The following is a 144,179-nucleotide window of genomic DNA, read 5'->3' as shown; positions in this document are numbered from 1 at the left end:
AAGTATAAGAACTTTAGCATTTAACTCACTGTCAGCAGCTTTAGATTTGTCTGTACTCTTCTTGATTGATTCTCTGTTTGATAATTTAAGGCTTTCATTTTCAGACTTAAGTTTGCTGCTTATTTGCAGACATTCTGTGAGTTTTGTCTTGAAGTTTTCTTGAATATCACATTGTGAAGCTGCGTCACACTTTACAATGTCTATAATTTGACTTGTTGATATTGACATGGACTGTTGCAGTGAAGATTCTTCATCTGGTTGGAAATCAGTGTTTGTTTCAGAGGAAGTTCCCACATATTGATCTATTTCAGATAAGTTTAAATCCTGATGAATGTGCCTTGATAAGTTGTCTTCGGAGTGTCCAATCTGTTTTGGTAAGGTTTCCTCTAGTTCTTGGGTGACATTGCTTTGTGAGATTATTTTTGATTTTGTTTGTTTATTTTTCTGAGATACTGGTCGGTAGTTCAATGGCTGATTTCTTGGTCCCATCTTATGTAATTTCTGTTTGGGTTTTATGCCAGTTTCTTCAATGATGGCTAGCTGCCTGTTAAACTCCTCATACTTAACTTTGGCCCCTGATTTTCTTTCAAGCTTTTGAGCTTTTTTAAGTTCTTTACCAAGTTTTAACATTCCACTGTTTGATGGACCAAAGATAGCACTGGTGAAACTGCTAATGAATCCTGTTGACTTTGATTTAGTGATATGTTTTGTTGGTGCGGGAGTTGAAGGTTTAACTTGAGATGACACAATCATGTCATCTTTTTCATTTGATGTGATTGAGTCAGTGTATAGTATAACTGTAATTTACCAGAGCCTGACTGCCGAATGTGGCTCTCTGTTTAAATAATTACACATCTAGATACCTCATGACTACTAAACCAGGCCAAAAAAAAAAAGGTGACAAATTTTATTTTCAATACACTTATAACATTTCCATAGGTTCTTTCTTATCTACATTTGCAATCTTAGACAAAAAAGCGCATTTTGTATATCTGAAAATCGAGTGTTGAGTGAAAGTATTTGTTGTAATCCCGGGCAAGGTTTCATACCAACACATTACATGGCGATTGTACAATGTATTGAATTCATTCTATGTATTATACTGTGAGGATTTTGTACTGCAAATTTATTCTAAAATAAAATTCATCAGAACTCACTCAGTTACAAAGGTACAAAATGTGCTGTCATAATACTGTAATAGGGAATACCAAATAATATTGCATTATTAACACGGACAATGTCTACCAGTCAGCGTAATTCCAATTCAAAGGTTGAACTGCCCCGTCTCATCCTCAAAAGTGTACGTTGGCTTATGATCTAGTACAAAATTTAACTTAAAAAATCATATACGGAACATTTGCAGAATACGCACATAACATTTACGATTTGATATTGACCAGCGTATACATATAGTAATCTCATAATTAATCAATAAAATTATGTCTCCCACCACACAGTGGTGTGGGAGACATATTGATTTACTCCAGTCTGTCTGTCTGTGTGTGTGTCTGTCACAAAGCTTGTCCGCACTCTAAGTCGAACATTTCTCATCCGATTTTCACCAAACTTGAACAAAATATGTTTGACCATAAGACCTCGGCCAAGTTCGATAACTAGCCAAATCGGTCCAGGCATTTTGGAGTTACGGCCCTTGAATTATCGAAAAATTGGCCTTTTTACTCATGTCCGCACTCTTAATCAAACATTTCTCATCCGATCTTATAAATATGTTTGACCATGAGACCTCGGCCAGGTTCGATAACTAGCCAAATCGGTTTAGGCATTTTGGAGTTACGGCCCTTGAATTATCGAAAAATCAGCCTTTTTACTCTTGTCCGCACTCTAAGTCGAACATTTCTCATCCAATCTTCACCAAACTTGAACAAAATGTGTTTGACCATGAGATCTCGGCCAAGTTCGATAACTAGCCAAATCGGTCCAGGCATTTTAGAGTTACGGCCCTTGAATTATCGAAAAATCGGCCTTTTTACTCTTGTCCGCACTCTAAGTCGAACATTTCTCATCCGATCTTCACCAAACTTGAACAAAATGTGTTTGACCATGAGACCTCGGCCAAGTTCGATAACTAGTCAAATCGGTCCAGGCATTTTAGAGTTACGGCCCTTGAATTATCGAAAAATTGGCCTTTTTACTCATGTCTGCATTCTTAATCAAACATTTCTCATCCGATCTTTACCAAACTTGAACAAAATGTGTTTGACCATGAGACCTCGGCCAGGTTAGATAACTAGCCAAATCGGTCCAGGCATTTTGGAGTTACGGCCCTTGAATTATCGAAAAATCGGCCTTTTTACTCTTGTCCGCTCTCTAAGTCGAACATTTCTCATCCGATCTTCACCAAACTTGAACAAAATGTGTTTGACCAAGAGACCTCGGCCAAGTTTGATAACTAGCCAAATCGGTCCAGGCATTTTGGAGTTACGGCCCTTGAATTATCGAAAAATTGGCCTTTTTACTCATGTCCGCACTCTTAATCAAACATTTCTCATCCGATCTTCACCAAACTTGAACAAAATATGTTTGACCATGAGACCTCGGCCAAGTTCGATAACTAGCCAAATCGGTGTAGGCATTTTGGAGTTACGGCCCTTGAATTATCGAAAAATCAGCCTTTTTACTCTTGTCCGCGCTCTAAGTCGAACATTTCTCATCCGATCTTCACCAAACTTGAACAAAATGTGTTTGACCATGAGATCTCGGCCAAGTTCGATAACTAGCCAAATCGGTTTAGGCATTTTGGAGTTACGGCCCTTGAATTATCGAAAAATCAGCCTTTTTACTCTTGTCCGCACTCTAAGTCGAACATTTCTCATCCGATCTTCACCAAACTTGAACAAAATGTGTTTGACCATGAGATCTCGGCCAAGTTCGATAACTAACCAAATCGGTCTAGGCATTTTAGAGTTACGGCCCTTGAATTATCAAAAAATCGGCCTTTTTACTCTTGTCCGCACTCTAAGTCAAACATTTCTCATCCGATCTTCACCAAACTTGAACAAAATGTGTTTGACCATGAGACCTCGGCCAAGTTTGATAACTAGCCAAATCGGTCCAGGCATTTTGGAGTTACGGCCCTTGAATTATCAAAAAATTGGCCTTTTTACTTTTGTCCGCACTCTAAGTCGAACATTTCTCATCAGATCTTCACCAAACTTGAACAAAATGTGTTTGGCCATAAGACCTTACCCAAGTTCGATAACTAGCCAAATCAGCCCAGGCACTTTTGATTTATGGCCCTTGAATTACTGATTGGATCCACTCATCCAGACCATCTAATTGGATCCACTCGTCTAAAACATTTAGAGAAACTAACATTTTTCATAGGGGCAGTTGTGGGAGACATGCGCTTTTCTCAAAAGCATCTCTAGTTAATCATTGATTACATCATGCTATTTTTTTATAAAATGCATCCATAATAATTTGAACTGTAACCAACTTGGTGCTTGCATTTTGTTTCAGTAGTTATATATGATTGACGATTTAAATTTTACTGAATGTGACTACACGACCTCAAAATATTAATAGCGAGACTGGCATTGCAAAGAAAATAATACTTGTAACAGCAGCAAAAAGATATTGTTTCCACAAGTTCTTTTTTATCTTGAAAAAAAGAAATACCGATAACACCTAGCTAAACCATAAAACACATGTTATGGTAATTAATATGCAAGATAAATATATCTGGCTGACCACTAACTAAGTATCCAATTTGCTGATGACTATTAATTATTGACATGCCGAAGTGCTAATATGTTTTCCTAGGAAATGAACATCTCCGTTTTAGCAGCTACCTGTCTTAAGCAGCCAGATTGTGTTGTACCCTTTGTTGACTGCTTAACTCAGGTTTGACTGTACTATTATTATATTTCAGGTGTGCAGCATTCCCGATTGTTCCACTCCAGTGTACCATGCAGAGAAATGTGTCAGATATATCTTGCCTCTGTCCTGTCTGTGTCTTCAGTAAAACACCAACACCATTTTCTCCTCTGGTATCCCAGGTACCAAAGGGTATTCTGGCCCAACACCAAATAGCTATTCCAGCCTAATTTCTGGATAATCCAGCTAAACACCTGGTTCAACAGCAAGACCATCCTGAAGCCCAGCACCTACAGTGTGGGAAGCCCAGTGTTGGACCCAAAATTGAAGCTCTGTCTGCAAACATAGGTAAATATTTCTTCTTACTTAAGAAATAATAAATCTGTTCCTACATTTTATCAGTTAATAAAATATGGGCAAGAGTTTGGATGTATCATAATTAAATCACAAGTGCATAGGACAATTGATTTACTTATTTGCATCCAAACGACTGTCCATATTTTATTAACTGATAAAATTATTGGAACATATTTATTATTTCGATTCTAACAACAAATTATTTGCATTTTACAGTACTACATTTTCAGCGTAATACGTCATTCGTATCACATGCTGTTACAATTTACCCCCATGGTTAAAAAGTGTTGCATATCCAACCAAACTTTTAGAAACTAGTTTTTTTAACATAATTTTGAGAAGTATTTATAAACTAATAATCTAACAGCTCTCAAACTATTTATCAACAGAATCATTAACTTCTGTTATTTGACCCAGTGTTGGGAGCTTAACTTTTGTATGATGTCACATCATTATGACACCATACTTTGTCATTCTTTTATGACATCACTGCTGAATCATAACTGAGCTAATTAGTTTGTAGAGATCAAAACATGTCTTATGGCCCTGCACATAAGTCAGTACGACTTTTTATCATAATTGAGTTTTTGAAATGTTGTTTACAACCTGGTGCTGGATGTATGTAATGGAACAGAAGTAGAATCTCTTATGTTACAGTGATAGCGGTAAAATGTTTCAGCCAACCATATTTTATCAAAGATTCATACATAGGCTGTTTGCTATATCTTTATATAGCAATTAGTGTGTGTCATGTTAGAATGGTACATAAAGTAGCTGGGGACAAGCTTGTATAATTAAAAAAATCAAGAAGTAGAAAGGACTGCCAGAATATAAGGTTCTCAATATCTATAAACTCTCTTTTACCATATGATATTTTGAGTGAAAAAAAAAACCCAACAAACCAACTATAATCTCATTCAGTTATGCCTGGAAAGTTGTACATAAACTTGTCATTCTTTTTTGGGGGAAAATATCCAGTTAAAAACTTGTGAAACACATAGGATATTGAAACAGTGAAGAAAGATTATTTGTTCTATTTAGGTTACTGTGAGTATAAGGCCGGGGCTTCCAGTACAAACAGGATGCTACTTGAGAAGGTGGCTGTCTGTACGTCTGTACATGCATTGATGCAACCAGTGCACAGTACCCCAGTGCCAGGAAAAGTAAATACTTACTTTAAAAGTAACAGCCTTTTATGCTTCCTCAAAATTTGGATGTAGGGGGCATAAAGTTTTGAGTGTCATATGGTGTATACACACAGTAAATACTAAAACAGTAAGTTTAATTTGTACTTAAGCTGTTTGAGTAACTAACAGTTTCTCAACATTGAAAGTTTTGGAAAGAAAAAAAGATAAGCAGCCCTGTCAAACTTTGGACAAAAGTTATAATAGTTCTGTCTAGTACTGTCTAGTTTTTAAAAGTTGACTAGTTACTGACATGTATTAAAAGTTTGGCAATAAAAAAAGAAGTTAAAAATTGTAATGATCCTAAAATATAAACCAATTATTTGACAGGTGCCCATGTTATGTGGATCAATAGCAATACTGTAAGATAGTTCAGAATCCTGCCACCAAGTGCTGCATGAAACCCTGTGCAATGTTTGTTCACAAACACCTACACCATAGACATACACACCAGGTAAATTTTCTGGTTAAGTCCAGACATTTCTCTAAGGTGATTAGTGTTTTCATGACATGATAATGTTTGTAAGAAAAGGATCCAAAAACTAATGCTTTACATTTTGTAGTAAATTTTTAGCTAGACTATTTGATGAATAAGTAGTGCTGTCTTTCTCACAATGGTGTCAGCATCGGCGTCACACCTTGGTGAAGTGTTTTTGAACCAGTCCACATTTTGACAAAACCTTTTGAGATAAGGTTTTGAAACTTTCAACACTTGTGTACCATTACCTTGTCCAGTTTTAGGTAAGAGAGCATAACTTCATCAAGGATTTTGGCTAAATTATGGCCCCTTTTAACTTACAAATCTTGGTTAAGTTTTTCATACCAGTTAATATTTTGTGTAAACTGTCTGACATATGGCTTTGAAACTTTTATCATTCTTGTTTGGGGCCAATACTATTCATACTATATATCAATGACCTTCCACTACACACAGGCAAATCATCAATTGACATTTTTGTAGATGATACAACACTATCTGCCTTTGGTAAATCAATAATGGAAGTACACAATACACTACAGGCTGACATAAACGCTATTGAAAAATGGTACACTGATAACTCAGTGCTTCCTAATAAATCTAAAACAAAAGCTATGTACATCACTGCCTCCTATAACAACAATAAAATAACAAATTACACAACCTGTAATACTCAATTGCAAGGCGAAGCACTATCATACTTATCGATGGGGAAACTTTTAGGAGTACTGTTAAATTTCGTGGGCATGAAATTTCGGGGTTTTGGTCAAAATGGCAATTTTGTTGGGTTAAGAATTCGTGGATTTCAACTTTTGTACATAAAATGAATGGGAATTTTACTTGTTTGTTGGGATTAAATGTTGTGGATTGACTCAACCACGAAATCCATGAAAATAAGTCCCCCACAAATATTAATGATTTCACAGTACATGTGGATAAACATCTAAACTTGAAGTATCAGGTTGAACTAACCATGAAAAAATGCAATACATATTTATATCTTCTCTTACGAATAAATTCTTTCCTGAACTTACACTCCTGAAAGCTTTTTTTCAATGCCTATATTTTGCCACATTTTGATTATTGCCGTACTTCAATCAGTTCTTTGAATAGTCGATCGCATTGATTTTGAGGTTCAACTTTGACATTAGCTTACTTCTCTGACAAGGCCATATTTTCGGTGTATAATTAGTCACTCCTGTGACAGCCCTAGTTTTTTCTGTGAACAAATAAATATAATTAGAATGATAGAAAGTAGTATAAAGAATGCACTTTGATATTTTGGTACCAAATATTTGCAGGTGTATGTGTATACGAAGAAGAACATACCAGGAAGGACAATTGTGGTATGATGGCTGTAACAATGTTTGTTGGTGTGGCAAACAAAAACATATACACATATAGACAAAGGTAAGTTGTATGTGCTCATTAGTCTGTTTTGTCAGAGTTTCATTTCTTTATAAATTAAACCCAACACTATATAATTAATTTCTCATATCTGACATGGCTTTCAGCTGCCAGAAGACCCTAAAAGATCTTGTATATTTATGACACTTTGCAGATTTGCAATGCATGCTACTATCCCACAAGGCTGTGAACTGGTTCCTGACCCAAAAGATCCCTTATTCTGCTGGGTACCAAGTTGTTTGATCCCTCCGAAACAAACCATTGGTATAGTGGTTGCTCCTGAACCTACTGGAACGGTAACAGGTAAATTGTATGATTGTGTATTCTGTAAGTGCAGGTGAAGCTAAAGAAAATGATTTTTTCGGGTTGTCTGTGGAAAAATATTATTGTTACAGACTGTCAGATGTAAAGTAATCCGGCAGATAAAAAAGGATAACTAAAAGTATTCAGTTAATTTGTTGGAATAAAGTAGCTGTCTAACTATGTTAACAGTATTCTTATAGAGAATCAGTCAGTCCGTTTTACAGTAGAAAAGTACAGGGATTATCTTATTCCTGCCTTTATGCTTGTATTTGTTTCTTACTACAATTTTCATTTATACAAGAGAAGTCAGGCCAGCAGTTCTTACTTAAAGGAATGGTTATGGTATTTTTTTTTTGGTTAATAATTGTACCCGCTAAACAACAAAGTTGTAAGGGAGGGATTACTGGTTTTAGGTTGTCTGTCTGTCTGTCGGTCTGTCTGTCTGTCAGTCCGTCTGTCTGTCTGTCTGTCCATCCATCTGTCCGTCCGTAGACACAATCTTGTGCACACCATCTCTCCTCATCCCCTTGACACAATTTAATGAAACTTCACACAAGTGATTAGTAACAACAGTAGTTGTGCATGGGGCATGTTAGGTTTTTCAGAAAAAAAAATTGCAGAGTTACGGGACTTTGTTTTTTGTTACTATACTATATACATAGACACAATCTTGTGCGCACCGTCTCTCCTCATCCCCTTTACACAATTTAATGGAACTTCACACAAGTGATCAGTAACAACAGTAGTTGTGCATGGGGCATGTTAGGTTCTTTCAGAGAAATGTTTTGCAGAGTTACGGCACATTGTTTTTTGTTACTATACTGTATACGGCACTTTGTTTTTTGTTACTATACTATATACATAGACACAATCTTGTGCGCACCATCTCTCCTCATCCCCTTTACACAATTTAATGGAACTTCACACAAGTGATCAGTAACAACAGTAGTTGTGCATGGGGCATGTTAGGTTCTTTCAGAGAAATGTTTTGCAGAGTTACGGCACATTGTTTTTTGTTACTATACTGTATACGGCACTTTGTTTTTTGTTACTGTACTGTATACATAGACACAATCTTTTGCGCACCATCTCTCCTCATCCCCTTGACACAATTTTAAGAAACTTCACACAAGTGATGAGTAACAACAGTAGTTGTGCATGGGGCATGTTAGGTTCTTTCAGAGAAATGTTTTGCAGAGTTACAGCACTTTGTTTTTTGTTACTATACTGTATACATAGACACAATCTTGTGCGCACCATCTCTCCTCATCCCCTTGACACAATTTAATGAAACTTCACACAAGTGATCAAGTCAAGAAGTCAACAATTTTATTTTATCATTAAAGGCCACCGGTCCACAATACATAAATTTTTAATGATGCATGTTTGAATCAAGTGAGTATTCTGGCTTTAACATTCACATCAGTAATCTATATATTCAGTAACAACAGAGGTTGTGCATGGGGCATGTTAGGTTCTTTCAAAAAAAAATTGCAGAGTTATGGGACTTTGTTTTTCGTTAACATACTATGTACATACAGTCTGCATATGCAATCTTGTGAGCGCCTGATCTTCCGAACCCTTGCACACAATTTAATGAAACTTCACACAAGTGATCAGTACCAGCCCTTTTAGATAAATATTCTGCAGAGTTATGGGACTTTGTTTTTTGTTACTATACTGTATACATACAGTCCACATAATTATGCAATCTTGTGTGCGTCAGATTACAGTGTACTGTGTCAGTGCATGCGGGGGGTACATTCATCACCTTTAGTGACAGCTCTAGTTTTTAGCTTGACTTTTCGAAGAAAAAGTAGAGCTATTGCACTTACCCCGGCGTAGGCGTCGCCGTTGGTTAAAGTTTTTGATAAAGTCAAATACCTCTGTTACTATCAAAGCTATTGACTTGAAACTTAGAATAGTTATTTACCATCAAAGTCTACACCAGGAGAAACAATCCCCATAACTGTGATTGAATTTTGACATAATTATGCCCCTTTTTAACTTAGAATTTTTGTTAAAATTTTTGATAAAGTCAAATATTTCTGTTACTATTAAAACTTTTGACTTGAAACTCAAAATAGTTATTTACTATCAAAGTCTACACCAGGAGAAACAATCCCAATAACTCTGATTTGAATTTTGACAGAGTTATGTCCCTTTGTAAATTGGAAAAAAAAATTCTGGCAAAGCTCTGATTCAGAGTCAAGCACTGAGAAAAGTCGAGCACGCTGTCTTACGGACAGCTCTTGTTATAACTTTCACCAGTGAAGAAAAGGAAAGCATTTGATATTTTTCTGTATATTTTAGTGGTAGTACCTGAATATTATACATGGAAAACCCATGCAGACATTTTTAGCTCTCCTGAGCACAAAGTGCTCAAAGGAGAGCTTTAGTGATCACCCTGTGTCTGTCCTCAGTCGTCTGTCGTCAACAATTTGACTGTTAACACTCTAGAGGTCACAATTCTGGCCCAAACTTAATGAAACTTTAGTGTTACCCTCAATAAAATCTTGGACGAGTTTGATATTGGGTCATCTAGGGTCAGAAACTAGGTCACCAGGTCAAATCAAAGGAGAAGCTTGTTAACACTCTAGAGGTCACAATTTTGGCCCAATCTTAATGAAACCTGGTCAGAATGTTACTCTCAATAAAATCTAGGACAAATTTGATATTGGATCATCTGGGGTCAAAAACTAAGTCACCAGGTCAAATCAAAGGAAAAGCTTATTTACACTCTAGAGGTCACAATTTTGGCCCAATGTTAATGAAACTTGGTCAGATTGTTACCCTCAATAAAATCTTGGAAGAGTATGATATTGGGTCATCTGGGTCAAAAACTAGGTCACAGGGTCAAGTCAAAGGAAAAGTTTGTTAACACTCTAGACGTCAAAATTTTGGCCCAATTTTAATGAAACTTGGTCAGTATGTTACCCTCAGTAAAATCTTGGATGAGATCGATATTGAGTCATCTGAGTTAAAAAACTAGGTCACCAGGTCAAATCAAAGGAAAAGCTTGTTTACACTCTAGAGGTCACAATTTTGGCCCAATGTTAATGAGAGTTGGTCAGAATGTTACCCTTAATAAAATCTTGGATGAATGTGATGCTGGGTCATCTGGGGTCAAAAACTAGGTCACCAGGTCACATCAAAGGAAAAGCTTGTTAACACTGTAGAGACGTCATTTATGACTGTATCTTCATTAAACTTGGTCAAAAGGTTTATCTTAATGATCTCAAGGTCCAGTCATGTAGGATTAAAAGGTATGTCACCAGGTCAAATCAAAGGGAAAGCTAGTTAACACTGTAGAGGCCACATTTATGACCATATCTAAATGAAACTTAATCAGAATGTTAACATTGATGATCTATAGGTCAAGTTCAAAGATGGCCCTCTTGTTTAAAGATATACTGTTGTGTCCTTTTTGTTACAGAGTTAACCTTCCCTCTCGTATTTATTTTAGATGTCCACTGTTTCCACCTTCATCTTGTCCTTGGAGAGCCGACCCTGCACACTTGTGTTGTTTGATATCAGATCGTAACGTTGGTAAAATTCCTGCCACAGTCTATCCACTAGGGTACAGGGTTTCATTTATGATTTTATTTTAACCAAACTTGCACACAACTTGTATCACCATAAGATCTCGGTTCCTTTCTTGAACTGGCCAGATCCCATTATGGGTTTCAGAGTTATGGCCCCTGAAAGGGCCAGAATTAGATATTTTGACCTTGTCTGCACAATAGCAGCTTCATTTATGATTTTATTTTAACCAAACTTGCACACAGCTAGTATCAGTATAAGATCTTGGTTCCTTTCTTGAACTCGGGAGATTCCTTTATGGGTTCTAGAGTTATGGCCCCTGAAAGGGCCAAAATTAGCTATTTTGACCTTGTCTGCACAATAGCAGCTTCATTTATGATTTGAATTTAATCAAACTTGCACAAAACTTGTGTCACCATAAGATCTTGTTTCCTTTTTTAAACCGGCCAGATCCCTTAATGGGTTCCAGAGTTATGGCCCCTGAAAGGGACAAAATTAGCTATTTTGACCTTGTCTGCACAATAGCAGCTTCATTTATGATTTGATTTTAACCAAACTTGCACACAACTTGTATCACCACAAGGTCTTGGTTCCTTTCTTGAACTGGCCAAATTCCATCATGGGCTCCAGAGTTATGGCCCCTTAAAGGTCCAAAATTGGCTATTTTGGCTTTTGCAGCCATATAGAGACTTCATTTATGGTTTTATTTGATACAAACTTCCAAAATATCTTCAACAACAATAAATCTTAGATTCCATGACAAATCAGATCCAGTCGTAGGTTCCAGAGTTATTTCATATCTGATTACCTCCCCTAATTGTAATCAAAATGGATTTATATCAGTAAGTACTTATAGGACTTATTTGAAATTTCATAATTGTCATTAGTTGGACTGAGACAATCAGGGTAGATAACTGTGGACTGATTTTATGTCAAATTACCTCCCTTTATTTCAAATTAAAATGGGTATATCTCCATAACTAATGAAGATACTGATCTGAAATTTCATTTATGTCAACAGATTTATTTGGCAGAGCCTTCTTTTGTTCACTTACAATATTTTTTTTTAATTACTTCCCTTTTACGTTACTATAAATAGCTTATTTTTAGTAACTTTTTTATTATTGGCCGTAGGGAAAAACTGAGACCACTTTTCTGTGATACAACATGGATGGTACCTCCAATTTTTAGGTGCATTTTGATATATCTGTACCTTGTAAGAATTGTTTTTTCTTTTTGGTTAAATTTCTTCCCTTTGTTGTTCCTGTCCTTTGGACTTAAATATTTTTACTGAGGACCTTCTTGTCCTCAAGTGCAATGATAACAGGTGAGCGATATAGGGCCATCATGGCCCTCTTGTTTTATTAAGCCATTCAGCTTTGATGGTTCTTACCATACTAGTGTTAAACCTAGCTCCATAGTTACAAAACTTAAGTTGGAGATGGTGCAGGCTTTCTGTTGGACAATTACAAATTTATCATGTGGATTTTGCAATTTTCAGCTGCTTGTATATAAAATGGCCAAGTCTGCAAATAAGGGGCTGCATCATCAGGACAGATGGGTGTAAATATAATTGTGAATGTATAGATGTAATGGTGGACAGTACAAGTGTACAGAAAGGTATGGCAAAGAGATTTTGAAATTTTAGTTTGTTTACATGGTGTATGTGTAAACAAAATTCTATAAATAATAATGTACTGAGAAATCAATTAATTTCGTGGCAGTGAAATTTCATGGTTTTGTCTAAAAATAGCTATTTTAAAATAGCTAGTTAAAAATTTGTGGAGAAGAAGTTTTTAACATCAAATGAATAAAAATGTTGTTGGTTTGTATGTTGCTAAAACCACAAAATCCACTAAAAATGACCCCTTTATTAATATTAATGGCTCCATAGTATCTGTTAACAGTTACCTCAGAAACGTAAAAATGAAACTACTTCTGTATGTAGTTACCGCTTGATGTCCATCGTATGTCAACAATTTGTAAAAAAAGTCTCTTCTTCAGAACCACTGGGCAGATATACATCAAACTTCACAGGAATGATCCTTGTGTGGCCCCCTTTCAAAATTGCCCAAAGAATTTAATTCCATAAAGAACTCTGGTTGCCATGGCAACCTAAAGGAAAGACCTTAAATATCTTCTTGTCAGAAACTGTTAGCTGGATTTCAAAAATATTTTGTAGAAATGATCTCTAGGTGACCCTCTACCAAAATTGCCTAAGCCATTCTGTTTTGGAAAAAAAAATAGGCTGCCATGGGGCAGGGCTTATTTTCCATATATGGCTATATTGTAAATTTCAAAAATCTTCTTCTTCAAAACCACTAGGCAGATTTTCACTAAACTTCACAGAAGTGATCCTTGAGTGCCCTTCAATCCAAATTGCCCAGAGAATTGAAATCCATGCAGAACTCTGGTTGCCATGGCAACCGAAAGGAAAAACTTAAAAAATCTTCTTGTTGAAAATCAAAGTAGCTAGGGCTTTGTATTTAGTATGTAGCATCATCTATAGTCCTCTACCAGATTATTTCAAATTATCCCCCTAGGGTCAAAATGGCCCCGCCCTGGGAGTCATATGATTAACATAGACTTATATAGGAAAAACTTGGAAAATCTTCTTGTCCAAAACCACAGGGCTTAGGGCTTTGATATTTTGTACATACGTAACATACCATCTAGTTGTCCTCTACTAAGATTGTTCAAATTATCTCCCTAGTGTTAAATATGGCCCCGCCCCTGGGTCCACATGGTTTATATAGACTTATATAGGGAAAATCTTGTCCAAAATCGCAGGGCCTAGGGCTTTGATATTTGGTATGTAGCATCATCTATTGGTCCTTTGCCAAGTTTGCTCAATTTATCCGCCTAGGGTAAAATATTGCCCCGCTTAGGCCAGGGACACATGGTTTATATAGACTTGAATAGGAAAAAACATCAAAAATCTTCTTTTCTGAAACCACAAGCCCTATGACTTTGATGTTTTGTATGTAGCATTGCCTTATGGTCTTTTATCAAGATTATTAAAATCATTACCCATGGGTGAAAAGAGGCCCTTCCCTGGGGGTCCATAATTTTACATATACAAACAATGTATAGGAAAAACTTCAAAAATCTTCTTGTCTGAAACTGGAAGGCCTAGGCTTTTGAAATTTGCTATGTTGCATTGCCTAGTACTCTACTAAGATATTTAAATAATGCCCTTTAGTTGAAAAGAGGCCCCCACCCAGGGTGTCCCAAGTTTTATGTAGACTTACGGAGGAAAAAAAGTTAAAAAACTTGTCTGAAAGTTCAAGGCCTAGGCCTTTGATATTTGATATGTATCATTGCCAGGTTGATTTCTAATAAGAGTGTTCGAATTATGCCCCTGGGGTTAAAAGAGGCCCCACCCTGACCTACTTTCTTGTTTTTAGCTCACCTGTCACATAGTGACAGGGTGAGACAGGCATAGCTTTTGTGATCACCCTTTGTCTGTCGTCCGTCCACAATTTCCTTGTGAACACAATAAGAGACCACATTTTGTATTTGATTTTTATCAAACTTACACACAACTTGTATGGGTATAGTATCTCGGTTCCTTTCAAAAACTGGACAGATCCCATCATGGGTTCCAGAGTTATGGCCCCTTAAAGGGCCTAAATTTGCTATTTTGGCTTTTGCAGCCATATAAAGACTTCATTTTGCAATCAACTTTAATAAAACTTGCACACAGCTTGTATTGGCATAATATCTAGGTTCCTTTTTAAAAACTGGCCATATCCCATCATGGGTTGCAGAGTTATGGCCCCTAAAAGGGCCAAAATTTGCTATTTTTTGCTTGTGGACATGGTGGAGACAACATTTTGCAGTCGACTATAATCAAACTTGCACATACCTTTTATTGGCATAATATCTTGGTTCCTTTCAAAAACTGGCCAGATCCCATCATTGGTTCCAGAGTTATGGCCCTTTAGCTCGGCCCCTTAAAGAGCCTAAATTTTCTATTTTGGGATTGCTTCATTTACGGTTCAGTTTGATACAAATTTACAAAATATCTTCAACAACAATAAATCTTGGATTCCATGTCAGGTCCAATTATAGGTTCTGGAGTTATGGCCTCTGATTGACCCCTGAAAGAGCCAAAATTTGGTAATTTTTACCTTGAGAACATGATAGAAGTGACATTTTATATTTGGTTTTAACCACACTTACACACAACTTATGTCACAATAATATCTCAGTTCCTTTTCAAAACTGGCTAGATTTCATCATTGGTTTTAGAGTTACTGCCCCTGAAAGCGGCAATTTTTTCTGTTTTGGTCCTTTCAGCCATATAGAAGTTTCATTTATGCTTTGATTTGAAATTAACTTGCACAGAATGATTATCATGATGATCTCTAGGCCTAGATCGAAACTGGGTCATGTCTGGTCAAAAACTAGGTCATCAGGTCAAATCAAAGGAAAAGCTTGTTAACAACCTAGAGGCCACATTTACGACCCTGTCTTCGTGAAACTTGGTCAGAATGTTTATCTTGATGATATCAAAGCCAAGTTTGAAACTGGGTTTTATGGGGTCAGAAACAAGGTCATAAGGTCAAATCAAAGGAAAAAATGTTAACATTCTTCAGGCCACATCTATGAACCCTGTCTTCTTGAAATTTGGTCAGAATGTTTATCTTGATGATTCTTAGGTCAAGTTTGAAACTGGTTCATATTGGGTAAAAAACTAGGTCACCCACTCAAATAAAAGGAAAGGCTTGTTAACACTCTTGTTCATTTGATGTGCATGAAACATGGTCAGAATGTTTGTCTGCATCATATGAATTTTTATCTGGGTCATGTGGGGTCAAAAACTAGGTCACCAGGTCAAATCAAAGGATAAGCTTGTTTACATCCTTGGGGGTACATTTTTGATTCTATCTTCATACAATTTGGTCAGAATATTTGTTATCATGAAGTCTTGTAAGATTTTAAATCTGGGTCATTTTGGGCAAAAACTAGGGTGCTAGGTCAAATCATAGGAAAAGCTGGTATACACTCTAGAAGCCACTTTTTTCTCCAATCTTTTCGAAACTTTGCCAGAATGTTTGTTTTCATGAAGTCTTGGACAAGTTCATATCTGGGTCATGTGGTTTAAAAAACTAGGTAACTAGGTCAAATCAAAGAGAATGCTTGTTATATGCCTGAAGGGACGTATTATGTTATGACGCTGGTGTCCGTCTGTCTGTCCGTCCGTCTGTCCATCTGTCTGTCCGTTAGCAATTTCGTGTCCGCTCTGTAACTCTTGAACCCCATTGAAGGATTTCAAGGAAACTTTACACAAATGTTCACCACACAGAGATGATGTGCAGAGCGCATGTTTTGGAAGTCTCGCTTCAAGGTCAAGGTCACACTTAGGAGTCAAAGGTCATATCACTTTGTTTCGTGTCCGCTCTGTAACTCTTGAACCCCTTGAAGGATTTCAAAGAAACTTAACACAAATGTTCACCACACCAAGACGATATGCAGAGCACATGTTCCGGATGACTTGCTTCAAGGTCAAGGTCACACTTAGGGGTCAAAAGTCATATCACTTTGTTTCGTGTCCACTCTGTAACTCTTGAACCCCTTGAAGGATTTCAAAGAAACTTGACACAAATGTTTACCACACCAAGACGATGTGCAGAGCGCATCTTCAGGATGACTCGCTTCAAGGTCACACTTAAGGGTCAAAGGTCATATATGACTTTGCTTTGTGTATATTGCTCTGCATTGCAGTGCTCTTGTTTTTATTTGGCAGATCTCTTTTTTGTACTTACAATAATTTTTTTTTGAATTACTTCCCTTTTATTTACTATAAATAGCTTATTTTGAAACTTTTTTATTACTGGCCATAGGGAAAAACCAAGACCACTTTTCTGTGGTACAACATGGATGGTACCTCCAATTTTAAGGTGTATTTTTACATATCTTTACCTGATAAGGATTTTTTTGTAGACTTTGAATATTTTTTTTGTTGACTTAGATTTGTTTTTTTGAAGTTATCCTTTTGTTGTTCCAGTCCTTTGGGGCTACAACAGTCAAGTTCTTAAAATTTTGCTCCCATCCTATGATGTAAAAAAAACAAAGAAAAATATCAAACAGGGAATGCCACGCACCAAAAACGTAGCCTCCTCAAAACGAAACCCCCAGCACGCAGACACACACACACACACACACACACACACACACACACACACCCAAAGCCAACACATAAGGACAAAACGAACAACACACACGCACACAAAGCCAACACATAAGACGAAACGAACAAACAAAGGAACACAGTGGGGCACTGCCTTGGAACGGTCAGTGGCAAAAACACCACTGGGGAGCTTAAACCGGTTTATGGTGCACCTAACCTCACTCTTACCCCCACCATGTTCCAAAGACATGGGACAGTGTAAATAAAAGTAATCCCCTCCAGGTGAATCTCTTACACACGTAATGGAAACAAAAAGGCATGGCATGTAAAACACAAAAATGCTCGTGTATAAATATATAAAAAACAAACCTTAAGAACCAAAAACGTATGTACTCAATGCCTTTTCAGAAGACAGAGCAACAAGAGAAACACCCTTAAGGGACGACAAAACAGGCCAGAAGACAAATATCAAAACAGTTTAGTCCTGGTAGGATTTAAAAACTGCTTATCATAGAGTCCTTTGGGCGTATATTGCCCCGCTTGGCGGCGCTCTTGTTTACACTCATGGGGCCACGTTTATTTGGTCCAACCTTAATGAAAATTGGTCAGAATATTTGTTTCCATGAAATCACTAGGTAAAACATGTTTACACTGTTATGGTGTGTTACACAGGTGAGCAACCTAGGGCTGTCTCGGCCTTCTTGTTAGAGTTAATCTTTTAGCTCCATTTTAATATTTATTCTCATTTGTAAAGCCAACAGTTTTTTCTTTTATGTGTAAAACTCAGCGATTCTTAAGAGCATGGATGCAATACAATTATGTGAAAGGGGAGAAGAGCAATGTTTTCTTTTCCAAAATTCAACCCCTGTTAATTTGGACCCCAAAACTTTTTTTTTCAAAGTTATATCTACTGTACAAGCAGAATATTGCAACCTGACATCAAAACAAAACATGTGTGAAAAATTCATATGAATGATTTTTTTGTCACAATATTTGAAACATTCATGATTGGTTCAGATGTGTCATGAATGATGATTAAACACTCGGGCCTCTGGCCATCAAGATAAGAATACCACAAATCTGAACTCAAAACTATTTTATTTGCCTACAAAGCATACAAAACTAAAATTTATTTCACATGTATATCAAATACATGTAAATGTAAATAAATGTAAATGAAAATTTTATTTACCGTCGCTTTGTGAAACAATTAACATAAGCTCAGTAGAGCTTTTGATCGACTCTATTTTTTTTTTAAGAAACGTTAAAACCAATTATACATTACCCCCCAGCATTTTTCTTGTACCCATTTACAACTGGGTCGACTGAGGCAATTGTGATAATGTGCCTTGGGCTGAAGACACACCGCAGTGGGAGTAGCCAGGATTCGCACTAGGGGCCCTCACCTCCGTAGGAAAGCACCTTAGCCCTCTCAACCACTGCGTCCACCAAAGCAATTGTTTTTGGACAGTGTAAGATTCAGCCAGATTAAGAAATAAGTTACCTATTAGACAGACATATTGATTTTGCTGAATGCCAACCTACTTCCATTTTCAATGATGACAAAATTAATGTTGAAGAATTAATCCAGGAATCCATGACACTTTTCTCAGAAATCTGTATCTTAAGATCATCTTGCATTCCAGGGCATGAGTTTTTTAAGATCAGTAATAGTCTTAGTTTTGTTTTTTTTCAGGTGTGCTGTATGTGACCTTGACACACCTTGCTGCAACCTTGACACTCCTTGCTGCAACATTGACACCCCTTGCTGCGACCTTGTCACTCCTGCAAAGTTGTTTTCCCTGCATGTATCCACACACATGAAGTGCTGGCAGCTAACGAAGAACTATGGTCTCATACTGATGCTTATCCATATTTTGTTTACAATACTTACCTCTTTATACAAGTTCAATGTATTTTGATATGTTCATCCAAAAGAATGTGATTCAAATGATTAAATAATGGGTCAGTAAGAATCCTATGTCAAAGAGTTTATTAGTGGATCTCCTTCACTTTCTTCTTTTTTCCCTGTATTTATATCGTATTGTTGAATTACAATACATTTTGGATTTTGGATACATGAGTGAGTGAGTTGGGTTTTACGGCAAATCAACACAATATATATAGATATATATCTATATAGCCAAACACGGAGATATATGACCATTTTGTGTTGATTTGCCGTAAAACCCAACTCACTCACTCATATATCCAAAATGTATTGTGTGTGTGTGTATATATATATATATATATATATATATATATATATATATATATATATATATATATATATATATATATATATATATATATATATATGTTGTATGTAATGAATTAAATGGTTGTAAATTGTTTAAGTACATTTTTGTACACATTTTTGACATAGTTAACTTGTACGGAGTTTACATAAAAAAAATGTTTTTCAGCCATAATTGTTTTTCCAGTAAAATAGAAACATACATCCTTTCTTATTAAAATGTGAAGCAAAATATATAATTCCATTCACCTGCTTTAAACATACTTATTTTGAGGTCTTTATGTTGCAATAGACATTATGTGAATATATAGAGGGTATTTTGTTTGTTTCAGTGTAAGATATAAATATCTTTCACAAGTGAATACCAGAGGCAGTATTTTCATGAATGGCACGGCTGCGTGTGAAAATGTAAGACATAATGTTCATGTGTGAAAGATATTTAGATTTTACATGTAAAACAATTTTTCTGTTTATGTTTTGACAAAATTTACCCATTTTATAATTTCTTACCAGTGAAAAATACAAATATTTTTACTGTGAAAATACCAGATATATTTCAATAATTCACTAAAAATCATGCAATTAATTTTGATCTTACACTTAAACACACAAAAATCCTGTTTTTGTTTGGCTACAAGACACTTATTTAGAAAAAAAGATAATTGAGCCGCGCCATGAGAAAACCAACATAGTGGCTTTGCGACCAGCATTGATTCAGACCAGTTTGAGCATCCGCGCAGTCTGGTCAGGATCATGCTGTTCGCTACTGGCTTCCCGCATTGCAATAGGCTTTGAAAGCGAACAGCATGGATCCTGACCAGACTGCGCAGATGCGCTGGCTGGTCTGGATCCATGCTGGTCGCAAAGCCACTTTCTCGTGGCGCAACTCATATTTTGTTAGCAGTCTTTCAATAATGAAACATCAGTGTGTGGTTTGTTTGCCAACAGCTAAAATACTGCTGTATTCAGATATTGCCCTCTTAAGGTTCATGATCATTTTGTGAAAATGAAAGTTTTCAGATATTTTAACAAATTCTTATTGTGATACAAAATTTGTTCTACTAGTGTCTTACGACTTACAGTTACAGTCAAACTTTGTTCTACAAGTGTCTTACGACTTACAGTTATTTTGTGTTCTACAAGTGTCTTGCAGCTTACAGTTACAGTCAAACTTTGTGTTCTACAAGTTTCTTGCAGCTTACAGTTACAGTCAAACTTTGTGTTCTACAGGTTTCGTGCAGCTTACAGTTGCAGTCAAACTTTGTGTTGTACAGGTTTCTTGCAGCTTACAGTTACAGTCAAACTTTGTGTTCTACAGGTTTCTTGCAGCTTACAGTTACAGTCAAACTTTGTGTTCTACAGGTTTCTTGCAGCTTACACTATCAGTCAAACTTTGTGTTTTACAGGTTTCTTGCAGCTTACAGTTACAGTCAAACTTCATGTTCTGCAAGTTTCTTGCAGCTTACAGTTAAAGTCAAACTTTGTGTTCTACAGGTTTCTTGCAGCTTACACTATCAGTCAAACTTTGTGTTTTACAGGTTTCTTGCAGCTTACAGTTACAGTCAAACTTCATGTTCTGCAAGTTTCTTGCAGCTTACAGTTACAGTCAAACTTTGTGTTCTACAGGTTTCATGCAGCTTACAGTTACAGTCAAACTTTGTGTTCTACAGGTTTCTTGCAGCTTACACTATCAGTCAAACTTTGTGTTTTACAAGTTTCTTGCAGCTTTATCTGGCACCACAAATGTCAACTAGATTCTACTTTGACAATAAATAAATCATAATTCATATTCCAATCTTCCAGACTGAAGTTTTAACTTATTTATATGCCACTATGTTCTGACGTGTTTGTTTCAGTGCCATTATGTAGGTGATAGTACTATATTTAAAAACTGCATATATAAACTTTGAATGAAGATTTTACATCTGATTTCTAAATCCGACCTTAGATGTTATTAGAAATAACATTTTCACAGCTGTAACTACTTAATACTTAAATCAAAATTTACTCAATATCTGAAAATTCTGTTTTATGCAATGCTTTCCTTTTGTAGGGAGGTATCGAGCTAAAATGTAGTGCTGTAAAATGTGAAGAATTTGCGTGGGTACAATCGAAATAATATGTTCCAATAGTTTCATCAGTTAATAAAATATGGGCAGTCGTTTCGGATGCGAATATTAAATCACTCGTGCTACGCTCTCATGACTTAATTATTACGCATCCAAACTCCTGCCCATATTTTATTATATGATGAAATATAGGAACAAATTTATTATTTCTTAAATCTAACTGATTTCGTAGTAACAAATGAGCTTTTTTTTTTAGATGGAGCATATTTTTTTTGTATACACATTAAAATAGCTAGATGTGAATAAAATCTAGTAATACAGACATTACAAGTTGTTAACAGAATATATTTTTCATACAAGCATGTAAATTTATTGTCAGTAACATAATGTCATAGTTCTTATGTGACATCAAGTGAAACATCTGCGTGAGCATAATGTCATAGTTCTTGTGTGACTTCAAATGAAATGTCTTTGTGAGCATAATGCCAAGGTTCTTATTTGAGAGCAAGTGAAATGTCTGTGTGAGCATAATGATACATGTATTGTTCTTATGTGACAGCAAGTGAAACTTGTGTGAAATGGCATAGTTCTGATGTGATAATGTATGAAATATCTGTGTGAGCACAATGTCATAGTTCTTATGTGACAACTAGTGAAATATCTGTGTGAGCACAATGACATAGTTTTTATGTGACATCAAGTGAAATGTCTTTGTGAGCATAATGTCATAGTTCTTATGTGACATCAAATGAAATGTCTGTGTGAGCACAATGTCATAGTTCTTATGTGATATCAAATGAAATGTCTGTTTGAGCACAATGACATAGTTTTTATGTGACATCAAGTGAAATGTCTGTGTGAGCACAATGACATAGTTCTTATGTGACATCAAGTGAAATATCTGTTTGAGCATAATGTCATAGTTCTTATGAGACATCAAGTGAAATGTCTGTGTGAGCATAATGTCATAGTTCTTATGTGATATCAAATGAAATGTCTGTGTGAGCACAATGTCATAGTTCTTATGTGATATCAAATGAAATGTCTGTGTGAGCACAATGACATAGTTTTTATGTGACATCAAGTGAAATGTATGTGTGAGCACAATGTCATAGTTCTTATGTGATATAAAATAAAATGTCTGTGTGAGCACAATGTAATAGTTCTTATGTGATATCAAATGAAATGTATGTGTGAGCACAATGTCATAGTTCTTATGTGATATCAAATGAAATGTCTGTGTGAGCACAATGACATAGTTTTTATGTGACATCAAGTGAAATGTCTGTGTGACCACAATGTAATAGTTCTTATGTGATATCAAATGAAATGTCTGTGTGAGCATAATGTCATAGTTGTTATGTGACATCAAGTGAAGTGTCTGTTTGAGCACAATATCATAGTTCTTATGTGACATCAAGTGAAATGCCTGTGGGAGCATAATGTCATAGTTGTTATGTGATATCAAATGAAATGTCTTTGTGAGCATAATGTCATAGTTTTTTATGTGACATCAAGTGAAATGCCTGTGTGAGCACAATGTCATAGTTCTTATGTGATATCAAATAAAATGTCTGTGTGAGCACAATGTAATAGTTCTTATGTGATATCAAATGAAATGTATGTGTGAGCACAATGTCATAGTTCTTATGTGATATCAAGTGAAATGTATGTGTGAGCACAATGTAATAGTTCTTATTTGATATCAAATGAAATGTCTGTGTGAGCATCATGTCATAGTTCTTATGTAACATCAAGTGAAATGCCTGTGTGAGCACAATGTCATAGTTCTTATGTGATATCAAATGAAATGTGTGTGTGAGCACAATGACATAGTTTTTATGTGACATCAAGTGAAATGTCTGTGTGACCACAATGTAATAGTTCTTATGTGATATCAAATGAAAGTCTGTGTGAGCATCATGTCATAGTTCTTATGTGATGTCAAATGAAATGTCTGTTTGAGCATAATGTCATAGTTCTTATGTGACATCAAGTGAAATGTCTGTTTGAGCACAATGTCATTGTTCTTATGTGATATCAAATGAAATGTCTTTGTGAGCATAATGTCATAGTTCTTATGTGACATCAAGTGAAATGCCTGTGTGAGCACAATGTCATAGTTCTTATGTGATATCAAATGAAATGTCTTTGTGAGCATAATGTCATAGTTCTTATGTGACATCAAGTGAAATGCCTGTGTGAGCACAATGTCATAGTTCTTATGTGGTATCAAATGAAATGTCTGTGTGAGCATTATGTCATAGTTCTTATGTGACATCAAGTGAAATATCTGTGTGAGCATAATGTCATTGTTTTTCAATAACAAATGATAAGCCTTAGAAGTCAATGATATGTATTAAAATGGGGCTTAATGTTCAGTTAATAAACTCAATAGTTAATAGGCTGGTAATAACTATCAGTAATTTCTATGTTTGGAAATGTTTGTTCTAGGTAAAATCCATTAAAATAAGCCAATATTTCAGTCAAAATATATAATTCTACTGTTTGTTATGCCCCTGAAATAGTAAAAAAAAATGCACATTTTCACCAAATTATGAGCCTAGCATAAAAAATATTTGATGTTAATTCAAGAAACCTTTCATGAGTCTTTATCATGATGTGTCCTTGCTCACTTGATATTCTTCTTGAGAATCTTGGCGCTTGTACAGAGTTATTGCCCTTGAAATAGCCAAAATAGTGGATTTTTTGTTTTTGATGCTCATAGCTCAAAAAGTATATGGCCTAAAATAATGAATCCTTTTCATAAAATGTTTGTTGAGGCTATACCCAATTAAGATTGCAAACATTGAATTATTGCCCCTTATTTATGACAAATGTACCAGTGGGGGGCACACCCTGTGTCCTACAGACACATTCTAGTTTCATATGTTTTATAGAGAATATTACACGAGTGTCTATTCATATTGAAAATATTTAACAAGTAGAATAAAATAATAAAATGTGAGGCTCTGCCGAGCATTTTATCAATTTTATTCAACGAGTTTAATAAATTCAATGTGGAAAGTCACAAATGTAATATTCTTTTTATCACATGTTAGTTTTTCGTGCTAAAACATCAAAAAATCTACTTTCTTTAGCAATTAAAACAAGTAAATTTGACCAACGTCTCCTACACTTAAAATGATGTTAACTTCAAAGGTTTATTTCACTAGTGTATTATCATTTTTAGCTCGACTATTCATAGAATAGTAGAGCTATTGGACTCGCCCATGCGTCGGCGTCCGCGTCGGCTTCCTCGTCCCGATTTGGTTAAGGTTTTGTATGTAAGCTGGTATCTCAATAACCACTTGTGGGAATGGATTGAAACTACACACACTTATTCACTGTGATAAACTGACCTACACTGCACAGGTTCCATAACTCTATTTTGCTTTTTTACAAAATTATGCCCCTTTTTCGTCTTAGAAATTTTTGGTTAAGGTTTTGTATGTAAGCTGGTATGTCAGTACTTACTAATGGGAATGGATTGAAACTTCACATACTTGTTCACTGTCATGATCTGACATGCACTAAGCAAGTCCCATAACTCTGCTCTTTTTTTTTCAAAATTATGCCCCTTTTTCGACTTAGAAATTTTTAGTTAAGGTTTTGTATGTAAGCTGGTATCTCAGTAACCACTTGTGGGAATGGATTGAAACTTCACACACTTATTCACTGTGATAAACTGACCTACACTGCACAGGTTCCATAACTCTATTTTGCTTTTTTACAAAATTATGCCCCTTTTTAGTCTTAGAAATTTTTGGTTAAGGTTTTGTATGTAAGCTGGTATCTCAGTACTTAATAATGGGAATGGATTGAAACTTCACATACTTGTTCACTGTCATGATCTGACATGCACTAAGCAAGTCCCATAACTCTACTCTTTTTTTTTTCAAAATTATGTCCCTTTTTTTGACTTAGCAGTTTTTGGTTAAGTTTTTGTATGTAAGCTGGTATCTCAGTATCCACAAATTGGAAAGGATCGAAACTTCACACACTTGTTCACTGTCATGATATGACATGCAGTGCAGAGGTTCAATACCTCTACTTTGCATTTTACAAAATTATGCCCCTTTTTCAACTTTTGTATTAATTCAATTGACAAGGCTGTTGAATAGTCGAGCGTTGCTGTCCTCCGACAGCTCTTGTTATGTAATGGCTTTATTACACTCCTGTGACATCAAACATGTGATAAACATTTATATTACATTGTACATAGAATAGAAATAATTTACAATTGATAAACAATATTCTGTTTGTTCTTTGTTGTGAATGATGTCAACTATTGATCTACCATACCTGTCTTCTTTAAATATTAATACATTTATTTTCTGATGAAGTTTCATGTAAATCAAATATATGTTTATAGACATTTGTTTAAACATGACAGATTTTATTAGCTCACCTGTCACATAGTGACTGGGTGAGCTTTTGTGATCGCCCTTCGTCTGTCCGTCCTTCATCTGCCCGTCCGTCCACAATTTCCTTGTGAACACGTTAGAGACCACATTTTGTATTTGCTTTTTATCAAATTTGCACACAACTTGTATGAGCATAATATCTTGGTTCCTTTCGAAACCTGGCCAAATCCATCATAGGTTCCAGAGTTATTGCCCCTTAAAGGCTTGTGAACATGATAAGAGACCACATTTTGTAATCAACTTTAATCAAACTTGCACATATTGGCATAACATCTCGGTTCCTTTTTAAAATTTGCCAGATCACATTATGGGTTGCAGAGTAATGGCCCCTTAAAGGGCCAAAATTTGCAATTTTTGGCTTGTGAACATGATAGAGACCACATTTTACAGTCAACTAGAATCAAACTTGCACATAACTTGTATTGGCATACTATCTCTGTTCCTTTCGAAAACTGGCCAGATCCCATCATGGGTTGCTGAATCTGTCAGATCCAATCATAGGTTCTGGAGTTACGGCCCTGATTGACCCCTGAAAGCGTCAAAATTTGGTAATTTTTACCTTGTGAACGTGGTAGAAGTGACATTTTATATTTGATTTTAACCACAATTACACACAATTTAAGTCACAATAAGATCTCACTTCTTTTCCAAAACTTTTGAGATTTCATCATGGGTTCTAGAGTTACTGCCCCTGAAAGTGGCAAAATTTTCCATTTTGGTCCTTTCAGCCGTATAGAGGTTTCATTTATGCTTTGATTTGATACAAACTTGCACAGAATGATTATCTTGATGATCTCTAGGCCAGGATCGAAACTGGGTCATGTCTGGTAAAAAACTAGGTCATCAGGTCAAATCATAGGAAAAGCTTGTTAACAACCTAGAGGCCACATTTATGACCTTATCTTCATGAAACTTGGTCAGAATGTTTATCTTGATGATTTCTAGGCCAAGTTCGAAGCTGCATCATATGGGGTCAAAAACTAGGTCACCCAGTCAAATCAAAAGAAAAGTTTGTTAACACTCTTGTCCATCTGATGTGCATGAAACTTGGTCAGAATGTTTGTCTGCATGAAATATTATATGATTTTTTATCTGGGTCATGTATGGTAAAAAATTAGGTCACCAGGTCAAATCAAAGAATAAGCTTATTTATACCCTAGGGAGCACATTTTTTATGCTATCTTCATAAAATTTGGTCAAATGTTTGTTATCAAGAATTCTTGGACGGTTATAAATCTGGGTCACGTGGGGTCAAAACTAGGTCACTAGGTCAAATCATAGGAAAAGCTTGTTTACACTCTAGGGGCCACATGTTTTCTCTTATCTTCCCAAAACCTTGTCAGAATGTTTGTTTTCATAAAATTTGGACAAATTCGAATCTGGGTAATTGTAGGATGAAAAAATAGGTAACTAGGTCAAATCAAGGAAAATGCTTGTTTACACTCAAGAGGCCACATTGTTTGGTCCAATCTTTATGAAAATTGGTCAGAATATTCACTAGGTAAAACATGTATACACTGTTATGGTATGTTACACAGGTGAGCGACCTAGGGCCATCTCGGCCCTCTAGTCTTTAATATTTTTTGTGTTCGTTTTAATGTATGTCAAAATTGGGAATGCACATTTCACAGTCTGCACTAGTTTGTTGTTCTTCAATAAATGATGTCTAAAACACAGTTGCCATGTTTTATTGTTTTTATGGCCACATTTGGCATGTTTACCTTCTGAAAGAATTGCAAAAACAGGACAGTTCTCTTCAGTGAACTTTGGCATATTTTCGTTGTCAGAGATTGGCAAGAGGACGTTGTTGACTTGTTAATGGGAGACTAGATGACTTCAGTCTCATTTATTTATTATGCCCCCCTTTGAAGAAGGAGTGGTATATTGTTTTGCAGATGTCTGTCGGTATGTAGACCAAGCCGTTTCCGGAAGATAACTCAAGAACGCTCGGGCCTAGGAGCATGAAACTAGATAGGGAGGTTAGTCATGACCAGCAGATGACCCCTATTGATTTTGAAGTCAATAGATCAAAGGTTAAGCTCACAGTGACCCAGGAAAGTGAAACGGTTTCCGGATGATAACTCAAAAATGCTTGGGCCTAGGATCATGAAACTTGATAGGGAGGTTGGTCTTGACTAGCAAATGACCCTTATTGATTTTGAGGTCAAAGGTCAAGGTCACAGTGACCCAGAACAGTGAAACGGTTTCCGGATGATAACTCAAGAACGCTTGGGCCTAGGATCATGAAAGTTGATAGGGAGGTTGGTCATATCCAGCAGATGACCCCTATTAATTTTGAGGTCAGTAGGTCAAAGGTCAGTAACCCAGAGCAGTTAACCATTTCCGGATGATAACTTGGGCCTAGAATCACGAAACTTGATAGGGAGGCTGATCATGACCAGCAAACGACCCCTACTGATTTTGAGGTCAATAGGTAAAATGTCAAGGTCACATTGATCCAGAACAGTAGAACTTTCTTGTACAGTCACCATATAATTTCTGTTCCTGGTGCAATTACTGAATGCATCAAGGGAGGGCATTTCGTGTTGAACGAGCTCTTGTTTTTGTTGGGTTTAACGTCGCACTGACACAATTATAGGTCATTTGGCGACTTCCCAACGTTGATAGTGGAGGGCGACCCCAGGTGCCGCTCTTTGCATTATTTCACCACGAACGGGTACCATGCCACTTACATCCCGTTAGCCAGCTGGATGGCTTCTTCACATGAAGAATTCAACGCTCCAGGTGAGGCTGGAACGCACATCGATGAGGGGCATGTGATTTGAAGTCAGCAACCGCTTAAACACCCGGTTACGGAGCCCCCTAGACTTTAGTCTCAGCTGCCTGGGCGTTTCTTCTCTAAAATGAACAAATAAAACTTCTTATACAAGAAAACAGAACACACTGTCAACATGCACAACAAAAATGTTTTTGTGATCCGTAAGGCTTTGAATGATAACAATTAAAATGATTCCGACCAAAGTACACAAATGATACATATCATGTGAAGGGGTATGGAGCCCCACATTCCATAATATACGGTTGCCTCCAAAGCCCACCCGCATAGCTTTATAGGGAGATTGTTGATCTACAGATCGCGGGGTAGTAAATTCAATCCACGGGTGGGGCGTATGTTCTCCATGACGATTTGATAGATTTGTGACTTGCGGAGGTCAGTTTTGTACTGGTACAGAATCCAAGAACACTGATAATAATTTTAAAAAATCATTTCAGGTGAGTGTGTGGGGAGTGTATTTGAACTTTAGTAGCAACATCTCTTGCAACAGATGAAAGCACTAAAACACCAATTTTAGATTAAAAAACAACAAGCAAACATCCGATTTAAGAAGTTAAAATACTGTTGAATTACACTGACTTGAAAGAAAGATGTCAGACAATTATTTTAATACACTTTTCTACATTCACCCTTCTATCATCCTATGAAGTATGAAAGTCCTTGATCAAATGGTTGTCAAGTAATTGATCGGAAACACTTTTCCATCTTCAAGCACTTGTGACCTTGACCTTTGATGGAGTAACCTCAAATCAATAGGGGTCATCTGCTCTGCATGTCCAATCATCCTATGAAGTTTCAACATTCTAGGTAAAGTGGTTCTCGAGTCATTGATCGTATACGGTTTTCCATATTCAGACCCCTGTGACCCTGACCTTTGATAAAATGACAAGAAAAACAATAGGGGTGATCTACTCTGTAAACCCATGCTATCACCCTATGAATTTTGATTGTTCTAGGTCGAATGGTTATACAGTCATTGATTGAACATGAAGCGTGACGGCTTCAACAGACTGGACATGTTTCAAAGTTAATACACGAAGTTTGGCTTTGAAACCAGAAGCCATGTTAACTTCATATTTTGATTGTTTATCAGGTTGGACGGAAACATTTAACAGAATGTACGAATTAATGAAAATGATGATCTGGTTTTAAGAAGTCGTTTCGTTTGCACACCATACTGTGTTCGTTTCGTTTGCACACCATGCTGTGTTCGTTTCGTTTGCACACCATGCTCTGTTCGTTTCGTTTGCACACCATACTGTGTTCGTTACGTTTGCACACCATACTGTATACCACAATTAAAGGCATTTCATGTAAATACATAGGTAACATCAGAGGAATTTCAAAACCATGTCTGACTGAATAGTTACATTGATTTTTTTTTATTATTTACAGTAGAGCGTATTAAAAACCGTTTGATATATCTTCAAAAACTTAGTTTGTAGCATCGTATCGTTCCTTTTCCAGTTTTATTTAAATTATACGGAGGAGTTAGGGCTCCAATTTTGGGCCAATAGAGATATAAATAGAAATACGTTTAAACAACTTTTCTCATTAACCACTTGTCACATATTCATCAAACTTCATCCGGCCCTTTTAGAGATCAGTATAGCTAAAAATAGAAATACTTTAAAGAGCTCTAGGGATCTTCACCAAAGTTGTAATTATACCACCCTGCTGTTTATTTCTAGGTCAAAACTTCCCCCGCCAACTGCACTGCTATTTTCATAATGTAGTATGCTCTTTCTGATCTTGTACTTTTTTTTATTTTTCCACTCTTTTCTGTTTTCGAACTAGTAATTAGGGGCAGTTGATCTAAATAGTGTGAACAAGTTATAAGATTTGCCTCCCTTAAATTATAGGTCTTAAAAAGCCCTAACAAGGTCTCAAGAATTATCTCCCTTATAAAGCATGTGCTTTTGGCTGTAGCTTCAATCTGACTAAAGAACTTGATCTTCTAAACGAAGATCTGAGAACGACCCATTCACATTCGTCTTCTGTATATTTTGGATTTCCATTATTGCTATTTTTATGTTATCCAATCAGGCGACTTGTTCGATTGTCAAAGAGTAAGAAAAATATGCAGTTATTCCAGGACTCGAACCCGGGACCCCTCGCTTACAAAGCAAGTGGCCTACCGACTGAGCTAACCAGCTATCTGATACATTACGACATAAGAATTGTAAATATCAAAAGTCAATGCTAGAGGTAGATTTGCAAGATGTTGTAAGCTAGGCTCTGATTGGCTAGTGAAAGGGCCGTCAGAACGAGGCAATGAATAGGTCGTTTTCAGATCCTATGCGTAGCGTAATAGGAGATGTACTTTAGTCAGATTGGCTGTAGCTTTTGCTGTTTCGACATTTTGGCGTCGAACAATTCTGCTTCAGTCATTGCGCTTTTACGAAAATACCTCAAACACAACTTGCAACAGTATAATTTCTGTAGCATCGTCAATGTATACAAAAGCAAAATGAAGATGAAGTCAAACAATATTACAACTAACATGTATATTAAAAATATTCGCTTAATGTCAGCAAACAGACGGTGGAGAAAAAGGACTTTGATTAAAAAGTTTAGAACGAAATAATAAGCCAAAACTTGCTTTAATGTTAGAAACAGTATGTCGTTTTATTACAAAAAAAAAAAGAAAAGAAAAGAAAAAAGCGATCATGTATCGCGTGTGAAATATTCATTGTATTTGATTTTGAAACAAAATTAATCAAATTTATGAAATAACAATACAAAATGTCGTTATTTTACTGGAGATAGCGGAAGCGCCACGGTAAATAATGGGAAATCTAAAACGATAACCCCCAAGACACAGACAGCAATTAGAACTTTGAACGTTTGTTCAAATCTATTTAAATTCTATCTGGCACTTTCTTTATTATAGGACTTCTACACGAATTTCTGGTGAAACTCGGCGTCAGCTTTATGCGTTTTGAGTTCATAGCGTGTACACGTTCTATCTCTGTCGTCCGGCCGACTTCCTGCTAACACGAGTCCTATCCCCGCCTTCCAGTAGGGAGAGCGTTGGTCTACGAATCGCGGGGTCGCGAGTTCGATCCGCGAGCGGGTCGTATGTTCTCCGTGACGATTTGATGAAAGACACTGTGTCTGAAATCATTCGTCCTCCACCTCTGATAATTCATGTGGGAAAGTTGGTAGTTACTTGTGGAGAACAGGTTTGTATTGGTACAGAATCCAGGAACACTGATTACATGACTGAAATACTGTTGAAAAACGGCGTTAAACCCAAAACAAAACAAAACTAAAAAACAAAGTCACACGTTCTATCCCTGCTGTTCAGCTGTCACGCGTTCAGTCTCCACCGTACAGCTGTCACATGTTCTATTCCGCCGTTCAGCTGTCATGCGTTCGATACCCGCCGTTCAGCTGTCATGCATTCTATCCCCGCCATCCAGCCGACACACGTTCTATCCCCGTTGTTCAGTTATCATGCCTTCTATCCCCGCCTTCTAGCTGTCACGCGTTCTATCACCGCCTTCTAGCTGTCACGGGGGCCTCCGTGGCCGAGTGGTTAGAGTCGTTGACTTCAAACCATTTGCCCCTCATCGATGTGGGTTCGAAACCTCATTTGGGGCGTAGAATTCTTCACGTGAGGAAGCCATCCAGCTGGCTTGCGGAAGGTCGGTGGTTCTACCCAGGTGCCCGCTTGTGATGAAATTGTGCACGGAGGGGCACCTGGGGTCTTCCTCCACCATTAAAGCTGGAAAGTCGCCATATGACCTAAAATTGTGTCGGTGCGACGTTAAACCCAACAAAATAAAATAAAAATTCTAGCTGTCACGCGTTCTAGCCCCACCTTCTAGCTGTCACGCGTTCCATCCCCGCCTTCTTGCTGTCACACGTTCTATCTCCCCTACCAGGTGATACGAGTTATGTCCTAAGTCCAGCTGTCACGCACACTATCTCCGCCGTCCAGCTGACACGCCTTCTATTCCCGATGTGCAACTGACACGCCTGCAGCTGACATGTTATATCCCGCCGTCCAACTGACACGCCTGCTGTCCCCTCTGTGCAACTGACACGCCTTCTATCCCCGATGTGCAACTGACACGCTTTCTATTCCCGATGTGCAACTGGCACGCCTTCTATCCCCGATGTGCACCTGACACTCCCATCCCCGATGTGAAGCTGACGCGCCTTCTGTCCCCGATGTGCAGCTCCTTGCCGTCCAGCTGACAAGTTATATTCACGCCGTCTATTAAAATGATACGTTCCAGCCACTGTCTACAGCGAGTCATTGCGGGTAATTGTAGCCATACAGAACATTTCCAGCGAGCTAGAACATAAAGAAAACTGCAGTGAGTAATTGCAGGCCCACTGAACCCTTATTATATGCAGCAGCGGTGGTGGTTTGTACTGGTGAAATAGGAGATAATTAAACTGAAATAAAATGCAGCAAACTTGTTTATTTCCCCTTTCCCAGCTGCTTGTTCAATATGCATTGAAGTGTATCTCTTTTGCATGGGTATCACGGGTATCACGGGAAATCTGTTTCTTGTTACATGTGCTCTCAAAATGAATGAAAAGTAAAGGTAAGAATTTTATTCTTATTATGTTGATCTGAGATATTTCATATATATAATAATATACGACGCTTTTATATTTAGATTATATATGCTGAGCTCGAAAAAACATCTTCTTCCATTGTTTAAAAACAATAAATATTACCGTCTGTGCAGTGTGTTATATTGTTATTCCAGTGAAACATCCTCACTGACGGTCTCTAACGCCCGTCCCCCTACTTTAGTAGCAGCATTCTTGCTGAATCCCCGCCAAACACACACAGCTGCGTCTATGCCACGAGATCTTGCTGAGGTTTTATCGCCCTTTCAGCAGGCCAAAGACCTGGATTTGGAGGGTATTCGTTCAATCTAAACTCTGTCTCTTGTTCGAAAGTTTGAGAGACTCAAATTAGCTTAAGGAATCAATATCATTGAAACTGAAAGACGTACAAATTTATTCCAAAGATAGAAAATGATCTTTCTTTTGTCATTTTCAAAATCAAACGAAAGATAGCGTTTAGATCAGGAGAAGCCTCCAGCTCGTTCAAGTGGTGTAGTTTTGTATCTATAAAAAGATCACAAAAGACCAAGGCAGAAAACTACCTTGGACAGCCACTGGGTGGCCCTGGAGCGGCATATAAGATGACCTTGCAGTGTTAAAAATGTCATTTTTTTACCATGTCTTGTGGTTTTTTACAAAGTTTGTTACCAGGAAATACAGACATAGGCCTACTCTACACGAACGTGCAACCAACTGAAGCCAACAGTGTTTGCCTAGAGCAGCTGCATTGTGCGAAAATACCAAAAGGTGACTGGTTATGTTCGAACTGATTCATTTCACTATTTTGACCTATCTTGAAGTTTTTTTACTCGGTACATGCCTCATGCAGGCCGTGACAGCCAGAACAGATACACTTAATGACTTATTCGCCTATACTATACATGGACAAACATGTACATTTTGTGTATATATATTCTTAATTCCTATAGTTTGAAAAGATTCTAGGGTAGGTTGGTGTGTTAAAACCGCTGCATGCTTTGTGTAAATAGATGAATCAGCTTCATATTTAAACTATTTAAAGCGGCATGTCTCCATATCGTTCGAAAAACAACAACGAACTTATCTTTTTTGGATATTTTCAAATAAATGCTATATTTCTTACGGCTTTAAAACTTAATTACTGACAAACTTTATGTTATGGAAACACATGAGAATTAGCTGTTTTTAATACTTTTTACGATGAAAATCGAAAAACGTTTGTAACGCAGGTAAACTGTCCCGATTATAAATATCTATATTTCGAAGTTATTATTCACTACTTCAGCTATAACGCACGGGAAAGTGTCTTTATTGCCGCGGTGGTCCGGGGTTCGATTTCCGACGCAGTTATCTTTATTTCTTGATTTGGAAATTTTAAAATATTTTAGAAACAAAAAATCATATTCTAATGTTTATAATATGACCAAAACTTGAATTTGAAAGAAAGATTATTTTCAAGCCAAATCTGTAAGAGTCAAAATAAAATGCTTATATGCTTATGTGTTTAACCGCGATGAGTTTTTTTTTTTTTTGATTGACTTTGCTTTAAAGCGCACCATTTGTACTGTAGAACTTCATATTTTTTACCGCGGGAGGACATCCGGCCCCTTTCTATTTTTGGGCACGGAAATACCCGATGTTACTAAACGTTATTTTCCGTTGACGCACGAGCGATTGGAAGATACCATTTATGAAAGAAAGGTGGAGGGCAGATTTGAAATATGAAAAAAAAAACTGAAATGAAAAGTAAACATCGACAAGAAGTCAAAATAAAAAGGAAGAAATGCAACATTGTTTAGGATTCGATCAATACAGTGATATGCAATTATGGAAAAATGACCTGCAAACTGCAAACAATTGTAAATAAACCCTCATTGCATCCAATGAAATCGTCCGCTTGGTTTGACCTACTATATATACGGAAATTCAAATTTTGACCTTCAGAAATTTAGCGCTTGCCAAGTATTACACATTGACTAACAAAGTTATCAAGATGGCTTTTCTTAGCAGTTGCTGGATTTCTGTTCACAGTTTTTGTTCTTCCCTGTTCCAGAGGTTGAGGTCTTTTGCCCTGCGGCTTGGCCAGTCGCAGGGCGAGGGTGGGACTTGTAAGTACATTTTCGATTTTCACTTTTCAGTATTTCATTTTCAGTCAATCTTGGTGGCTTTCTTTATCTTCTTATGAATTCAATTATAGAGTTAAAGATATGTTTACTGACTGTTTGGAAATATTTGAATGTTCATGCATGTGCTCAAGTTAAGAAAATTGTGCTGGCGGACTCGAACTTGCACTGGGTATTCGGCTACCAATTCGTGTGAGTGATACTGTACTCCTGTGATTTATATACATGTACGTGTACTGGATAATCACAACTAAACCATATATATTTATTACATATTTTACTGAAGATTTGAAAAGTATTAGTATTGAATGTGTAAGATCATACCTCAACAATCACACTGGCCTTAGCTTTCACAGAAGCGGTGGTTCCAACGCCACTGCGGTGGAGGATTCGTCGCAGAAACGGTGGAGAAATATGGCCGACTGACTATATTTACGCTCTCATCAGTACTTTTTCTAACGAGTGTTTCACGTTTGACTGAAAACAACCAGTGAGACGGGGCCCCCACATGTGTATTCTTCCAGCCACAAACACCTATTCAGTGCAATTCTTTGTCATTAATGTAAACACTTCTGTATAGTTTGACGAGGGACTGTCGTTCTTGTATAATTTCCATTAAAAATGGTAAAATCTTGTACGAAATGACCCCTGAGCACGTTCGCAGCAAAATGTAAGTCTGACACTGTCGAGCAAAAACTTTTTCTCCGTAATCAATGATTTTTTTGCATTGCAAGCATACAAAATGATCGACCAGATATCATTCCAACGCAGTGTGCATTGGGTACAGTTACAACGCATTATGGTGGATTTTGTTTCTTTAATTTCGCTATTGACTTTAAATTGGAGTAAACAGCATTTTCCCAGAATTTTGATTTGGTAGGAACATGAAATCACTTCGACATTAGATAGCAACAGAAACTGAATGTTTAGAATAAATATGACATCGATTCACATCCGTAAATGCATAATATCAAGTGACAATATTAATTTTCTGATTTGACCACATGGCATCGTATCATAAACCAACTTGACTTAAGTACAATACAATTACTAATACGTAGCATTCCTTAACAAAATGCCATTGAGCAGCTGTGTTGCTGGAGTTAAGACATTTTACAAGTAGGCTAATTTACCTCTTCTTCAACATATCATTAGCTCGACTATTCATAGAATAGTAGAGCTATTGGACTCGCCCATGCGTCGGCGTCGGCGTCTGCGTCCGCGTCCGCGTCCCGATTTGGTTAAGTTTTGTATGTAAGCTGGTATCTCAGCAACCACATGTGGGAATGGATTGAAACTTCACACACTTATTCACTGTGATAAACTGACTTACACTGCACAGGTCCCATAACTCTATTTTGCTTTTTTACAAAATTATGCCCCTTGTTTGACTTACAAATTTTTGGTTAAGGTTTTGTATGTAAGCTGGTATCTCAGTAACCACTTGTGGGAATGGATTGAAACTTCACACACTTATTCACTGTGATAAACTGACTTACATTGCACAGGTCCATAACTCTATTTTGCTTTTTTACAAAATTATGCCCCTTTTTCGACTTAGAATTTTTTGGTTAAGGTTTTGTATGTAAGCTGGTATCTCAGTATCCACTAATGGGAAAGGATTGAAACTTCACACACTTGTTCACACTTGTTCACTGTCATGATATGACATGCAGTGCAAAGGGTCAATAACTCAACTTTGCATTTTACAAAATTATGCACCTTTTTAAACTTAGGAGTTTTGGGTTAAATTCTTATATGTAAGCTGGTATCTCAGTACCCTCTAATGGGAATGGATTGAAACTTCACACACTTGTCCACTGTCATGAGCTGATAAGCACTATGCAGGTTCCATAACCCTATTTTGCTTTTTTTAAATTATGCCCCTTTTTCGACTTTCGTATTCATTCAATCGACAAGGCTGTTGAATAGTCGAGCGTTGCTGTCCTCCGACAGCTCTTGTTTTATTATGCCCCCCCTTCGAAGGAGGGGTATATTGTTTTGCAGATGTCTGTCTGTCTGTCGGTCAGTCTGTATGTAGACCAATCAGTTTCCGGATGATGACTAAAGAACACTTAGGCCTAGGATTATGAAAGTTTACAGGAAGGTTGGTCGTCACCTGCAGATGACCCCTATTGATTTTGAGATCTGTAGGTCAAGGTCACAGTGACCCTGAACATTAAATGGTTTCCAGATGGTAACTCGAGAACGCTTGGGCCTCAGATTCAACAGAGCAGAAGTGCAAATCAATAGTATATTATTACTAAACATTAAGTTTCTGTTGCTGTCTGATGTCAGAGTGATTTCATGGACCTACCCCAATCAAAATCTCAGGAAAATGCTGTTTACTTAAGTTAAAAGTCCATAACGAACATTAAAGAAACAAAATCCACCGTAATGCGTTGCAATTGTACCCACCGCACACTGCGTTGGAATCATTTTTGGTCGATTTTTAGCTCGACTATTCATAGAATAGTGAGCTATTGCACTCGCCCATGCGTCGGCGTCCGCGTCGGCGTCCGCGTCCGCGTCCCGATTTTGGTTAAGGTTTTGTATGTAAGCTGGTATCTCAGTACCACTTGTGGGAATGGATTGAAACTTCACACACTTATTCACTGTGACAAACTGACTTACATTGCACAGGTTCCATCACTCTATTTTGCTTTTTTACAAAATTATGCCCCTTTTTCGACTTAGAAATTTTTGGTTAAGGTTTTGTATGTAAGCTGGTAACTCAGTAACCACTTGTGGGAATGGATTGAAACTTCACACACTTATTCACTGTGATGAACTGATCTACATTGCACAGGTTCCATAACTCTATTTTGCTTTTTTACAAAATTATGCCCCTTTTTCGACTTAGAAATTTTTGGTTAAGGTTTTGTATGTAAGCTGGTATCTCAGTACTTACTAATGGGAATGGATTGAAACTTCACATACTTGTTCACTATCATGATCTGACATGCACTAAGCAAGTCCCATAACTCTACTCTCTTTTTTTTTCAAAATTATGCCCCTTTTTCGACTTAGCAGTTTTTGGTTAAATTTTTGTATGTAATCTGATATCTCAGTATCCACTAATTAGAATGGATTGAAACTTCACACACTTGTTCACTGTCATGATCTAACATGCACTGTGAAGGTCCCATAACTCTACTTGGCATTTTTACAAAATTATGCCCCTTTGACTTAGCAGTTTTTTGTGAAGTTTTTGTATGTAAGCTGGTATCTCAGTATCCACAAATTGGAAAGGATTGAAACTTCACACACTTGTTCACTGTCATGATATGACATGCAGTACAGAGGTTCAATACCTCTACTTTGCATTTTACAAAATTATGCCCCTTTTTCAACTTTTGTATTCATTCAATTGACAAGGCTGTTGAATAGTCGAGCGTTGCTGTCCTCCGACAGCTCTTGTTTCATATGCCTGTAATGAATATTCACCTTTCACAAAGATATATTTTTTGCTTGACAGGGCCGAACATACGATTTGCTGCAAATGTGCTCAGGGGTCGTTTTGTACAAGATTTTACCATTTTTAATGGGAATTCTACTAAAACGGCAGTCCCTCTTCAAAGTGTACAGAAGTGTTTACAATAATGACAAAGAATTGCACTGAACAAGTGTTTCTGGTTGGAAGAGTACACATGTCGGGCTCCTGTCTCAAAGGTTGTTAGGTCATTAGAAAACGTACCGATAATAGCATAAATGTAGTCAGTCAGCCATATTTCTCCACCGCTTCTGCGACGAATCCTACACAGCTGCGGCGTTGGAACCACCACTTTGCGAAAGCTATTGCCAGTGTGACTATATCCATGTCAAATTTTAGACAGGCATACTGTGGCTGAGTAGCTGCTTTTTGATTTCTGACTTTTGCAGCCACCGCAGTTTGACCGTCACAATATAAAACAAACTGTACATGTCAGATTAGTTCGACTGTCAAATTTCTATTAATATCTATCTATCTATCTATCTATCTATCTTTGTGGAAAAAATATGATTTGTCGCGAAAATGAAGATATTTTAAGGCGATGCTATCTATTTTCATAAATAATGGTATTATTTAGGATTAAATTAGGAAATTGTTGTTAAGAAAAAGAAAAGCAAGCATTCTGTGTTAGCCATTGCTTTTGTTCCACAAAAATTGGAAGCAAAGTAAAATTATATAGCGTTTTTTGGAAGGCATTCTCATTGTTTCTGTCAATCGAGCAGATACCATCCTCGTTATTGAAATGAACATAACATTGACGCAGACCCCTTTTCTAAAATTTAGCAGTAATATGCAATGACCAACCAATATAAAGATAAAACAGGTCTTCTATAGGAGAGATCGTGGTGATGTCACGCATTGTTTATCTGGTGGTCGGCAAAACAAATGTTTTTACATTGTGTATGGGATAGGAATTTTACTTCTTAATAACTGTTTCTCTCATTTACGGATTCTAAAAATTAAAAAAGTTTTGAAATGCGTACAATTTTCATATTTTTGTATTCAAATATCTTTTTTAAATGCATAACCATTTTAAATGACATATAACTTTGATAGCGGTGTAGTGATGTTCAAAACTTTTAGAAAAAAAGTAATGATATGATTTATGTTTTAAGAAAGTTTAGGCCATTAGAAAAACATCACTGTTTGCAAAAAACATGGACATTCGGCAACAGTCACTCTGCCCACCTGATCGCTGTCTTAAAGATCAGTTCTAAAAATAGAAAATACAACGGATCTGTATACAAACACGATCTCTCCTGTACCCGTCAGCTACTGGAAGCAGCCTATCCGAAGAAAACTTCTCGCACAATTTTATTCAAATTTGCTACCAAGATCCAACCACATAGACCCATTTTTAGCTCGGCTATTCGAAAAATAAGGGAGCTATTCTACTCGCCCCGGCGTGAGCCTGAGCGTCACACAAATGTTAAAGTTTGCGTACCACCCCAAATATTTTCAAAGTCCATTGAGATATTGGTTTCATATTTTGCATACTTGTTTACCATCATGACCCCAGTCTGTTAAAAGGAGGAGGCAACTCTGTCTAGCATTTTGACTAAACTAGTGCCCCTTTTCGACATAGAATATGCTTATTGTATTGTTAAAGTTTTACTCATTGCTTATATTATACCTTCAAGCACTGACAGCTCTTGTTTGTACTTACCAATTGTACTTGCAACTTCTGAAACAGGAAAGTCTGTCAGTATGTGTTATCTTCTTGTTTAAAATATTCACCCATCAAATAGATATGAATGACGTACGTCTTATATGAATTACTTAAGAAAAATTATTCATTGACATTATGGGTTCTCTACACAGATATTAATTCAAGATGTCGAATATACACAACTGTTGGAATTTACCCGAAGTTATTCTATTTACTTTTTTGCAGTTTGAGGGCCCTATTTATAAAAAACCTGGATCAGCCCTATGCTTGTTCAGTGTAACTATTTGTATATCATTTCAAAGTTATTTCAGCTCGTCTGATACTTAAACTTTATTAAAATAACACTTTACCATTTTTAGCTCGACTTTTCGAAGAAAAAGTAGAGCTATTTAAATATTGCACTCGCTCCGGTGTCGACATAGCCGTTGGTTAAAGTTTTTGATAAAGTCAAATATCTCTGTTACTGTCAAAGCTATTGCCTTGAAACTTAAAATACTTACTTACCATCAAAATCTACACCAGAAGAAACAATCCCCAAACCTCTGATTGAATTTTGACAGAATTCAATATGGTCCTTTTTAACTTAGAATTTTTTGATAAAGTCAAATCTCTCTGTTACTGTCAAAGCTTTTGACTTGAAACTTAAAATACATGTACTTATTGACCGTCAAAGTCTACACCAGGAGAAACAATCCCCATAACTCTGATTTGAATTTTGACAGAATTATGCCCCTTTTTAACTTAGAATTTTTTGTTAAAACTTTTGATAAAGTAAACTATCTCTGTTACTATTAAAGCTTTTGACTTGAAACTCATTATTTACTATCAAAGATTACACCAGGAGACACAATTCCCATAACTCTGATTTATTTGAATTTTGACAGAATTATGCCCTTTTTTAACTTTGATTTTTTTAAAAAAAAGTTTGATAAAGTCGGATATCGCTGTTACTATTAAAGCTTTTGACTTGAAACTCAGAATAGTTATTTTCTATCAAAGTCTACACCAGGAGACACAATTCCCATAACTGATTTGAATTTTGACAGAATTATGTCCCTTTTTAACTTGGAATTTTTTTTAATGGCAAAGCTCTAATTCAAAGCTTTTGATTTGAAAATAGTTATTTACTATCAAAGATTACACCAGGAGACACAATTCCCATAACTCTGATTTGAATTTTGACAGAATTATGCCCTTTTTTAACTTTGATTTTTAAAAAAAATTTTTTGATAAAGTCAGATATCGCTGTTATTATTAAAGCTTTTGACTTGAAACTCAGAATAGTTATTTTCTATCAAAGTCTACACCAGGAGACACAATTCCCATAACTGATTTGAATTTTGACAGAATTATGTCCCTTTTTAACTTGGAATTTTTTTTAATGGCAAAGCTCTAATTCAGAGTCAAGCACTAAGAAAAGTCGAGCGCACTGTCTTACGGACAGCTCTTGATAGCTTGACTATTCAGGGGCGTAGGGACGATTTGAGCATAGGGGCGGCGGAGGGGATGGGTTTGGGAGGGGGTTACCCCCTCCTATGAACGGGGAAATTTTTGCATATAGCTAGAGTAAATGGTGCAATCTGGCGACTTCTTGGACTGCTCACTATCTGTTGAACATACTCGTTTTTTTTTTCGAGTTTTCACCACTATTTACAGTTTACTATGTTTAAACACTGTAATGGCGGTACGATGTTAGATACGGACAATGTCTTGCCAAGGTAAAACCAGTAATGTCTAAGTAGGGGATCGAGCACAAGACCCTGACTTAAAGGGGTAATCCAATCCTTATAGCATTTTAGTCATTAAATGGCATTATAAAGGTAAAACGCAGTTCACTGTTTTCTTTGAACCATTGAGGGTTGAATGAACGGAGTTCAGGGTTCTTTTTACCAAATGATCGATTTGGAAATGCAAAACTGCAAGGCTGATATTGGCCTTTTATATTTTTATGTAGAAGCTGTAATTTAACTAGATCTGTAAAATCTATGAGGATTTTTCTATATTTTATGCGTTGAATTTAATCATTATGATTGGTGCCTTTGATTTTCAAACAATATGTTTAAGTGTCAAAAATATTTAATTTAATATATTTTATGTAAAGACATCTAAAAATCCCGATTTGCGTTTGTGTTTTACTCAAGATACTTTCCTTTGTCGGCAGAATTTGAGACAAAACATTAATTGCAATTTTGGCAGTAAGCAATTAAAAACGATTAACTTTCATTAATTAAATTAATGTATTGCCTATAATCCGAGTCTGCGGGGCGTGAAAATACAGCGACCTTGTTCGTTGCGGATTATCGATTTTGTACAATACCCTGTCACCAGGGTGATCTAGCAAGGTATGAGCGATATGACAAGATTCTGTGTACATATCAGTCGCCGATGCACTTTATGATAAATGGAAGACCGCTGTATTTATTTTCAATTATATTTTCTAGCCTTTTCAAAAATTTACGAGTTCGGCATTTCGCCGCTCCTCGAAATATTGGGGCGGCGGGTGCCGCCCCTGCCGCCCCAGCTCCTACGCCCTTGCTATTGGAAGGATTAGAGGAGCTATCCTACTCGCGTCTGCATGAAGATAGTGTTAGCGTGAGTGTCACACAAATGATAAAGTTTGCGTACCACCCCAAATATTTTCAAAGTTCATGGAGATATTGCTTTCATATTTTGCATACTTGTTTACCATCATGACCCCAGTCTGTTAAAAGGAGGAGGCAACTCTATAAAGCATTTTGACTGAATTATGGCCCCCTTTCAACTTAGAATAAATGTTAAAGTTGGCGTACCACCCCAACTATTTTCAAAGTTCATTGAGATATTGCTTTCATATTTTGCATACTTGTTTTCCATCATGACCTGAGTCTGTAAAAAGGAGGAGGCAACTCTATCAATCATTTTAACAGAATTATGGCCCCTTTTCGACTTAGAATATGCTTATTGTAATGTTAAAGTTTTACTCATTGCTTATATTATACCATCAAGCACTGAGAATAGTTGAGCGTGCTGTCCACTGACAGCTCTTTTTGTGAATACATGTACTGCAAATGGTGATCATGAATCTTAATTTTAAGTTGGGGAGTAAGTTGAAGTATGAACAAACCAATCTGTGTACAATTTATGCACTTGTAAATAAGTCAGGTAATGAGCACTACCTTAATAAATTTGCACCTTAAACAGATTGAGGCAAATATTACTGGATGGGATTCAAGGGGCATGTTCTAAAATCTTGCCTGGCCTGGTCTGGCCTGGCCCGATGTGATTTTTGATAGATTTTAGACATTTATAAATACATTTAGAATGTGTATTAATTGGTATTGTCCTCAGCAAAATTACACACCTGTGAATAAGCCTGTAGCTAACATAAGGCTACTTTAAAGGTGATGCCTGCAGGGGGGTGGACACATTTTGCTGCTTTTAGGCAAGAAAAATGCTGGTTGCTGTTCAAAATGGCATCCTTTGTTTATTTTCTGACATAACAGAGGACAAATTTTGCAGTAACTGTTGTAAGTGTGTTTATTATAGACCAATTTTCTAGCCATATAATTTTAATTTATTTTCACTTGGCTTTTGGTCTTACATGTTTATATTTGTTTGTTAAAAAGTTACTGACAGTACAGTGCCAGTTTATAGTGAGGAAAAAATCGTAGTCATGGATAAAAATGTAATTCCTGTACAAAACGAACTCTTTACAAATGTGTATTGTTTGGACAAATACCGGTACATAGATTTATACTGTATTTTAAGATTTTTATCTGCAACTGAATAAGCATGCAGGTGAAGGTGTGAAATGATATATATTCAGGCAGCTAGGACCTAAGTTGTCCACCTGTCTTCTTGTAGAATAGCTGTATCAGAATGATTTGCATGAAGTTAAATTGGGAGGAAAATGTTACAAAGGCTACTATTTTGTGGCTGGTCTTTAAGATCGTGAAATGATACTATTTAAGATGAAGGTTCATATCCAGGTGTTGATGATTACAGTAGGGTTCCTGATAATTTTCATCACAATGATGCGAACATTTGAATTAATTTCAGGCTATATAAGGGATGAAAATGATGTTGATAAAATTTGGTGTACTGGTTGGGAACCATTTTCCCCGACACATTTTCATATTTTGGCTCCATTATTCCATAAAAAAGTATTTGACATAAAGGAAGCCCACACTGCACAAACTTCAGCGTCTTCCGCATCCGATGTTGTAATCAGCATCGTGTTGTGACGTAAAATATGGGTTCTATGAGGCCTCAAATGGGGTCACTAAAAGTAGTTATTTTACCCGTGAGGTAAACCAGTAGCTGGACAAATAGTTTGACCATGTTTTGCTGTTATTTTGATATTGAAATAAGTATTTTTACACATTTCTTTATCGTTAATCTCTTCAAAAATGCACATGAAACATAACCAGGGGTTCAATAGCAGCTACGAAAGCAAACCGAAGTTGACTATAAAAGCTCGAATTTCGTCTAACACGAATTCTTGATAAGTCCAATAGATATAGAATAAATTAGTGCAAAAATCGACAGCCCTGTATTTTATGTAACTGCTACCATGAAATTAAAAGTAGCACATATTATTAGCAGACAATCAATATGTAGTTTAATCATTTCTTCCCCACTTTATACCTCGGAAAGTGTAAACTACTGCGCATGCGCAATGCTATCTTCATGCCCCGTTAAGACAGAAAGTTGTTTTGTAAACACAGGTGAGGTATCATCATAAAACCTAACATTATACAGCCTTGTAATATAGTGGCGTGTTGTAGACATGAAGAACAAACATCTAAATGATCTAGATGAAACAGTATTGCTGCGGCGGGCTGGGGTTCGATTCCCGACATGGTCATCTTTTCTTCTTGATTTGGAATTATAAAATATTTTAGAAACAAAAACTTGTATTTTAATGTTCATAATATGACCCAACTTCAATTGGAAAGAAAGATTATTTTTAGGCAAATCTGAAGTTCAGTGCCTTTAAAAAGATTATCAGCTGTTAGCTTTTTTAAGAGGAGACATGTATTTTAGTGTCATGTTGATGATGGTAAGGTTTCTTAAGTTAATTTAGCATCATAATGATGTTAGATTTTAAATAGGCCACGGGCTTTTGTGATTCTTACAAGTATTGACTGGTGTTCAAATATAGTTAGTGTTACTGTTGTGGATGGTGATGCTAAGGTTCAGGATAATTTTCACCTGTGAAAGTAATGGTGTAATATCATATATCCAAATAAGATAGATGCAAATGCCGCTGCTAAGGCCACACCAAATTGAAAAGTTGTTCATCAGTTTTTAGCTCGACTATTTGAAGAATAAGTGCTATCCTGCTCACCACGGTGTCGGCATCACACCTTCGTACTAATCCACATTTTGAAAAAGTCTTTCGAGATAAAGCTTTGAAACATTCAACACTTGTTTACCATCACCATGTCCATGGCAGTTAAAGGCAAGTGTACATAACTCCATCAAGGATTTTGGCTGAAATATGGCGCCTTTTTACTTAGTAATCATGGTTTAGTTTTTTGTACCAGTTCATATTTTGACAGTCTTTTGAGATAAAGCTTTGAGACTTTCGACACGTGTTTACCATCACCATGTACAGTTAAAGGCAAGTGTACATAACTCCATTATGGATTTTGGATGAATTATGGCCCCTTGTGACTTAGAAATCTTGGTCAAGTTTTTTGTACCAGTCCACGTTTTGACAAAGACTTTCGAGATAAAGCTTTGAAACTTATTTTTTCTTTTTCTAGGTCAATTACCAACCTCACTGGGTCAAGTTCCATAACTCTGACATGTATTTTGAGCAAATTATGCCCCCTTTTAGACTTAGAAAATTCTGGTAAAAGTTTTACATGCAAGTTACTATCTCCAAAACTAATGCAGATATTGAATTGAAACTTAACATGTGTCTTCGGGGTTATAAAACTAGTTGATAGCATCAGGTCCCATAACTCCCACCTGCATTTTAGCCAAATCATGCCCCATTTTGGACTTAGAAAATCCTGGTTAAAGTTTTTATGCAAGTACATACAGCTATTACCAAAAGGCATATAGATTTGAAACTTAATTTTTCATTTTCTAGATCAATTACCAACCTAACTGGGTCAAGTCCCATAACTCTGACATGTATTTTGGCAAATTATGCCCTCTTTTGGACTTAGAAAATCCTGGTTAAAGTTTTGCATGCAAGTACATACAGCTATTACTAAAAGTCATATAGATTTGAAGCTTAATTTTTCATTTTCAAGATCAATTACCAACCTCACTGGGTCAAGTCCCATAACTCTAACATGTATTTTGGGTATATTATGCCCCCTTTGGACTCAGAAAACCCTGGTTAAAGTTTTGTTTGCAAGTACATACAGCTGCTGTTACTTAAAGGCATATAGATTTAAAACTTATATTTTGATTCTCTAGATCAATTACCAACCTCACTGGCTCAGGTCCCATAACTCTGACATGTACCTTTGGCAAAATATGCCCCCTTTTGGACATAAAAAATTCTGGTTAAAGTTTTACATTCAAGTTACTATCTCCAAAACTAATGCAGATATTGAATTGAAACTTCACATGTGCTTTTGGGGTTATAAAACTAGTTGATAGCATCAAGTCTAATAACTCTGATTTGCATTTTGGTCAAATTATGTCCCCTTTTGAACTTATACTTAACATTTTGGGTAATATTTTCCTGCTTCTGGGTCAATATTTCGAATAGTCGAGCTTGGCTGTCTTACGGACAGCTCTTGTTTTCTTTTGTCTGAAAATCTGTGGTAATATTTTGACCCCATTCTTCAATCAATTCTTTGAATAGTCGAGCGCCCTGTCATCCGACAGCTCTTATTTTCCAGAAAAAATTGAGGCAGTGAGCTAAAAAATAATTTAAATAGTTTTTGGTTTCTGTTAAACTCAGGAGCGAGGGAAGAGCGAAGAAATATAATAATTCACCTGGGATTGAAAAAATTTGACCTCCAGATGCACTGCAAAGTGAACACATGAAAAAAGGTAATAATATTGGCATACAGCATGTGTGTGATTGAATGATTATACTTTAATTTGAAAATGCTGCTAGAAAATATGTAATATATATAACAATGTTGCATTCTTTTGACTTTTTTGAAGTTTTTGATAAAGTTTAATATCTCTGTTACAATTAGATCTTTTGACTTGAAACTTAAAACAGATATTTACTATCAAAGTCTACACCTGGGGAAATAATCCCCATAACTCTGATTTAATTTGACTGAGTTATGCACCTTTTTTACTTAGAATATTTTGCTAAAGTTTTATATAGGGTCCAATAGGTCTGTTACTTTCAAAGCTTTTGACTATTATGCCCCTTTAAATTTTACTGGCAAAGCTCTAATTCAGAGTCCAGCACTTAGAAAATTGGACAGCATCTTGTTCTAACTTTATACTTAATGTTTTTCATCCAATTTTCAATGAAATAAATCTGATAGTGTAGCAGCTCAATTTGGTGAAAGTTTGAAGAAAATGACATATATGCATTAAAGGGAAAAAACTAATGCAACTAAATATATAAGTATAATGATATATTGTAGACGATGTATTTATTGTGATTAAAGTTCATTTTAGAAGATCTACTACCAGAATTTTAATCATTTGTACACTGCTATGTCCATTTAAAGTAGCCCACCAAAAAATTTTGGCTTGATTTTTTTCAATGGGGTGAGCGTGTGCCAAAAGCAAAAATATAATTTCTGTGTGTTTCTGAAAATATACGAGCGGCAGATCCGATGAACAACTTATTAACAGTTAAACTTGGTGAGGCCTAACTGTTAGCTTTAAAATCTATAGATTTATACTACATGTTTAACTGGCGGTTACAGGAATGTTGAACAGCTGGTTGTTGCTGTTGATAATGATTTGAATAATGATGGTGATGATGATGATAAAGATGATACAAGTGCTGCTGCAAACTGTTTGCTTTAAAATAGATATCATGCTATTATCATTTTTAAATAGACAATGTTTTAGTGAAGGTTCATAATAGGGAAATGTTGCTGCTGTGATGATGACAGCACAATAGATTTAATAGGCTTTTATGATTCTTAGATAGATATGGTTAAAGTGAAGGGTCATATGGTGCTTATCAAAATGAAGTCAAATAAGATTTTATTTATTGTAAATCATGGACAATTGTCAAATACATTTATATAATTCACACTGGATAATCTGCTATCCTGACGCCCGCTGGTCAAAAAACCTGCTGTAAAAGTGACCCAGCTGTAAATCAGTAGATAAAGGTTTTCATTCAATTATCTCTATTAAAAGGAAGCCAGTTCTTGCCAATATGTTATTTTTCAACAACAGTTTTGTCAAGGAATGGACATGGCTTACATTAATAAATTTTACAATTTTTGGGCCAACTGACAATACAGCCATGCCTACTTAACAGCTAATATATTTTTTCAGAAAGAAGGTAGAACTTGGAAACTTCACACAAGTTTTCACAGGTTGTTCATAAACAAAACTGTGTGAATCTTTGCATTTTTGTTCGATTTTTCAAACGGAAGAAATTGTTTATAATACACAACAGTCATTTTTAGCCCAGAAGTTTTAAATGTAAGCCATGTCCATTTCTCAACAAAATTGTCAAGCTGATTTGTAGAATTGGCTTCGATAGAAATAAATGAAAAACTTTACCTACCGATTTGCAGCTGGGTTACTTTTCCAGCGTTTTTTTTTTTTGTCCAGCGGGCGTCAGGATAGTCGATTATCAAGCGTGATATTGCAGCCATAAAACCAAATCAAATTCAAAAGTCAAATTGCTCTTTTAAAAGTCAATGCAGCTTTAAAAAAAATATTGAGATGAATAAAACAAAATGTAAAGGTTAGGAATAGATGAATAAATGATCGAGTATCTTGATTCAGTGAAACTTCAAAGTATGAGTAATAATTTATATTGACTCTTTTGAAGGGTAGTTTTTTCTTTTCCATTTTATTATTTATCTGTTTTGAGAAACAAAACAAAAAAAAACTGGAAATAATATGTGATTCTATGTTTATCTGTGACTGTTGACTTCAAACTTGGGACAAGGGTACATGGCAATAAGAAGCTGTGTAGAGCGCTTAAACCGGCTGTAGGGCAAAGGTCAAGGTCACAAATTGAGCTGAAAGTTAAAAATTAGTCAACATATTTTGTGTCTGGAGCATAAATCAATAAACATGCAAGGTATTGACTTCAAACTTGGTTTGTAGGTAGATGGCGATGAGATGATGTGCAGAGCACATAAACCTGATCTATCACGGTCATATACTGAGCTCAAAGGTCAAACTTTTTGTCAGTAACTTGTATAACTTGTAACTTCTGCCACTTGTTTCAATCTCTTCTGTACTGTGATGACACACCATTCACGTAACTATTTTTGCCAGCTAAATTTCTTAGTGCCTCTGATAATGTCTGTTAACAACTGAAAATAACTGTATGTATGTGGTTTGACAACTATATTTAACTTGTGTAACTTTTGCCACTTTTTTAATCCTTTCTGTACTGTTACAACAGCAGTTATGACTACATAAATTGTAAAAAAAAAATTACAGACAGTTAAACTGCATTGTCTTGCCATATGTTCACACCTTTTTATTTTGTATTATCATTTTGGCATTATATATAAAACATAACAATCAAATCATATATAACGTTACCAGGTTAAAGGCACTGGCCTCCAGAATGTTTGACGACAACATTTTTTTTACATATCTTGAAATAAATGTTATATTTTTAACTTAATTACTGACCGACTATATGTTACCGAAACACAAGAGTATTAGTTGTATTTACTACTTTTTACCATGTAATACTTTACTCTAGGTAAACTGCCTTGATTATAAATATCTGTACAGGGCACTCGTTTAGCCATTTTTGGGGCTGAATATGGGCCCCATTCCCCTCCTAAAATAAGATGTTTTTTACCCCTTTCTCAGAAGAAATTTCCCCTGATAATAGATTGTTTGACACAACTAGACAAGAACTCTCTTTCAAGTTATATTATAGTGCCTCTAAGGAAGATTACTACTGCAATATAGTTACCTTAGTTAGAAATGATTGAAAACAGTATTAATAAGTGCGAAAAGTAGTTACATATACCGTACATGGCTAAAACTTCCCCTTTTTTTAGCTCGACCATTCAAAGAATAGTCTAGCTATTCTACTCACCCTGGCGTTGGCGTCGGCGCCACACCTTGGTTAAGTTTTTGCATGCAAGTACATACAGCCATCAATTACAGGCATATAGCTTTGAAACTTATTTTTTCTTTTTCTAGGTCAACTACCAACCTCTCTGGGTCAAGTCCCATAACTCTGACATGTATTTTGAGCAAATTATGCCCCCTTTTGGGCTTAGAAAATTTTGGTTAAAGTTTTACATGCAAGTTACTATCTCCAAAACTAATGCAGATATTGATTTGAAACTTCACATGTGTCTTCGGGGTTATAAAACTAGTTGATAGCAGCAAGTCCCATAACTCTGACTTTCATTTTGGCCAAATTATGCCCCCTTTCGGACTTAGAAAATTCTGGTTAAAGTTTTGCGTGCAAGTACATACAGCTATTTCTAAAAGGCATATAGATTTGAAACTTATTTTTTCTTTTTCTAGATCAATTACCAACCTCACTGGGTCAAGTTCCGTAACTCTGGCATGTTTTTTGATCAAATTATGCCCCCTTTTAGACTTCGAAAATTTTGGTTAAAGTTTTACATGCAAGTTATTATCTCCAAAACTAATGCAGATATTGATTTGAAACTTCACATGTGTCTTCGGGGTTATAAAACTAGTTGATAGCAGCAAGTCCCGTAACTCTGACCTTCATTTTGGCCAAATTATGCCCCCTTTTGGACTTAGCAAATTCTCGTTAAAGTTTTGCGTGCAAGTACATACAGCTATTACTAAAAGGCATATAGATTTGAAACTTATTTTTTCTTTTTCAAGATCAATTACTAACCTCACTGGATCAAGTTCCATAACTCTGGCATGTATTTTGGGCAAATTATGCCCCCTTTTGGACTTTGAAAATTCTGGTTAAAGTTTTACATGCGAGTTTCTATCTCCAAAACTAATGCAGATATTAAATTGAAACTTCACATGTGCCTTAGGGGTTATAAAACTAGTTGATAGCAGCAAGTCCCATAACTGATACGCATTTTGGTCAAATTATTCCGCCTTTTGAACTTAAAACTCTTTTGATATTTAACCTTTTTAGGTAATATTTTTCCTCCTTGGGGGACTTTTTAAATAGTCGAGCTTGGTGTCATAGGGACGCTTTTTTTTTAAAAAACAACAAAAAAAATTCCCCCTTTCCCTAGGGTAGGGTACCTGCCCCCAGAAATTGTCTGTGCCCTGCTGATCATAATCCCCCGGTACTTTTTGGTAAAAAACAGTGGAAAACTTCTTATTGTCTTGGCGTCCGGGTTTGTTTCCCAAAAGGCATCTTTTTATTGCCAAAAGGGAATATTATTTTATGGTCCGGTGTCCGTCGTCGTTGCCAATTCGTGTCCGTCTTTAAACTTTTAAAAACCCCTTGAAGGTTTTCAAAGAAATTGACCAAATTTCACCACACTGAGACGACGTGCAGAGCGCATGTTTTGGATGTCTCAAAAAGGTAAAGGTACACTTGGGGGTCAAAGGTTTTTGAGTGTGTTTTGTGTCGCTCTGTAATCTTGATTGCTTAAAGGATTTAAAAGGAAACTTGGCACAAATGTTCCACATGACGAAACGAGTTTCGTTTCAGAGACTAGTTTCAAGGTCAAGGTCACATTGGGTGAAAGATCATCAGATTTTGCTTTTGTGTTATTGCTAGCTTTGCAGTGCTTTTGTTTTTTTTGGGCAGACCCTTTTTTTGATCTCTTACAAAAATTTGTTTTTCAAATTATTTCCCTGTTTTTTTTACTTTAAATAGTTATTTTGAAATTTTTTACATTGGCAGTAGTGAAAAACCCAGCCCATTTTTTTTTGTAAAACATGGTGGTACTTTCCAATTTTTTGTCGAGCCCCTTGTGGAAGCAAAGGGATAGTTGTCCAAAATGTTGCGGTGTATGTGCGTCCGTCCGCCCGGATTTTTTTGTCTGGCCCATAATTTTGAGGTGATGGAGCAATCTTGTTTATTTTTGGTATGAATTTAACTCGTGAGACGGAGTGTCATGCGCAAACCAGGTTCCTATCTAAAAGGTCAAGGTAAAGGTAAAATTAAAAAATTTTTGCCCAGAGCATTTCTTCTTTCTGGAGGGATTTTGAGGGGAATTGGCACAATTGTTACCATCATAAGACGGGGGCCTGTGCAAAAAAAGGCCCCGGTCTAAGTTCAAGGTCACCTTAGGGGGTAAAAGGAAAAAGAATGACAACTTTTTCCGGGATTTCTTTTCAGATTGAGGGTTTTGATGTAACTTGGCACAAATGTTTAACATGAGACGGGGGTGTCATGCACAAAAAACTAGGTCCTGGTCAAAGGTCAAGGCAATTAGAGGTCAAAAGTCGATAAAGAAAAATGTCTGGAGCATTTTTTTGTGTAGAGGGATTTGATGTAATTTGGGGCAATTTTTTCATCATCATGCGACGGGTTTTCAGCGCAAGACCCTAAAATTTTAATTTCCCTTGTTGACTATAAATAGTTAAATTTTTGAAACTTTTTTTTAAGGTGTAGGAAAAAAAAACCCACTTTCTGTAGTAAACAGCAGTTATTTTTTTATGCCCCCAAAGGGGTGGGGGGTCATTTGTCTCCATAAGTGACAGCCCCGTTTTTTTTAAATTTTTTTTTTTTTTTGTTGTTCCTGTGCTTTGGTTCAACAGTAAATTTTTAAAAAAATTTTGCTCTCTCCTCTGATGTAACCCGTGGCATATATTGGTTGGGCCCCCCCGGTGCTTGTTTTTTTAAATTTGGCTTTTTAAAAAAAAGCTTAGAAAAAAAATTTTTCTTTTTTTAAATTTTCATATAAAACTTAAATTTTGAAAGAAAGATATTTTTTACCCAAATCGGGAAGTGGGCCCTTTAAAACCCCCCTTTTTCAAATTCAGGGAAAATTTTTTTAAATGAAGTACTGATTTTTTTTTGTTTTCTTTGAACAGTGATTATTTAAAATTGTTAAATAATTGACATTCATCAGAGAACTTAAGAAAAATTACTAGGGGGAATGGCAAACATTTGCAGATCTTGACAGACTGGGATGGATGTTCAGACTAAAATAAACTACATGGTGTTTGTTTTATTTTTAAAAGGTACTCTACTTTTTTTAAAATAAAAAATATTTCATTTTTTTATTAAAAACAAAAATGTACAGAAGAAAAGTTTGGGGGGGTCGTGTGGGGTGGTCTACATTATTTAAGAACCTGACACTTCGAAAAATAAATTTATTGTTGAGCCAGCTTGCAGAAACAAAGACAAGTTTTCCAAATGGGGGTGGTGTATTTCGTGGTGTGGTCAGTGCATGGGGTCTCTGTCCGGATTTGTTTGTCCGGCCTAACTTTTAATGCTGGGCAATCTGTTTTTTATTTGGATGAAAGTTAACCTCAGTGAAAACGCAAATTTTTTCATTTTTGGGGAAACCCCAAAGGGTTTCCTTCTCAAAGGTCAAGTCCACTTTGGGGGCAAAGGTTAAATCAAAGATGATTTTGTCGGAGCTTTTTTCTAGCATGGGGGATTTTGATGAATTTGGGACAAATGCCCCCTTTTTGGATTGGAAAATTCTGGTTTAAAATTTTTCATGCAAATTCTATTGCAGAAAAAATGCAGAATGATTTAAATTTAAACTTTACATTTTCCTTTGGGATTATAAAAAATAGTTTATGGCTCATGTCCTTTAAAAATCGACAGCATTTTGGGCAAATTTCGTCCCCTTTTCACTAAAACATCTGGTTAAAAAATTTTCATTTCAAATTTTCTATCTCCCAAAAATAAAGCAGTACTGGATTGAACTCTTTAAAAAATTTTAAAATGTAGGGCCCATTTTCCCGCTTCTGGGAAAAATATGAATAGTCCAAATTGGTGTCTTTGGCATTCTTGTTAGTTGCTGTTGTGATGGTGCGAAAAGATGATGACTAAACATGTATGAATGAATCTGTCTGTAAACCTGATTTAAGGGTTTAAATGTGGGTTTTTTGCTTGTTTTCATGATGCCTTGCTGCTGCTGATGATGAAACTGTAACTTTTTATTTTAATCAGTTTGACATTTAAAAATTTTTCTTGAAAATTCTATAATGGGAATTGTGTGATTGTTGTTGTGAGGGTGCTCGTTTCTTTTCCCGGGTTTTTTTTTCGATTTTGGGGGCCAAAACCCGTTAAAGGTCATGGTCTCAGGACTGCTGGAAAAAAATTTTGATCAATAACTGAGAACCATTTACCCAAAGTTGAAAACTTAAGGATGATTGAAAATGCAGAGAGATGACCCCTAGATTTTTGGGGTCAGTCTATTAAAGGGCAAGGCACAGGGCCTGGTCCTGTAAAAAACATTTTGGAAAATAATTGGAACCCCTTGAACCCAGAATGTTGAAATTAAAAGGATGATCGGACATCAGTGTAGTGACCCCTATTTTTTTTGAGGTCACTTGATCAAAGGGCAAGGGCAGGAGCCCGAAAAGTTTCTTGAAACACTAGGCAAAAGAGTGTTGAAATTATTGGGATGACTGGACATGCCAAAATGATCCCCATTTTCAGCCAACCTCAGTGTCTCTTTTTCTTTCCCTTTCCTGACCCCATTGACTTCTTGCCTATAGGATTTTCTTTGGGGGGACATATGCGTTTTACAAAAGCAAATTTTTAGTTTGGGGGAGTCGTTGGGGGGGGGGGGCGGTGGCGTCGTCAAATGGGGTTTTCCCGGGCAAAAACTTTGTTTCGGTAAAGATATTTTTAATAAACTTGGTATGTTGTAGATATCAAGACAAAGGGGGATTTATTTTGGGGGGGTTTGGGGGTTTGGCAAAGGGCATGTTACTTAAATAGAAAAAAAGGTTTTTGGTCAATAACTTTTGTTTTGGTAAAAGATTTTGAATAAAAAATTTGGGATGTTTTAGCTTATATCAAGACAAAGGTGGGGTTGATTTGGGGTTTTTGGGTCAAGGTCAAGGCACTGTTACTTAAAATGAAAAGGGTTTCGGTCAATAACTTTGTTTCGGTTTAAAAAAAATTTTAATAAAAAATTGGATGTTTAGTTTTATAAGACAAAGGCTGGGAGATTTTGGGGGTTTCTGGGGTTAAGTTTAAGGGCACTGCGTAAAATAGAAAAAAAGGGTTTCCCGGTCAATAACTTAAAATTAGGAATGAGTTCTGAGAAATTGGTGGGTTTTTGAAAATTTTATAAAATTGTAGCGGGGGTTGATTTTGGGGTTTTTGGGATCAAGGTCAAGGTCTGTTTTCTAAAAAAAGGGTTTTTGGGTTAGGGTTATTTAGGGTTTTTGGGTTTAAAGTGGGCACTGTGATTTGTTTTCTTTTTTTATTTATGAAAAAGGGTTTAAAAACCTGGTTTTGGCATTGCCCGGTTTTTTTGTTTACAAGGTGTATAATTTTAAAGGAGAATTTCTTGGAAGTTTTTAAAATGGGAAATTTTTGGTGGTTGCTGCTAGTGAATTTAAAGGGATTGTTTCCCTATCTGATAAAACACTTAAATGTAATGTAATTAAAAAAACGCCCTCGTTTTTTTTTTTTGATAATATAGAAACCCAGCATGATTATGTTGTATCAATGTCCCGGCTGTCTGATTTTAAAAATATGCCTTTATTGAATAAGTACTTGTCTACCGTATATATATTTCTGCATTTTTAATATATTTAAACATAATATATGGTGTCATATTTTCTGGTCTTGGATCATAGACTCCGTCAATAAAGTTCTGCTTAAACTTGTGCTAGGTTCTTGAAGGATATCGCATTGCATATTTCGTTACTTTAAAAGACCATCTCAATTCATAGAATCAGAATATTTTTCTTGGTTCTTATCTGAGCTTCGGAGTATTGAATGTGTTAAATGAAAGGTCGAAATCTTACGACAACAAGTTGATCTGTCTGACACTGAGTAATGAATAATATAATATAGTTTTAATATATAGTCTTTTAGTAAAATAGTCTCAATTAAAAGTTCATTTTTAGTACAAAATCTAACCAAACAAGGCATACTATTAGATATGCAGTGAAATATGTAACACATATTTTGCGAATTATCACAGGCTTAAGCCGAATTCTGTTATGCAATGAATAAAGACAATTGTCTTTTAAAGTATCAGAAATACAGCACCGCTTTTTCTAAGTACTGGGATAAATTTTACGGCCGCGACGTGACATGCAATGACGGTTGTTGAGATAAATAATAGAATGTACAATCGTTTATGCATACCTTGACATTACGGAGATCAATACTTGATGTTTAAATAAATGTTGTGGGATAATGGGGTTTTTCTACCAAATAATTTGGGATTAAATTAGGATTAAATACGATTTTCTCTGTTCTAACTAAAATTATTAACATCGTGTATTGTACAAAAGAAAAATATAATTTGTTGTTGTTACCCTATTGACAGGTGAAATATCCCTGGGCCTTTTGTCTTTACCATAATTAAGTTGTAGATATGTCGGGGATAGGGAATGGACAAAATTATGACTTCAAGTAATATGTTACCTTGACAGATTAATGTCGGAAAGCGACTAGCTACATGGACCTGGTATCACGAACCTGTCACTAGAGTAGCCATTGACATATACCCTAATTAGTTTTCCCTCTATATAAGAAACGTCAAAATGTTTGTAAGGGAGTTAGCCTTAGACTGCCACTCTGGTTCTAAATAAAGTATACTTAAAACGTTTAAACTTGTGTTGTTACGTGTCAATCTTTTTGTGGAGCCGAGGACCAGGATCAGAACCGAAGTACTTCAGAAGATTGGTGAGTGTTGATTTTATTCCTTTGTACTAAGTATTGTTAAAGATGGCAGATCAAGAAATTGCTCAAATTCTTTCAAAATCTAGGGGAACAGTTACGAAATGTTCTTTCAATATTGGGAAACAGGGTACGGCACAGGTTGTACATACTTTTGATGGGGATCCAAAAAAATTTAGATATTGGATGAAAAGCATAGAAAAATACGGGGTTTTGACTAGGCTAGATAGGGAAAAACAAAAGTTAGTTGCGTATCAATCCAGCAGTGGCGCTGTTAGTGATTATATTCAAAGATATCTTCGCGAAAACCCTGGGGAAAACATGGGCAGATCTTAAACAAGAATTAACCACCCGTTTTGCAGATATTCAGGATTCACAACATGTTTTTTAGTCTCCTTAGAAATATAAAACAATCTCCTGGCGAAAGTGTTCAAATTTTTGCAGAAAGACTTCTCTCGCTGGCCGAAGAAGCATTTACTGATCATCAGGGTGACAATGCTATTTTAGAAAGACAGTTAGTGGGATTTTTTATTGACGGGTTTACTACATGATTTTTTAAAAATGAAGGTTTTAAGAGATAACCCCAAACTCACTTCAGGCTGCTTTAAGGTTGCTATGCAAGAGCAAAATTTAAGGGCAGATTCGATTTGAGAACAAACACTTACTCTGGAACAAAAAGCAGAAACAATTTACGAACTATGGAGGTTGATCATGTAAGACCGCAAAAGAGTTGTAGATTTGCAAAAAATCTGGCATCTTGTAAATGAATGTCGCCTTAGGCAAAAAGCAAATAAATTCTATAGCGCGTGAGAAAGAACAAATTGCAAAAGCGAATAGTTTTCAGTCAACAAACTGGAAGTCGCGGGTTAGAATTTTGGGGGGTTGTGGCAAAATAGGACACATACGTAGGGAATGTAGGAATACTAGGAGATACTACTCAAGGCAACAGGAAAACTAGTTTCCTCCTATTATGATGAAGCCGATATCAACATATTTGTGGAAATCCAAACTCTTGTTTAATTAAGATAGGAAAAAGAAATTTTAGAAGTCTTATTGATTCAGGGTCAGCTTAATTAGCAGGAGAACATATATGTCATTGTCAAAGAAACCAAAACTTTTAGATAGGACCGCAAATCTTCAGTCTGTTAGTGGAAGTAGCTTACGTTGTGACGGATCCGTAGTATTAAATTTCAGGATAGGAAATAAAAACAAATCCATTTGTTTTATGTTGTATCAAATATAAATAGGAATGTAATATTAGGTAGAGATTTTCTTTATCAACATAGGGTCCGTCTATATTACGATCTCAAGTGCATTAGAATAAATAACACCTACATCCCCTTAGAAGATGAATCTCATATAGCAAGCATCGTTAGGCTTCAAACTAGCACGGTCTTAAGACTCAGACAATTAATATAGTTAGGGGACGGCTAAAACAATACAATGGCCTACGGGCGGGAACAGAGTACGAGGTTAAAAGAATATCAAAATGCATTTTTTCAATCAGAGCCAGGACTTAACTTAATAAAACTCAGTTGTCAAATTACCAAATGAAAGAGTCATCCCTGTTCTTATAATGAATAATACTCATAAAACATCCGATTAAGGAAAAACTGTCCTATTGGTTCAAATTAAAAAAAAATAGATTCGACCGAGATCGCATCGGTTTAAAACAGGTATCTGGAGATGACGAGTCGCCTGACTCAGAGTTTCTTATCTGAGATAAACGCACCTACAAATTTTAAAGATCTTGTTACAGATTTGGTAAAGACAAATATTGATTTGTTTGCTAAAAATGGACTGTGATTTGTCAACGACTTACACTGTCAAAATGCATTTTGGATGTAGGCAATCACCCGCCAATTAGAGTAAGGCCATATAAAATACCCTTGAGCCATAAGCAGTATATGGAAACTGCAATTAAAGATATGGCCAAGGCAGGGATTATTGAACGCTCACATAGTCCCTGGAGTTTTCCAGTAGTCATTGTAGACAAAAAGAACGACAATTCCAAGCGCCTATGTTAGACTTTAGGCTTCTTAACAGGGCCACACGAATTACGTCTTATCCTCTACCAAATATTGATGGCATTTTATCCTCTTTAGGAAATAAGTCTTATTTCACCACCCTTGATTTACGCTCGTCTATTTTCCAGGTCAAACTTGACGAAGAGTCAAAGAAACTGACACTTTTAGTGCAGATTACATGGGTTCTTGGAACTTCCGGGTAATGCCTTTCGGGCTCGTCAATGCGCCTGGGGTGTTTCCAGTCCTTGATGTCTAAAGTTCTTGAAGGCTGCGAGGGCTTCGCTATCAGCTACCTTGACGATATATGTGTCAATAGTTCCAGTTTAGAAGAACATCTAAGGCATGTACAAATAATATTTGATAGGTTAAGACAACATAAGCTTAAACTCAAAATGAAGAAATGTCAATTTATGCAACCTCAGACAAAATACCTAGGCTTTATCATAGATAGGGAAAGGTGTAAGGCCAGACCCTGAAAAAGTTCAGGCTATAAAAGATATACCAGTTCCAAACTGTGTGAAATCCGTGCGATCACTCTTAGGTATGACAGGTTTTACCGTCGATTCTGCAATGGGTATGCTGAAATTGTGGAACCGTTGGTTAATCTTCCCAGAAAAAATGTTAAATTTAACTGGACCCCTCTTGCCCAAACTGCATTCGAAAAAATAAAATCTAGCTTGATACAAATACCTTACCTGTCATTCCAGGATCCTAGCAAACCATTTTACCTGTACACTGATTGTTCAGATCTTACCCTAGGGGCATGTTTGACACAAAATGTGATGAAAAACGAGGTGGGAGATTTTAACGGGGAGAAACCGATATTCTTTCTTTCACACAGATTAAACCCTGTCCAAACAGTTTATTCCGTTATAGAGAAGGAATGTTTTGCAATACAGTACTCATTAAATAAGCTTGATTACATAATCCACGGCTGTGATATCACAGTGCGGACAGACCATAAGCCATTGGGTTACCTATTAGAATCTAAAATGCAAAATAAAGAGTACAGATGTGGGCCCTCAGTATCGCAGGCTATAATTGTAAAAAGAATATATACAGGCAAGAAGAATATTGTAGCAGACTTCTTGAGCCGACCCCAAAGTCAGATCCACCAGTTTCCGAGGTGGAAATCTGTCAGACACTGAGATCGATATACCTGATAACACCTTTAAAATACGCGAAGAACCCTCTGCTCAGGTTCCAGTTGAAATCAGTGCAATAAATTCAAACCATGTCGACCCAAAACAGGTTATCGATAAACAAAGCCTCCCGCAAGACCTTACCCTGGACCCTATCCCTGATTTTAACAAATTCAACATGGTTGAAGAGCAAGGAAAAGATTCCGAACTCTCCCAACTGAAGCAAAAACTCCGCCTTAATCAGGCATCAACAACAGAATCGCAAAAATTTTTAGAGTCAGAAAACATACTATATTACTTGTCAAATGCTAATGAATTCCTACCCTTAGGTTATATGTTCCGGAACACTTACGGAAACTGGTTATCTTTCATTATCACGACAACAATGGTCATGCCGGTAGCCAAAGGCTTTTCTCAACACTAAAACAAAAATATTATTGGCCAAACATGTTTAAACAACTTCATAGCTATGTTGCAAAATGTGTCCTTTGCCAAAGTAGAAACCTGTCAAAATTAAACCCCCCATAAATCCAGAAACAGACTGTCCGCCTTTTCCATTCTCGGTTATATCACTTGACGTTTGCGGACCCTATCCAAAAACATGTCGGGAAATAAGTATATAATCTGCTTTATGGTTTAATTACTCTGGGTTCATAGAAGCTTTTCCTGCACCCGACAAGAGCTCCGATACTTTAATCCACTTGCTACTTAATGATATATACCCTCGCTACTCTTGTCCCCTGAGAATCATCACTGACAATGGCAGTGAATGTACGAGCTCGGCTTTCGAAGATGTCCTACATGAATTGAACATTGAACATATTAAAACCCAAACTACTTATCACCCGGCCGCAAATGGTATGAATGAAAGGTCACATGCCACTATAAATAACATCCTTTCCAAACAGTCTCAAGAAAATGTCAAATACTGGGATATGTATCTTAATCTGGCACTGGCTGCAATGCGATTTTCCACTTCTGAAAGTTCCAAAACCACGCCATACTTCCTCCTCTTTAACCGTGACCCAATTTTACCCATAGATAACTATAACGCCCCAGAAGGAAGTACCATGGTGAATGTTTTCATAAGATCATTTTTACAGGAACAGCATCGAGCTTTCCTAAACGTCCGCCGGGGAACTGAAATTGTCTAAACGTAGACGTGCTAAATATGCAAATAAAAGTGCACAAGATGTCAAATTCAGTATAACGACCCTGTTTACTACAAAAATTTCCAACGCCAGAACAAACTTGAACCAAAATGGCGTCCCTATACAGAATAATAGAACAAAAATCCCCCTTAACCTATGTCATAAAAAACCAATTAGATAACACTGTTGTGAAAAGTTCATGCCGAACAATATTGACATGCCAACATTGATGAATGGCCTGTTCCCAAACCAAACTCAGATCGACCCCTAAGAAAAACGAAACTATGTTGTCTAACCTGAAGACAGCAGCTCTGATTCAGAGAATAACTCTGCTTCAGCCACCGGGTTACCTCCTATAACAAAAAGGTGTGCGCATGCACCGGGAAGATTCTGATAGTGAGGATGACATTCCGCTAGCAGAACTACAAAAACATCTTAGGAACAAACAACTCCAGGAACAACAACACCCAGTTAATCACCCACACCTAACTCAATTAAACTCCTCCACAGATTCCGATTCAGATATGCAAACTGCGCCAGAAGATGACGAAGAAAAAATGATCATTGACTACTAAGTTATGATTTTTTTTTATATATAGTAAACATTTAGAAATGTTCTCACTGTGAAGTTTACTTTTATTCTTCAGAATATTCAGGATGGCTGTGACAATTTTTGACGAGATCGCCTTTGTCATTTTCACAAGAAACTAAACCCCATTAGGGTCAGGACTGCTCTCTTTGCTAAGGCGCGTCGCCCTGCAAGGTGTCACCTTGCCAGACTCCATGGCATACGACATCTTGGAGGATGGACTGGCACATGGTCTGGGGAGGTTTATTTGCAGGAACTTCCGCGGGGTTTCTGCTCACCACCTTCTCCGGGCCATGGAGGAGCTTCGGCTGCAGCTCGGATTTTCCGGCTTTGTCAGGGATACGATCCGCCTGGAAATCGCCGTACCCTACGGGGTATTGCGCAGGACGTCCTTCGTGATTGGCCACACGAAGTCACGTCTTATGGGGTTCGGATCGATCCTTGGCTTTCAGACGTGAATTGCGCCGGCTCCCCGAATTCCTCCGAGCCCCCATCCTTCTGCAGAGAGACCTTGGCCTATGGGGCTCGACAACGGTCGACCCTGTTCCTTACGTAGAGATGGACCTTGCAGGATTTAATTCCTAAGTATATCATTTGGAAATTTTTTTTCTTTCCTATCTCTACCCCTAACAATCACGTTCCTGTTGTTCATCACTATTAACACGTTAAGTTACTGTGGGCTGGTTTACATAAAACTTACTTGATTGGTTTATTGGTTTACAAGGAATGGGGAATTGTATCTTACATGACAACTTACACATCGCTAATCTATTTTTTTTTTACTTTTTCAGCGACACGCCAAAATCATGATTTTTCCCTTACTTTTCTGCTGCCTAGGGGTCATACAATGTCTAGAACTTTATGAAAATGTTGTTTTTAACAAAGTCTCCAAAGTTTCTAATACAAAATCCAGTTGGAATGTCGCGTTGGTTTTAGACCATTCTTCCTTTGAAATATTCTTAGACAAAATACAAAAACAACTTGTTTTGGCTGAAAATGTTACAGCATCAATGCATACCAAATTTTCTACTCAAAATCAAGAGGGACGGTTACATTTTGATGTCCCCGCCATTTCCTTTATTCTATAAAAAACGTACTAGGGGAGATTTCGTACTTAAAAGAGCAGTACCACCACCTGACTTCAGTCTTACTGACTTTAATCACCTATCTAGTCGTGAGCGTCGATCGATTCTACCTTTAGGGGGTTGTCTTTAAGTTTTTTTTTGGCACCGCTTCAGATTCTGATGTCTCTACTATAAAACACAATGTTGTCAAACTCGCAAAAACACAGAAAAGTATAATTCACATTTTAGAAAATAATTTGTCCATTCTAAATGTATCTCGAACTCAAATCTCACAAAATCGCCAAACCATAAATGACTTAATTACTTCGGTTTTGAACAATTAGAAACGAAGAATCAACCTTTGGCAATCAAAGATGGAAAAAACACTTGAAATAGTTCAGCAGTATAGTATACATTTTCATAATTTAGAATTATTCATAGATGAACTTAAAAATATGCTTCTACATGCGACGTTACATTTTGAAGATTTTAAAATTCAATTAAATATGCTTAGCACAGAACGAGTAACCCCTAGTCTCATTTCTCCTTTACACTTAAAAGCTCTGTTATATGAAATTTTATCACAGGTCCCACAAACTTTAGTACTCCTGCAAACCTTCTAGTGAATTATGGCGTTTTTATGAATTCTTACATTGCTTACCTTTATTGTTGATAAACAAATCATTGTTAAAATATCAGTTCCACTCCTTGAAATAAATTTAAAAAGATTCGACATTTTTGAAATTTTCAATCTGGAAACGCCTTATATAGCAACCAATTCCACCGAACCAAAGGATGCAAATCCTTCTGACTTAACAGCTGTTTATGATTTAGAATCAACTGCCATAGCAACTAATGCCGAGAGAACCAGTATGCCTGCTCACCAACGAGGAATTACAAACTTGTAAACATAGTTTAACGGGGTTCTGTACTTTTCGTTCGGAAGTTTACCCTATCAATCTCTTCAAAATTATGTGTAGTCGCTTTATTCATTAAAGATACTGATCGTACCTCAAAGTTTTGTTCTTTGCTTGTCAAGCCAAATAGAAAACTACCTATTGCAGATTATTTGTTTTAAGGATTTTGGGTTTTTTTCAACAAAAACCGACATCAAAATTGTAATCATCTGTAAAAACACTTTCAAAAAGCCATTCTATTGTAATTGCTAAAGCGCCTTTGAGGTGTTGTGAAAATTGAAATGACTGCAAAGCATACAATGATTATTTCACTTTAGGCTCTTGGTATCAAAATTCTTCAAAAATTTAACATTAAAAATGAACTAGAGACGTTTACTTTCCCAAATTTTTCGGTTAAACTCTCTATGGCGCCCGATCACGCACTCTCACCATTAATAATTCTATTATTCAGTTGCCCCCTAAGCTGGGCCCCTTAAACAAATCCCTATGAGTCAATTGATTAAAAAGAATTAGAGTTCTTACGCATGAATGATATTCAACAATACGATGTCTTTCCTGTGTGGGCTATCATTGCAATATGTGTAACTGTTCCTCTTATTTTATTTTTGGCACTTTGTATTTACTGTTTTTGCAAAAAGAAACGTACAATTAACCGATCTGTCACCGGCAGCAAAAAAGGTACTGGGAATTTCAACACATCTAACTACGGCGTATATTCGAGGGCGGCCACCGCAGACGACGTGGCGTGTACACATACTACACTTGATAACATTAAATTGACGCCCACTGCTCCTGATACTGGAAAAAACGACCAAACGCAGCACACTTATCTCGGCACTATACCCGTTACTTAACAAGAAAACAGTTAACTAAAAAGAAAAGAAACAAACAAAAAGCATACTGCAACCAGACCACACATTACCATTACGCTCATATGTGCTTGGACTTTGTCATGTCAAATTTATAAACATTTCAACTAACAACCCTAAGGCTGAGCAATAATTATATAAATTAAGAAAGGAACTTGTACAAGTTTCAGTGACTATTTACTTTATGTAAACTGTATCTATTGTGCCGCTTGCAAATTAACTGAGATGCAATATCAATGCCGGAAATCAATAAGTAGACGAGCGAATAATTACATGTTCAAAAAGATACATTACAGATAATTAACGAAGCGCTCACAAACGACCATCCTACACAAACCTACTTCCACAGATGCGACAGTATTGACCAGAAGGCTTCTGCAGAACGTTTTCAGCGACCAGGAACACCAACAACCGACGACGAGCTAGACCAACCCCCTTGATGATGTTCGACCACACCCCTAAGTGTTTCGACCAGAGTATTTTAAAAAAAAAAAAAAAAAAAGTTATGTACAATCCTACGCATTAACGCTTACTTTATTAATTATAACTATCGCTAGTCAATTCCACCAACTATGTGCCGAACTTTCAACAAGTTTTAATTCATTTAGCATAATTCGGAACACTCTTAACGACATATCATAATAACAAAAAAATTGCAAATTCGGCTATTGCATTATTTAAATTATGCATTATTAAGAAATGTACATATACCACCATAAATTTATACAATTGCTACCAAATTCAATTTTATATTTTCAGCACTTATGGAATGTGTGTCACCCATGCCAGACTCTAAAGGAAAAATCTCTATATAGACAGGGAGGAAAGATAGAATGCCTACCGCACGGTGCACAGTGAACGTGAACTACGTACAAGTAAATACTGTGAACTATACACAATACCTAAAGATGTCACACCGAGAATACTGTGAACTATACACAATACCTAAAGATGTCATACTGTGGATACTGTGAACTATATGTCAGCATACTGAAAATAAATCAGTGCGTAGTGCGGTTGAAATTATACATACTGTGAATACTGTGAACTATATGTTAGCATACTGAAAATAAATAACATATTGCATTCTATCCTTTTCCCATAATTACAACATTATATCGTTATCATACTATATATGTGTTTATTTGTTTTCAAAATTCTTATTTTCGTACATTCGTTAAAAAGTAGATTGAGATTTTTCCTTTAAGTTGTTGTACATAATGTAAAAAAAAAAAAAAAAAATATTATACTAATAATAATAATGTGTGTTCTTACCCTAAAATATTGCTTGAAACTTTGTACCTGTATTAAACTTTCCTTTTCAGCTTGCTTTGTTGTATTGCTCACCGAAGACTGATGCTCCAACCAAAAACTACCTCTATTTATTTGCACCCCCCGAAATTAATTACGAGTAAAAAGTTTCATTTCCGACTTAGATAAGCAATTAGTTGAGAAATTTACTTCCTAATTGACATTGAGTAATTATATAGGTGAGAAAATTGATTAACGAGTTGGGTAATCATAGCAATTATCTACTAACTCGAGAACACCTCTCCCTTGATTTCAATTAAGGCTAGAGCTGACACTAATAACCGTTAAATCTCTTTCAAATCAACGGAGCATCCGTTCTCGGTAACATGTAAAAAAAAAAAAAAAAAAAAAAAAATAAAAAAATTGGTTTATATATCTTCATATTGTCGCATTGTTACATGCAAATTATTCTATTAGAACAGAAATATATTGTTACATGTATAATATTTCTTATATATTCCTTCACTACTTGTATATGCATTCTCATTTGTTACATGCAAATTATTCTATTAGAACAGAAATATATTGTACATGTATGATATCCTTATATATTCCTTCACTACTGTAAATTTATTTTTGATTATATGCATTCTCATTTGTTACATGCAATTTATTCCATTAGAACAGAAAAAATCTTTTTCCGGCGGGTAACGAGTGTGGGATAATGGGGTTTTTCTACCAAATAATTTGGGATTAAATTAGGATTAAATACGATTTTCTCTGTTCTAACTAAAATTATTAACATCGTGTATTGTACAAAAGAAAAATATAATTTGTTGTTATTACCCTATTGACAGGTGAAATATCCCTGGGCCTTTTGTCTTTACCATAATTAAGTTGTAGATATGTGGGGGATAGGGAATGGACAAATTTAAAGACTTCAAGAAATATTTCCCTTTTGACAGATTAATGTGGGAAAGGGGACAGCTACATGGACCTGGTATAAACAAACCCCTGTCACAAAGAGAACCATTGACAAAAACCCCTAATTATTTTTCCCCTCTATATAAAAACCCAAAAAATTTTTTGGTAAGGGAGTTAGCCTTTTGATTTGCCAAACCGTGGTACTAAATAAAGAAAATTTAAAAACGTTAAACTTGTGTTGTTAATTGTCAAGGGTTAATAATTCATCACACGAAAGAACTTCATTCAGTTTTCCTCCCCGCCAAAAGGGACCCAAGACTTATAAAGATAAAATGTGTTTTTTTTTAAACCCAATGAAATTATATATTAAAAAATCTAATTTTTTTTTAAATCTATAAAAATTTATTTTAATCTCCCCCTATATTTTTTTTGTGGCCTCTAGAAATTTTAAATGGAACAAAAATTAATATTTTAAAAAAAAAACAGAAAAATGAATTTTCTGTTGAAATGAAATACTTTTAAATTTCGCAAATTTTAGTAAACCCGAAAATTTTGATTTAAATGGGACCCCTTAACTTAAGCATATAGAAAATTTTAATTTAAATTGGGGTTAAATTTAAAACCCTGATGTTTAAAACGATCATCGAGCAATATTTCAAATTTCTTTTTTATTTTGCGTGCTTTTTCCCCCTTTCGGTTTAATGTCGCACCCGCAAAATTTAGAGGGGCGTTCAATATGTAATGTTATTTCCGAATGTATTTTTCCGCTGGTTTTTTTTAGGTGCGGTTTTGGGGCACATTATAAAGAAATTTTTATTAGGAACACAATTTTACTAAATTATAAAAACCCGGCGGGTTCAAATTTAAAAATATAATCATTTTAGTAAAGTGTACTCGGGTATACGGCCCCAAAATTTTTAATTTTAAAGGTCTGTCCTGGGCATCCAGAGTCCCCAGAAAAATACAAAACTTGTAAAATCACAATATTCTATTTTTTTTGTACGGGGGACAGAAATTTTTGTAAATCTTTTTCGCGTTTTTTAAAAAAACGTTAATTGCTTTTTTTAATTTTTATAACACAACAAAAAGAAATCAAAACTCGGGGTTGTTCCATTTTAAAGGGGGCCCTGAGGGGGCCCGTTTAATCAAATTTTGTAAAACTTTTTTTCCAACCCGAAAATTAAAGATACTATATAAAATTTAAAAATTTACAAGAATTTTTTAAAGGGAAGATTATCGCCCCTTTGACAAAATTGCAGGGGCCTTATTGTCTCACCTTATCTTTTTTTTTCGTGTAAAAATAAAACACACTTTTTTTAAAATGTTATAAACCTTTTTTTAGCTTTCATATTTTTTTTTTGGATCGAGTTTTGTTTTTTTTTAAATCTTTTTAAAATTGAAAATTTTAAAACTATAGTTTTACTTTTTGAATAGTAAATCATGGAATTACATATTACTTTCTAAATTTTTTTGGGGACTTAAAAGTGTCTGTAAAACCTGAGTACCCCCCTCACTCAAATGATTATTTTTTTTATTTTTAACCCTCCCAATTTTTAAAATTTTTTTTTTTTTTCATTGGTTGCCAATAAATTGCTCTAAAATTTATGCCAGAACCCGCACTAAAAATAACAAGGGGTTACGGAGCGACATACAGTAACTTTTTAAATTTTGGGAACCCCCTCGTAAAGTCAAAACGACGATTTTCCGGGGTTATGAGGGGAGGAAGACCCCAGGGAAATCCCCCGTGCATCATTTCTTTCATTTAAGGGGGGCCCCGGGGTAAAAACCCACCGACCTTCCGTAACCCCTTTTGAATGGTTTTCCTCACATCAAAAATTTATAAACCCCCCGAGTGAGGCTCAAAACCCCACATCAGGGGAAGGGCCCGAGTGTTTTAAAGGGGTTGCGACCTAAAGAAAGGGCGATTAAATTGCACCCAGCGCCCTTTAACCACTGGGCCCACGGAGGTTCCCTCCTATCTTTTAAAACTGGTTCTTATATGCGTAACATAAATTATTAAAAAAAACTACAATAGAAAAAATCACTCAGATATTCTTATCTCGCATGTAAAACATCATTTTATGTTATATTATGCACAAATGGAACTTTTCAAAATTTTTGGGAATTGCAAAAATTAAAATTTTTTAAAAAAATTTAAAAAGTAAAATTGGGTAAGATTTTAGATTTGATTAACCGAATCCTAAGGAATATCCCTTTCATCAAATTTTTACATCATTTAACAAACAATTTTTTTTTCAGAATGGGATTTTAAAAATTTTCCTTTCCCAGCCATGTACGTCATTTTCAACTGTATCCAGAAAACATTAAAAACGTAAAAAACCCTTCGTGTTAAAAAAAAATATGTTGACAAAAGAAACTTTTGGGCCCGGGCTTTCATCAAAATCTTGAAAATAGAACAAACCCAAAATCAATTAAATTCAATTAAAAAAATGAAAAAATTTTTAAAATTTTAAAGGTATAAAGGGAAACCAAGTTACATTTTAATTTCACAAAGTTAATTTTTATCTTTTTATTAGATTTTTTATAAAATTTTTTTATAAAAAAATGGTTTTCAAGATTATTCAACTCCCTTTAAACAGTTGCCCATTGAGAAAAAAGAAAATCCTGTAAAATTTTTTTTGCATCTGAACACAAAAAAATTTAAACTTGTAAAAAATTTTTGTCGACCAATATACCCTTTTTTTACTTTTTCCTGGTATCTTTTAGCACATGGCCAAAAAAACTTAAAAACTTGCACGGGGGATGGGCCTATTTTCTCACAAAAAACCCCCTTTGTATAATTTTCAGGACAGCACAGTTTTCCCCTTAAAAAACTCACCTGAAAATTTTAAAAAAGCATATATTGACTGTTAAGCAAAAGTAAGAAACCAGTTTACATTAGCTTTATAAAACTAATTGTAAAAGGGTTTAATCAAGATAATGTAAAGATTATTTCTCTTACTTTATACCAATTAAAAACCTTTGTAAAAAAAGGATACCCCATTAAAAAGAAAGGGCCAGACATTTTTAATTTTAAATTAGGGGTTTTGGTACAGTTCACTGTCGGGAAATTTTTATAAAAATATCTACTAAATCCCAAAGCAAAATTTATTTTCGTAAAAAACATTTGAAACGAATGAAAAACCAAAATACTTCTACTTTTAATATAAAAAACCACTTTCTCTTAAATTTTCATAGTTTATTATTATTTTTTGACCTTCAAAACCCAAAAAATTCAAAGTTTTTAAATTATAAAAACAAAGACATGTGATCCAATGAGTTTTTTGTAAAATTTGTTTTTATTTAAAGAAGAAAGGGGCCCGGAATGCCTTTTTTCCCATTTAAACTGTTTTATGTGCAAATAAAAGAGATATGTCAAATGTGTTGACCAATTTTTTTTTTTGGGGGGCCAGGGGGGGCCTCACAACATAAAACCCAGTTAAATCTACAAAAGGGATATCAAGTCATATAAAAAGTATTTTTTAAAATTTGGTTTTATGCAAAAACAGCAGTGGAATGGGTCGAAAAAAATAAACATTCACACTCGAAAATGCTCTCCAAACAATTTTTTGAGTGTTGAGGGGGCCCTCGGTAAATTTGTACTTGTATCCAAAATGGGACCCTTTTCATATCCATTGTATAGCCTTTTTTAAAGCAAGAAGTCTTTTATTAAAAACCGCATTTCCAACTTGTTAAAAAATTGTGTAAATGAAAATTTTTTGGTATGCCCCATAATGGCATAAATTTTTTTTAAAACTCGCTCTCTGTCTTTTTCGTAAAAAATTTTTTTCCCATATCTTTTAAAATTGAAAACTATTTTTTGGGGACATAATTTTAACTAATTTCAAAGAAAAATTTGCCCTTGCATCGGGCAAAAACCCCCACTAACAACCCCACTAGCCCTTTTGTTTTTTTTTCCCCCGGGACAGTGTTCTTCTGCAAAATTTTTATTTACAGAAAATTTAAAAAGGGGAATTTTGGGTGCATGCTGCAGGTGATTTTCAAAAAGTTTAAAAAGGGGTAGCGTTACACTTTTTCATCCCTGGACAAAAAGGGGGTTTTTTTAAATCACGAATTAAAAATTTTTTAAAGAAACGCAGTAAAAGATAGCGTCCTTGTTGACTCTTTTATAGAAAGGAGCTTTTCTAATGTATGAAAAAATAAACTTTTTTTGTAAAATTTAAATAATTTTTTTATCCCTGGGTGAAAAGGGATGGGGGTTCATATAAAAAAGGCATGTAAAGAACCGAATATAACTTTCAATTTTAAATTCAAAAATAATTATAGATTTTAAAAACGCAACTATATTTTTTTTTAAACCAATACAAATATTTTAAATTCCCCTTTTCAAAAATCCCTTGTGCCCCGACAACAGTTTCATTTAGCTTAAAAAAATTTCTAAAAATTAAAAGTGATCTTTTTCGTAAATTTTATGATTTACAGACAGCTTTTGTGTGATTCGCGAATGCCACCCGGGTTTCACTATATTTTTTTAAAAAACCCAAATCAGCTGGAATGATTTTTAATTTTTAAGGGGTCTCAGTTTTTCTATTTTTTAAAAATTATTCAGTAAACTTTGATTTTTAAGGCCCATTTTAATAGCAACCCAAAATTTGCAACAATTTTTAAAAAAGCATTAATTTGGAATCCCATATATATATCTTTTAAAATATGAATTTAACTGACTTTTCACAAAAAATCGTAAATACAATGTTTTCTTTTACTTTGTTCCGGGCAAAGGGAATCGTGGTAATAGTTTAAAAATTTTTTGCGTGAAAACGATATAATAAAAGGCTTGCCCAAAATTTCCCAATTTGCGCCCAATTTTTAATTAGGTATTTTGGGGCTGAAGTCCCCCGAACGGCCACACTCCCTTTATTATTTTTGGCTCAACATTCTGTTTTTAAAAGCGAATTGTTTTAAATGTACCTGAACAGTTTTAAAACAGAGACAAGCATTTTAAGTTTATTCAAAAAGAAAGGTTTTTTTTTGATACAGCAATGAAGATGAGCCCTTTAATAGATTATGAAAAATTGTTTGTTAAAAACCAAATTTTATGGGGTTTTATAAAAATAAAAGGGAAAGGGTTATCGAATAATTTTTTTTAAATTTTAACATTTTTTAAAGGGGTCATGTGTTTTTTTGGGGGCTAATTTTCTTAATTTAATTTATTTTCAAGATACCCCATTTTACGAGTTAGCTAGGGTGCGCAAGCCCCAGCCTCAAATTTTTTTTGCATTTTTTACGGAGTTATATAAATAATTTTTTCGCTTTCCCCCCAAACGTTTCAACTTACCGTGATCTTTTAAAAAAAGAAAAAGAATTGTGCTTAAATTTTTTTAAATATGGCCCCCTAAAGAAAAAAACAATAACAAAAAAAAATTTAGATAAAACAATCCCCTCATCGCTTCATCGTTTTGTGGGTTAGGGTTTTATTACATTTTATTTTTTATGACATGCTTTTTAAATAATTGATTCCCAGGGAGACCTTTTAAAATTTTTTGTTTCTCACTTACTGGGTCCAAAAGGGAAAATTTTAAAAATTAAAAATTGAGTGGTCATTATTTACTTAAGGGATTTTTTGCTTTCAGGTATTTTTTATAATATAACTTTCCCATTGAAAATGATGGAAAAAAAGGCGAAGACGGCTTTTTCCATTTTAAACTTAGTAGGGGGAAAATACTTTATGATTAACTTTAACCTCGAAAAATTTGCAGAAGTTTATGACATGAACCCAAAATTTTTTGTACAACAGGTTTTTTTTAAAACTTTGACCCGTTTAATAACATTTTACGAGTTTAAAAAAACCTTTTTCTAAATTTTTTTGTAGGTTTCGTAAATAAAATTTTTTGTGAGTCCCCAACTTCAACATGATCTGTCATTGAGTTCCCATTTGTCATTATATGTTCAACATTATTTTTCCTTTCACCTTCCCCCGTTTTATAATTTTGAGGAATGTATCAAAAAAGGATTAATAATACTATATACATGGGCTGGGCGTTAAAATTTTCCTTGCTTTTCTTGTTTGCTAAGGCCCGAGACACGCATCTCCAAGGGTACACTTTTTCACGATCGGTTAACCGTGTACCCAATCAAATTTCATCAAAACAGAAAAAGCAGAACCATGTGGGGAAAATTCCCGTGAAACCGTTTATCCAAAAAAGATCTTTCGAAAAACTTTAAAACCCCCGGGGAAAACTCGGGAAGCGTTTGCCCAAATCAGAAAATTTTTCAAGGCTGACACAATGGAGTACTTACGAACGTGTTTTCAGACGCATTTTTTGGTACTTGGCCCCCCTGGCAAAGGAACCATCATGGATATTTGACTGCCAGTAAACTGGTGGGCTTTAGTAACTAAAAAATCAATCAACAAAAAAATTTCGGGCGTGAAATTTGACAAATATCGAATTTTACCGTTCCCCCCACCCATTAAATAAAATTTTTGTTCCAAATAACCGAGATTTCCTATTCCGGAAACCATAACTTAAAAAAAGGCCCACTGACGGGACAGGAGATCATCGCCAAGGGACAAGGGTTTTTCAAGAATGAGTCCAAAAAAAATTTTAAAATTAGATGCTCTAAATTTGCATATATATCAACCGGGCCTGGCTTTATTTTTTTCTTTTCATAGTGTGCCCTTTGCAAGTCGAAAATTAGAGGTGAAATTATCTCATTTTTTTCAACAATCTCACTATTTTTTTTTAAATTTCATTTAACACCCTGACAAATGAAAAATAAAAAAAAAAATGTTAGGGCCCTTTGTCGGGTTTCAAAATTTTAAAGGACTATAAATTATCCCCGTTTCTCATTTCCGGGTTTTTTCTAAATTTTCCCTCTTTTTTTGGCCTTTAATTTTTGTAAAAAAATTTTAAAAAAGTTTTTTTATTTTAAAAAGGGAAAAAGGGGAAAAAACTGACACCTAAAAATTTTAAAGTAAATTTGAATCCCTTTTGACAAAATTTTAACGCATTTTACTAAATTTTAAAAAAAAAATTCTTACTTTTTTTCTGGGGTTTTAGCAAATTGCCCAAAAATTATTGTTTTATGCAATTAATTGTCATTTTTTCTTTGATGTATTTACTACAAAAATATTTTTTTTTTAAATTTTACACAAGCAGGGGTTCCCACTACATTTTTATGCCGGGGGTTTTTTTCACCCCCGCCAAAAAAAAATCTGGGGTGAAACTAAAATTTGGGGGGGTTTCCCAAAATTAAAGTGATTTAAAAAAGAAATAAAAAATTTTTCCCTAAGTTTTTTTTGTTTTCCCATTCTGGTCTATATACCCAACGGTTTTCGGGTGCTTTAAACAAGGGGAACAGGGGGGGGGGGGTGGGGGGGGGGGGCGGGGGTTTGTTGTCATTTCTTGCTGTTGGGGTTGCCCTGGACAAATGTTGCACACCCCCACACGCAGTTTCAAACATATGGGAAAATTTTTTCGCTGTGGGGGCCCTTTTTCCCCGTTGCGACAAAACAATGTGAAAACAAATTTTTGGGGTTTGACTGTTTCCCGCAAAAGTGAATAATCTGTACACTTCCGTTACTCCCATTATGATTTTTAAATCCCAGTCCACTACGTCACGCATCGGGGTTCCAAAAATAAAATCGAAAATAAAGAAAATTGTAAAATTTGCATCGGAATTGAATCAATATTTAATTAGGGGAAGTAAAAGACGGCGATATTAGGGAAAATTAATTAAACACAATAAAGTCTTTTTTTATTTTTTCTTTGCGTGATTTCACCCTCGGAGACTTTTTTTTTACGTGGAATGTGAAAACGGGGCGTGAAAAACGTACAAAAATTTACGGAAGGGAAAAAACACTGGTAAAAAATTTTAAACCCCCCATAAAAGAAAAAGGGAAGGTCGCAGAAAAAAACACTGTTGCAGCCCCAAACAAAAAAAATTGGGGGGGTAAGGCTGTTAAACAATGACATTTATCTGTTTGTGACTATGTAGTGCACCAATACTGGTTTACATTTTTTGGGGGAAAATTTCAATTGCGGTGACCACATTGTTCAGGTTTCCTGGGGTTTAATTTAAACCCGACTGCTTTAAAATAAAAAAGAAACAACAGTATGGAATTTTTCATTACAGTTTTAAATAGTTTTTTTATTAAAAATTGAAATGCGCCATTAATAATAGGGGTATCTTTAATGTCAATAAATCAAAACGCTAACAATCTATGCCAAATCTACCCTCAAAGCTCACCAGATTTGAAATAAGACAAAAAATTCTGACGAACAAAAACCAAAAGGCCAGATTTGGTAAATTTAACATGTTCCACAAAACTTCTTTAAAAAAAGGGTTACAAAACTACCCTATTTAAACCCATTTTTCCCCCAGAACCAATTATAAATAAGGGTTCCGGGAACACAATACTGAACTGCACGCAACCATAGTCATGATTCACTGGGTACTGCGTTGCTGAAACCCCAAAATTCAAAACAACCTCGGGCAAAACTTTATAGACTTGGTCTATAAAAGTGCCACACCCACCCTGGTGTCAAAGCCCTTCCATATTTTTTTTTTTTCCGAAATAAGGCTTCCTTTGTTCTGGGTTTCCCTTTTTTCCCTTTCTCAAAAAATCTTCATGGCTGCCCATACATTTTTATTGGATTTAATCGGGGGAAGGGGCAGGGGTTGTATGGTCGACCTTAAAAATTTGGGTTCCCCCCCCCCCCAGCCATGCTGTTGTTTCTTTACTTTTGTGCTTGCGTCATTGCCTGAAATAAGAAAAAAACCGAAATTAAAGGGGGGGTTCTTGAAAAACCAATTGAAACGAATTCTAAAGGGCCTTTAAAGTAATTCACCTAAGGCACCTAATTTTTAAGACCAAATTATCCAACTTCTTGACTTTTTTGGGCTTCAAAAAGGCACAAAGCAGCTACTTTTGAAAAAGTTTAGTTTGCATCACCATCAATCCCTTTTCCAAAGGGCAACAAAAATCCCAGCCCAAATACATTTTTTAGTGTAAAAAAAACCCTAAAGGGAACGAACAAAACCACATTATTCAGAAGGGAAAGAAAAAAGGGTTTAAAATCCCCAATGGACAGACAGTTCAATTTCTATAAAATTGTCTGAGGCAATAAAATGTTCTAAAACCCAAATTCAAATGTGTATTAATCTATAAAAACCTTTAAATTACTTAATGTACTTTTAAATCATTTTGGGATAGGACCCTTCCTCTACTAGTTTCATAATTTATTAACTAAAGGGTGAAATTTTTCCAACATAATGTTTTTACAAACTTTTAGCAATTTTTTGTTTATTTTCATTTAGTTAAAGCCACAACCCCCTGTTTGAGGGTAGTAAAATCTAAAAGAAAACACCATGAGCAACAACTTTCACAAAACCCAAAGTTTCTTTTAATTTTTAACATTTTTTTGATAAAATTTGTATACCATTCTTTCCTATATTTACAAAAATTTAAAAGGGAAACAGACCATGTAGACGAAATTCAAAACAAAATCTTAGCGCACAAACTTTCCCTTGCTAAAAAAAATTTTCCTTTACTAATTTTCTTTACACAAGGAAAAATCCCTTTAAATAGATATGTGCACACGAACGTTTATGTCCTCAAAAAAAAAACCCCCCGGGGGTGTTCCCTTACTTCTTTTTTAATGTTCCAAAATTTTTGGCAAAAAGCCGGTCAATAGGAGTACTACATAACCCTAGGGCCAAAAATCTGGTCTGGTTTTGGGTAAGAAAATTAGGGTGCACAAGATCAAGAGCTGAAAAACGTTTGATGAGGGGGGGGGGCCAAAAAGTTTTTTAAAGGGGAGAAAAGACAAAAAAGGGGTACGGATGAAAAACCCCTTTTAGACCCAAATGACCCAATTGACTGTCTTATTATAAAAATTTATTAACCCTGACCATGCTGGACATGATTTATTCTGCCTTTGCAAGAGTGCAGTCTAAACATGATCTGAAATTTGTTACCCTTTCAGTCAGTATGTACCTTTTTTTAACATTTTAATGGTATGTAAAAATTTGAAAGTTTGGGCAAGTTCTTTCATAAAAAAATTTTAGCGGGTTGGGGTTTTAACAGGGTTTAAAAAATATTTTACATAACCCCAAAAACGATATATTCATTTCCCCCCCATTCCACCCATGTTATATGGACATAAAACTTATAATGTCAGTGATTTGTTTTTAATTATTGTAAAAGGGGGAAACAGAAATTGTAAAAATTTTAAGCGCTTTTTTTTTAAAATTGTGAATATTTACCCCTTTAATTTTGAATGTTTTTGATACTTTGTGAATCAAAAAAATTAAAACAAAATAAAAAATAGGGGTGAAATAAAGACCAGTATCAAAAACTTACATACAAACATGACTTGAAATTAAATTAAAAACAAAAAAAAATTTAATATCAAAAATATTTTATTATTAAAAAGCTTTTTTAAATTTTGTTTACAATTGCTATCAAATTTCCCTTTAAATTTTTGCTGACATATCAGTCTTTGATATTTAAGGGTTCAGACGTAACACCTTTTTTGGGTCGGCCTTTTGACATTGCCTGCCCTTTTTAAAAAAAATCACTTTGTAAATAGTTGGGGTTTAAAATTTTTTTCCCCATATGCAACAAACAATTTGATCACCTCACTCAAAAAAAACCACCGTTAGACGGGCTCTGCAATTTTTTTATTTATAACCCAGCGCCTTTTAAAAATTTTTAACCCCGGGAAACCCGTCCCCAGTAAACCCGACCAAAGAAAAAAAATAAAACACGGAAATTCCCCAAACTGTTCATTTTTTAGCTACTTTTGGGTTAATTGCATTGTATGTTCGCTGTTACTTTATTTTGAAAAATTTTGCATCTTCCCGGTTTGGCAATTTGGTTGCGTGGAAAAAACTACTGGGGCAATTTAAAATATGTTTTCTGATCGAAATTTATACGTTTAAAAACACATATTTTGTGAAAATTTGGGAACCCCCCATAAAATTTTATATCCAAACTTTTTTCCCACAGACAAGGGAAAAAAAGACCCTTTATTTTTGATGCGATAGAGAGAAAAAGTAGGACGGCTCGGACCCCAAACATTGAAAAAAGGGGCCTGAACTGAAAACAGTTACAAAAAGTAACATTATTTCCCAAAAGTAAAAAAAACTCAGATAATCTTTAGAAAATTTTAAAGAACCCAACAATGGATGGAATTTTTTATATTTTTGGGTTTTTAAATTTTAGTTCTGATACACATTAAAAAATAAATCTACTGGGTATTTTTGCGAATTTTAATTTTTTTTAAAGCAATTAACGCAGCTTTTTTTGTTGCCTTTCTTGCAGTAAAAAAAATTTTAAAATTTTATTAAAATTTTTAAAAGAACAAAACAAAGTTTCTAGACGCTGGAACTGGAAAACCTAGCCCCCGCGTTCAAACTTTTCCATTAAAGGAAGGGAAAAAAATCTTCAATCCCATTAACACATTTCCTTTTTGAATGAATAATTAAATTTCACCTAAAGATAAAAGATACTTTGCCGTAAATCATAATGCCAATACCATGACGTCACCAAAAAATCTGCTCAAACTCTGGCGGACACAACAATAATTTTTTTGGGATTCATATATTTTTAAAAAAAAAAGAATAAAATGTTTTTAAATGACATTTAATTTTTTAAAAGCAGCAAAGGGGGGGGGGGGGGGGGGGGGGGGGGGGGGGGGGGGGGGGGGGGGGGGGGGGGGGGGGGGGGGGGGATGTTCAAAACTTTCAGAAAAAAAAGTAGTTTTTAAAGTTCTAATTTTAAACCATTTTTTTTTTTAAAAAAAAAGCCGGCATTTTAAATTTTTGACTGTTTTTTTTATAAGCTGTAGGGCGGGGCCCAAAAAAAATTTTCCCTGACTTCCCTCTCAAGGAAAAGGGGTTTTTTTTTGTTTTTTTGGCTTCTGAATCCTTTATTTCAAATTCAACTCAATTTTGATCTGAAGACTGAATAAATGCTTGTTCTCGGGGCTTCAGCATGTTCAGAGGGATTCCTTTTCAGATAAAAATTTCCTTGGGTTTTTTAATTTAAATGTTATGCTGAAATTTTGGTGTTTACTTTAAATTTTTTATATTTAAAAATTTTCTGAAATTTTTGGAAATTAGCATATTATAAATTTTTCTTTTACTGAGATTTTTAAAAAAATTTTTTAAGAATTTCTTGAGACATTTTTCTTTAAAATTTTTAAAAAAAACTAAAGCTGGGAAAAATGCAAAAAGGTTTTTTTCATAAAAAAAGAATTTTTCCCGCAACACCCAAACAAAGGGTTAAAAGGCTTTATTTTGATAAAAGGGGGGTATGCAGACTTTATTGTCAAAAAAATTTTTTTTGTATTAAGCTTAACAGGAAATTATGAAGTAACACTTGTTAGGATTGAAGCCCTTAAGTAACTTGTTAAAAAAGGGGTCTGAATTTCATTGGTTAATGTAAATTTGGGATATGTGTTCGCAATGAAATTTTCGGTCAAGAAAAAATGGGTTGTATATTCCCCAAAAGTGACAAGATATAAGTTTTTTTTTTGACAAGAAAAAAAAGGGGCTTGGGTTCTCCAAGGGTTTTCAATAAAAATGGTTTTTCCCTTTTAATTTAAAAGGGAAATGTTTTAAAAAACATTTTTGGTTTACCCAAAACGGGAATTTCCTTATTTTTATCAACCCTATTTTTGTATGTTTTTGGAAAATTGTGAGATTTCCACAAAATAATACAGAAAAAAAACATAAACTTATTTTTAAATTTTATTTCTACAGTTTTTTAAAGTGGGCAAACCAATGCATAAAACAAGAATTAAAAGAAAGCATCACTTCTTACAAAATAACATGGATGTTCAGCGAACGGTGTTTTATCATTTTTAAAAATAGAATATCAACACGATCTCATTCCGTTTATCGACTGAAAAAATTTAATAACCCCATTTAAAGAATGAAAAAAAATTGTTGAAATAATTATTCATAAAAAATTTTTTGTTTACAGGGAATTTTTGATACTTAAGTAAATAACAGTTAAAATTTTTATAAAAACAATCCTTGAAAACAATAAAACCCACAAACTAGAAAATCCCCCCCGAAACGCTAGCCTCCATAACCCCAACAGTTAGAACACAGGGTACTTTCCCGCCTGGACCACAGGGGGGTTTGGCTAAAGCCTAGGTCCAAAACCCTACCTTTTTATAAAAAGTAGGGGCGGACCAAGGGATGAGCCGAGGTTCCCGGACCAAGGCAGAGCCCCAAACCCCCGTGACCTGGCCCCTAGACACTTTCAAAAAAGAAATGTTAAACTATTTTTTCTAAGCAAAAAGTTTTTTCTGAATTTTTGGACTAAAAACTAAACAAAGTCTTAAAAAAAATTTAAAAAGAAAAATTTTAAAATTTTATTTTTGGATATACCTTATAAGAATGCTTGGTTTAGTAGCTTTCCCAGGGTGCTTGTTCAGGGTTTAACCTTTCTGGAAAAAAATCCCCGACCCCTGAGAGGACCTTTTTTTACATAGAAATCGTCGAAAAAAAATGTCTTGGAACTTCCCCAAAACTGTCAACATTCTCAAAGACCCCCTTTTTTCCCAAAAAGTTTTTTTTCTGCCACTTATCATCTGGCAGTAAACGGGCTGGTTTGGGCCCTCCATCCCCGTTTCTTTTCCCATAATGCTTCACTCTGGCCCCGTGATAATTTCCCCTCCGAATACATCTAACAAAATTCCCGTCTAAGTTCATTTGCTGTGAGATTTTTATTTTTGCTCAGGCAAAGATAATGAAATTTTCTAAAAGTCGTCCCCAACTTTCAGTTTCAATTTTCCCTTTCCCTGCTGTTCACTTTGTTTTTCACTGAAAAGGCCCCATAAATTATTTCCCCCAGTTTAAAATGCAAAGCCCAAAACTGTCTCCCTTTAAATATTTAAACAACCTGCACAGCATTTAAAACCTTTCAAACTAAAAATTTTACAAAACCTTGTAAAATTTTGGGGGGAGTTTATTTTTCGATTGTAAACTGTAAAATGGTTTGGGTTTCCCAAAATCCCCATTTCGCACAAATCCTCACGCATTTTTTTCCCCCTGCGCAGGGGCAGAAAAACTCCCCCCTTTTACGCTTCTCGTTTAAAAAGATGCGCAAAGCGCAAATGGGTAAACCGTTTCTCGTTTACCGAATTTTTTTTTTTTAACGCTTCTTGGTTTTTTAAAAACGGTTCTCGTTTTCCTTTAAAATTTCATGAACGGTCCACGACTCGTTTCCCGAAAGCGCGGAAATTTATCGGGGGCTTTTCCCCCTGTACATCATTATTTTTTATTGTATTTTTGCAACTATTTCAGGGACTTAACACAGTACCTTTTGCTTTAAAAAATAATTTTAAAAAAGTATTCAAAAAAAATTTTAATTATAACGTTAAAAGAATGAAAAAAATCAACCCAAAAAGAAAATCCCTTTAAAAAATGCCATAATAAAAAAATTTTTACGGGGAAGGTAATTTTAAAGATTAAAAAATTCCGCCGGGAAGTTTATACTGGAAAGACTTTTTGACTCATTTTTTTAAGGGCCCCCAAAAAAACACAATTTTTCTCCCCTTTTTTATTTTTACTCGCGCACGATCTCGTGAATAAAAATATTGTTTGTCCCTTTTAATGAGATACCTTTAAATTTTAATTTCACAATAAACGAAAAAAATATTCCCCATAAGATTGATTTTAAAATGAAAACAAACAAACAAAAAAAAATATATATGTTTTTTACATTATAAATTCCCCAATAAATTTCAAGACACTTTTTTTTTGTTTTAATCTTTAAATTTAAATTTTTATTAAAGCAAAAAACCAAATTAACAAAAAAAAATTTGCCCCCAGGGGTGAACAAAAGGTTTTTTTTCAAAAAACTCTGATTTTCCCAAAAAACTTAGATTTTAATATCCACAGGGGCAGTTGATCATATTAAAAGCAATATTTCCCTTTCCGGGGATACTTTACCACAAAAATGCAAAAAAATGGCGTGACAATTTGGTATATTACACGAATTAGGGCAGGAGGGACTTGCCCCCGCTGGCTTATTCATTTAACTAGAAGGGATGCTATTTTGCCCTCATCCCCGAAAAACAAATTTTTACCGTTGCAAAAGGGCATTAACGTAAGATTAAAAAAAATTTTTTTCTGGGAAACCCAAAAATCCCAAAATGGGACATATCACATGAATTACTTTTAAGATATTTTTTATAAGTATTTTTCATACGAAGGGGTGTTCAACACCCCCTCGTAATTTTCCAATCGTTTTGTTTAAGGGGGTTATAACCACGTGTGTGCCCCCATTCGGGTTGATTTCTAAGTAGACACAAAAGTAAACCTTTGAAAATTTCACAAAACCCTGGTGGGACTTTAAATCAGAGTATATAAAAAACATTTAAAGTTAGATTAAACTTGAATTTTTAAAGGGTTTTGAAGTAAAAACAACAAACCCCAGAATATTTTTTTTTATAAACGAACAACATCTTTACCAAAAATTTTCCTGACCCCAAAATGTTCCCGTACGGGGCCCCTACGCTGGATACTTAAAAATACTGAAAACGTTGTCCCCCCCCTTTTAAAAGAAAGCCATTTGTAAAGAAAAATAAATAAACAATTGCTGAAAACTTGTGTCCCGAAAAAATTAAATCCTCCACCTCTGATTTATGTGGGGAAGTTTGGGAGTCACTGCGGAGAACCGGTTTTGTACGGGGGGAAAAAAAAAGGAACACTGGTAAGGTTTAAAATCCCCCAGTTACTACTGAAATACTGTTAAAAACCCACGTTAAAAACCCCAAAAAAGACAAACAAATTTTTTTGTGAAACAAATCTTTCCTTTTTTAAAAAAAATTTTATGTTTTTGAATTTTTTTTTTTTTTCAAAAAGGCAAAACGTTTAAAAACACATTCTATCTAAAAAGGGTTTTTTTTTAAAATTTTTTGGAAAAAAAAAATTAATAAAAAATTTTTACTTGTTTTTAAAAAAAATTTTAAGTTTTGAGGGAGAGCATTTAGAAGATAAGAGGGTTGGGTTTGTCAATAAAAAAACGGAAATTTAACAAAATTTAACTAATAAAAGTTTAGAGAAAAGAAAGAATTTTGAAAACAAATCTCAAATTTTTAGATTTTTTGCACCGGGGGGGATACCACAATGTTTTCATGAAGAGGGAAAAGCGTACCTGCTTTTTGAAAGCTTAAATGTAATTGAATCTGTATCCAAAATATTCTCGAATACGCTTTTTTCCCTTGCATTAAAGGGCAATGAGACCGGGTACCCTTTTAAGCAAACCAGATTGTTTTTTTTCACCCGTAAACCAGGCGCTTTTGTTTTGTATAAAGGGACTCAATAGGGTATTGCAAACTGTTCGAAACAGTAAATTTTGGATTTTTTAAAACTTTTCCGGGTTTTTTTTTTAAAGTTTTTGCGCAAGATTTTAAAATCAATTTGTTTCAGTTTTTTATCATTATTATTTTTGGGGCCAATTTACCCTTTAAAATTTTTGTGAAACATACTGTTTTTGTATGTTTTTTTAAAACCTAGGTTTTTGTTAAATAAGTTTTGGGGAAAATGGAAACAAACTCTATCCCCGGGGTCCCCGTTTTAAAATTTAAAAATTTTTCCTTTCTTTAAAAAGAGACACTAAAATGGCTTTAACAAAAAAGTTCTTTTCAAAATAATCAACCGTATGTCTTATTTTGATAAAATTTAGCACTTTTAAAAATATCATAGAGTGATGGGGAAAAATGAAGGCTGGGGGAAAAACATGATGGTTTTTTGTTCTTGGCACCGTTTTATTATTTTTAAAAAATTCCCTTTTCAGTGGATTTACGCATTTAATATTATTTTAATCAAGGGAAACTTGGTGTTTTTTTAACAGTACAAAATTTTCAAAAACAAAGGTTATCCAATATTTTTTAATGAATATTCAGGGTTTTACCTGTTTTTCCCCCCTTTTTTCCCCTAAATAAATAAATGCTCATTATTATATTTTACATCTTAAATTTTGATAACAAACCAAGGAAAAAAATTTTTAAAAAATTTTATTGGTTTCCCTTGTTTTGGGAAAATTTGCATTTTGTATTTTTCGTTTCATCCAATGGTGGTAATTCCCCGAACAAATGCAAGACTCATTGATTTAAAAAAAACTTTCTAATTTAAATGCAGCTGGCTTTCCCTTTAAAATTAAAAAGGGTTTTGCCAAGCACCTGCCCATCATAAAAGCATGTATTTTTAATAACTATACCAAAGTCCCTTTTAAAAAAAGACTGCATTTTTTTTTATTTTAAAAATTTTTTTTATTTGGGGAAGTTTTTTAAAATTGGGGGTTTTTCTAATCTCATTTACGGACCAGCGCAAAAAAAAAAAGAAAATGTAACAATAAAGGAAAACAAAGGTAAGATCTACTTGGACATCCACTTTTCTGACCAAATCTAGTCGATATAAGCATCTTTTATTTCCCAGGCTGTAAAACGGTTTTGTTACGGCGTAGATAACCTTTTTCCGTGTGGAGTTTTCATTTTCTTTCCAGTATTGGGCTGCTAAAAAATTAAGTGAAAACAGCAAAAGAAATTTGTAATCCCCTTTTCCCACTATTGCGATTTTAAAAAGAACACCATGCTTCCTACACTGAATGGAGTTTTGACAGTTGTACCTAAGTGAAGTTTTAAAAATTTTTTTATTTCCCGGGTGGAGTTTGGGCATTGCGATTATCCCAGAAAATAAGAGTAAGTTTTAACAATTGTCATTTTTAAATTGAAACCAATTTAAGAGAAAGTTAAAAAAGAATGTAACCGACAGAGTTAAGACGATTTTAAAGTAAGGGGAAAAAAGAAAAATTAACCAAAAAAGATTATAGAAAATGTTCAAAATGGGTCTAAAAAGACTGAAAAAAGAATGCAAAAGGGAGAGATAAGACGGTTGTGAGGAAGTGAAATTAAAGCGAATGTACCCGAGTAGAGTTAACGATAATGTTACCAAGTAAAGTTATAGGCTGATCACAAACAAAACAAAAAGTAAGCCTCCGGGAGGCCCCACACAAAACAGTCCCCAAATACAAATAGGGGCCAATAAATTTTTTCCTTTTCCCAGTGCAACGTGTATACTTTTAGCCCACGGGGTTTTTAGTATGTATCACTTTGCAAATTTTATCAAAACGGGATGTTCATACGCATGCTAGGTAAACCCGGCGAGGGGAAAATTTTCCGGGCTCGAATGAAAACTGAAACAAGCAAAATGAGTAAAATTTACTGGTTTATTTTAAAGAACTGAATTTCTTTATAAAAAAATTAATACCCCCTTTTTTTTTTTTTTTTTTCTAAAATAACAATTTACCCGGTTTTTTATGTGTACATAAAATCTCTGAATATCTGATATGGGTGAATTTGTCGAAAAACCCCTTATGAAAAAAGTGGATTTTTTTATGAAAAAAAAACAGCCAGATTTTATATTTTTCAGCCTTAAGACGACCAAAAGTAAAGGGGGAAACAGACAAATGTAACCAATTAAAAATTAAAAATGTAAAGATTGTACTCAAATGGGGTTAAAAACAAATAAAATCCCCCGGGAAAATCAAGACATGGGGGGTTTAGAAAGAATGTGACTGAATGTAGTTAAGATGAAAGACACTGATAGAGTTGAAATGCTTGTAAGTAATTGGAGAGATGACGAATGTAACAAAGTAGAGTTAAAGCAGATGTTATTTTACTTAAGTATATGTGTTATTCATAAAACAACTTAATAAGTAATTCTTGGCTTTTATTGTGGACGAAAACATTAAAAAAACAACATTAATTTCAGACAGATACAACATGCACAATTACGTATAAAGTGCTTTTATCTGAAAAACAACACTTTAATCGTACTCACGATGCTATTTTGTTTTCTGACTTAAGTCATTTCTTACGTATCTTAAGTATGAGCTGTTTTATGAATAGAACTTAAGACTTAAGCTGAACTCACCACAAACTTAAGTAAAATCTTCAACTTAAGTCAAAACTTATACTTAAGATGCTTTATGAATACGGCCCCAGGACCGCCTTCAGTCTTTACCTGTGTATCAATTACATGTAGAAAGAGAATCAGTTCTATTTCTTGATCATGATGTATTGGAAAGGAAATGTTAATTGCTATTGTATTAAGAAATAGGTTTACAAGTAAAAGTATAGCTTGTATAATTAAGGTGACGTATAGGTCCACTGGGCTGGCTGCTTATATATAATCAGTAAATTTATTTATACAATGTATATATGTTTGATTGTTATATCAGCTAGCATCAGGTCACTATGATATACTATATTTACTTACTTGTTAGCAAATCAAAACAAGATTGCGTGTATTCTAATTACCCGGTAATCATGTGTTTTCAAAACAAAAGATAACAGATTAAGACTTATTGAAAATGAGATTTCTATGTTTTTTCTGTTGTTCCTTGCATGCATTCCTATTATAAAATTTTGTAGCCGTTAGTTAGTGGTAAACCCGCACTAATAGTACGACTGCCTCACAATTTACTTGCTGAATTGACCCTGTCACGAAACTTGATAACTGAATGATGGTTTAAGTCAGAAACGTGAATCAATTCTAGAAATTTTACGTTTAAATAAAAATGCTGTCGTCACATTTGACATCTATATTTCATTTGACATCTATATTTCATTTACAAAACTGCAATTGACTCACAACTAAGACGTCTTCAGAAGCATAAAAGAAAATACGATTATTACCTTTGCACTTGTGTCTATCGCTATCCAATGTATTATTATTATTATTATCATTATTATTATTATGTTAGGAAATACCATAAAAAAAATGTCTAACCAAATTGTAAACTACGTCTTTACACTGTATGTCTAAATAGACGAATTTTGTAATGAAATCATACAAAATTACAGGAGCTTACTAAAATGTTTGTATCCATCTTACCATCACATGTATGATTATCAGCATTTAATGTGTATCCACTTCTACAGCTACAAGTAAACGACCCATCAGTATTAGAACAATTTTGCTGACATTTATCTTTACCAGTGTAATCTGAATCACACTCGTCAATATCTGAAATAGAAAACAAATTGGTATAGCCCTGAGATAAATCTAGCGAATTTGTTTGTTTGTTCTTTGTACACAACAAAAACTTTATTTAAATTGAAACACCCCGCTCTTATGGTTAAGGGAGTTTTTTTTTATTATTGTTTACAGGGTACATGCAGTATAAAAGCATTGTCGATGATTTAACACGACGCAATTCCATTCCTGACAATAATCACAGTATAAATGATGAGAAAAATGTAATACTTTGTATTGCAGGACTGCGAAGAACTTGTAACGAGTACAAATTGGATAAAAATGTAAATGTACAAAGTGTTTGTTGAAATTTATGGGGGGAAAACACAGACACTTAACTGTTTCGAGCATACGACCTCCTGGTTTCAAGCTATTGAAAATGACCACTGAGCTATCGTGACTTGCGTACATCTATATACGCGCTTTAAATATATACCATTTTAATTGCTGGTTACTTTCCGTACACTGTACGGAATTTACCGAAAATCAACCGATGATTAAAATATTCTGTGCACCGCCCATTTAATCAATATGCATTTGACAGTTTAATAAAATAGAACAATACAATAATAAAGTCTGTAAGATCCCCTGGAAGCATAGAATGCAACAAAAAAGAATAATAGCAGACTCGGTTTGATTGAGTCTGTTCATGAGAGGCTATAAAAGGTTCAACACCTCTCACGCCCCCTACTGTAGCACCGACCTAAGCATAATTCTATTACATATCTATTGAATAGACGCCATGATGGCAAAGGAGTCACCAATACTGTCTTTCAAATGTATTAAGTGCAGGTTCCTATCTATGGGATGAAAACGTTAGACCCTTCAATATAAACACCTTCAACACGATGTACAATAACTGGTGTCGTATTGCATGGCACAAAATTTGTGTGTTGTTTATCATGGTCGCTAACGGCACATTTCTCTTGACACCATACGTACAAAATTGATTTTACACCACATCCAGCCTCAGAGTACGCATTTTGAATAACATGCATTTAAAAAACAATAAAAAAATATAATAATTAAATGGTGCCATATTCCCTGACAGATCGTCTGTACGCTGTTGGAATTACCCTAACAATGATTTACATCGTATGCAAGATCGTATATTTGAAAATGCGCCATTAATTACCCAATTTCTGTACCCAGAATTCTTACTGTGAGTACCCATTTTGCTACTATGTGCCAGCTACGTGTGCGGTCTATTGATGCCCAGGTATTGATAGTGTCTAAACTAGTTCTATATTTATCAATGTTTACAAAATAAACCGTTGCAATGGTTTATAAAAGTACATGGGAAAAACTGCAAAAACATGAATGTTCTCGTAATTCTGGAAACTTGAAACTGATCGACCGTTATGTTTCATCTAAATATATAAAACCATGACGAAATTTTGCCTTTAGGTGATAAATTATTTTAAAATTCACAAATCACAATGAGTGGGTTAGTCGCTTTAATAAAAATAATTTAGAATCGTAAATGCCAAATTCGACAGACACTGTTGATCTTAGGCTCTGTCCGAAGCTAAGGCGCTCTGCAGTTTGTCAAACAGACCAGGGGTAAATAGCAAACCGTGCGTGAAGTCAACTGCTGATCGTTTCTCATGCCATTTCAGTGGAATTAATATATAATATATTCAAATAAGGAAAAATATCCATTAACATTTATAATAAGGATACACATTACCGCGACCTATACACACCAAAATACGGTAGAGTCAGTGTACCCGGTTTCGCACACATTTCCTAAGAATACCTTCCTATCTAGCTAAAAATGATTAAATTTGAATTTACCTCTATATGTTTTAATAAATACACTTATTTCGGTTTAAAACACGCTACTTTCACTTCCCACTACACTGAATAGATACCACAGTGGCATTTCTCATATTTCATCTAAAGTTGATTAATAATTGTCAAGCTATTTTAAAGAAAAGGGATATGAGTTCAAGTTTATAAAAACTATTAAATCAATCAAAACTCTTCACAATAATTACCACAGCGATACAGTCATAGTATTATATTAACCGTCGTTGTAAACTTTCTGATTTGTTTACTCTTTGCAAGTAGCTTTTGAGTTGCTGGATTTTATAAATCAAAGTTTAGGTTTGGTCGTTATCACATTTCACCAAGTCAATAAATCCTTATATTGGCTTCACTAAATAGCATTACATGTTCAATATCACCTTCATGAACTTTCATTAATATGTAATTTTGTATGATTGGGAATAACATGAGAAGAATGTTGAATCAATATCTGTTATTTGGTTATATAAAAAGTCATTGCCTCTAAGAGTATTACGATGCAAAGCTGTCGTTTTTATACATACTTATTTATTTTTTAATAAGTAAAGATTTACCTACCTTCACAAGTTTGTTGTTTTGGAGTCATTACTTGATGTCTTCCATTCGGACATGGAGCACATGGCCAGCTGTCTAATAGTTGGTATGCCGTCGCATTGCATAAATCATTTTGGTAGCATGTAATATTTGGACATGTATTTTTTACTTTTTCGCAGTACAGTCCCGTGACATATTCTGGACACTTACATAATGCCTTTTTTATAGTATCTGAAAAAAAATAATTCGCATAATCTAAAAACTTTTAACAATGTTTTATATCTTTGTCATAAATTATTGACCGCCTCGACAGCCTAGTGGCAAAGTGTCTGCTTCGAAAGCGTTAGATTTTATGTTCGATCCTCTGCCCGCTGATATAACAGACGTGTACAATGATACCAGTAGGATCATTGTTTAACGCTCAGCATTAATAGGGAAACTGCTTGCTCTCATACCCTTGTGGCAATGGTTTCTATTAGTATACTGTATAACAGGCTGTATTCACGGTACCAATTTTCGCGTTTGATGAAGGGTTTTAAATTTACTGTGTCTTAATTTCGCGGAAACTACTTCGACCGTGAATTATAAACCTTGTTTGTATACAACAGCACTCTTCCTGAACATGCAAATACTATGAAGAACTTGCTTCACAATCGACCTCAAGTAAAACAGTAACACTAATCTTGTAATCATTAATTAATACAGAGCAGAAAATGAAAACACATTACCTGTGGAATTTGAATCAGACGTAATAGAGGAGCATTGTTCCGGTTCCTCACATCCACAGTAATTGACAGTTATTTCAATTTTTGATGTGACATTCAAACTGTCTATAACGATGAATGAGATATCTGTGTCTATATACCTTAAACCAGTCCCAACTGTCCATTTAAATACACCATTATCTGTAATTAAACAAGAAATATCTTTAAAAATGATGGTCGGCGAATTGTAATAAGGAAAGAAGTTTATGAATTTTTCATCTAACATTCGTCTTTCATCTAACATTTTTCAAATTGCAAAACTAAACACCGCACTTTAACAAATTAAATGGTTCTCTTTTATTTTTTCGCAAAGGTTTCGTAGGGTTGCAATTTTGTTTCGTTTATCCTTAGGCGAATAAGTACAGCAGTAGTTTGATGAAGATTCATGAAGCGGTTCATGAGAAGAGGTCATTAAACGTGTTTATAATTTTAGCTAAATTGGTCCCTATCCCAATTTGTAACAAAATAGCAGGAGACCTTACGATATTGTTACACATCGAGTTTGATAAAAATCCATGACATTTTAGTGGTTAATGCGAAGAAAGGCATATCTACTTTTAGCTATAGTGGTCCCTAATACGGCCCAAGTTCCTATATAAATAAATTTGGAAGAGGACCTTATAATGATGCTCCAGACCAAGTATGACAAAGATCCACCAAGCTGTTCATGAGACACTGTATAAAGGCATTTCTAGTTTTAGCTCTAGCAGCCCCTAAAAGGGGTCAAATGTCCCAGCTGAACAAAGTTGGCTGCGGGCCTCATAACGATGCTACATATCAAGTTTGATTAGAATACATAAGAAAAGATCAATTAAAGGATTTTTTTATTTATCATTTTAATTTATTTCTAAAATAGGCCAACTGATCCCGCTTTAACAACTGTATGCAGCGTACCTTCATTTCAGTGTAATGAGATTCAGTCATTATATAGCATATACATAATAAAACAGATTTCAACTGAGTTCAATATTTGCATGCCATACTAAAGAAAAATATTCATATATAATAAATCAGTTAAATAATTTAAAACAAATATATCAAAGCAAACAAGTACTCATTTTAATATGCAATCTGAATAAGTCACAAAAGCAAGAAACCTTTTCATATACAGACGACAATTGTAACAAGGAAAATCTTTTAAAAAGCACTTCTCTACATAAAAGACTCTTATCACACCCTTATTCATGTGATACGCAGACCGTATTCAGCTCTTTCTTTAATTTGATATATGTTGGTATTTGAACAGGTTTTATCATATTTATTAAACTTACTTATCATTTTGAGATATATCAATATTCTTGCTAAATATACTGAGCCAAAGTTAGCTTTAAAACTGTGAACAGCGTCGTTTAGGATAAACGCTTTGTCTACATTTCACTCAGCGTAGCACAATCAACAGAGTGAAAGAAATTGACACTCTCGTCCAATCAGACAGAGTGTTGCATAAATATTCCATTTTGATAAATTATCTATAATGCGTTATCAAGTAGTTTGATTTGCAAACTGAAGTCACGTGGCATAGGTAACGAATTCGTTCTTAGACGGCGTTCGCCGAAAAATGGCGAAATATATGTACAATGTACTACAAACTGTGGACCCAAATAAACAAGAGAAAGTGGTGTAACGGTCACTTACACATAACTTCTAAGCTGAAGAAGATTTAATTTCCGACAACTGCGTTAGGGGTTCGACACTTGGCTCAGTGGTTAGAACATTGGACTTCCCCTCGTACGACCCGGGTTCGAATCCCGCCTCAGACATTTAGAATATGTTATTACAAAACTGTGTCCTCTTCAATTTCAGTTTTTAATAGGGTAAGTGTTACGATCGCTTACGCATAGCTTGTGGAAACTCCACAGGTCGCTCAACACGGCGAAAACGAAAATGTTGCAGGCTCGGTTTGAGTGAGCCTGTCTATGGAAGGTTGTGAATATTCATGCTCTCTAGTCTGGGGTGGAGCAGAACTCAACATTTACAAGTACAAAAATCTATTTAAAAACATACGCAGATGTATTCATATGGCGGTGCATTTAGAACCTTCAATGAATTCTATAAAGCAGCGTATGGTCCCCAGTTAAAATAACGGGTTTGCCCTAAAGCTGTGACAAACGCGTCAGGGAGTCGACTTTTTGGCTCAGTGGTTAGAGCACTGGACTTTTATCGATGCGACCCAAGTTCCAATCCCGCATCAGGCACATGGAATTTTTTATCTTAAAGTTATATCAACTTCAATTTCTGTAAGCCTTAATCGGAAAAGATGAAAATGTTTAAGTTTGATTGAAACTGCAGCATTTTTGCTTAAGAGTGTCAACGCACTCTAACCCCGGGTTGAGCAGAACTCAGTATTGACACGTAAGATACAGAATATGTATTAATGACATTCGTCGGTTTTCATGGAACCTTCAATAATACACTGGAGTGCAATTCCATTTAAAGCGGCGTTAGATCCCTAGTCAAACTAATTGACGAGCACTTAACGAAAAAATACGGACAAAATTAAACAGGGTAGATTTTAGATCCAAAGTTTTAGAGCTTGCATATACATGTAACAGAAACTGTAAAAAGTCAAAAATTAACAGCAAGCACCATATTCACCAAATAATACATGAAACTATGGAAATTGAAGTAATGAAACCAACTAAAATGAAAAATTTTAAACAGTACCAGCAACACAGAATTTATATTGTGCTGAACGATCTGAAGAGCAGAGGTCGAAATGAAATATAATAGCTCTGACTTTATGCAGCAAAACATTGTGCGACCTCACACAGCACAAAGAACGTCGTTGTGATGATTGAACAAAGAAAACTTTATAATCCAACATTATTCAGTCCAACTCGTGACGTAATTATCACTTTCATTTCACTTCATTTTACTGCAGTGTGATATTACGTCCAAATCAGCAAACTTGAAGTCCGAACACAGGCGTAATCATTAGGATTAAAACATGAACTTAAATTATTAGCTCCACAGTATGAAAAACGGAAGAAATATTTGAATTTGCTGTAGGTCATAACTTTATCTCGTGAACAGAAACGTTATTTGAAATGGTCTGCATAAAAAAAAATCTATAGAAAAACAGCTATCTATGCATGAACGTACAGCATTTAACACAATGTGAAGTCGTCCCCGAAGTTTATTCCGGGTATTCGTGATGGAACAAGCACATGAGAATAGATATGAATATACTGCTTTCAATGTCTGTATTGTTTTTTAAATTTTGTAATTTAACATTAGATCGTAGTAAATGTACAACTAATATAGCGCTAATACATTTAGAATTAGCCTGAGACATTGTGCTCATCCGGTACCAGGTCCTGACTATGAATGAAATGCGCCTATACTAACGTAATAAAGCTGTGACGTCACCTATGGCGAAAAAACAAATCAATAATGTAGGTCATTGGGCGACTTTCTTCAGGTACTACGCAGTACCCTTTACATGACATGTCATGCATTTCACAAGACAAACATAAAAATTCAGAAGTACTTGTCTTTTCGCCATTAAATCATCATTATGCTTGCAATCATGTCCGAAAGACTTAAGTACCTCGATTACGTCTTGGAGACACTATATAATGTATCTTATTCCGGACTTATATAGAATCTAGTGACATTAAATTGAAAAAAAAAACATCACTGGAGAGAATTTCTACGTTACGTATGTGTGTCTGGAAAAGGCAGATAAATCTCTGCAAACTTTCTGTTTATACCTACATTTTTGAGTATGCACTTGTACAATAAATGAAAGTTGATAAAACTAGGATGTTCAGCATTTACAGGTATACAAAAAAATGGTGACGTCACGTCCACGTGCTATTTAACACCATGTATGTATCTAGAAATAGCGCTTTCATATTTGAAAAATAATTAACTAAAGATTAATTTACACACACATTAAAAACTTATTCGCTTTGCAGAATATTTCGCCATTATTTCCGTCCGAACTGAAACTCTTCCGCAAGACGTATAATATTACCATTTCCAGTCCTAGCGTGTATAAACAAAGGAACGTTACGAGCTATCAGCTATTGTCCAAAATTTTCAATTCGGTATTTATTTAATATGCCGGGTACCTTTGGACTGATAATAGTTTGAGATGAAATGGTTGATGTTGTTAAGATTATCCATCATTCGTCAATTCCGAGAAGACAACAAACATAAAGGTTATATTATCTGCATACTGTCACTTTATGTTGCAAAGTCAATTATATCAGTATTTGTTTTATGTTTTAATTACAATGTGTCTTATTTAAATTATCATCTAGCCTATTATGTTTGATTGTATCTAAGATGATTGTGTAAATTTTCAGAGGTTCTTAACACCATTAATTGAAATAAATGATATATTAGCTTTAGTTTATGTTCATTTCACAATGTTTGATTTCAATGTTGGTTACTAAATATGATATGTATATGAATACATTCAGTTGTGACATGGCTATTTAATATATCATAGTATATGTATTATACCTTGATCTGTATAGCTTTTCACAAATCTTTTTTTTAATGAAATCTACAGACGATCTTTTGGGAGGACATAATACATCCAAACAAAATAAAAAAGATTCTTGTTTCGAATACATTTTCTTCATGAAATGTTAAGAACATGCAACATCCATAATGCAGGGACTTAATTCTTCCGTCCCTAAAATACTGACAAGACTGAGTTCATGTAAAAAGTAATTTATACGGCATCCACAAAGCCCTTAAAGATTGTTGTTTTGAAGGTGTACGTTTAAGGATATGGTATACTAGTGCTTTGAAAGTACGCATGTCAAACCGGAAGCTGATGTTGCTGATTTATGACAACACTCAACATAAACTAAACGCAAGTGTATATTCATCGTCTTAAGAAAATGGCATCCACCAGTCTCAGTTTTGATAATGAATTATTGACATTTTGTCACAGTAACGTCACAAATCATTATCGCGTAAATATTAGGCCGTCACAAATACAGGATTTTGAGCAAAACGAGTACATTTTATATGAGGTTGTTTTAGCTGTCCTTAATTTGTTACTAGTAGCATGTATTATCAAGAACCATCCCTTCTGAAATAAAGACACCATCGTGACAGGGATACCTGTACTGTTATTGAAATGTTAAGCTGTTGGAAGAAAATAGGCGTATGCAAAGTAAGTTATCACGTCTTTTCAAAACGATTCAACCATTTGATTTTAAACCTTTCTTACCTTTTTTGTTGATATTTTGGTACTATTTATATGTGGATTATTGTTCTCAAATCGTCCATAATATAAGTACAAAATACATGTATCGTGAACTGAATTATTGCGGGAATAAAGTGTTTTTATTTTCGGTTTAATATTAAATATCCTAAGAGGATCATGTTCTTTAAACCTAGGGCCAACTGTAAGTTTTCAGCTGCTGTAACTTTGAAATATTATGAACTACTTCGTTCCGATTAATTTGACACTACTATTGTGATAAGGTATATTACAACCCAAACAAAATCTTTAATCAAGCAATGTTATAGTAAAATCGTTTTGTCCTTAGCCCGTGTGAGAGGTAATAAAACTTGCAACGCTCTTATACCTCAAGCAACAGATAAAATTACAAAATGACAATATACAAGTACACCATGTAATGGCAAGGGGACTTAACTATACAATTTTGATCACTGATTTTCCCTATAGTGTATGTGCGTAGCATACTCTTGATGGAGTCGAAAATACAAATTTTACTTACATTAACTTTGTAATAAAAATATGACCATACATAAAGTCAAGTCTATACTCTTTGCACGTTTATTTCTCTTGTTCTGCTTTCTGTGAAATCATTTAATTTCGTCCGCACAAAATTTCGTGGTTTTGCCCAAAACGGCTGTTTCGTGCGGACGTAAATTCGTGGATTTTCAATTTTTGTAAAAACAAAAAATAAATATAATTTCCCCAGGCATAGATCTGCTAGTACTTCTACCCTTAGTAAAATATTCAATAAGAAAAGTCGGCGCCAATTAAAAAGTGTCAAAAACGTAGCACCTTGCACAATTAGCATTCATAATCGAAACAAATATACAAATCGATCATTTGATCGTGTTTTAAACAAGAACTAGTTATTGTACTGCAAATAAAAACAAACTATTATAGAAAAACAATGTTGTTTATTTTCCGTAGAATTAGTATAACCCAAGTAATCCTTACATAAACTTTTATAAAATGGTCAGGTTTTATTTTTTATTTATTTTTCTTATTTTTCTTATTTTTTTTTTTTTCTTTTTTTTTTTTTTTTTGCAAAATAAATGGTGCGACTGCATCTACTCGATGAAATTACAAGCTGTTGAACTTGTGCATATGTTATTTCCTGCCGAGAAACGTGCAATTTTAAAAGTATTAATGTATCGGACGCAAATCTAGCAATTAGATTCTCTAATTTAATAGCTCCAAAGTCGTAGTATTCTACTACAAAAAATAAAGCTAGCGTATAAACATTGCATAGCGGGACCGAAAAAATCAAATAACTGCCGTATTATAGTGCGTTTGGCACGTGACGCTACGTCAAACTGTTTTGGGTTTTTTTAGTGTCTACTTTTACTTTGACAAGCATGTCATAAACACACCACGGGTACGTTTCTAAATGAAAATAATAGTCTGTTTTGTTTCCATGCATGCCAATGTTTATCGTTGATGGAGCCTCCATAAACTACACGAAAGCTGCAGGTTAGTACTGCCGCATGCATACAACAACGGATCAGATGTCTTTTTGGGCGACTTTGCGTAAATCGTGGGCAAAATTTGTTCGTTGGGACTTAAATTCGTGGTTGAGCTTAACCACGAAATCCACGAAAATTAATCCCCTAATAATAATAATGATTTCACAGTACGCGATTGATGTATCTCTTCTTTTCGTGCGTGCGTGAGTGTGGGTGGGGGTTTTGTAAATCACCCTAAATGGGGATTGTTTATGAATAAACACCAAATTATCAGGAATTTTCCCGAAACATAATCTCAATTTTAACATAGTCTCACTACCTTCCCTTAACGACGCTTTGTTATCTCAGCGATACTTCCTCTATAAGCAAATATTTTACTGAAACGTGTGCGGTTTGCTTTTTGCAACAGTTTCCATGTCAACATGTTTAGAATTTAAGTTGTACGCACACGATTTTAGTGTTAATCTGACACAGACTTGGCTGATATATGACAGAAATACTACCACTAGCATTTCCTGTCAGCTCGACATTTATATCTGTCTTGCATATCTTTAAAATGCCAATTTTATATACAGAAATGATATATCCTATCAAACATGTAGGTTTAAATAGCATCAAGTATTTATATCTTTATTATCAATGTTATTATATTTTTATTATTATTATGTTAAGAACAACATTATCATATAGGTTAATATATTTATAGTACTGCATGGCAGGATGAATATAGTAGCTTACACAATTTGCTTGAGAAGGACTGGCATGTGTTTGCATAAAGGAAAATCATCAAAGGAAAATGAGGCACTGGTACTCCTTTAAAAATGTTTTTTAATCCCAAATTCATCTAGCAGTGCCAGGAAAATGCTGATAGGTTCGAATCTGAATTGGTACCTGTCCTTAAGGTATCACTTAATACAGCTGTACATACTACTTTCCAAACAACACCCACCCGTTAACAAATAAACATGTTTTCGCGAGAAACGAAAGCGTTTGCGAGCTTACCCAAACCGATCCGACCAAAGAAAGCATATTACAAAACTTGTTTTAGAACAAAAGAGTTGAAAATCCTAAAATTTAGATTGATAATGTATTTTTCTTTGAACAATTCTAGAATTATAGGGAGTAAATGGAATTTTAACGCACAAAAAGTAGCGAAAGCTGAAGCTGCACTTGAAATATTTTTTTATCGAATGAATGAAGGTTTAAGTGCTTGATAACTCATTTCTAAGTGATTGTTCTCTTATTTTGAGGCGATAATTTTAAAACACACAATTCTATATTCATGAAAGCAGTTGCTCCAGCTACATTGGGAACGATATTTCACCTAAATATCTTATTCCTAACATTCTTGTTGCTTATTTAAGAAATAATGTATAGCAAAACAGTGCTTTATCACTATTTATACACGATGGGCGTGTTACGTCGGGCGTAATAATTTCACTAGGGCGCAGCTCGAGTGAAATTATTTCGGACGGCGTATACCCGCCGGAGTGTATAAATAGTGATAAAGCACTGTTTTGCTATAAATTATTTCAATTCTAAAATGTTCTTTATTGCAAATTTTTTTATCAAATATGATGGAACTGTTTCTTCGCGCAAGCATGGCGCCAATAGTAAGTATTTGTTAAAACACACCAGGACCGGAAACGTTAATACATCTTGCGGCAGAATTCAGTCCGAGCGAAAATTATTGCGAATTATTCAGCAAAGCGAATAATTAATTCAGTATGTGTATAAATTAATCAAAACCTTTGTGCAATGTGACATTTCGTTAAAAACATGTTATTAAGTAAAATATTTCATAAAATTTGAAAGCGCTATTTCTTGATGCGTATATGGCGCTGAATATCACGTTGACGTGACGTCAACATAACATCGTTGCGATGATTAATACGGATCAAATCTAAAAAGTACCGATTGCGTGTCTAAAAGTATTTAATATCTTACCAAGTGTGTACTCGGTTTTCGGCAGTTCTGTTTGAACTTCGAATTTAAGGTCAACCTTGTCCGTGTTGTCATCGTAGACGTAGTCCTTTAAATCTATCTTCCAGTTCAAATCTTCTTTATATCGTACAGTGATATTTTCAGGGAAGCTCTCTGAGACATTTGGGGGATTGTTATCTAAAAGACATACACAAAGATATTTGTATGAATTTATATGATAGAGATTATATTGCCCAGCGTTTAATTTCACTTACTGTGAATAACGTTTGTGGTTCGTACCCGCTCTGTTCGCCAAGTCAGGAAGTCATCACACCGCACTCAGTTTTAAACTTCCTATGGACCAGCAAACATTATAATACTATCTTATTGTTATCGGTCAGTCATTTTCGTTCTTAACCCTTAAATTGCCATGTCTCATACCTTTTCGACTCCGCTATCTTAATATTACATGTTCCATCCGCAAAATATTTTAAACAGCTGTATTGTGCAGGCATCTTTTTGTTAATCTTTAAATCTGTAATTATGTAGAAACATCGCTTTTTCTGTGCATTTATTAGTTTCTGCTGAACATTGTTTAACTTATTTTGTAAATGGAACAATTTGTCCTGCGTAGTTTTTAGTTTGCAATGTATGTTTATTAATTTATTCTAAAGATAAAACAATTTACTCTTGGTCGTTGGTGATGAACAGTTATTCTTTTGTATGAATATACAACGGTTTGTTTGCAAAATTTGCAAAATAGTTAACTTTAATATGTTGATTCATCAATTCAAAACACAGCAAAAAACCCTAAACCAACATTCTATTTAAACAAGCCCATAATTCCCCTTACCAACAGTCCCCCATCCTATCAGACTCAAACAACCTCCAGTCCCATACCCACTCTCAACTGTAATCCACCCTACCTCACCCAAACAATTCACAATAATCTCTATAACCCACCTCCGTATCCTATCTGTAAACCTACTACCCAGAAGTCAGACTAGCAAACTCCTCTTAATCTACCAGCCCTATTCAAACCAATTAACCTGCACTCCAACTTACAATGGCGACACGCTTGGTACCTAACACTACCTGGTAAATTAAACAACTACTATAATCGAAAGGCAAATTGTCGCAACATTTAAGGGTATATTAAAGTATACAATATGTTCATGTTCTCGATTTGTCAATTTCCTCGACTGTATAAATAATACTTTCAAACAATTTCAGTTTTTGTTTTACATTTTAACAGGCGTTTCACTACGTTAGAGTATCACTGTATCATTTATTAGTTTTTACTCGTATTACAAGCAACATATGTATAATTGAACTATTGAGATATAATGTTTAAACAAGAAAATTTAAATATGAAAAAAAAAACATAATATGGCTAAATTCAGCCCGATGTATACGCTATGGCAATGTCTACTGTGCCAGTAAAGGGAAGTAACACTTTGATGGAGTTTGTTAGCCTAGTCCCCTATCAGCTCATTTCTATGCTACCACTGACAAGCCCTCCCCACAAATATCAAAACACTGGTAAACGCACAGAGCAAATTATTGTATAACAAAAGTAAATAAACTAATAGATTCGAATATCCAAAAGTGATTTGTACTCGACAAGTTATACCTCGTGGTAGCTGAGAATTTTGATATTTACCAGACAGCACTAGCATCCACTGCTGTATATATGCAACTTGAAATTATATTTGATTGGTTATCCTTCCTTGCTTACATGTCTAATATCCGTTCAGTTATGAAAGATCTGCCATACATATAGAGTTATGAAAGATCTGCCATACATATAGATAAGATACTATCACTATGCATGTATTAGTTCTTTGAAAAGAATAATACAATCAGTAAAAAGATCCTTTGGACGAAAAGAATGCAACCACGAAGAATAATTGCAAACTCGGTTTGACTGATCCTGTTCATGATAAGTAATAAAATTTGCAACACCTCTTACGCCCCTAGCACCGGCTTAAGCGGAACTCTACTACATATATTTTGGATGGACTCCGTGATCCCAAAGAACAAGTAAATATAACAATACTGAATTCACTAAATCAAAATGACGGATGCACAATGCATTTGTAGAAAATATTGGTGCACTGTATGCCAAATTTAGTTTGTAGAATGATGCGGTACGAGGAATGGACAAGACATGAAAGGTTAAGAACTAGCGAAGAACATTTAGATAATATAATTATGTTCAACACTTAATATTAAGCTTAAGTATATATAAGTATGTTATGAGAATATATCGTCTAAGTTATATAATAATTAAGGAATCATATTGAATAAACAGTTTATAAAGGAAACGTTGTCCAACACTTAGAACCGAAGAAATAATTTAACTTACAGAAGAAGTATAATCTTATTTTTAATTCAAAACTTAAAGTTAAAATGTCAAAAAACTTGACATAACTTAAGCAGCGATTGTCCTCCATAATTGATGCAAATCCAAAAAGATTTTCTGCGGAAAATCTGTTAACGCCGAATTCTGACATTTTCAGAGGGAGGGATGCTTATATCATTCATTCGGCGTGTTAACGAAATGTTCCTGATTATGGATCTAATGAAAATAGATTTCTGCAATGCTATAAGTGTTTGACTGATATCGGTAGCATAATATTCACGGTCTTTATCTGGCATATGGTTTACCGAAATACAACACACTGTTTTCTAGTCCATAGTGGTTGACAAAGCTTAAAATACAATGATATTCTATATGATACTATTTTACTAGACACGTCTTCTAAAATGACAAGGCCCGTTAAACCTCGTCCTTTTCTGTTTTTTAAGAGAATAACATTCTTTTTTTCCTATATTTTTTTTCTTCCAATCAGCGAGGACTCGTATTCGTACCACGTGAATGTTCCAAACATTCAAGCATTGGATACAGTTTATACCATATTGAACGGTGTAAATTGTTTCTTCGAATTTTCATATTAACTAAATAATAAAAGCCGTGGACCAGTAAACGGGCTACCATTGAACCCAGTGTCACACGATGTTTTTATTATACTTTAAACAGATGAAATCGTGTCTCCTGCATTGCTTTCATATTTGCACAGGGAATAAAAAGACCATGTAATAGTGTCGAGTTCAAACTGGCGGCACATTAGAACACTACCCATTCGAAAACAGTGTAGTCTTGTGTTGCGAACGGGTATTTGTCTAAGTATATCGCTGTATTATACGGAACAGTTTTAGATTAATCTAATATTTTCAACTGAGGTCGTGTTCATTAGACTATCTAAAACGTCCGTGGAACTGGCGTGAACTGCGTCATCTGCATCGAAATAAAACATATACATTTCAATTTCTACATTAAAACCAATTAAAGCAACAGGGACATGTACAGATACAGAAAAATATCAACATTAAAAATCTTACGCAATGTCTCCCATATATGATGTGTCTCCTTCGCTGCAGACATTTCAGCAATGCCTTGGTTAATGTCACCCGTCCTTGCGATAGCTAACAAGCACTGTGCATTAGGGGTGTTGTCCCAGTCATTTATGCATGTTGTGTTGAATAGCGATATGTTTGATTTGGTATAACCTTTAAACAATGCTGTTAGGTTCCCCACTAGCTCCTCTAGGAATCTCGGATGTGAATGATTCTCGTTGTAATATGTGTAATTTCCCTTTGCTATGGAATAGTTGAAATTGCTTTCCGACTTGTTAGTTAGAGTCCCTGAATTTTATACAAATCAGCCATAGCTTACTATATCACGATATTAGAAACAATGAGTAGCCATTTTTGTTAAAAACTTGTTTCTAAAATACGGTCAATTTCATTGCTGGTACCTACTTAAATCCGGTAGACATAATATTTAATGACACCAACGGAATTAAATATCAAAACATGTAAATATCATCTGTGACAAGGAATTACAAATGTCCAATTGAACATTTTAGCACTCGTACAAAAAAAAAAAAAGTTTTATTACAGTAATTACGGCTTGTAAACTAAATATTGCTTACATTTTAAGCAAACTGCAAGGAAAACATATGACGTAGCGTCATTTGATCAGATATAAGACAATGTAAGTTATATAATAAAAAGCTTTTAATTCATATGTACTTTATGTGATCAAATCTATAGAAGAACTGCAAACCATGCAACAGGTAATATGTATGTGTGTGTGTGTGTTCGGGATTAACGTCTTTTTCAACAATTTTTCAGTCATATAAACGACGGTGTCTACTTGTAACAGTGGGCACAATGCACAACTTTATAGTGCTGCCTCACTAGAATATCACGCCGTAGACACGTGACATGATAACCCATCCAATCACATTATACTGACACCGGGCGGGCTGACCAGTACTAACACTATTCTCTTAATGTTCAGCGCCAAGCGAGCAAGCTCCTAGTACCATTTTTACGTCTTTGGCATGACGTGGCCGGGGATCGGTAATATGTAAATGACGCTCAATGTAAGATGATAAGCTATAATATATAATTCATTATATACATTTTGTAATGTCACGCATAATTTTATAGGCGGTACAAGATAATTAACTTCAGCAAATTTCACAATCTGATATTTTGACAAAATTATTTTTTGCAAAAGAGGTATTGAGTCAGAAAAAAATTGGTCGTAGCATTTCGCAAAATAAAACAAGAGGGCCATGATGGCCCTATATCGCTCACCTGTTATCATTGCACTTGAGGACAAGAAGGTCCTTAGAAAAAATATCTAAGTCCAAAGGACAGGAACAACAAAGGGAAGAAATCTAACCAAAAGGAAAAAAAATTCTTACAAGGTACAGATATGTCAAAATACACCTAAACATTGGAGGTACCATCCATGTTGTACCACAGAAATGGTCTCGGTTTTTCCCTACGGCCAATTATAGAAAAGTTACTAAAAAAGCTATTTATAGTAACGTAAAAGGGAAGTAATTAAAACAAAATATTGTAAGTGAACAAAAGAAGGATCTGCCAAATAAATCTGTTGACATAAATGAAATTTCAGATCAGTATCTTCATTACTTACTGAGATATACCCATTTTAATTTGAAATAAAGGGAGGTAATTTGACATAAAATCAGTCCATAGTTATCTACCCTGATTGGCTCAGTCCAACTAATGACATTAATGAAATTTCAAATAAGTCCTATAAGTACTTACTGATATAAATCCATTTTGATTACAATCAGGGGAGGTAATCAGATATAAAATAACTCTGGAACCTACGATTGGATCTGATTTGTCATGGAATCCAAGATTTATTGTTGTTGAAGATATTTTGGAAGTTTGTATCAAATAAAACCATAAATGAGGTATCTATATGGCTGCAAAAGCCAAAATAGCCAATTTTGGACCTTTAAGGGGCCGTAACTCTGGAACCCATGATGGAATCTGGCCAGTTCAAGAAAGGACCCAAGATCTTGTGGTAATACAAGTTGTGTGCAAGTTTGGTTAAAATCAAATCATAAATGAAGCTGCTATTGTGCAGACAAGGTCAAAATAGCTAATTCTGGCCCTTTCAGGGGCCATAACTCTGGAACCCATTAAGGGATCTGGCGGGTTTAAAAAGTAACCGAGATCTTATGGTGACACAAGTTTTGTGCAAGTTTGATTAAATTCAAATCATAAATGAAGCTGCTATTGTGCAGACAAGGTCAAAATAGCTAATTCTGGCCCTTTCAGGGGCCATAACTCTAGAACCCATAATGGAATTTCGCCAGTTGAAGAAAGAAACCAAGATCTTATGGTAATACAAGTTGTGTGCAAGTTTGGTTAAAATAAAATCATAAATGAAGCTGATATTGTGCAGACAAGGTCAAAATAGCTAATTCTGGCCCTTTCAGGGGCCATAACTCTGGAACCCATATAGAAATCTGGCCAGTTCAAGAAAGGAACTAAGATCTTATGGTGATACAAGTTGTGTGATAGTTTGGAAAAAATCAAGTTATAAATAAAGCTGCTATTGTGCAGACAAGGTCAAAATAGCTAATTTCGGCCCTTTCAGGGGCCATAACTCTGGAACCCATAACGGGATCTGGCCAGTTCAAGAAAGGAACCGAGATCTTATGGTGATACAAGTTGTGTGCAAGTTTGGTTAAAATAAAATCATAAATGAAACCACTATCGTGCAGACAAGAAATTGTTGATGCACGGACGGATGGACTGACGACGGACGAATGGTGATCACAAAAGCTCACCTTGTCACTATGTGACAGGTGAGCTAAAAAAGGACAACGCCACTAAATTGTTAATGTTCGGAGAGTTAAATGTCATGTTATTGTCTTGTCGTCTCTGAACAAGTACAATGCATGGATAATCATTACAGATTTATCTGGAGAGAGAAAAAATCTGCTGCTGTGACATGTGTTTCAAAGTATCCAACGAATTTCTAGAAATTTGAGAAAATCAACGGAATAACATGGATAGATTGTTGAATAACAAATAACAACTGAAAATAGTTTGTTCTACTTTTAGCATAGATAATTGAAGTTCTGTGCTTCGGAATAAATCTATGAATCAGTTTCTCTTTAAAATTTGGGCGATAATCCTTTGGAAGCATGTAACGCAACTAAGTAAAATAATAGCAGACCAGGTTTGGCTGTGTCTGATTTTGATTAGTAGGTCTGCAACAGCACCTGCAACCCGCTTAATTAAGCGGAATTCTGCTGTAGTAAAATTAAATGCTCTTCATGATTCCAAAGTCATATAACAACACATTCACAGTCAGATAACTTTTTCCTACACGTACCCGTTAAGAAAAGGGTGTAACATTAACTATTGCTTGATAAGTAAGACTATCTGCAAGAGGAACCACAAGGAGATGAAATAAGAAAGTAAAGAATATCATCAAATCATGATCTAAACTTTTACCTTTAAAAAATCAACGATCAGATTCTTCCAAATTGCGGATATAATTAAAAGTATGCACTATGTCTGCGTTCGACCTTCTGTCTAAGAGTGTTAAATTTAAGCTGAAGCATATTTATCATTACGTGATGTAAGGTATTTTTTGTACTTACATGATTCGCCATAATCGAACAAGACAGACGCTGTAGAGTTAACATCTACTTTAGTGCCATTCCTAAACACAAATTGTTTGTCTTGTTGGCGGCCTGCTAATCCTGTTATATTTATTTTTTCATTGTTTTTAATGACATCAATGCTCAGACTTATGAATTCCCCAGCAGTGAATACTATCTGAAAAAAAGTGTTGATCAAAATTTGAATTTTTATCGTATGGGCATAAGATCGCAGTTTTTCTCAGGCATTTGTATTAACCGTTACAACGCTTTATTTTGTAAACATTGATATAAATATAGAACGAGACGCGACAGTATTTTATGACACTTTCATCACGTGGCAGCAAACTGTTGCTTAAATTGTTGTTTCCGTCACTAATGATAGAATGGATAAGTATCTATAGGTATCGCACAGTATTGTGTCGTTTTTTTATTTAAAAAAAGTAGCACTCTCGTTTAAAATGACGATATACGCTGGTTATCAATAAATGGCTTGCCGGCGCCGTAGGTTGAGTGGATAGATATTCATTTTATAGTGACAGTTTTGACGGTTCGAAACTTGCATTCGACCGACATTTTTTTTTGGCATTACATACTTTGTGTAAAATTGTTTTCCCTGGTTTCGAATTTATTGCTTCAGTAAGTGAAACAGTTTTAACTAGATTAACTAACTTGTTTTGTTTTTGTTGATTCGTATTGAAGAAAAAAAATACAGTTTTAAAAACAAAATATTAAGGGTCTGGCAATCGAACTTCCAACGAAAAGTTATATTACGAATACAGTAATCGTTCGGCCAACGAGAAATCACTGACATTGTCTGCAAGTATTGACCTGGCACTCATTAATTTTCGCCAATACTTTCGGGGATCTATATTACTGAAATAACATATATAAATAACCAGTGGCACGATGTCGTGGTAGTAAAGTGTCTGACCGCCATGCATGTTACCAAGAGTTCAAAAACATTTCAGACCACTTTCTTTAAAACTTATACTGTAATTTTATGTTATGGATATTGCTTTTATTTTACAATATTTACATAACATATTTCACAAATTCTATCTGTTATTTCTTGTAGTATTGATTTTCTTGAAACGTTGTTGACAAGTACAACATTTTGAAGTACCTTTTCTTTTTTATATTTGAGAAACTTTTACAGATTTTTTATTCATTTTGTTCCATAAAGTTTAATCAGAAAAGTGTGGAAACTTTCTACTTGTAAAGTTTGCAGATAAAATTTGAAAAATAGGTCAGATGCAGTACTAGAACAATCAACATCGAGATTGGCAGGTAAACGATTTGTCCGCGCAGCTAATTGCACATGCGATATTAGTTAAATTATAAAGAAATTTATCATGCAACTACTATTGAAAGTGCCTGATATCACTTGCCTGATATTTTATTTTGATATCAGGTCATTGACATTTTTTGTGGTTATTTTTATCTTGTTTGCTAAGAAACGCCCTACTTTCGATTTCGTTAATGCACGGGATCTCTCTCAGTTGGTGCAATTTTGCCTCACAGGATCCCTCTTGATTCTCTGCACCCGGCACGGGAACCATCTTCGACAAAATTTTCTATCGGCACCAGCACCCTCAACTTCAATGTTATAATTTTAAGATTGTATTCTTATTGACAACAACATCTTTTTCTAAGGGAAATAAATCATGATGTTTTTACTTCCATTAATATGCTTTTAAATTAAATAAAAAAAATCAGCATTTATACATAACATGCATATTTAAATTTTACTATCAAATTTACCTAATACCTTAGTGATACTCAAGTAACTTTTAAACTAGAATTTATGTAATTTGATCTGATACAAAGAGGGACCATTCAAGCATAGCTAGTCTGAAAAGGGGTATTCAGCGACACATCTGTACCATAACAAACTTCCGTCCGTCCGGGCACACTAGTCTGTATTATTACTCTCCATTTGTTACAATGGTACCGGAAACATCGATATTTTACACACACTGACGCCTGACTTTCATATCGGATGCGTGACGTAATTTAATGTGTGTCGTGGCATTAATTCTTTTATTTAGTTCAGTATTGTAAATTTTATTCAGACTATTGAACACATTTATAGTAGTTACATTTCATTGCATGCGTATATAATAAAAAGGTTAACATCCTTGCATTGGTAAATATGCACTCGTTCTTTAGCGGATGAATATTGCGCTCATTAAGTCGTGCAATCTATTTCCGCTGCAAAACTCGTGCATAGCTAATAATCTATAATTATTGTGGTGCTTTTAAATACGAACACCATCTCATAACTCTAACACTGAAGTTAAATTGAGAGGACGCCGGTGCCGATAGAAAATTTATTGTGTCTGAGAGGGTTCTCGTGCCGTGTGCAGTGAGTCAAGAGGGATTCTGTGAGGCAAAATTGAGAGGAACCCCGTGCATTAACGAAATCAAAAGTAGTGTGCTTTTAAGGAAATATGATGAAAATAACCACATATTGTGTATTTACAAATCAGATGGGATCAACGGCTTCACATCTAAGGTATTATATACTATATATTCAAGGAAAGTGATATTTAAGTTTCATTAATATCGCACAATGTTCATCCGAGCCAGTACCTCCGGCTACATTCCATCTTCGTTTGGACTCGAGTCAACTGATAACACAAATGTAACGATAAAAAGGCAATGGTATATAGCTACGTCTTCCCGTGGATCAGATTATGCACAAACCTGTGTTTAGGGCAAAATGTGTATCTTCTGAGCTCCCTGACGTCGGAGTTCATTGTTTACCACAAAGCGTGTGCTGTGCACGAATAGAGAGGGATTCATTTTCTCATTTAACACAGAGAGGGATCCGATATGCATACACGCTGTGTATTAAGTAGAAGCAAAAATATTTGTGTTAATTATATTTCTTGGATCAGTGCAAATTTAGTGAATTTAAATTTTCAGCGCTTTGGACATATAGTTGTCCGAGTCAAATGTTTGATAATATGGAAATAAAGCATGTTTTGATTTATTAAAGAGGATGATTTTTATTTATTCTTACGCAGATATTCATTGTTATTTTTATAAGAATATCAGAAAGTCAATAAACATTGCCGAAGTTGCAATCAATATGGCTGCCGTACTGATTCATTCAAGTGTTTCAGAGGCGGCTGAATTTTTTAATCCGTAAAATATGAATTATAGATTTTTGCTTCAGAAGTCAATTTTTACGAAATAAGATATGAGGACATATGTTGTTCTAGGTAGGCTGTATGAGTTTCATGATAAAAAGAATAACAAACATTTCCAGCCCATATTATTAACCTGGACCTGCATATGATAACATTGATTTCAAAAGGCAGTAGCCTGTTATTCTCTATTTAAATGCAAGAGTTATATCGCTGCATCGCTATTAAGCAATATTTTACGCAACAATACGGTATACTCATAAGTGCAAGGTCAATACTTAAGGACTTCATTTTATATTATTGTTTTATTTAGTTACATTTTCAAAACGCCATTTCACCACGCGATACCTATACTTGTACGCTCTATTGTTATCATGTTCTCACTGCCACCTGACGTTTGCAAGGTGCTCGCTAAAGGCCGGGGATCCCGTTTTATTATGAACCGGAAAACTCTTATCAGAATTGGTAGACGAATGTTTTTATTTTTGGTATATTAGAAAAACAACGATTTTAGACAAAATTCGACGAAAATACATTCATAGAAAATTAAATATGCCACATAAAGGTGAATATAGGTAAACGTTTGATTTTATAAATTCTCACACCACGATGTGTGAGTAAGTCGCTTTAACGTTTTGGGAGGCTGCGTTTTTTAAGCGTGGATTTTCCTGTTGGATATTCATCTTTGTTTTCGATCAAAATGCAAAATTTAACTCAAACATTGCAGATTTGACTGAAAGAGAAACGTCAACCAAACATCTGGTCTACAACGTTTACATGTAAATGTTACTGGTTTGCAGGCATTTATTAATTTTTACACAGGGGATAATTTGGTAATAATAATTTGTATCAAAAGTACGTAAATATGCCTTAAATCTGGCGTCTAGTCATAAAAGGATTTCTGATCACACAATAACGATTTTCCTTGAGTAACATTAACAGTTTTCATGATTCGCATTTGTTCATGTAATAAGTTTAACCCTTACCGGGAACTTTGAAAGTTTGTTTACTAAGTAGGTTTGAAATACGTAGAAATTGTTACCAAGTAAATTGAATGTATCAAATTTCATACATGGAGTTTCAGAAACAAACTATTATCTATAATATTTAATTTGTATATCTATAATATCTTCTTTTGAACTATGCCATATTTCAGACGCCTCTTATTTTCCGCTTAGTAAGCAAAACAATGAACCCTTACATGATTGATCATGACTGCCTAGGGCAACATCTTTGCACTGACAACACTTAAATGCTGTCCTTTTATTAATCAGAACTGTTTAATATAGTTGTTCCTTCTTAAAATATGTATATGTTTTTTTTTTCTTCCAACAGCTTGTATGAAGAAACACCATACGAACAAATGATTAGAAACGTCAAGTTAGCAGAAATTCATTCAACATCTTTCGCCCAATATCATTAAATACTGCAAAGTTAGGAATGAAATTGATAAAATATAAAAGTTCTTACTGTTTTTGCAAATTCATTAACAGCACAGCCTTGAATAACTGCTTTACCACCGCCAACGTTTACCATGCAATGATCTCTCTCCGGTGGATATACACAAGGATATACCGGTCCTTTTTGATTCGCATAACAAATTTGTGTACCGTTTCGGTAGACCTTTATATCGTTGTTTTGTCTGTCAAGGTGCATCTCAAAGTAATCGCTTGTTGCATAATCCTACATGATTAGATTAAAAACACCTGTGTTTATTGTCATTGATCACGTGTTTTCTATTAAAAATTCCCATCTTCATATGAAAGTAAATACCACAATTACTTCAGGACATTTTCATCATGTGTTTCTCAATAAAAGAAATGTGTGGTTCTATTCTAAACATATCGCAATAATCATACATACTTTCTTGCCTTAAACTTTTTTTTTTATTATATAACATACACAATAGATTAATTACTGAAAGTTATGTTTTGTCGTTATATATTCCACAAGGGAGACTGCATTGTGTTTGCTTTAAGGTGTCGTAAAACGCTTTTAGGATTTTTTCTTCAAAAGTTTGTATATTTTGTTCTATATGGAAACAAGTCTTTCATTTTTGAACAAGGCTTAACATGAGATACACGAGATATTCCCTTGTCTGCATATTATGAAATATTCCCTGTTTAAAAAAAGCAACAATTTTCAAAATTGTTATTCCTAGGTCTTGTTCAAAACATGACGATACAACGAGAAAATTATTTCGTTTTTGTAGTCATATAATATTGTTTTATCTGGTTAGAGACTTAAACGATCTTTCCGAAAATGTAAATGCAGGTAGCATACATAAAATCTAAAATTCGCCTAGTTGTAGTATAGAGACAAAGAATCAATGTCATGGTGATAAGAGATTAGCAACAAATTATTACTTAAACTTGTTCAGTTACAAACCATGTTTTACTGTTTATACATAACTCAATTTATATACTGTACATTATTTCAGATTTCCAATACTGGTTCGAGTCGTAAATTCGGCCAGGTCATAAATATTCGGCCACCCACTTAAAAGCTTTTTTTGGAGCTAGATGCTTGAGAACGAATCTGTTTCATCACCAGCGCTTGCGATAGCAACAAAGTCTGCAAAATCATCAAGTTGAGGTGAGTAGAAAAATAGTTGTCCTTACCTAAAGTTGTTTACTTTAAACAGCAAATATTTTGTCTCGCGGGTCGCGTGACGTCATCGCACGCGCTCGATTATACTGAGGCCCGGCAAGGGTTAATTCAAATCTAAACTCTATAAACTATTTGCAGACGATATTGATTAGAGATAAATATTAACAGTTTTCACTCATTAAACTTGTTATTGAATTAAGTCCGTGTAATTTTAAACGCGAAATCTCATTTTCCTTTCCAATTTGGTTGCCATTTCAGCTATCGTCACGCTGTCATTTTTTTCAATTTAGGGGAGGTAAATCTGTTGTATAAGCAATATGTGAATATATCTAGTTGCTGCCCTTCCATTGTTAGGCTCTATATTTTTATTCAGAATGCCTTACCATTACCGAACATATGACACTGAATCACTGCAGATGGCTGCGGCGGCAGTACAAAGAAAGCTCATGTCTGCCAGAAAAGCAGCTGTAGAGTTTAGGGTGCCTCGGTCAACACTACAAGACCATGTACGATTTTCAGTGACGCAAAAGGAAGGGCCAGTTTGTCGTCAGCCAGGTCGAAAACGAGATTTGAGTGCGGATGAGGAGACGTCACTGGCTGAGTACCTTCGATATATGGCCAGTCAAGGGCTCCCAGCAACCAGGGAAGTTCTGCGGCAAAAGGTCGTAGATATCATACTGTTGTCAGGTATTAAAGACACATTATCATGCAAACTCCTTTTTTCCCAGAAGCCTACGTCTGTGGAACAGTCTCCCCGTGTCTTTGCAAGCTAGTCCCAACTTAGAAGTATTTGTTGAGCAGCTACCACCCTTCTATCAGTTCTAATGCAACTTCCTGCTTTTACTTTTTAACCCGACCTGTAAAATAGTTCTTTTACTCTATCTTTGAGATGCACATAATCTCTGTATTCTTATTATTTTTAACATAGACATAGACATTTAAATTTATGAGTAAAACTTTCTTTTGTATAACGGCGCTCAAGTTTCTAAAAGGCGTTCGGACCTTTTTTGATAGGCTTTATTTTCTTTCTTTTTTTTAAATGCATTGCACGTTTTTTTTTCAAGTTTTGGAAAGTTAAATTAGATATGAATATAATACCTTTACCCGACATTTATTTAAAGGTGGCAAATCGAGAATAAATACTGAGAGAGGCCCAACTGACAGATGGATTCGGCAGTTTCTAGAGAGACACGGTCTCTAAGACAGACTTGCTGAGAACATAAGCAAGGCCAGGGCGTCTATGTCAACACCTGCAGTAGTTGATGAGTTTTTTGAATTCTTCAGAGAAGTAATGACGCAGTATGATCTCCTGGACAAGCCTGAAAGGGTACTTTGAATCTTTTGTTTCCAATATACAGGACTCATTTTGTTCATTATTTAAAAATCAGATATGATGAATAGTCTGCAATAAGAAGTCTTTAACCTATTGCACTGCTATTTGACAAGTACATCGTTGCATACTACTATTGTTTCAGATATTCAACTGTGACGAAACTGGCTGGACCGGGAAAGAGAAATCAGCCAAGAAGGTGATCGGTCCTAAGGGTGGTCATCTGTGCAGGGGTCAGAATACTCCCGGAAGCCACATCACAGCACATGTCTGTGTTTGCGCATCCGGCAGGTTCTTGCCAACACTCGTTGTTTACCAGTATGTTATACTTGTACAAGTGAACTCATTATTCGGTGATCCCCATGAACTTTACCTTTTTAAGGGGCCTCCGTGGCCGAGTGGTTAAGGTTGCTGACTTCAAATCACTTACCTCTCATCGATGTGGGTTCGAGACTCACTCGGGGCGTTGAATTCTTCATGTGAGGAAGCTATCCAGTTGGCTTACGGAAGGTCGGTGGTTCTACCCAGGTGCCAGCTCATGATGAAATAATGCACGGAAGGGCACCTAGGGTCTTTCTCCACCATCAAAGCTGGTCGCCATATGACCTAATCCTGTGCCGGTGCGACGTTAAACCCAAAAAAATAAATATTACCTTTTTAATAACATTATTTTCAGGATGTTTTACTTAAAATATTCATTTAATAATTTTCTACACAGGGCTCCTTACCTCACAAATCTATAGAGGGTGTACCAGACACATGGCAGTTTGCGGCTACAGAAACGGGCTACCTTAACGCAGATCTATTCCATCAGTGGTTTACTAAACTTTTTATTCCTCATTGTGGAAAGGAGAGGCCAGTTGTGCTGATAATGGATAACCACAACAGTCATGTGTCCGTCAATACAGTGAAAGACGCCATTGACAATGATATAGTGCTAGTTGGTCTGCCAGGCAACACGACGCATATCCTGCAGCCTCTAGATGTTAAGGTAAAATGTTCAGAAAATGTCTAAATTTATCAACTGAAACTAAAAAACTACAATAACTACTATAGACCATGGGTAATTTTACGCAGTTCGATGTATTTTTCCGACGCCGACAAATTTTATGCGTCGTGTACTTGTATTACATGTTCTAGAAAATTCTATCCGTGATGCCTCATACATAAACTTGCTCCAGCTAATGAAATCCTTTTGTGTTAAAATTCTATAAGGTAAAACTATTGCAGGTGTTTGGTCCTCTGAAGTCACGAGTGGACACGATCTGCAGCAACATGCCATTCGCCCGTCGAGGAACGAGGTTGTCCAAGATACACTTTCCTGCTGTACTCAGACACGCCATGGAACAGGCCACCCCTGCCTCTATTCGGAAGTCATTTGAAGTGACCGGCCTATGTCCATTAAGCAGAGCTGCTATTGATACGTCACAGCTGCTTCGACCAGCATTTGGGCCTGTTGCAGTTGGAGGTTTGTTTGATCTTTTTCCCCAGTATGCGGTTGTAATGAATACATTATGTTTTTTTTCGTAAAGTTAGTTTGTGCATATGATGATTTTTTTTACAGGTGAATCTACAATCTCTACGACCTGCCCTACCTGCGGCCATTTTGTGACGAATCCACTGGTCACCATGGGAATTGTGACAGAGCCGTTGGCCAGAGTTCTCCTGCCACCACCAACCGCCCCGCTGACAGAGAAGAAACAGTCATCTAAGAGAGTTGAAAAGGGCCGTGTACTTAGTACACAAGAAATCCTTAGTTCATTGCAGGCAAAGACTAAACACAATATTATTACATTACATAGACGTACACATAAAACATAGATATTATGTCTCTTAATCCTCTCCTTATCCGACCTTCACACATATACAGATTGTTTTGATATGAATACAACAGTTGCGCTATATGATTTTTAAGATAGGTAAACTACGATACATCTGTAACATGATTTCTGAAAGAAGTATTGAATAGAAACATATATAGTAATGAGGTTTTTTCCTATTATTTTTGCTCTTGTAGTTTCGTAATCAACAAAATGTTTGCTTTTATGAACGTATTATTTAAAAACAAGTTCTTTTTAGGAAAAGGAGAAGAAGGAAGAAGAAAGGAGAGCAGCTATTGCAACGAGGAAGTTAGAGGCAGAGAAGAGACGAGAGGCGAAGGCAAAAGATGCAGAGGAGAGACGTTTGAAGAGAGCAGAGGAACAGACAAAAAGGGCCGAGAAAAGAAAAAGGGAGGAAGAGGAAAAGGCAGAGAGGAAGAGACTCAGAGAAGAGAGAAAGGCACAGAAGGAAGCAAGGAGTTTGAGAAGAGAGATAGTTGTTATCGATGAATTGAGAGCCTCTATGTATATTTGTAACGTATGTGGCGGACGTGGCAGAAAGGACGACGAAGTAAATGGTGTTGAGTGGTATGGTTGTGATGGATGTGAGGCTTGGTACCATGATGGATGTTTGAGTGTAAGGGAGTTGGAGTTTGTCAGAGTAAGTTTGAATGAGAGAAGTGATTGGCTGTGTAAGTCATGTAGTGCTTGCTTGTATGAGGAGTAAATGGAGTGTCTTGGAGGATCGATGTTTTAAGTAGGTGCAAAGAAAGTTGTTACTTTTATTTTAAGTATTGAATTATTAATTTACTAGTTTACTAGTTAAAGTGATTGATTGATTGATTGATTGATTGATTGATTGATTGACTGACTGACTGACTAGTTTACTAGTTAAAGTGATTGATTGATTGATTGATTGATTGACTGATTGACTGACTGACTGACTGACTGACTGCTGACTGACTGATTATTTTTATAGTATAAAATGGAAGTGTGGAACCTAAATAAAAAGTTACTGAATACATTAGATCTGTCTTTCTTATTTTCGAAATGAATATAATTAGACTATAATTTCAATCAAATCTGCGCGACATGACTTAATCACAACACTTAAAAACGTCCAGGTAACTTTATGTGGTAAAACTAGCCACTCATAACGGGCCTCGACCTATAAATAACTCAACGTATGGCTATAAATAAACACACATATTCAGATAACACATCAAACTATTTTTAGAACATTCTATCACGCTTTCTCTTTCCTACTTGGAGAAGAAGGATACCTTTTAAATCTCCGTTGGCAAATATTTCCCACGAGGTATGCTATTTTAAATTGATTGCATTTTGTTGAGAAAAGAATGATTTTGGCTGTAGCATTGATTTATTTCCAAAACAATGTTGAAAATATGACTAACTTTATGTTTAAAAAGTGGCCGAATATTTACAACCTCTAGATGGTAAAATGTGGAGGCTGAACGTGTCCGCTATTTTTAGCACGGTTTTATTGTTTACCATACTGTAAACGGTCCTTAATGATAACAATCAATGTTGCTTGTATTAAAGCACATATGGTAGAAATTTTGTACAAATCCGTTGTATAAAGAAAGAAATATTTACGAAAAACCGCAAAAAGTGGCCGAATTTATGACTCGAACCAGTACATTGTACACTTACATATATTGAGAAAGCTGTGAACAATGTAGAATCAACATTCCCAGGGTTCGTATATTCAAGGCGCACTTGTATTTCTAGTTTGCTGGAAACAAAAATGTTGATTTCGTATACATATCAGAAGATAATAAGGAACTACGTGACAGCTACTGATATATGTTATCATACCACTACGCACGCTTATATGACACGTTAAATACCAGGTTAGAATGGCGATGGACTAAGCGTTCCGTATTTTCTTAGGTATTCCGACATAGGGATATTCCTTATACATTTCAAAAAGTGGTTACTTGTACAAAATGAAACTTATTGATTACAATGACAGTATTATTCTGGATACCGATTTTCCTTTGTAGTGTTGTAGTAATTTATGCATGTCCGTACAAATTAGTTTTTTAGACAAACTACAGTCCCAATAAAAGATAACAAGAGTCTAAGGTTTATTACGATTCTTAGTTTTTAAAGTTAATTAAACACCATGCAATATCATCATTGCTTACTATCGATGGTAGTCAGATTTTATTGTCACTGATGATAGAATTGTCTTTTTAATACATTTTCAAGAAAGCCTACCTCGTTTTCAAAAAGACGTATTCGCCATGACCATTAAAGTCAAATTCAGCACCATCTACTGTTTCAATATGTGGGTCACCAAATGAGGTCACTGTTTGTAAAGAACGTTTTAAAAAGATAATGAGTAATGTCGGTAAAATATAAATATGTTATATACGTAAACTAAGATATAGTTCTTAGTTTTTAGAGCCAAAGTAAGCCTGGCTGTAGATCCTTAATAATACCCATAGACAGCTGCAGGAAAACCGTATGTTTGTGGTATTTATCAAATTATTCACGCAGATATTGATATATTTCAGTATCAATATCATCTTTATCAATTTTTCAACAAAGCATTGATATACGTTGAAAATTATTACAGCATATTAGAATTTTTCACCTGTGGTATAGTTTTTAAGTAACTGGAAAGGAGGATTGCCATTTACACATGATTGCAAGATGTTATGTTGGACACTGTAAGGAAATGATACATACCCAGTGTAGGAGACTGATAAGAACTGCAGTCATCCGAGGGATTGATATCATAAAATATGTCACACGTTGTCTCATTGACGCAACAGCTTCTTTGTATTTCAGACATATTTTTCCAGAATGAGTCAAACGTCAAATAACCGCCTTGTGGGGGCCCTATTTGTAACATGCCATCAGCGCTGAATTTGAAAAGGAACATATAAAATCTATATATTTACAATTAATCACTATAGTTATAATGTTTTGCCAATTTGAGATAATTTTATAAATCATATATAGCATAACTGTGAGTGTAGCTTTGATATTTGATAAATCTAATGGACATAAAAATAACACCTTTTAGAACGACAGTTTTTAAGTGGACATAATACAGAGCCCATTCATATCAGTTGTGAAATAACTTTGTGACCCTTTTCCTTTGTTTTCTATAACAGTCAACTATTTTAGAAAAACCGCAAAATTATTTATTACTGATAAGTTTATACATAATTTACTTTAGGTCGATTGTGAAGCAAGTTATACAACTAATGTTAATCACTCTCGACACCTCATTCCTGATGAATCCATCGCTACAAGGGTATAATAGAAGAGAAGCTAGTTTCCCTTTGAATGCTGAGCGTCAAGCAAGGGAGCTACTGGTACCATTTTTCACGTCTTTGTTATGACGCGGCAGGGGATCGAACCCACGACCTCCCTTCGAGTGCGGACGCTCTACCACTAGGTTATCGAGGCGGTTTATGTATTACTGATTGTGATTTGAAGTAAAACTGTAACGATAAACATTCAAAAAGCGTTAAGATAAATAGAAACAGAAAAACTCCTCAATCAAATCTGTAACCTAGGACATTGATGATGAACACTTAAATTTCATAAATCAACCAGAAAAAGTAGGTGATCAAACCTATAGCAGCACATCTGTTTAACACCGTCTTCGAAGATCCATTGCCGATAACAGTGTCCTATTTTTTCAAAGGAATAGTCAAGCATCACTTGCTTTTCTACACATGCGCATGGTTTCGCCGTCCTAAGCTTTGATTTAATGAGATTCTTGAGTTCTTCGTCAGCTGTGAATTGTTGGCAAACCTTTTGGCTTTCCAAATCTGTAATGTAACAAAATTTTAAAAGATCCGAACACTTATGATTTGTTAAAAGCTTTTAATGAATAAATTGTTTGATTCAAATTCCTACCTCGTATTAGTTTCTTTTTTTATACGCGTAATAGGTATGATCCCGATCCCGTATACAGCTGGCGTATATGAAACCAATTTTCAAAAAAAAACAAGGAAGAATATCCAACAGGGAAAGCCACGTTCAAAACACACAGCCTCTCCAAAGACACACATTAACAACCCTCGCACACAACACAGAAAATGAAACACCAAAGGACAAAACAAACAAATATAGGAAAACAGTGGGGCACCGCCTTGGAACGGTCAGTGGCAAAACCACCACTGGGGAGTATAAACCGGTTTATGGTGCACCTAACCTCACTCTTACCCCAACCATGTTCCAAAATTACAAGACAGTGTAAATAAAAATAATCCCCGTCAGGTGAAATCCTAACATACGTAAAGGCAACAGAAGGTATGTTATGTAAAACACAAAGATGCCCTTGTAAATATAATATAAAAATGCAGTCCTTAAGAACCTAATACGTATGTACTCAATGCCTTTGCAGAAGACAGAGCAACAAGGAAAACACCCTTAAGGGCCCGATGAAACAGGCCAGAAGACGGAAATCAAAATAGCTCAGTCCTAGTGGGATTTAAGAACTATTAATCATAGAGTCATCCACCTGATCCGTCAGACACAATCAAAGAGGAAAGCGTAGCGTCCAACTGTAAAAGGGTTGAACACCAAACATGCGGTGTGTCTCAAAACAGTTGGGTCATAACCTCTTTTCATAAAACGTTTAATTACTTTACTAAGTACAAATGGAAAATTGCCATGACCCAAAATCTTACGAAGTTTGTAAACCACATCCCCATAAAAAGCGGGTAAAACTTGCGTAAAATAAATCAAGCTCCCCTTAGGGATTATCTGGACTTACTTGATTTAAGATTTCAATGAACGTAACTTATTTATTACAAATAAGCTTCTTCAGCAGGGCTACCGTTATTATAAATTACGTAAATACTTTTCTAAATTTTACTATCGTAATTCAGATTTGGTTTCAAAATTCAATAGCAATTTAAAATCACTTCTGCGGGAAGGTATATCAAAACCCGCTTTTATGTGAAGATCAAATAAGTTCATGCCCTGGGGAAAATGTGACATTTTCTGTAGTGAAATTTGTCAACAAACAGACGATTTTTTTTTTTGAAAAAGTCAAAACCCACAGAATTTCACAAGCTAAAATATGTTGTATAGGCTACTCCTGGAAAGAGAATAATCTCTACTACCCATATATATATATATGCGTCAAAGTATTGGAAAAATATCTAGAAATATGAAAAAATCATAGAAATCAATTTCATGACTGTTAAATGCATGACTGTCTTATCATGCACTGCATATAACATAGATAGGTTACTTTTCCTTTCCACTGATATAACATGGACAGGAATAATGATTAGGAAAAACTCAATCAACAATTTTACTATATAATCAGAGTGTTTCCCCTGTGTAAAGAAGGCTTAGGGTAAGTCTCTATTTTATGTTCAAAAGTTGAAATCCACAAATACATATCCCTACGAAATTGCCGTTTTGACCAAAACCACGAAATTTCATGCCAACAAAAACTAGAGCTACCACTAAAGGTGGTGAATATACCCCCCGCATGCACTGACACAGTACATCGCAATTTCACGCACACAAGATTGCATAATTATGTGTACTGTATGTATATAGACTGTATGTAAACAGTATAGTAACAGAAAAACAAAGTCCCATAACTATGCAGAATATTTATCTAAAAGAACGTAACATGCACCATGCACAACTAGGGTTGGTACTGATCACTTGTGTGAAGATTCATTAAATTGTGTGCAAAGGTTCGGAAGATTATGCGCACACAAGATTGCATATGCAGACTGTATGTACATAGTATGTTAACAAGAAATAAAGTCACATAACTCTGCAATTTTTGTTGTTGAAAGAACCTAACATGCCCCATGCACAACTACTGTTGCTACTGATCACTTGTGTCAAGGGGATGAGGAGAGATGGTGCGCACAAGATTGTGTCTATGTATATAGTATAGTAACAAAAAACAAACTCCCGTAACTCTGCCAAAAAGTTTTTCTGAAAGAACCTAACATGTCCCATGCGCAACTACTTTTGTTACTGATCACTTGTGTGAAGTTTCATAAAATTGTGTCAAGGGGATGAGGAGAGATAATGCGCACAAGATTGTGTCTACGGACAGACGGACGGACGGACAGACAGATGGACGGACGGACGGACAGACAGACAACCTGAAACCAGTATACCCCCCCCCCCCCCTTACAACTTTGTTGTCGTGGGGTACAATAAATGATTTTACAGTATTTCTGATACAAAAATGTGGACAGCTTATTTTTGAGTGCGACCTATTTGTGAGCCCTTTTTCTGTAGTGAAATGGTTGCTTATTTTCAAAACCGGCCTTTTTTCGGGATTTCAAGTTATGTTTACTTCAGTTTTCCGTCATGAATTCTAATCAGTGGAGATTTTCACCCGAGGAAATGGTAATTACGATCAGAAATGTTCATGCCGACATCGGTAAATACAACTGTGTCATAAGTTGACCTAAACTGTAGGACAACTGGTTTATTATAATATTGAAATTGATTGATTACAATTTGAATCCCTTTCAATACTTGAAATGAGCACGGTTCTATATGAATATCAACTTTAAAATGTATTTTTATTCTCCAGCTATTTTTAATTCCAATCAGCGATTCGCATATGTACCACGTGACCGTCCAATATGTCATCGTACTGGTACAATATATTCCGTGTTTTTTTTAACAGTGCCACAATTTTTGTTCGAATCTCCATGTTATTCAAACGACAAAAACTGCTGATCGATCAAAACATCCACATGAATATAACATAGATGAACGCTGGATGCAATTGTAAAGATGGAAATGTGACCCGCGTCTGTCTGATAGCTTTCTTAGCGCACGCATTGGTTCGGTGGTAACAGTGTCTGCCTATGAAACAAGAGGTCGTGTTCTTGATCCACCGCTCATCAAAGTAAAATATTCCCGTGAGAGTCACGCGTACGGGTTTGTTACACATTGCGCGCCAAAACAAAACAGGGAATTAGAACAATAAATACGTTTATGCACGCTTTTACGCACGCACACATGCATACATACACATACTTTGATTGGTTTATTTTTGAACAAAGAAAAATATGCATTGGACAAGAATATCACGTAACGTTATACTGTACTATATAGTGATATACTAAATAGATAACATTTCTTTTATATGCGAATGATTTGAAACATATCAAAATTATTTCTTTTTTCCATTACTTTATATTGCGTTTCTAACGCTTGAGAGAATTTCTCTACTTATATTACAGACTACAAAATTATTTTTTGTAGATAAATATCTTGTCTTGTGCTCACTCACTATATAGCTTCATTTGTTTGTAATGTTTCTAACGAATCACGCAACACTGGAAACTTGACGAACTATACAATATCCAGTACTGAGTTTTCTTTCCCCTTTTAACAAGGCTGAGAGAGGTTACTGTTGATTTGTGACGTGTGTGTGTTTGTGCGTGTGTGCGTGTATGTGGAGAGTAAGCGGGGCCGGGTCGAATTTACGAGCAATTTAATTTTGTTCCGTGCATGACTCAGTCATTTTGAAAATATACTGGCTCTCTGTACACAGGATAACCAAACTCAATCTTTTCTTTGTATTTATTATACAATTTTCAAAGAAATCACCCCTCTTAAAACAGAAAAATACCAGTTTCCACCAAAGCATTACAATTCAATAAATACTGTACAGTGTTTATTTTTTTGTGCTGAGTTGTTATACAATATCTGAACTAATTATGATACAGAACTACATCAACATGTAAGGATAATATATTTTAGCATCTACTAAAACTGTGTAAATGACAAAAAAAAAGAAGAAATAACAAACATCTTACAAATTAATTCTTATATAAACAGACAATAAATTCTCCATTTTGTGTGTATGATTAGCTGAAATCAAGATTACCTTACAAACAAGACAAACATAATTATACAGCTTGGCTCTAATTTTGCATAACATATCAAAATCTTATTATCTCCCTTTTACAAAAATATTCATGATTTTTCAAATTAAACATTAGATGGATGGACAAAGAGGTAACTTTCTACATATTGTTGAAGTCACTGCAAGATTTTTTTGTTTGTAACTTTATTTGTTATTTATCCAAAGTTGAAGAGGTGAAATAGACATGTCATACATGCAAATGTGCTCCATTATATGCTTTGGAAAGAAATAAAACACATGGTCAATATTTGTTCTTTATTGCTTTGTTACTCTCGGTTTTCAAGCAGCAATTTCTGTTTTAAACAGCTGGTTAAAACCTTCTTAGTCGAGTAATTACTACTTAAGGTACAATGCAATAACTGGAAAGATGTTATGCTCACTAGTATCCACGGCATAAACTGTTGGACGCCCCTTTAAAAGACTAATATCAATGCAACAGAATACACTTATTTACTTTTTATATTCCGGATTGCAGTTATGCAAGCGTAATTTCCTTGCGTACGGAATCAAAAGCCCATGAAAGTCACTATTCTTTCTAATGTTTGTTCCCCGTTTTCGAGCGTATAGCTGAAAATAATCAAACCAATTTGTATTTTATTTATTTGTCTTTAGGATATAGTTCATCATTTCATTTACATCTCATACTTTAATTTACACATACCATGTCTCTACAATATTAGATGTGATAAAACCAATGCAAGATCATTTTAGAAAAGTTTTAAGAGGCGACTAAAACAAATGACATTTACCAACTTCCAAGTAAAATGTTTACAAAGTGTTAGAAAGGGCAAAATAAATCCAAAAGCAGCATTATGTTTACACCTGCATTTTTTTTCTGCATATTTTACTTTTGAAGAGAACAAAGATGTCACAAATAATCGTTTCTACGTGATATCACAGTTTTGTAAACATGTCAGTCAATTTAAATGATAATGTACCTCCTTGATTTATACCTGCAGTTGCGAATACCAAAATAAAGTGCTTAAGCGCAGCACACATTAATTTCGTATTTTATGCAAATACGTTTACTTCAATTTATGTCATCAATTCCAATCAGTAGGGATGGTTACCCCTAGCTGAAAAGATAAACGAAATACTTCAGTTATGATCAAGAGTAGTCAAACTGATATCGCTTCAATAAATTTGTAGTGATAATCTATGGCATTAGTTGACATAAACTGTAGTTCATCTGGTTTATTATAATGTTTAAGTTTATTTACTCTTTTTCGTAATAGTCTAAATTTTCAATAGTCTAAAGGAAGATGATCAACGTTTCAATTTCATATTCTACATACTTTTTTCTTCCAATCACCGATTTGCATTTGTACATGGCAGTCTAATGTATTTTTATTATACATTATACATACATAAATTCTGCAAACAAATACCATCTGTATTTCATCAGTAAATATGAAAAGGAGAAAAAAATCCGCTATGAACTGAGAATCCTGTCAACGTACCTGTCAAATATTCTCTACCTTAATTATCAAGTGTGATAGATTTGATGGTCTCCCTTACATCAGCTTAATCCTAGTCATAGCCAAAATCCAAATTTTAGCTCCGCAGATTTTGTAATGATCTTGATATTCAGTGAAATAAAGCTAGCATATTATTTCATAGAAAACAACATATTATCGTCTGCATTTTAATCGGTTGATAATTGTCTGGCTGTTTTTAATGTAAATCCTTTATGTTCATAAAATAATGTTATTTTGTATTCATATAACATCATGCTATAAAAATGTAGCATATGGTATTATAGAATTCGTGTAAAAGAAAATGAAAACATTTATATAAATGTATTTTCTTTTGTTTTGAAACTGCCCTCTTTAAGACGACAAACTGACATGGAAAACATATAAATGGCCTTTTCCGAAAGCTTGTTAACAATCTAGAAGGCACATTTATGACTGTATCTTCATGAAACTTGGTCCGACTGTTAATCTTGATGATCATTAGGTCAAGTTTGAATCTTGGTCATGTAGGGTCAAAAACAAGTCACTAGGTCAAATTAAAGGAAAAAGTAATTAACACTCTAGAGGCCACATTTATGAACATATCTTAATGAAACTTGGTCAGAATGTTAATATTAATGATCTTTAGGTAAATAGGCCAGGTGAGCGATACAGGACCTTCATGGGCCTCTTGTCAAATAACTATAAACTGCAAGGCATTTCCATAAAAATCAAGGGCAGAGGAAACCTTTTAATTATTATATCTAGCTTCTGAAGTTTCCTATCAGCATTGATATATGTGTATCATGAATCAGCAGTTATATCTGAGCTTTTGAAAATAGTTGTACACATTACTTATAAAACCAAAACAAAACAATTAGAAATGTGCAGTGGTACTTTGGTCGAAATAGCCTTACTTTACATACTCATGGGCTCGTGATATTTTAAACATATATATTTTTAGGTCAACGTTGGTTTTCTTAGATGAAAGAGGCCAGATGTTGCAGCTTGTCTGTTAATTTCTCCCCGCAATCAAATTTTACTGTTTACTAAATCTGCAAATACAATAAATCCTTTTTTTCAGAGGCTGTTTTTTATTCACTTTTTTCTCATATCACGATTCAATAGTATAAATAAATCAACTTTCAGTTGATCTAATAATGCTTTTTTCATGTTGATTCATATTATTCTCGAAAGTTGTATTAGGTGGAATAAAAAGCTTTCATTCCTTTCTCTTCTTTTCTTACTTTTTACGAGTATTTTATTCTAATAAGAAATTGATATATTTTTTACTTTTTTTTATTGAATTGTCTATTTATGATATATACAGTTCTGCACATGAACATTGTTAAAGTTAAAAACAGTTTTAAGAAATGCAACGGTTTTTAGTTTCTTGATTAAACTTTGATGAAAAATTGAAGCAAGACGCTTTTATCTTGTACCTTGTCATATTGTCTATAAAATAGAGAATACCTACATATTTGCTAATATGTTGTCATATTTGGGAAAACATTTATTTGCATCTATGAACATTTTCACTATATGCCTAATACAAGACTAGTGATGGTAATGTTTTTTAAAAAAAACTTAAAGCTAGGAGGTCTTCAGTTAGAAATATTCTTGCATCAAATTATAGCAGAAAAGATGATAAATACTGTCATAAATGCTGAAATATTCACAACTGCAAGAAACATTTGAAATTAACCATCGAAAATAGTTAGGAAACTATTATCAGGTTGAAAACAAAATTTCATTTATTGGGCTTTTTTCAAGGGAGACAACTTATTACTCCTACTATGATTCACCAGTTCAAATAACAAAACCTCTGACTGAAAATACTAACACTGCTATTGAGATAAGAGCCCTGTGTATGGGTGTTTTACACCTGGCACGCTAAAGAACCCGGGAAGCTTCTGGAATTGGAATGTCTTCTGTAACTTACATTACCCTCCCACTCAGCATTACTAATTCTTTTGAAGCACTCCCCTTATCGGTGACGACTATAAATAAGCGCATGCCATAAAATATTATTTAACATTGTGCTTTAGAATACGGGATATAATTTGAAAGTAGAACGTAACGTAAGGTAAATTAGAAATCATCATTTATAAATCTTGTTTACTTTCTGCGCGGGTTATATAAAACATGTTCATCTTATTACGGCTCAACATTTTTACTACGTTATTTACGCTTTAGATAGCATTTATATAATATAATTATAATGTAATACTAAAAGTTTCCCACAACACCAGAGATGCAATGATCCAGCAGTATTTTGTTGTCCGCCTTTTTGAAAGTCACGGACGGAAACTTGATCAGTAGAAATATTTGTGTCCTCGTCTCAAGGGTTAAATCCTTTAGATAAACCTTATCTGCAATTTGTTAAAAGCAGACATAAAGCCGTATTTACATTTTACGTTTCAAATTTCGTGTTACAATTTTTTTTTTGTAATGTCCTTTTGTATTACGTTATTCCTTTACAGATGGAAATTTGCAAATAGTCATCTTTTAAAAAGTCGGAAGCTTGCTTGAAGGAGAATCAAAGCAAGACAGCCCTAGATAGCACACTTCATGTCACAGAGGCTTAATTTACGAAAGCACATCTCAAATGTGTTTAGATATGAATCCATATTAAGTGGACTCTTTTTTGAAGTGTTTAAGGTTTATACTCGTAGAAAATATTTGCTCAGTTAAGAGCGCTGAAATTAACTTTACCATACAATTAAGTTGACACAGATCACATATGCATGTGCATTTGAAAATAATCAACATTTAAGAGGATATGGAGTTTTTAGTGTTGGAACATCATACACAAAAACAATACTTTGAAAATCAGGAAAATTTTAAAACACGATAAATATTTTTAATACATAAAGGGCACATTACTATATATCGGCTAGTCTAAGCAAATTCATTGTAAACATGATAAAAATTGACTATAACATTCTGTCTAAACGTCATAAGGACAAGTGAAATGGACGTGCTAGAGTGTTAATATAAATAACTCGTGGCGTTTTAGTCTGATTTAACCATACTTAAACGTTTTGGATAATTATTCCAACGTAAATAAAAATGACAATTTTGATGAATCAAGTTTCATAAATCTTTTCATAAATGTTCGATTTGGCTTATTATCGAACATGATCTAGATCCAATATCCACACGAAGATTTTCAAACCTTACCATGAGCTCAGGTGTTCTTAAACATCAACACTGATATAGAATATTTAAAACAAGCCACTTAACCGGTGTGTGATTGTGTGGTGGTGGTGGTGGTGGTGTGTGTGTGTGGGGGGGGGGGGGGGGGGGGGGGGGGGAGGAAGGTGAATGACTGTACTTCTGTACATCTGTACATTCAACTATGAAATATGTTTGCTATTTTTCCCATAATGTGGATTCTTCAAATGTAATCCTACAATTTAAAACAGAACAATAATCGAGAAAGTCATTAAACAAGACTAAGATGCTTTGTCTTATAAAGAAAACTTTAAGAAAGGAAACGATTTCAAGTTTTTGATTAAAAGGCTGCTTTCTGTTTTATTTTTACTTTATATTGCATTAAAGTGTTTTGTTGCTTCTATGGGGTTAACGCAATTTAAAAAAGAATATTTTGTTTATATACATAGTATTAAAATATCTGTGTGTTCTCCTAAGGTGAAAATATTAATATGTAGGAAAGTTCGAATTATTAATATATATATTTCCTCTCATTTTCGTTAATTGATAATTTTCGTCATATTAACTTGTCAGTAGCATTATCAAGTATAAATTGTTGTTATCTATGTAAAGTAAGATAAACCTCAATTTGAAACATTAGTAATTCAATAACTTCGGAGTTCATTACAAATGAAAAAATACCGTACAAAAGTGTCGGAAAGGGATGACTTCCTCTATGAGATAAATGTTTATCTTTTTTATCTTTAAAAAATCGATAATACATTATGTCTGAAAGGCCGACATTTGTAAAAGATAAAACAAACATTTACGGACAAATGTTCAATGTGTTTTAAATTCAAAAGTGTTATTTTTAACACTAATTTAGATACATAAATGCGCTCTGCAAATTTTAAACTAGACAGTGATTGCAAAACCTCTTTATTCCATACACAAAGCGTCATATTAGTACTTTCTTCAAATAGCATGTTTTTGTGTCCTTTATATCAGTTGTTACCAGTTTCAAAACATTCCTAATAATTGAAAGACAATACCGTTCCTAAATATCTCGAACATTCTAAAACAACGTCTGCATTATCAGTTTTATAAATAATTTACTGAATGAATGAGATGAGTCATCCCTTTTCAAACAAAAACAATCTTTACCGTACAGGAGACAGATTCTTTCAAACCGTTCGAAAATGTTGGTCTACATACATGATAAATATAAAATCTCAATATTTGAGTTTGATAGTTATATTTTGCATTACATAAATGTTAAAAAGAATCTAAAATAGTTCGTCCAAAACTGGAAAAAGAAACTGAAGATCGTCGTATATCATTGATGTTTGCATGTATTCAACTTAAAACACGTTAATAACAAAACAAAACATTTCGGCGGACAGTATACAAAACCCATAAAATAAGAACTTTTCTCACCGTTGTCCTTTCCTGCCACCTCGCCAAGCAGTAATATAAATGATAGCAATGCCGCCATTCGGGTGATTTTCATTCCAGTAAGCAGAAATTCGTTTGTTTGAGCGTTCATAAGTGTTATTCTGAACACAAAAGAGCTTTAGTAAGAACCATGAAATTATATTAATAATTTTTTACATTCTATAAAGACGACAAATCCTTATTTTTTTTTAAATTGTGCAGAACAGATTGTTCGCAAATATGAATATATGCGATCGTTACCACAGAACAATAATAAAATGCGGACCACTCTAAAGTCATGTCAACAGATAACGTTATCATAGCCAGCATAGTGGATATTTCAAAATATAATCGCGTTTTAACCATGTTAACCAAACATAGAAGAACGTTATTATTTTGCCCAAAGATTCATCTAGAAATTTGCAGAAGATGAAAATGTGCAACTAAAATAAAAGAAATGTCTGTGTTAGCTTCAATCTGTAATTTAAACGAGGAATAATTCGGTGTTTGCTTTGGAAAATTGACTACATTTTATATATAAATTTGTGTACACTGTTGGGTTGTATTTTTGTATGGCGTTTCGATATTCGATATTCTTCGGCCGATAGCATAGCTAATGCAAGTCTCTAGATTTCCTTTCGTGTCAGCAAAACCGAAAGCCGAAAAGTATTAATATGAAACTAAACAGAAGTTTCGGACTGTCATTATATATACGCTTAATAAAGATTTCAAAGTTCATAGTCTATTTTGTATTCACCTATAGCTTGAATTTATGTGTAGATCTGTTTGCTTTTTTACAATATCTATAAAAATAAAGAACGTTTACAATATGAACAAGAAGAAAGAACACTTATGTACAGTTTTTTTCCCCTAAATTAATCCAAAGATGCAAGATTGTTAATGTCCTTGTTCCTCGTACCAGACTTATAAATGATACGCCACCGTTTAATCAGTCAAACAGATAGGTCCTTTTATTTCAAGTTGATCTATTTAATTCTAATATAGTGGACCCGTAATAGGACTCGGCAATTTCCGTGCGGTTACGTATCATCCTTAACCGGACCATAAATATAGCTCAAAGCGCATTTTTTTTTTTGTAAAAATACGTAAACTTTTATTAACGGCATTTTAGACAACCCGCTAGGAACCTGGCATTCTAGTACATAAGAGCCTTAAAATAGCTTACTTTTTGAAATGATTTTAAAAAATCAAAAGAAGACATATCTGACGTTTTTAAGGCGTTGCTCTATTTATTTACGCGCCAATTAGCTGTCATAAGCTGAGATAATCAGTTACTCTACTTTGTATAGCTCTTATGATATGTATCTGTTATCGTTCATGTATCAGTGCAACTTGATTTTGTTTCTGAAAAAAATAGGGGCCTTTTTCCTTTGTTTTTTCATGAGCACAGAGTTTCAAAACCTTTTTCTTTCAGTTAAATTTCTTTAGAGAAGTGATGCACTAAAAGTATTTATTTCAGCACAGATCCTAGTTAAAAAGACGTTTTCCTTTTACATTTTGTCTGCCTTAAGCTAAATTACGCGAGAAATGCTTTGAAGATAATATTATGTTCGAATTTAATATTTCAAATTATTACATACCTGAAATAATTTCCCATTGGGTTTCAATGGACCGCGATCGTGCAATGTTTTTCCATATCATGACGTGGAACGTTTTCATATCGGACGTGGAATGTTTTATTAACGTTGTCTCGGAAAGAATCGCGTGAAGTCCATGGCGCCCACGCGCACGTTGCGACAACATGTTGACGTCATTTTTGTGGAAAATAATACTGCTCGTCAGATTCATTTGTTTATTGCATTTTCTGAGAAATTATTTTCGTATTTTTCTTGTCTTTCTTAACAGAACAATAATTTAGATATGAATTAATCATTTGAGAGTGGATATGTAATAAAAACGTTATCAACTTTGTATGTGAATATAATTATGCACTCGTTCATTCGCGGATAATATTGCGCTCCTAAAGTCGCGCAATATTACCGCCGCAGAACTTTTGCATATATCCGCATACAAAGTTAATAACCTATAAATATCAGTATCTGTGTGTGTGTGTGCGCGCGTGTGTGTGTGTGTGTGTGTGTGTGTGCGTATGTACGTGTGTACTAATGGCTGTTTCACTTGAGGCTTGACGTTATCGTTTGTTTATTTTTTTTAAATTTCATATATTGTTTATTATTGTCTCATCAATTTACAGATATCATAAATTCATATACACAATAACATTGATATATGCAAATGGTCATTCTTTTACATTCTTATACTATTGACAATATCTATTTCAGTGTAATACTATGTATACAAAATGGCAAGGAAACTAAACAGAAAATGTCGAAAACCAAACGAATATGGCTCGGTTTGATTGATTTCATTCATGGACGGTAGTGGAAATGCAAGCTTACAATTACTAATGAAATACATTAAAAAGATCTGACCAAACAATGTTACGCCACTTATCACCGTATCACATATGTGGTAGACTGATCACTACACTCGTATATATTTACACTGATTTAAAAGAGTTCTTCTTATAATTCTAGTTATTGTCTTGCAAATTAAGAATTTGGCTGATTGACACAACGAAATTTACTGTGTTACGGTGTTAAAATACCTGAATCTATTTCATTAACTCGTGCTTTACATTCCCACATCTTGTTATCAAGTTGTTATCTTGTTAACATTAGATAATTCTTGTTTGATATATGAATTATTCGACTACATCTGTAGTATTATTGTTACGGTCCGAACCCAATTGAAAAAAGGCGTCTTCCCTCTAAAGATATGTGATGAAGTTGCAAATAATTATCTTGTACAAAGTCTATCTTCGTATGTTATGATAAACACGTATGGGATCTATCATGGAATACATCTCTATAGTTAGATTTTTATCGAAAACTATGTTCGAATTACATAGCGTTAAATTTGCGCGATTTTATGAGACGCAGTATTACTCCGCGAAAGAAGGAATGTATATTGTTTAGGTTCAGTGTAAGTATAATAATATTTTAGTACATATGCGTCTACACATACTTCATGTAAAGATATATGAATTTGGTCTGTACGTTAATATGAGTATTTCCGTTAAAGAACTTTAAAGCGACAACACGCATTAAACCGACGTTACTAATGAGGTTACGCACCTTATACGAACTTTAAAAGCAAATATGGAATCAATTAGACGTTTGATTTTCCAATTTTACTGAATGTAGTTTATTTTTGCGCATATTATAAATCATAAATGCATAATACGCATCTAGTTAGCATGTTTACGAGGAAAGAAAAGAATTGGGAACAGGCAATTAAAGTGATAAGCCAGAACTTATAAGACAAATACCTAACACGTTTTGTCTGTCAAACTTAAACTTTGATAGCAATTTTGATAACTGCATTGTGTTTGAAAAGATCACCTTTTGACACCGTTGGTCGTCACACACATATGGCTGTATTGGCGGCTGCAATCTTTGAATTAGGTTTTTCTGTTGGACTTTAGCCTTTTCTTATCAAAATGGAAGGAAACGCATAAACCATGACTATTTCAACAAACTAAACTAAACGTTTTGCTAGTTAGTTACAATCAGGACTTACCTTTTTTTGTTAAAGAATGAAATATTTTAATTGGAAACGTGTCATGCCATCTGATCTTTTATCATTTCCGTTTCTTTTCTGTTTTAAAACTGAAGAAACCAACTCTCAGGGGGGCTAACCTGCTTTACGTTTGTATACCGTACGTACTAAGAAAACAAAGTACATCGACGACAGAAAATGAATGGTTTCTTCCACACAAAGACTTTGCCATCAGTTCTCAGTATTTTTCTCCAACCATAAGCCCAACTACCTTTCGCTGACTAACTTTGTAGGTGACGTTAACACTTTCGAAGCTGGGCGAAGTGTTCGAAAAATACTGAGAACTGGTTGCAGACGTTTTGTACGGAGGAAAGCACTCATTTTACTGTCTTCGAAGCTATTCATCTTATGAACATCCGTCAAGTACTAAGGAGATACAGGCAAAATGTCGTCTGAATCGGGACCTTTTTCTCCGTATGTATGGTATCCAGCAGTCACGTGACTAGGCCGCCCTGAACCCATATTATATAACTTTTCTTTGATGGAATTGCAACTCAAAAGGTAGACTAAGTATAATTCTTATAAGTGTTGAAGCTGTTAAACTAGATTGGGTAAATATGTTGGTTCTGTACAACATACGCTTGAAATAACTTCGAAAGAGACACTTCTAGCTATATAACTTATACTGCATCTATATTTCGATATGAATGAATCCAATTAAACCCTACTTAATGGAATTGTGCTAATCCTAGCTTTATTGTCTATTACATGTTTTACTGTTTATAATTCATCTTTCGACTAAGTCAAGGCAAAGTCTGAAACTTAAGCGGGAGGCCTGAACAAAGTCATATAAGTTCCACTCAGCTTTTAACATAATTTTATATAAACACAAGACTCCAGGAATATAGAACATGGAAAGAAACTCAAAGATTATCTTACCAGTGGTACCGCTTATTGTCATGACGCCTAGCAATATAAAAAACAAGCAGCACAACATTTCTATTTAATCCACCAGTTAAATATCCCAAAGAACTTATTTTAACATCCGTCTTTCCTTTCATTGTTCTCGATTAAAATTTCTTAAAAGATCAAAAAAATAATTGTATTTTTCCCAAATATCTTGCAATAATTTATTTTTTCTAAAATGTCATTAATATGAATACAGATGAAGTAAATTCACTATGGAGTAAAATAGTACGACACTAAGTTGAGTACAATGTGAACTATTATTTGAATTTGATTGTAGCAGATAGCGTTATCACGACCAGGTTGGTCGTCATGTTCTGTAGGCTTAAACACCGATGTTTAAATTCATGATTACAAATCAAATTGAAGAATTTAATCATCACTAGTTTAAATTTATCTTAAGTTTTCCGAAATTAAAATGTCAAAAGGATTGACAGCGGATATTTGAAATGAAAATGAAAGAAACCTTCACAATTTTCACTAAATCTTTAAATAAATTACAGATTACAGCTCGATATGCCCATACAGTTATATTTTGTCCGCAAAGGAGAAGAATTCTATAAGACATGTCTTTCATTCTTATCCTTTCCTGTTTTGTCTTCACTACAGTATGTCATATGTATAAATATATGTACTCTATTTTGGGAATGTATATGTTTAAACTTAATAAATATTAATTTTAAAACGGTATCAAAAATGAAATAAAACTATTTCCTGCTTTCCGTATTTAGATGATTAAAATTACCGACACAGTTACAAAACATTCTAAAGAATTATTATACCAGATTTATATAGCGCCATTTTCATGATCAATTTCACGTTCAAAGGCGCTTTACATAGTTCAAATGCAGCCACACAGGGCGCATAATTCATCCTCTACTAGTACAGACACAGAGCGATCTGACCAGAGGGACAGAGTGAGACAAAGCCCCCACGACAGAGAGATCAGAAATCAGATACAGGCTTGTCCGGCTAACTTAGCCTAGCTCGTTGCGAATAGACAGCCTGGTTCTTTAACGTGCCCAGTGTATAGCACTGATACACGCAAGGATTGCCTGGGTTCCTGACCAGTACACCTCTAGTTGGGTGGGAAACACTGAAAAGCGTTTCCGAAAATTCCCGAGTAGCTGCCGGGGATCGAACCCCCGACCTCAAGATTGGAAGGCCAGTGTGCAAACCACTGAGCTATCCGTCCACCAAGAAGAGACTGAATTTCAGTGCCCAAGTTCACGGCTTTTGTGACCGCTTATGTCCGTCGCCTGTCGTGTGTCAACAATTTCTAAAAAAAACTCTTCTTCTTCAAAACCGGTGAGCAGATTTACACCAAACTTTACAGGAATGATCCATTTGTTGTACCATTTTAATATTGCCCAAAGAACTGAAATCCATGCAGAATTCTTGTTGCATTCGGAACCGAGATGAACAACTTTAAAACAATATTCTTGTCCAACCAACACGTTCTAGAGATTTTGTACTTGGTATGTAGCATCATCTAGTCGTCCTCTACTAAGATTGTTCAAATTATCTCCCTAGGGTCAAATATGAGGGTCACAATGTTTACATAGACTTATATAGGGAAAATTTTAAAAATCGTTTTGTCCAAAACCACAGTACATAGGGCTTTGATATTTCTGAAACATTATTTTTTCATTAATGGTTAATACTACAGTAACTGCTGAATATACCTTTTACTTGTAAATTTAACTGGAGGCAATATGTGGTTAAATAGAAAATGTGCATTTAAATGGCTATTTAATATAAACCTTATACGTGTATGAAAGCCAGAAATACAGTACAGCTTTTCAAGCAACATTGCGGTGCACTGATGCACTGAATAGGTACATTTACTAAACGGCATGCTGCAACGCACTTTATGGTGAAAGATTTGGTTCCTCGTGGAAAGGTTACACTAAACGCAGAATTAAGTGCTAAATAATAGGTTTATATAACTTTTGCAATGGTCCATTGGAAGCATGAAATATTATCATGCAAATAATAAGAAGCTCGGTTCGAATGAGTCTGTTTCTGGTTGGTAATAGAAAGTGTGGTACTTTTTACATTCGCCTGCACCAGATTAAATGGAATTCCCCTATAAAATCGAATGGACTGAAAAAACAACAACAAAAAACAATATTTTTAAGGCTGTTACACAACACAAAAAGGCTGTGTTATGTTTAACTTAGTTAATAAAATCTATACATAGGCTTGTGCCTACTTCGCGATGCACAGCTATCTGGCTGTCTTTTTGCGTACTCTATCCTTCATGGAATCTACCCTTACCTTTCTTTTTTAGTTTGACCTAATCTTTTCACGACAGCTAGTGGACACAATTTATGACCCCTAGCATACACTTTAAAGGAAATATAGTACAATAGAATTGAATGTACGATTAATTGATAATGTGTTCATTTAGAATATTTATAAAATGTGTAATATATCTGGTCTGACATATGTTTGATTGTACTAGAAGAACCAGATTATGCATTCAGAACAGCCATATTATAATTGATGAATCACTTCACTTACTAGTGTAAATATGAAACGCCCAGCGTTATAATTTTGATAACTTACACGATGCTCACATGACTGTGTTTATATCAATTTAAGGACGCTCGCTACAGTTTCGTATTTTTTTTCTCAATAATAGATTTTGATGAAATGTTTTGATTAAAAGATCATGTTAAGATGTATTGAAAAATGAAATAAAAATACTAGGTCACCAGCTTTGTTTCAATTTAATTTGCCCCTAGATATGGTGCTATTTTAAACATTTTTCAAAATTCCTGTAATCCTAAAATATCTTTCAGTAAAGTACAATAATCAGCATAAATTTGATTATCTAAGCATTTTTATAACGGGAAACAATATATCTATTTGAAACATGCTCAGATAAATCAAAAGAACATGATTTTGTAAAGAAAGGATTACTTGTTCAGCAGACCCAAGGGCTATTTTTGCATATTTTTGTCAGTTTTAAGGTGGTACTTCTGCTATTTTATCGAGTTTCGCATCATAGAATTTAATCAAACTCTGCACATACCTTTGGTTATGTCTACTTAATCTAAAACAAAAAGAAAATTGATAGGTCACCCTATTAGATTTCGCTTAAATCAAATTACAACGAGATGGGGTGTGGCGGGTATTTATACAACGCAGGTTGGTACTAAATACTCTTTCAGTGTTTGAGCAAATGACTTATAAATATATATATATAATTATCAAAGGGCAGATTTCTTAATAAGCGGATTTTAAGGTGTTTCTGAAGCATTTTGATGGCATAGAACGCTGAAAGTTTACGGTACGGGTACGGTACGGGATTAGAAACAGCTGTGACTCAATGCAGAGTTTGAGCGCTGGTATAAATAACAGACTCCAGTATATGTCGGATTGAAGCAATTTGGACTAAAAGTACTTTAAATGTATATATTTTGTAACTATGGTGATACTTACCCTAACCTTTAGTCAGTATATTATACATTTTAAACATTGAATGCATGCGAACATACAATAATTTGCGAATTTTTGCAGTACGCGACATTAGATAATTACTTCCGAGCACGCGCAGAAGACCGCACCAAGTCTGCAGTGAGCTACATCGATTAGAAACACAACCAAATTAGCACGGTGTTGGGGTAAATATCGACTCGTCCGGAAAAACTGTAGCGAGTGTCTTTAATGACTGTCCCTGTTACTAGATACTCCCGGTTGATCATGATGTTATCAATACTTCTATATAAGTCAGACTACCAAGCGCCTTACTTTTGAAGTCACAACTAAGCAAGCTACAAGACAAAACTGCACTCCCTCTGTCCTTTTTTGTAGGAGTTACGGAAAAGCACCAATGAGTCTTACACTTTATAAGCCATCGCACCATCAAATAGGAAAGCGTAGCGACTAACTGTGGAGAGGCCTATCATCAACCATGTACTGTGCTGAATTCTTTGCATTGTACCCTCTTCCGACAAATTTTGACACAATCTACAAATATGTGATTAAAATAAAAATTACTTTTAATATTCCGAATTTTATAAACTGTATCTCTATAGTATACCGTGTGTGTAAGACGAAGGTTTGAAAGTGTTTAACGGCTCGTGCTCTATTTCTTTAACAGACCTTTAGAAAATCAAATTTTAAATCAAAATACTTATATATACTCGTAAGAGGTTAAGTAGAACATAAATTCAATTAAAAAGAGGTTTTTAACTTAGAGTATAAAATAGTTTTATTAATATTTAAAATGTCATATCCTTTTAAGAAATCTCATTTTATGCTGATTTTGCTTCCGATGCAGTGTTCTGTTGATATTCCTTGATCGATTTTCCCCTCTTAAGTAACTAACTGTTATGTAGAGACCGTACCATAGCTCTTCGCATTCCTCGATTTTTCAAAAAAAGTGGTTTTTACAAGAGCACCGGTTACGATTAAAAATGTAAACAACGGACTCTGTCTTTAAATTATTTGAATGAATGAATGATCGTCGATCTTAGTCATAATACTGATTGACAGTGAATGCTAATGACTCCATGTGTTGCAGAAAGGTATTTAGTTTGTAACTGTAATGTCCTATTAATTGATATCCTGTCGAAACTGGTAAAGTAATTGCTTATATTTGGACAAAGCCCACTGTCTTTGCCGTTCACCAGCTGCTAAAAAGGCAAATATATAAGATTCAGTGTAAGTTATATTTCACTGGTACTACCAGTTAGTAAGTTCATACTCTAAAAAACACGCCAGAGAAATTTTGGCAGTTTTGACCGATAAAAACGTTTGCAGCATTAGATTATATTATTTCTTTACACGAAAATTGCAGTTAGGTAACAAAGCGAATACGCCGTTAATCTGGAGTAGGCTATGGAAGCCCTGGAGGGACAATTGATTTCCGTACTTCCCACTTCTGACTTCTAATTTTTGCACTTCTCACTTCCTACTTCCTACTTCTAACTTCAACACTTCTGACTTCTAACTTCCGCACTTCTGACTTCCAACTTCCTGACTTTCGACTTCTGATTTCCAACTTCCGCACTTCTGACTTCCAACTTCCTGACTTCTTACTTCCGACTTCAAACTTCCACACTTCTTACTTCCGACTTCCAAAGAGAGAAAGTTGGAAGTCAGAAGTGCGGAAGTTGGAAGTCGGAAGTCAGGAAGTTAGAAGTGTGGAAGTTAGAAGTCAGAAGTGCGGAAGTGAGAAGAGGGAAGTAAGAAGTCAAGAAGTCGGAAGTAAGAAGTGTGGAAGTTGGAAATCAGAAGTCGAAAGTCAGGAAGTTAGAAGTCAGAAGTACGGAAGTTAGAAGTCAGAAGTGCGGAAGTTAGAAGAGGGAAGTAAGAAGTCAAAAAGTCGGAAGTAAGAAGTGTTGAAGTTGGAAATCAGAAGTCGAAAGTCAGGAAGTTGGAAGTTAGAAGTGCGGAAGTTAGAAGTCAGAAGTGCGGAAGTTAGAAGAAGGATGTAAGAAGTCAAGAAGTCGGAAGTAAGAAGTGTGAAAGTTGGAAATCAGAAGTCGAAAGTCAGGAAGTTGGAAGTCAGAAGTGTGGAAGTTAGAAGTCAGAAGTGCGGAAGTTAGAAATAGGAAGTAGGAAGTCAAGAAGTTGGAAGTGAGAAGTGCAAAAGTTAGAAGTCAAAAGTGGGAAGTACGGAAATCAATTGTCCCTCCACGGCTTCCATAGTAGGCCGATTATGTGTTATTGTCACAAAACTGTTCCAGTTCACGTAATGTAATCGGTGCACTTAAACTGCCTAGCTATAGCTACTGCTGTTATAGGGAAGTGGTAGAGTGTTTGCCTTAGTTGTGAGAGGTCCTGGGTTCGAGTCCCAGTTAGAGCTTTTAAAACAATTTTCATTTTGCTACAGCATCTTTTTGCTGTTAAAGGACTGTTCCAGTTGTTCTATATTTTTAGCAGACAGTATCATGGATCGTTATTTAGAAATCCAGATCACAGTTGAATGTTAAATCAAATGCACCAAAGTAGAAAATATTCGCTATATTATGTCCCTTTGATGTTTCTGCTCTCCAGGTCCAAGAAGAGTTACATTTCCTTGATCACAAAATTTTCTTTTACATGAAAATATTAAATGCTCATAACTCAACGCTTCTGGTTAAAATATTGTTAATATATCTATTTTTGAGAAATATATGTACATTTGTCTTCATTTCAAAGCTTTTTAATTTCATACTTATGATTTGAAAAACTTAGGTACTATCTCTATGTTATGCAGTTAAATATGCCTTTGCATCAATATATATTACACTATAATATCTTTTTCAACAACAAAAATGGCAAAAGAGTACATTTATCTTACGATAAAAATAAAAACAATGTATATTTAATATATAAAGGTAACCTTTTTCTGAAAGAAAATAATAAAGAAACTTACGTTTGCAGTATAAAAATTATATTTTATTTATGATTTATAAAAGCATTCGTTTCAATTTAGGTTTAGGCGTATTTTGGAAAACTGATATCTTAACCTATACCACTTAACATACTACATGGTACTTGAGAATAGCAATTATCTAAACGATAGAGCTATTTAACTGTAATAAAAATGTAGACTTTGGACATTATATGAATGACCCTAATAGCTTAAGAGTTTAATATACATGTAGGCTTACGACATTTAAGGTCGATCCACACCTTAGAACCGGAATGCAGATGTTTATCGGAAAAGTATGAAATTAGACTCAGATACAGATCAAACTCTATACATACAACCTGAAAATATTTTCTGAAAACAAATTTGCTGACTCGAAATCGTCATAAAATTTGTACATGCAAATTTATGCATATTGTCCTATAACTTTCTTCTCATAGTGTTTTATTTTTGAAAGCGTCTGCGGTATTCACGACACTATACGTAACTATTTAGACAGCACATGTAATCATTAAACAATTAATCCTAAATCACAATATTAAAACATCCATATTATAATACCGTATAACTGGTTATTTCTGCGAGTGCAATTTTTTGCGTTTTGGGCATGAAAATGGGTATACTAATTTCCGCGATTTAAATTTCTGCGGATTTCTGTAGAAGTTAATTTAATTTTTGCGTTTATCCATGGAGAGTTGCTTTGATGTTTGGGACATGGTTTTGTATAGTGAGGTACAAGTTTCACGGTTTAAAATTTATTTCATGCATATATTACATGTATGACGATAATGTACATGCACTCAGTTCAGCAGTAACTGCACAATACCCTGAAACACATTTAAAATCTTCATTTAAAATACAAATGTATTTCACCACCATTCATTCACTTATTCATTTTGACACGTGTATCCAACTCTCTGAGCAATGCCTGCCTTTTCACCGTCAGTTAATTCCTTTACAAGTTCATTGCAGTCATTTATTTCCCGTGGCGACAAGCTATGAGACAAGGGCCCGTTGTGATCCGGCAAGCCCTTTCTAACAAGGTATTTCAGCAGAGCCATTAATTTAAAAATCTTGCTTGAACTATCGCAAACACCAAACTGGCTAAAATTGATTGTACACGATAAACTGATAAATTCTTTTGTACTTTACTGATCACGGAGGAGGAAGTGTTACACGAAGGATGGAGTTCTTCTGATAACTTGTCATGTTTTCTTCTGATAACTGTTACGGAGTTCCTGGAAAACGTTACAGAGTTCTTCTGATGTCTGAATGACGAGCCGAGGATTCGGTGGATAAAATGGTAATTATTTATCTTTAAATAGAGAGAAGGTGGTGTAAAACTAAAGTTTGATGATTTGAAAAATCGGGCATAAAATTGTTAGAAAGTGGTTTATGTTTGCAACTTTGCGCTAAAATTATTCTACTGCATGTGTTGAGGATGAAGAACGTGAATAAGAAGAATAATATGTATGAATAAGCAAACGATTTCGATATTTTACTCAAAATATCTTCATTTCAAAGAAGTGGCGCTGCTTATTACACTAAACTGTTTTTTTTTCTGACGCATAGCACAAGACATCAGGCAACCTTGATCATCAAACTTTAGTTTTACACCACATTCTCTCTATTTAAAGATAAATAATTACCATTTTATCCACAGAACTCTTGGCTTGTCATTCAGACATCAGAAGAACTCTGTAACGTTTTCCAGGAACTCCGTAACAGTTATCAGAAGAAAACATGACAGGTTATCAGAAGAACTCCATCCTTCGTGTAACACTTCCTCCCCCGTGCTGATAGTGTTAAAAATCTTTATCGATAAAAGCTAAACGAGGGGCTATTAGCGGGATACGTGTATTGATTAAGTAATTTAAAGTACAAAGGTAAAAAGAGGCGACAAACGGGGCGATCCGATATACGAAACTATGTAATATTTGCGAATTTAATTTTTGCGGCTAGAAGAGACCCGCAAAATATCGCAGAAATTAACTACCCGCAGAAATAACCAGTTATACGGTACCCGAGGCAAACTTTAAGTGACATATGGATTGATGGATAATAGATAGATGGACAGACGAGCAGACAGATGGTTTGGTTGAACAGATGATCTAATCAAGGACATAACTACAGTTCACAGTATACAGAACTCTATTTAAAGTTTTTTGTAACTTTCACATATTAATTAAATGCACAAAAAATACATGTAACTAGATGTTATAATTTAGATTACATCAACACGCGGCACAGTATGTAAGAGATCAAGCAAATTAGTAAGTGCATTATACATTTATTGGACCAGACTGAGTAGGAAGATGTCAAAAAGATATAAATGTTTTCTCTTATGGCCTATAGCTTACAAGCACGTAAACTGTCTGTTAACTTAATCAGCACATGAAATGTCTGTTAATTTCACCTTGAAAATTACTTTCGCCTTTCAAAACTTTTTTAACACGAAAAGTAATAGATACATAGACGTGAATTATTTTGTACAAAACAATATGTCTTAGCCGCAGCTTTACTGTTACCAAACTTTTCTCTGTTTTGTTATGACGAATTTTTGCATGCATAGCTGTACAACTTGACAGTGTTAGAACAGTAGAAAACTGTTCAGATTTGAATAAAAAAAATAACACGATTTAGAAGATACGGAGTAGCAAAATTCACATGCCCGACCTTTGAGTGCAATGTGCAATGGTAAACTGATGTAAGTACAGCCTCCGTTTGGTAAAACTATAAAATCACTAAAGGTAACTAAAAACTGCCCACCCACCCACTAGCGTATTGATGAGCATGGGATGCACTTAAGAATTATCTATCAGACATTTCTACCCTTGCGGGCGAGAATGCTCATTTTAAGCCTATTGCTCGAAAAAATGTTGACGAGCGCATGAGGTGCGCCACATTAAATTCTGTTATGCACTTCTACCCATTCTGGCAATCATTCACAATATTTCAACCAGTTTATGTAAGAAATGTGAAACAGCGCGTGGATGTACATCAGAAATGTGTAACGAGAAGAATAAACCATGCACTTCTAGCCTTGCTGGGAATCATGCTCACCAAGTTTCAGATTGTTACTCCAAGAAATGTGCAAGTCTGTTGTTTATGTAGTTCACCATACACGCCTTTGCTATGAGGGGCCGTAAATCACCAAAGCTTCGCAAGATTTAAGAAAAGACACTGACCGTCAAATTGACTCCGAAATAACCGTCCCACAACTTCGTTGGGGTGGGGGAGGGGTGGGTAGCGATGAGGTCAAATACTTTGCAAAGTTGTATTAGATCATGCCATCATCTCTGTGAAGAGTGTCAGCTCTTTTTTTTTTTTTAAATATAAGCGTTCTTTAAGGTATTAGATAAACATAAAATTATCAAAGTTAATAACCGTATACCTGAAAAGCTATTTCAACAACAAGCTTTTCCATGATTTAACCTGATGACCTAGTTTTTGACCCCACCTAACCCAGATCGTATCAGGTTTAAATATATTTCGTTCAATTAAATAAATTGACTGACGGTTCTTTTGTCCTTTTCGTTTTGGCCACGGAATATCTGTCGGAATAAAAAGAGATGTTCGATTGTGGGTCTTCTGTTTTGAGAAGATCTTCTGTGTCTTCCACCCGATGATCGGAAGATGTAGCCGAGATGTTAATCACGTGATCAAAACAAGGCAGCAATCCGACATATAAAACTAAAAAACCGAGTTATAAAATTGAACACATAAAATGTTTAAAAATTTTTTTTTAAATAACACTTTAACGATAAAAACCTCTAGAAAAAAAATGAATAATATACTTTTTCACTTTCGGCAAATGTTAGTTCGATTGAGAATTTCTTAGAAGCTTTTCTAAAGCGTCTCGGAAGCAAACCTCTTGTGCATAAACGAACGGGGCAGTTGACAAAAAGAACTTGCCAGGTGAGGTTCTCGCAAATATGGTAAGATGACAATTTGGCAGCTTTTACCAGGGCCAAGTTTTGACTTGGAGCCATGACTTCAGTGTACAATTATTGCACCCAGTCTGTACCTTTTGAACAATTTTATATGAAATTCAGTAACAAGGAAATGCTTGTGTCTACTGTCCTTGGATTGGCGGAGGCTGATCATATCGTGAACATGTCTTATTGATTTTGAGATCATTAGGTCGTGATTACAGTATCCTGGACCACGTAAACAGTTTCCAAAGAAGGC

The 144,179-nt window shown here is 34.9% G+C and overlaps 3 protein-coding genes across 4 annotated transcripts; 2 read left to right on the top strand and 1 right to left on the bottom strand.

The window, feature by feature from the left end:
* Positions 1-32,910: 32,910 nt before the first annotated feature.
* LOC128551268 (mucin-like protein) lies at positions 32,911-129,244 on the bottom strand. The gene is made up of 13 exons (XM_053532023.1): positions 129,074-129,244; positions 118,725-118,923; positions 117,827-118,002; positions 117,353-117,443; positions 116,783-116,864; positions 110,819-111,031; positions 106,194-106,371; positions 102,589-102,891; positions 99,208-99,381; positions 90,553-90,729; positions 89,849-90,055; positions 87,341-87,472; positions 32,911-33,101 (listed from the first exon to the last, which is right to left on the bottom strand). Exons 1-13 carry the CDS (start codon positions 129,180-129,182, stop codon positions 32,911-32,913), a joined length of 2,232 nt encoding a protein of 743 aa, XP_053387998.1. The 5' UTR covers positions 129,183-129,244.
* On the top strand, positions 111,804-113,603 carry LOC123546935 (uncharacterized). 2 transcript variants are annotated; one of them, XR_008368665.1, is made up of 4 exons: positions 111,804-111,943; positions 112,332-112,645; positions 113,080-113,285; positions 113,434-113,603. XR_008368665.1 is itself a non-coding variant. In XM_053531684.1 (3 exons), exons 1-2 carry the CDS (start codon positions 112,333-112,335, stop codon positions 113,157-113,159), a joined length of 393 nt encoding a protein of 130 aa, XP_053387659.1. In that variant the 5' UTR covers positions 111,804-112,332; the 3' UTR covers positions 113,160-113,285; positions 113,434-113,603. The 2 variants fall into 2 exon arrangements, 1 of the variants encoding a protein (XP_053387659.1); XM_053531684.1 differs by having other exon boundaries at positions 111,804-112,645.
* Positions 113,679-116,755, top strand: LOC128551168 (uncharacterized). Its single transcript, XM_053531683.1, has 4 exons — positions 113,679-114,279; positions 114,519-114,756; positions 114,853-115,055; positions 115,368-116,755. The coding sequence occupies exons 1-4, from the start codon at positions 114,160-114,162 to the stop codon at positions 115,833-115,835; spliced, it is 1,029 nt and encodes a 342-aa protein (XP_053387658.1). The 5' UTR covers positions 113,679-114,159; the 3' UTR covers positions 115,836-116,755.
* Positions 129,245-144,179: the final 14,935 nt, after the last annotated feature.

Source organism: Mercenaria mercenaria, chromosome 19, assembly GCF_021730395.1.
Source record: "Mercenaria mercenaria strain notata chromosome 19, MADL_Memer_1, whole genome shotgun sequence".
Taxonomy (NCBI): Eukaryota; Metazoa; Mollusca; class Bivalvia; order Venerida; family Veneridae; genus Mercenaria; species Mercenaria mercenaria.
Note: the sequence above shows the minus strand (reverse complement) of the source record. Positions and strands in the feature narration are given on the sequence as shown.

Coding starts and splice junctions, on each gene's coding strand:
- LOC123546935 (XM_053531684.1), top strand. CDS start 112,333: ATGCCTTACCATTACCGAACATATGACACTGAATCACTGCAGATGGCT. Junction 112,646..113,079: donor AGATATCATACTGTTGTCAG/GTATTAAAGACA, acceptor ATTTATTTAAAG/GTGGCAAATCGAGAATAAAT.
- LOC128551168 (XM_053531683.1), top strand. CDS start 114,160: ATGGATAACCACAACAGTCATGTGTCCGTCAATACAGTGAAAGACGCC. Junction 114,757..114,852: donor TGGGCCTGTTGCAGTTGGAG/GTTTGTTTGATC, acceptor TTTTTTTTACAG/GTGAATCTACAATCTCTACG. Junction 115,056..115,367: donor AAATCCTTAGTTCATTGCAG/GCAAAGACTAAA, acceptor AGTTCTTTTTAG/GAAAAGGAGAAGAAGGAAGA.
- LOC128551268 (XM_053532023.1), bottom strand. CDS start 129,182: ATGAACGCTCAAACAAACGAATTTCTGCTTACTGGAATGAAAATCACC. Junction 118,003..118,724: donor AAACAGATGTGCTGCTATAG/GTTTGATCACCT, acceptor TTTCAAATTCAG/CGCTGATGGCATGTTACAAA. Junction 106,372..110,818: donor TTAATGAATTTGCAAAAACA/GTAAGAACTTTT, acceptor ACTTTTTTTCAG/ATAGTATTCACTGCTGGGGA.